General features: G+C 31.6%; 3 protein-coding genes across 3 annotated transcripts; 2 read left to right on the top strand and 1 right to left on the bottom strand.

Annotated features, from left to right (window-relative positions):
- The first annotated feature begins 50,517 nt into the window (after positions 1-50,517).
- Positions 50,518-63,400, top strand: LOC134687116 (26S proteasome non-ATPase regulatory subunit 13-like). The gene is made up of 13 exons (XM_063547116.1): positions 50,518-50,666; positions 52,651-52,729; positions 54,296-54,330; positions 54,695-54,750; positions 55,886-55,929; positions 56,980-57,066; positions 58,266-58,437; positions 59,113-59,192; positions 60,127-60,252; positions 60,958-61,020; positions 61,880-61,960; positions 62,207-62,323; positions 63,099-63,400. The coding sequence occupies exons 1-13, from the start codon at positions 50,566-50,568 to the stop codon at positions 63,192-63,194; spliced, it is 1,137 nt and encodes a 378-aa protein (XP_063403186.1). The 5' UTR covers positions 50,518-50,565; the 3' UTR covers positions 63,195-63,400.
- Positions 63,401-68,253: 4,853 nt separating this feature from the next.
- LOC134686125 (uncharacterized) lies at positions 68,254-71,876 on the bottom strand. Its single transcript, XM_063545799.1, has 3 exons — positions 71,650-71,876; positions 69,559-69,685; positions 68,254-68,421 (listed from the first exon to the last, which is right to left on the bottom strand). The coding sequence occupies exons 1-3, from the start codon at positions 71,793-71,795 to the stop codon at positions 68,347-68,349; spliced, it is 348 nt and encodes a 115-aa protein (XP_063401869.1). The 5' UTR covers positions 71,796-71,876; the 3' UTR covers positions 68,254-68,346.
- Positions 71,877-72,362: 486 nt separating this feature from the next.
- On the top strand, positions 72,363-89,813 carry LOC134687115 (uncharacterized). Its single transcript, XM_063547115.1, has 9 exons — positions 72,363-72,460; positions 76,487-77,507; positions 79,288-79,510; positions 83,721-84,110; positions 84,552-85,169; positions 85,787-86,023; positions 86,615-86,801; positions 87,305-87,644; positions 88,508-89,813. Exons 2-9 carry the CDS (start codon positions 76,506-76,508, stop codon positions 88,730-88,732), a joined length of 3,222 nt encoding a protein of 1,073 aa, XP_063403185.1. The 5' UTR covers positions 72,363-72,460; positions 76,487-76,505; the 3' UTR covers positions 88,733-89,813.
- Positions 89,814-144,179: the final 54,366 nt, after the last annotated feature.

Below are 144,179 nucleotides of genomic sequence, written 5' to 3'. Positions count from 1 at the left end.
CTGATATTGTTTATTTTTTGTGGTCATATATTCAATTAGCAATTTATTAAAATCAAAGCAATTCGTTAAACCAAACCTTGATCTAACAAAAAAATTACGTGCACATAAGTCAACATCATGTAGGTCATCAGGTATCTCAGCAAACAGCATTTCTTGTGAATATTTTTATAAAACAACGTTTGCTGGAAGAGATGAAAAACAAATTAAACAAGGATTCATTTTCAACAATTCAAAAATTATTGAAAAACAACAACATGTATTTATACCTTTATTGATCGATCTAAATACGTTGAACAGAAAAACACAGATATTCTTGCTGAACCGAATGTTTTGGAATTTTTGTCAGATTTTCGTAATCCTCAGGCTTTTTCCATTTGAATTTCTCAAAAATATTGCCCATTAACTCCAATTTTTCTTTTGAGAAATCTGTTGCATGTACAATTATAAGCCATTTGTAAAAGTCTTATAACATCTTATCTATTTTTAATAAAAGCTATGAAACATCAAGAGATAATGTTTTGCCGCCAACATTTCAGTGGCTAATATCTCGAAAACAAGCACATTGAACTATACATTTTTTGCATTTTTAACCACCGATCCCCTATCAATATATACTAGCTTTATGAAAAGCTATTTATTTTGAAACTGATTGGCGAACTTAAGTATGTATTAGAGACTGTATTAGTAAACATTTTTTTTTAAAGTAAACCCAACTTGATTTTAGTCTCTGATGCCTCATATTTTATTATTAATTGTTGTTGGCTTTTAAATAGCTGTCAGTAACAGCGAGTACTCTCAAATCGTATGTTCTTGTTGATTCGACCTGTTAATACTGTTTATAATGTTTTTTTGTTATTTTATATTAATACTAGAACACACCCGCGATATTACAGGTCCGTGACTGAATTAAAGTATATAACTATGCGCAAGCCTTATTTTAGTATAAGAATCGTCATCTAATTAAGTCATGCCGATTATAAGATACACAGTTTTTTTTCTGCTTTCAAATCTTTCTGTTTGCACCTGTCGAACTGGAACTTATTAATTATTGGTAATATTAATTATTTGGAAAACAAAAGGTCCTGGAATGGCCGAGTATTTCTTTAATCAACAGCATTGTCCTATATTAGTTATAAAAAGTTGAATTCTTTGATTCGCTGTTTTACGTCATGCCCTCGAACAAATTGAAGTGTATGTAGCATATTAATCCTGAATACACCGTTTGGTGGTGCGCCTGGCAGAACGTACAGATAAGGTAATAGGTAACAGGTTAATATACTGTTGGTATCGGTATCGGACTCGACCCGGAACTTCTTAATTATTGCCAATATTAATTACGTGGAAAACAAAAGGGCCTGGAGTGGTGTTATTTTTAATCTACACCTTTGTACTATATTAGTTATATATAAAGTTGAATTCTGTGATTCGTCGTTTTTACGTGATGACGGCTGACAAATTGGACCTCGTAATTTTAGTATTATAGATGGATCTTGTCTTTATTCCAGCTTTGATTATTTGGAATATCTTCTAATTTTCACTTCTTCTTACTACATTTGTATAAACTTCAAGATTTATCCGTATCATCAAAACCGGGTTTTTTTCAAAAGGGATTTTTTTTAAATATTTCGCAGTGGTGTCTTGCCATGGCTTTGTTTGGACTTGTTTGTTTGGTTTTTGACCTTGAATGTTTGTCCCTAATATTTTATTAACTGTTCATTTTCATTCAGATACCGCAGATCAAATTTATTTGTTCATAGTGTAATAATTTACGTTTTTTGATTGAGTTAAGCCTGCCAATTGATATTTTTATCGTGTGTTTTTCTATGTTGTGATGTTATACTATTGTTTCAGAAAAGGGGATAATATTTGGTACAATTAAAACGTTTGCACCTGTTCAAAGTCAGGAATATGATGTACAGTAGTTGCCGTTTGTTTATGTAAATTATACTTGTTTATCGTTTCTCGATTTTTTATATAGATTATACCCTTGGTTTTTCCGTTTGAATGGTTTTATACTTGTAATTTTGGGGCCCTTTATAGTTTGTTGTTCGGTGTGAGCCAAGGCTTCGTGTTGAAGGCCGTACAATTACCTATAATGGTTCACTTTTTAAAATTTATTTGGAGGGAGAGTTGTCTCATTGGCACTCACATCACATCTTCCTATATCTATTAAATTATCGTTCAGATTGAATTTTTTTTTTAGTTTTGAACGGTACTTTCGATTTAAATAAATTATTCCGACAGTTCTTTTATATAAGCTTTCGATTTCAAATATTTTGTCTACGAGCATCACCGAAGAGACATGTATTGTCGAAATGCGCATCGTGTGCAAGAAAATTGGTACCGTTAATTTTATTATAATAAATTTATGACCCGTTTTCCAGTTTATTTTCAAATCTGTTAACAGTGATAAACGCAAAGACAGATACACTCAACTCATTACTACTCTCGTCTTCCTCTACTGTTATTTTAGTATGTTATTTGTAAGAACGGCTTCTAAATAACAACTACAATCTACTACCACAGTCTAACCATATATGTCAATGAGACAATTCTCCACACGAGACCAAATAACACAACTATAGGTCACCGTACGGCCTTCAACAATTAGCTAAGACCATACCGCGTAGTCAGCCATAAACTGCCATGAAATGGCAATGTAAAACAATTCAAACGAAAAAAAAAGAACGGCCTATTTTATGCACACAAATTAAAAGAAAAACAAATATGTAACACATAAACAAACGACAACCACGTAAATGAATTACAGCAAAATGTGGAGGGGTTGAATATGTTAGCGGGATCCCAACCCTACTTTTGACTTTGAACAGTGGTGTAACAGTATAATATTAGGAATAAGTCTTATTAGAGATTTCAAATAAAATGACAAACTAGTACGTACGTAACTCGACGTATAGACCTAATAGGAATTGCTATTGCCCAACATTAAATTTGATTAAATACGTTTCCCAAGCTCAAACAAAATATTCCGCGACTTTAAAAAAATACCCTGGAATTTTCACTCATATTAGATAATCAAATCATGACAAAAAATGATAGAAACATAGCATTTTCTTTTTTAACGTGTTTTGTTCCTGAACCCGCCTTCATTTGTACTAAAATATAATCAAATATAATAAAACGTATCCCATACCTATCTTTCAAGATTTTGAGAAAATTTTGTGACAATTTTAGAAATATCGAAACAAAAGTTTGTCAGAATTTGCCTCTCTATAAAAGTTGAAAATTAAGATAAAACAATCGCTTCCGTTTAATCCTTATCAAAAAGATTTTTTATTTATTACAAAAGTCTTAATAAAAATTTTCCTATATATATATGTTTGATAGATTTACATGTAATGTATGTTCGATGGGTATATTATATCAAGTATTTTATTCTCATAATGATAAACAACTAAAAGAGAGGCACTTAATTCCTTCTACTGAATACATTATTAACGGAAGTGTGTACTAGTATGGTAAGACACCTCGAACAACATAACATAACATAATAAGATATCGTTGGCAGATGCTGATCCATGAATTTGGAAGAGAGAAGTGTATAGTTAACGTTAGAAGTTGGACAAAAAAGGAAGTATTGAAAGGATGTAGGTCCATATATATATACATATAAGGTTCTTTGCATTTTGATTTAGTATCTTTAATAATAATTGTTTCGGATATAAATATGGCTGTCAATTGAAACGACGAAGTAATGATTGCAGCATTACATTACCGGTAACTGAACTTAATTTACCATTTAAGGATTGTTGTCCTAAAAATCATCCAAAATTTAATTAAAAAAATTGTGAATGATTTTAATAGTAGTTTTTGCTAATTTTTAAATAGTGTCTATTGAAAAAATAAAGACGTACATTCAAGGAAACATAGTTCGTGAAGTCTATGCTCCCCTCCGTCGGTCGTCACTGCAATAGGTTGAGATACGGTCAGATAGGTTGCTGTTGGTCATGTCGAGTAATGTCATTTTATTTGAAATCTCTTATTGACGTTAAGCGAATTAGATATTGAATTTAACGCTGTTGATAAAATTGACTGGTCTTAAATTGACTTGATAATTCTGTTTCTAATTGTTATAGTCAAAAAGCCATTTCAAATAAAAACCGTTTTTTTAGAGTTGCGTTCTAGAACAAATTGTAAAACATGAAAACAAATGAATAAAAACCTTTGATTATGTATACTTTCCTTTATTTCAGGACTAAACCATAAGGAATATTCAAATCACATCAAGACTATGAATGTAAGTAAAACAATAATTTGTTTTTTCATGTTTTTGTACATGACTAGATATAGAAATATTGGTTTATGATTGAAAATTAAATTATTTGTTTCATTAGAAAAATAGAAGTATAATGATCAAACAGATGTAGAATAATAGATTCATCGGTTTAAAAGAATCATCATATAGTTGTAATACCACCAAGTCATAATTCGTCACATCCAGTTAGATACGAAAAAGGTTAAAGAAATAGTTCATTTGAATTCGATACATAGTTAATTTTACATTGCATTGTACTTAAACAAGTATGGGTCTTAAACATATATCTTTGGTGTTTCAACGCACGATATTTGTTTTCTTTGGTGTTTAAGGTGGCACCCTACAGATATATCAAAGTTTTTTCCCCCATTGAATTGTTTTTTAAATTTGCATACACATACTATGCAATGGCCTCTATAAAAAATTTGAGTTAGAAATAGTATGTCACCAGACTCGTTTCCATGGTAACGGCCACCAAAGTTGGTACATTACGGGTATGCATAAATACATACCTGATCTTAAAAACCTGGATTTTTTTCAAGCTTTTGAAAGTATTCCGAAAGGTTTGTTTTTCATTTATTACAAAATTATTATTAAAAATGTAAATAAAACACAAATAATGACAGTTTTATTCATATTCATTAATTTCGGCTCCTATTTCATTAACAATGCTGCACACAAAAAACACAGATTTTGTTAAACAAATATATTTTTTTTTTGAAAATTCCAAAGAAATGGTCTAATGATTTTTTTTTAATTTGACACATAACGGTCATAACAATGAGCTTTAAAAAATGAAATAAAAAATATGGGTCACCAACTCATTTTTGACTGAAAAACTTTTTTGTGACTCCTAACGACACAGTGATCAATAGCTGATATTAATATATCTTTCAAAATCAGTGTAAAAAGTGTGACACATGTTGTCATGTCCTTTGTTAAACTTACACAGAATAATAGAGTTTCAAAAGACAATGAAACGGAAGCCTTTTTGTGTCTCTATGAACAATGGTTACCATGGCAACAGGACAAGAAGTTGGAAAATTCAAGTTTTTGCATTGTTCTGATGTGCAAAAGTTACTACCTAACAGACAAAAAGAGATAAAATACCATTATATCAGAGCTACAACACCTGGCTTCTATGTAAAGTAAATAGTTATCAAAAGTACCAGGATTATAACAAATTGATATTATGTTACACTATAATATAACTTATATAAGCATTACTGTGGTCAAAAATGAGCAAAACAGATAAGTCAGATGTTTGCGAAAATCTCCCTACTTTTTTTTTCAATTATCGATTCATAGACAACAGTTATGCAAGTAAATGGATTAAAAAAGTGTCAAGACTTTGTCACCCTGTCCTATATTAATGATTAAAAATTGATGAAGCATATCAGTTGTCATAGTCACATAACCAATTTTTTTTTAAATTATACCTTTTTCATAGGTTTCTTTATTTTCAATGCCTCAATGATTGAGCAAACATATAGACTGTTATATTTTTAAAAATGTATATAATTAACCTTTACTCCTCTGATTCAGTCAAATACTAATTGATAGTCATAGCATAATAAGAGTTTCATGTTGTTCTCATTCAAAATTGTCAATCCTTCCTTATTGAATACTAGAGGTTGCTACCAGTCAGATTTATCATATTACTATTAGTAGCATAAGTGAAAAATAAATGCCAGTTATTTTGCTCGCTTCATTTAAAATGTCACATCTTCACATATTATATCCCTGGAATAGGTTTGATCCTCTAACAGCAGCTTCTCTTTTATATTCTGTGTTTTCTGGTTATCTCATTGCCTCTCCAATTTCTTCTTCACATTCCCAAACTTTCAGCGTAAATTTTCCTGGGAAACGTTCTGATGCTGCATTTACCTGAAAATCTAATTTATTTATCATTAATGAAAAGGTGTTAAATACATGTATAATATTATAGTTCAAAATTAATCCAATCATGCATTAAAACATCAGTTTAAAAAGATTAAATACCTGACTAATAAAGACACTCATTTATTGTTAAACATCATAATGCGATATATATAGCCAGGTTTTTTAAATGATTGAAAATAAATAGGTCACCTGATGGGTAAGAAATTGTATATTGCTTCTGCATATGATGTAGTTTTTTTTAATGAATAATGACAATTTGGAATGAAGTATAAGTGACAATATAGGGAGCATTATAGTGTCCAATACAAATGCAAATTCAAGGTATATATTCTATAGATGTGACCCTGACCATTTACCTAAATTCAATACAAGTTGAACTGTTCTTTTTGGTATAAATTTACATATATATACATACACCAAGTGACTAAGTTTGTGATACAAATAAGTACTACATCACATAGTTATCTTCATTGTGGCACATAGGAACCAATGGCAGTCATTATAATATACTTTATATTTAAATAATAAAATAAAGTACACTCAATAGTGTAAAATGTGGATCAATGTGACCTTCTTTTGCCTTGAAGCTGAATTTCTAACTGAGACTTTGAGATTCATCTGTGTACATAAGTTTGCATGACCTGACAAGAGCATTACAAAGTATGGCATCCTCTCACCATAAAAGAATTTTGCTTCTACAGATTTCACAAGGGTGTATAGCATCTACAATGTCCCCTTTGACCTTGATATTTGGGAATATCTTTTCTATTAATAAAGTTAAAGCCTATTTTTTTTTTAATTTACCTGTATTTCTTTCATAGGTCTACCCAGTACCAAAACTATGCCATTCTGCAACAAAACTGGCCTCAACCTAAAAAAAGAAAAGTAGTCTAAATGTAAAATGAGAGAACATGCAGTGTTCAAATACTATAGCTGAGATATATTACATTTAAAATTAACTGGAAACTCAGGCTGTTAACAATTAAATTTGTAATAACAATAAAAGGCTTTCAAAACTAATTTGGTTTCATTGAATTTGTTGAAATTATCAATAAATATAGATTTCATTTAATAAATACAAATGTAAATAATTCTAGTTCAATATTTTTGTTGAAACAAATTCTGTCATGATCTATACATGAAGGTCTTGATGTATATATAACACTGCTTTACCAAAACATTAATTTGAAAACTTGACCCTTAACTTGAAAAGTTATTACCAAGATCTGTTAATTCATTTTTATTACTGCTAGGGCAAATATGAATATAATTATGGTCCTCATTATACTTTATAAAATTATGAAAAATACTTTGAAAATATATAACTAAAGATTTAATAACCTTCCAACTACTCATTATATTATAAACCATGTTTCTTCTCCTGAATTAATTTACAGTATTCTTTTTTTCCAGTTTCATTCTCCTTTTCATTTAATTTATATATGCATGGTCGATGAATTCACAGAAAGTACATTAAAACCATTAAGGAAATTGGTAAAATGTATGGCACCAATTCCTGCATGTATCATTCCTGAAAAATATGATATGAAATGTCAGTCTGCATATTGGTTTAATTAAAAAAAACTATAAACTATTAATACTTGAGTTCATAATTCTATTTGGAATATATGCAATTGTTTGTTTAATTTATATTTATAAAATATGATTGTAAATTCATGTTTGCCTTTATTCTTATAGATTACAGACTCATATAAATGTCTAATAATGTGGAGTGAGGGAATGGAGGGTGGTGCCCCTTCCTCATTTTTTTTTTGTGCCTTCATGCATTATCCTGCATTCTGCAAATCATTTTAGGTCTGTTTTAAATGACTAAACTGCAAGGCATCATACCACTACATTTGTTTTGTAGTTTGGTCTATGGTCACATGCAATAGATGAATTAATATGAAAATTCTGATTATGAAAAAAAAATGGTAACATGATATAGATGAATTAATATGAAAATTATGATTATAAAATAAAGACAACTAATATTTTGAGTTTGTAAAACTTTATTTTTGTGAATGAATAATTGTCATGATTGTGACTGTATTTGTTTTCTTTTTCCAACTCTAATTACATTTATGATAAATTGCTACCAAATAATTATTTACAAAATAATCCTCCCCTTTCTCATGCAAAACTAATAAGCCCCTTATGCATAGATGTCTTTCTGTTCATTGCAAAAAAGATAAATAACTTTCAGGGGCAAAATTCAAGTCCAGCTTCATAAAAAAATTGGGCAGCACTTCCCCTCAAAATAATGCTTTTTACCCCCAAACAACATAAACCCAGACCATAATAGAGGGGAATTGAAGAAAGAAAAAGAGAGGTGTGGGGAAGGTTCATTTATACAAGACATGAAACCATACACCTTCTCCACCCAGTAAAATGTGTAAAGAGATTCGAAAAGAGAAAAATTAAATCTCTTACCATTTGCAGTTTTTGAATTGATAACAAATCCACCAGTTCCATTTCTTTTACTGGGTTCTACGCTGTTACATGTGCATGACCTGATGATATGCAGGTGTTATATGCACTGCAGCTACAACGATATGGTATGAACAAAATGCTCCACAGCCTCCAGCTCCTTGTCCAAGGTCGTATTTCCGTTCGCCGACAGCATCCGCAGGGGACATTCGTACATCTTAACGAACAGATTCTGCGCAAGGTGGTCAGCCAGAGCTAGCCGTCGACCTTCTTTCTAGGTTAATTTCGTCAAACGAAAAGTCACTGTCATTATTAGACAGCTGAGTGCTAATTTAGCCTTCAAAGATGGTTTATAAGAGCATCAAGATTATTTCTTAAATGTTTTATGGGCTATTTTCTGTTTGACAATCCGTATTTTCATAGCTAGACCGGCTATAGGTCCAGAAATTAATGTAATGTTTACAAACACTTTTTTTCTACACGTAGTTTTTGACGCAATTTTACAAAAAAAAATGAGACGAAAGACATATGATTTTAATTGATTTGCTGAATGATATACGTACACAGTTTCAGAAAAGGCACTTAAAGCGATTGAAATTCTACTTTTAGCCAAATTTTATTAATCAATTTAAAGATCTATGTACTTTTTGGTTTTGATTAAAAATTTTATTTAGAAATATTGAGGTTTTTTTTTTATATAAAAAAACGAGGGGGGTCGCGCCGTTTCTCAAAAACAATTTATGATTATTGCTTACAACTTTTTACACTTCTTAGTTATAATAAAGCAAAGTTATGTATACTTTTTGGTGATGACTCAAAATTTTACTTTAGAGTTATCATTTTTTTTTATAAAACAAGAGGCTCTTAAGAGCCTGTGTCGCTCACCTTGGTTTATGTGCATATTAAACAAATACACAGATAGATTCATGACAAAATTGTGTTTTGGTGATGGTGATGTGTTCGTAGATATTACCTCACTAAATTTTCTTGAAATTACAATTTCCTTTAATAATCATAATCAACTTGGCCCTTTAGGTACTGAGGAAAATATATTGTAAAAAATTTCAAAAAGTTACCAAATTAATGAAAATTGTTGAAAATTGACTATGAAGGACAATAACTCCTTAAGGGGTCAATTGACCAAATTGGTCATGTTTGACTTATTTGTAGATTTTACTATGCTGAACATTATTGCTGTTTACAATTTATCTCTATCTATAGTATTCAATATGATAACCAAAAAAACGGCAAAAGATTTGCCCTAAATGCATTGGTTTCAGAGTTATAAGCAAAAACTACATTTTACCCCTATGTTCTATTTTTAGCCATGGCGGCCATGTTGATTGGTTGGCTGAGTCACCGCACACATTTTTAAACTAAATACCCTAATAATGATTGTGGCTAAGTTTGGGTAAATTTGGCCTAGTAGTTTCAGAGGAGAAGATTTTTGAAAAAGATTAGAAAAATTTACGAAAAATTGGTAAAAACTGACTTTATAGGGCAATAACTCCTTGTGGCGTCAACTGACAATTTTGATCATGTTAGCATATTTGCGGACCTTACATTGCTGAACATAATTGCTGTTTAAGTTTATCTATATCTATAATAATATTCAAGATATTAACAAAAAACTGCAAATTTTCCTTAAAATTATCAATTCAGGGGCAGCAACCCAACAACTAGTTGTCCGATTCATCTGATAATTTCAGGGCAGTTAGATCTTGACTTGAAAAACAATTTTATCCTGTCAGATTTGCTCTTAATGCTTTGGTTTAGGAGTTATTAGCCAAAATCTACATTTTACCCCAATGTACTATTCTTAGCCATAGGGACTTAGGAGAGATATCGCCCCTAAGTAAAGATTCAACTACATTTAAACTTTTAAACCAAATGTTATAGTCATGAAATATTATAATTACATGTAAACTACGTCTTGTATTATTTTAATTTTAGTTTGTTGTGTACAATTTGGAAATAAGTATGACGTTCATTATCACTGAACTAATATATAATTGTTATGGGGCCAGCTGAAGGACGCCTCCGGGTGCGGGAATTTCTCTCTACATTGAAAACCTGTTCGTGACCTTCTGCTGTTGTTTTTTCTATGGTCGGGTTGTTGTCTCTTTGACACATTCACCATTTCCATTCTCAATTTTAATTATATTAATTAAAATCCATCACACTTTAATAGTTGTAATTGAGGAATAAGGTATTTTAGTGTATTCTTTTTTTATTTATTTAGGAAACAAATACCACACTACAGGATGATGCAGTTAATTCTACATTTACAGTTGTTTTTACGTCATTAGCAGCAGCGTCGGTTTTGGTTAACATAACTTATATTATTGTATGCTTCAAGGCTTTACGGAAAACTTTCAACCATCTCACAATTTTGGCTCTGTTTTTTAGCGACATCATCTGCGGAGCTACACCATTAGTCTTTTCGTTAGCACCAGTAATCAAACACGTAAACGTGGGATCTTGTCTTCTACAAATGTTTCTTGTTACATTTAGCTTGCAATCAAACTATTGTTTAATACTTCTTCTGTGTTTACAGAGATATTTAGTGGTTAGGTCATACAATTTTGGAACTAGTCAAACATTTGATAGGAATAAATACGTATATATAGGTGGCGCTATGTGCCTTATGGTTTTACTTTCATTTTGTGGAACGATACTACCACCTCGTGTTGAGTTCATTCAAGTTTGTGTTGCTTCTGTTTTATATGGGGATAGTTATTATATTTTTGTTAATGGTGCTATTTTACCAATATGTGTGATTATTTTTCTTATATTGATAATGTCACTGATCAATGGTTTTCGATTATTGAAATTACATTTTAAAGGAAAAGTTGCTCCGATGTGCGTTGTGAATAAGGCAACATATAATACTAACCATGCGCAGTGTTCTGTCTTAACAACAGATCAAAGTTCTGTGACTTCATCAAAAAACATTTTTATTGACATGAAGCAGAACCAAATTCAGATAGATGATTCATCTGTCAGGACAATAGCGGATGCAGATATTCGACTAGATGATTCATCATTCAGGACAATAGAGGATGTAGAAATTCGACTAGATGACTCATCAGTCAGGACAATAGCGGATGTAGAAATTCGACTAGATGATTCATCAGTCAGGACAATAGAGGATGTAGAAATTCGACTAGATAATTCATCAGTCAGGACAATAGAGGATGTAGAAATTCGACTAGATAATTTCAAAGCAAATTCAAATCGTGATTATAAAGAATCAACGCAAATAGATAACTGGGTACAAGGAAACAAGTTGAATAAAGGACCAATTGGAATGAAAAGTAGAACTAACGTTTGTACGACACCAAAAGATGTATCTACAACTACTCATGTAAACACACAATTGAAAAAAGGCATGGGAAATCCGAGCAGTTTTTACAACTATTATTATTGCTTTTCAAACCTTTATATTAACAGGACCTTTCCTTTTCTCGTTTTATATAGAACTATTTTCAAATGAACCTATGACAAGACAGAGTCGACTTCTACTTGCTATGCCATACTTTATCAACACATTTTCAAATCCTTTTATATATGCGTGGAGAATACCCGAAATTAGACAGGAGTTCAGGAAGCTTTTTAGATTAAACACTTAACAATAAAAAAAAACCGTCTGTTTAATTGATATACACTAATTAACACTGTTGTCAAGATTTTATTTCATGTTGTAATATTGTAATTGATTGTCAATTTTTAAAATAACGTAACGTAGAAAGCAAAAAGACAATATCTAATTTCAAAACCAAAACAACAACTATTATTAGATTTCTAACCCACAATTATTCATTTAGCTGACAATCACTACTTTAAATGCCTACTTCTAACATTTTTTTTATAATTATATAATATAATAAATGAAATTATACATCAAATGCAATTTTTATCAACCTTTTAATTTTACAACCTAGTATATCGATTATCCCATAAAAATTTGATAATCATTCTGCTATGATAATCATACAGGTAATACAACCACATGTTCCCTTTTGTTTCGTATATATGAACGACGAACTGGTCGTGAAAATTCCTCCTAAGAGCAGTTTGTGACCTGTGATGTCACGGAACTGATTCTGACAGTTCGTATCTAGTTATAGGGTACAAAAATGTTAGAAAAAAATAAAATCACAAAAATACGGAACTCCGAGGAAAATTGGAAGTCCTTAATCACATGAAAAAATCAAATAACAAAACACATCAAACAAATGGACAACAACTATAATATTCCTGACTTGGGTGCAGGCATTTTCAAATAAAGAAGATGGTGGATTGAATCTGGTTTTATAGCGCTAAACCTCTCACATGTACGACAGTCTCATCAAATTCTGTTATATTCACAACGATGCGTGAACAAAACAGACATAATAGATTAGATAGTCAAACTATGGGTTTAGCAGTCATCACTATGTTACAATCATAAAACAAACAATTTTACAAAAAAGCACTACCGCATCTATCGAATTAAAAACACATGCATTGCTTCGCGTGTTTGACGTCTGAATTGGTTTGAACAATTCTGTAATAGATTAAACTAACATTTTACAAAAAGATTAACACTGATCGAAACTGTAAAAAGCTAGGTTTACAATTGTTACAGTCTATCACCTGAGATATAGTAGGTTGTTTTCATTTCATGTTGAAATCTTCAGTCCTGCTCAATTTCGGATTTTTTATTAGTTTAACACAATAAATATTAACCATACGAGAACAGGACTTAACAACTCTTGAACCATGGACATTGCTTTGTATCAACGCTTGTTATTTAATTTAAATATTATCAATACACTCGCCTTATATTGATATTTAATTAACTCGAATTGATTTTAACCAGCAATGTCAAATGCTTATGAAACCTATGATAATCATACATCGTCCTTTTATTACAAATAGATTACACTATCTGACGTTTACTTGTTCATTTTTTGTCGAAATAATCATTTGTTTAAGGTTTTTTTAATATTAACACTATAACTTATGTGGAAAATCTGCAGTCAGAATATTTTGGTTTTGTAATCTGCTTGACCGGAATATTTTTTTTCATCAAATTTGTGATTAAAAAAAAACCCATACCCCTCCCCTTCCAATGATCAAAGCACATGATCGTATATAAAACTAAAATCTCAGAAATTACAAATGCAAAACAATTCATACGAGATTAACAAATATGTAACACAAGTCCGTATCTCTAATACCATAAGTAATATGTCAACTATATTTGCACATTTGGTCACATGACTATTATGAGCCTATTGACCTATTTCATTGTTTAATTTGTAAAGGTAATGTTTTGTTTAGAAATTTAATTTGTAAAGGTAATGTTTTGTTTAGAAAACACAAGTGAAGTTGTTCTACAATAACAGTCATATTTATGTTGAATTTATTTCGATGGTCAATGTTAAGATCCGTGTTAGCGTTGCTTGTAATCAATTTGTTGTTTTAAAACAAAACATAACCGAACAAAACCGGGTGATTGTGTAATAAACAACTTTGACCAAACCGGCCTTTTCCATTTTGACATGACCCTTTTCTTTCGTTCTATACACAGAAATACAAACATTGAGGTGTTCAAAGTGCATGGCCAGTTCTGCAATATCCGTGTCAATATCTTTCTTTTCATTCCTTTCTCCCCATAGTGTGAATAATTCAACGAGATATTAAACACATTCGAGGCAAGGTTCACTCAGTTCGTCATTTTGACTAAGTCTTGCATTTTTACCCTTTTCTTCGTTAATATAGAACGGTTGTAGCACACATAACACCTCACAATGGCAAATAGATATATATGTATACATTTTCATCGATACAAAAAAAATAACAAATAAATAAACAGAAACAAACCTTTTCTCTGACTATTAATGTTTCGGCACCGTCTTGGACTTTATATATCATCGAGTCAAAACATGTTTTGCCGTTGTAGTTTAAACACGGTGTATTAAGATAGGAAAATATTTTTGGTATATTTTATATTTGATTAACCTCATACCATATGTATTTATATAAGATATTTCCATTTCTGACTAATATAGTACATCGGTATTGTTTTGAAATGAAAGCAAGAACAGGTGGCTTATTTTATTATTAAAACATTGAACTCGACGTGATAATAATCATACTTAATGATATATATTCTGTTACGCTCTTTTCCTCTCTGTGCATCAAAGTATTGTCTGAAATACAAAGGAGAGCAAATCAATTATGTATCTTTTTCATCATTCTATGACAATAAAGTATTTTGTTTACAGTATCTAGTGTGGGTTTTACGGCATTTACAGAATACAGAATAATGGAAAAAGGCAACAAATAATAAAAAAATAAGAAAAGAGGAGAACATGAAGGGGATCTGTTTGAAGAAAAGCATATAAAAAAATCCAATTGGGCAATGTAAATGCCGCAAAAATGGCAACTTACAGTCTGACACAATGTCACTTCCGGTTGATTGAGTTCAAGGTCACTTGTATACCACTTCAGAAAAAACTTTATAACCATAATCAGAAAAAATCAATAGGTCTTCCCATTTGGATAAAATGGTAAAACGTAAAATTCGCTGAACAATTGAAGTACTTTTTAAACATATTACTTCATAACTAATGAGAAATAAGTTTTCATATACTCAATGTTCCTAATTGCATCCAATTAAAAGTTTTCTCATACTTTTTTTCTCAAAAAAATTTGTTTTTTTTAAAACACTTGAAAAATAATCTGGAAAATAATTTGCTGTTATTGAAGTTATTGAATGCTGATTTAAAAATATGTAGCTTTTATTAATTACAAAGAATAGAAACTTCCAGGCCAGTTTGTACAAGGTCTCTTCGGGGTTTTCTTCTTCCAAATTCACGTGTCACCCAACCCTTGTAAAAGACACTACAAATGTACGACGTTATCAAAAAAATATATGTCGACAAAAATGACAATATGGCATATTAACAAAGCACATAAGAAAATGTATAGATAAGATAACAAAAATTCCCAATAGCCAATTTACACAATCGCAAAACCAATCATTTTTTTCATATGTGTTGTCGTCGTTTGAATGCTGTTTCATTTTCTTAAAGCTCCATATAAATGTAAGAATACAAACAGACATCCGAAAAATGCTTCAGTAAGACATACAACTATGGAAAACATGTGGAGACTTAAACATTTGATTTGTTCATTATTTGGATTTATTGAAGAGAATCATTGAAAGAAAATTTGTAATGCAAAATATTAATTAATTTAAAAGAAATTGGTGGAAAAATGAAATATATTTGTTAAACAGGTCTATAGTAATGAAAGAATTATACATGATATCAGGAATCTAAGTACTGAAAGTATTTCAGTGTAAATTAATAGATTTTTTTTTGGTTTCACACGTCAATGATGTAGGTAAAACCATATAACAAACACATTATATAGATGACAAAATTATGTATATTTCATTATATCAATCAGATTTATTCAAACTTCATTCACTTGTGGCTGTTCTCTACCATCAAAATACTGAACTTCTTTCATTGCGGAAATTGATTTTTCAATGTGGGTTTGTAAAAAGGTTCTGGGGAATGAAGTAGGAATACTGATAAATATCAAACATCTGTAACCCTGTAAAATAGTATCAAGTTCATTACCAATAATAAAGTACACATACATTATACTAGATACGGGCGTTTAATAAGAACGTAAATGAAAGGATTTGGTAATTCTGACGTATATAATCAACGTACTGTACATATCTTTACTACTTACATCAGCACGAGAAATTGTTCTAAACAGTTTCCGTTTCACGTAAAAATAGGAAACGGATACATAGGGGGCAATAACAAACCATACATCAAAGAAAGATGATACAATCAAATAGACAAACAGAAAAATAGCAGTCGACGCACATATGATATTGATTTTGTTATAATTGTGATAGTAAAGACTTAGTTATCAAACCTTCAACTTAATCAAAAGTTCATATGTTAGCATTAAAAAGAAGATGTGGCATGATTGTCAATGAGACAACGCTTCACAAAAAAAAAAGATGACACAGAAATTTACAACTATAGACCACCGTACGGATTTCAACAATAAATAAAGCGTATTCCGGAAGCTCAACTATAAAAGGCCAACAGAATGAACTTGTACTTCGTGGTTTTTGTTGTTGTTGGTGTTGTTAAGAGTTTAAGTATCCTGCTTTGTCTTGTCTGTGTTTTGGAAGATGTTTTCCGATCTGCAAAGTCTTTTGCAAATGATTTCATAGTTTGACAAATATAATTCGGGTATTTCCATGTGTTTTGTTAATCTATTTATGCATTTTCTTATTAGTCTTACACAATTCTATTCCCGATTAATTAATAACAAGACATATTAACATGTGTGGCACTCCAATTCTTTTCAAACAAAGGCTGTGTTTTTTTTTAATATCCTTTCAGTTTAGACAATACGGTACAGCAAAGACAATAATGGGGTGTTAATGATTTTTTTGATTGAAGTCACGTCGAGTTCAATGTTTAGAGATTGAATACCGACTAATTATCGCCGACACATTATATTAACACCGGTGTATTATATTCGTCAGACAATGCCGATATATTAAATTAATATAAAATTTTAAAATAAAAGCACACAGAACACATCTTCTAGCTAGGATCGAAGTTAAGGTAAGTCGTACATAATTTTCGGAGATAATTTTTTTCCGTTTCATAGTTAGTTGTTATGATTTCAGGAGCAAGTAATTTGTAGTTATATATAGCACGTTGGAGATCGAAGCCTTCTGTTAAATATTACATGTATAAGGTGAACTTTGTTGATTATCATTATTTTGCAACGATGGTAATCCTTTTAAAACAGATATTTATTTTTTCTCGATTTCTTCAGAAATGATTCCTTGATGGAAATACGTAGACAGTCTTTAAACGGTTTAAACAAATCAATATTATTTTAGACTGTTTTTAAATTGTATATTTTTATGTATGGAACCAATATCTTTTTGAACCAATTTCTGCTAGAAGTAAGAATAGATACTGAATATGAAAGTTGGATGTTACTATTTCAATAGTGTAGAGGTGTTGTAGGTGTACTTTAATTTTTTGTGTCTTCAAAACCTATAACAAACGTAACCTCACTGTCCTTCTCTAAATAAGACTTCCTATTTGTGATCAATAATCTGATCGTTTTTGTGCATTCTCAGTTTTTTTAACACATGTAAAATTGTTGCACTAAAATTGATTAACAAATTCATCATTTCTTAACATGCAGATTGCATGGCACTCTCTGTATACGAGGTATAGGATTTAACCTAGAAGTTAGAATCGGAGGTATCAGCATTATCATACACGATGTACAGCCGTTTGGATGACCTACTTTTGAAACATTTGACTGAATTCACCAATTCATTCTATTTCAAATGAAATGGTCCTTTCGTAAAATTTACGGACTCCATAACGAGTTAGTTGACCGTAATGGAATATCAGGTTCACAGATGACATCGAATAGATCCGAATACGTTTCTTGTGTCGTAACTATAATCCGGTACCCTTTTCACGAATTTGAGCTAAAAATTTAGATATCCATATTTACCGAGTTTGTTATAAAAAGAACAACACTACGGATCATCTGCTTACCCTTCCGAATAATATGAGACCCCCTCCCCTCCCCCTATTTTTGGTGGGGTTTGTTTTGCATAGTCTTTAGTTTTCTATGTCGTGTCTTGTGTACTATTATTTGTCTGTTTGTCTTTTTCTTTTTTAGCGATTGCGTTGTCCGTTTCTTTCGAACTATGAGTTTGTATGTCCCGAATTTTTTGCCAATTTTTTTCTACCTATAAGGTATATTAAAGATATGAAATAGTTGATTTATCTTGATAAAAAGAATAAAACTGAAATCTTTGGCTACATCGTTCATTTAATCACAGAGGTTGTTTAATGGATACTTTCTATCTTAAATTAAACAAAATTATACTTTATTCCTAACCTGTGCGGGAATATTTTTTTTACATATTTTAACTGCAAATTAAGCAAACTAGTTCCCGGAATTTACAAAGTATTAAAACTATCACTTCGAGAAGGTAATGATGAAGGTAAATTCAGTAAAGCGTTTTGGAAGCAATAAACTATTAAACGTGTTGTTTTCCATTTTTTACATCACTGGATTGATACCTCTGCTGGTTGACTATCAGTTCCCGACGGTATCGTCAGCTCATTAGTCAGTATTTCAGTACTGACATGATTTAACAAACTTCACTAAAATTGTTCATTTACAAATTTTGAAATTATTATGAAACTAAGGTTTCAACTCCTTCATGCGAAGTTGGCTTTAGATGAATTTGGCTATTTATTTAAGGTATTTTTGACGTATGGCTCTTCAACAATTTTTGGTACTTATACATCTTCGGATTTCATATGTTTGGATTTGAGCGCTTTGGACGCAATAAATTAGTAAATGTGTTGTTTCCAATTCTTTAGTATCAGTGCAAATACTGTCCTATTCGCGATCGTAGTTTAAATTTTTTTTCACCAAAGGTATAATTAGTTATTAAAAGTACCAGGATTAAAATTAAGTAGGCCAGACGCGCGTTTCGTCTACATAAGACTCATCAGTGCCGCTCACAGCGATCACAAGAGTTTAAGCTTTATTGGTTCTAAACATAAATAATTATTGAATGGTACATGTGAACGTCTATGTATTCACAAAAACGGTGGGAGAGTGGCATGACCACATGCAATTCTTAATTTTAAAAAAGAATCTGTATGACCACAGGAATGTCGGCTATAAACGTACCTGATTTGTCCTTTAGACAAAATGTTTTTATTTCAAGATTTCGGATTGAACTCAGCTTTTCGGATTGAATAGTTTGTATAAACCACAGACCATTGCATGTGTGGAATTATCATCTATAGTGTTCAAACTATCAAAATCAAGTATTTAAAATTATCTCTCTTCGTAAGAGGCCGATCACGATTGAATGACTTATGGCTGTTCCATAATTGTTATCCATTTGTCAAGAGTGTAATGCGCGCGCGTGATATCTGAATGCCTTTTTTCAAAATAGACGGTTTTTATTAACATATCGACAAGCATTGACCGACATGTGTTTCAAAAAATAGAAATACAGTACGGAGCTCTAGTTGAACATAATGCAGATTCAGACAAGAGAACTGAGCAAAGCATTTGATAGAGTCATAGTTAAATATAACACTGACACATTCAGTTGTCTATTTTCATTTCAACTAGCTTTTAAGGTGTTAGACCTTGGTTCAGGGAGATAACTCTTTAAATCAGTTATGCGTTTTTAAAAGTCAAGTATAATCAATGTATTTTAAGCATTTACCTGAAACAGATTGGAAATAATCTATGTAACATAGAAGCTTATAATATAGGTATGAAAATGGTTAACACAAACGTACTGATGATTTTAAGAGTTACTTCCCTTAACCTAGGTCTACCTCCTTAAATCATCAGTCAATCTAGTTAAAGTTAACGTAATGTAATCGATGAGAATCAATTACAACATGTATCATCGATTACGGATGAAATAAAAACATCCCAGGATAATATAAAATATTTGGTAGCAAAACACATTAATTAGTGGTGTGGTTTCGCATTTTGAATTCGTTGACTGACTTTTTTACTATGCAAGTAATTGTGCAATAACAATATTGTAAGACAGTTGATGACTTATTTAGCATTCAAATACAGTTTATATGAATGAAATATGTCTGTTCTGGTAGTTTAATTCTAAAATTCGGACCAGAAATAGCCCTGGAGTTTATTCGTATCTATACTTACAGACACCTACTTTAAATTTCACACCAAATGTTCAACTCAATTTTACGAAAAAATGAATGACAGATAAATATTTTCAGAAACTGCATCATTACTAACTCCAATTTTTGGCTAATCTTTATTGAAATGTTTAACATTTTCGCACCTATTTTTGCAATATTTCCTCGCTAATACATGGTAATAGTTGCCATTGATACATGCAATATAAATATTTGGCGATATTGATTCCATTTATATGCACAGAAATTAAGCTCAATTTGTAAAAAGAAAAGAGAGAAAGCTATTTTTTATAAGCACCTATAACTGTATATTACTACCTTAAGGGCATACGATACAGTTACAGGGGAGGTAATGATGTTGCTAACGTAAAATGTTATTTTCGCGACGTCAAACTGTGACATATCGGGGAAAAGATGTATTTTTCGACTGATTTGTATCATGCAAACTGATTTAATTTGAAAACGAGTTCATGGACCCCTATTTTTCAAAACGGCAATTTGTTTCATTTTGCAGGAAGATTATGTGACTCAAATTTTATAAAACTGTAAATAGGGGATCTTTTTAAATTTTGATAAACATGCAGTAAAAAATGACGTTTTTTCCTCAATTCATGAACATTATAAATATAAATATGAGTTATTTCTGTATAAAAAATTGCGTATTTTATTAGAATACTTATGAAATACGGAAATTACCGATTACTTAACAAAAAACAATTTGTGTTTATCTTTTATAACAAAAAGTTATGTCTTTCTTTCGAAAAAGAAATTACGGCCACAAATCTGATTTTTTAGCAAATCTTCAAAATTTCGACCTCATTTTACTCAAAAAGTTGCACATGAAGGTATATTTTATATTACATATTTGATTTAATCAGGTAAAAAATAGCCTATATGCAAATTTTCATGAACTTGTAAATACAGGATCAAAACTGTATCGTATGCCCTTAAGTCATCCCCTGCCTTCAATAGTGTGGTATTAAATATTTCTTATATAATCAAATAAATAAATTTAATTAACAAAATCCTTTAAGAAATAAGTCATGGAAGCCATAGATTATTGGAAATTTACACACGGCCAAGGCCATGTGTAAATTTCCAATAATATATGGCTTCCATGAATTATTTCGATTCTAATAGGACAAATACGGTCATCAAAAAAAGCTGAAGCGAGGGTGGGTATGCTGTGTCTGTGGCTGTTCTTTGTTACTACCTGTTAGATAAAGCTCAAGCATTCTTATAAATCCGTAGCTTGCATTGATTATTTCGTGAACAACCGCTGAAAAAATGATCTGTTTCATTCTCAAAATCAGCAATTGTCATTTTGATTTACATGTTTTTCTCGTGAGCTACCGTCAAATCCAAAGTTGACAATTCGTAACTAATCGGGAGCCGCCATGTTGACTTGCTGAAATCAGTAAATATAAAATCAAACAAAACTTACCTTGGTAATACAATAGTAAACAATATTTCAATGGTTCACGTAACAGAAAACTTTCAACTCTAGTGTTTTCATTTGTATGACGTCATGTTTTGAAATGACTTAGATGCGCCAAAAACATTAATAGACCTTCGCGGAATTTTATTTCATTTTTATTTTGTTGCTTTCTCCAAGCTCTTGTACATTACTTCTTTTTATTATGAATCCGAATAAAAATAACAGTAATTTTGTCCTTTTTAAATTGCATTTTTTAAACAATAAAATCGGCAAAGGGTTTGCAAATAGATTTCAATACATGTGGATTTACATTGGAAGTATATTGTAACAGCCATTATTATGTACATCTCGGAGTCTGCGCTAAGTATAGATATATCGAGAATTTTATCACAGTGTTGTTTACAAAGCAAAAGAAGCACGTCATATTAGAATTATGAATTGAGTACATGAGATCGCCATCTGTTTTTTATATTGTTTTATTTGCTCAGTTTTTAAGTTTCTATATTCTGTTTTATAGATAAAATAAAAATAAAAATAAATACTGATCTCACAGGAAATTATAAAAAGATAAAGTTCATAATTAAATGGCATTACATAAAGCGAAATTGTATAGACTATCGTAATTATTTTGGTCGTCTGGTGAATCTTCTTTTGTCATTACATTATCAAATCGTTTTCGACTTTGATTATCTCTTTGAATTCTTCTGATTACTTCTTTTTTATAAAGCATTACTTTTTTTGAAATAGAAAATAATTTCTTTTATAATCTTGAATGAAAATTTTAAATATATTTGCTAGTTGGTTTAGGAGATTACTATGTTGTGTTTTAAGCTTGGTCTTCGTAAAACGAAGATTTCACTGTCGCAAATTGAGTTTACTTAGCGACGCATAGCGGAATCAGACTGACCGATTGCAGACAACTCATTACTTTTCTCCCAGGCAATTCAGTAGATTAATGATGTGAAAGACTACTTTAATAAAAAACAAAAAAACTACTGAACAGTCTAAAAATATAATGAATTGATTACAAGCGAATAAAATACTAAATTTAATGCTTTTGATGAAATTGACTTAACTTTTAAACATGACTGAGGTTTACTGTGAGTATTGATGTGCGTTTGGTTTTTCTACATTGGCTACAGGTATAGGGAGAGAATTGAGATATCATAAAATATGTTAAACCCCGCTGCATTTTTGTGCCTGTCCTAAGTCAATAGCCTTAGGCCTTTGTTAGTGATGTTTGATTTGGAATTTTACTTTTTTTGTGTTTTTCTAGAGTTTAGTATGACGTCCATTATCACTGAAATAGTATACATATTTGTTTAAGGGCCAGCTAAAGGACGCCTCCCGATGCGGGAGTTTCTCGATGAATTGAAGAACCGCTGGTGGCCTTCGGCTGTTGTCTCCTCTATGGTCGGGTTGTTGTCTCTTTGACACATTCCCCATATCCATTCGAAAATTATTAAAAACTTATACGCAAGTGTTTTAAGTTTTGTTCGGATCAAAACGATGTTAATTGATACACATTAGTTTACAAGTGGTTTGTTTGAGTCTGAAACATATATGAATTTTAATACACATTTAAACTAGAACCTCTTAATACTGCATGTTTTTCTTTTTTTTTCATTCCAGGACAAATACCATAGGGAACCTTAGATTGACTGCCACACTATGAATGTGAGTAGGACAATCATTTTTTTTTGTAGAGGCCTAGATGAATAATTTGTTTTTTCGTTTATGTTCCCAACCAAATACTTATTCATAGTTGATGAAGTAAATATTTTGTTTAAAGGTCAACACAGAAGTATGAAGATAAAAAGAATTAAGGATTATATCGATTCATAAATGTATAAGAACCAATGTATAGATGTACCTATTCATCGAAATTAAAGGTAATGTTAGTAACAATAATAGCAATATCCAAGATTTTAGGTGTTAAAGATACAGCACCACTATAAAACCAAATCTGTATAGACATAAAATATTATGAAAGTAAATTGATTCAAAAGAATTTAGGATGTTCTAATATACTAGTTATGTACTTGAAAATATATAAAATGAAAGAATGTTTTGTAGAGTGTTCTTTTTTTTATATTTCAGGAAACAGATAGTACCGTATTACAGGGTGCTCAAATTGGTTATACGATTACAGTGTTATTAACGTCAGTAGCAGCAGCGTCGGTTTTAGTTGACATCACTTATATCATTGTTTGCTTTAAGGCTCTGAAAAAAACGTTCTATCATCTTACGATTTTGGCTCTGTTTTTTAGTGACATAATTTGTGGAGTTTCCTCTGCACTCTTTTCGCTAGGACCTGTAATCAAACACGAACAAGTCGGATCGTGTCTTTTGCAGATATTTGTTGTTACGTTTGGCCTGCAATCAAACTACTGTTTAATATTTCTTTTGAGTTTACAGAGATACTTAGTGGTGAGGTCTTTCAACTTCGGAACTAGTCAGAAATTTGATAAAAATAAATTTGTATACATAGGGGGAGCCTTGTTCATTGTGTTTATACTTTCGTTTTGTGGAACGATACTGTCACCTCGCGCAGAGTTCATGCAGGTTTGTGGAGCTGCTGTTGTTTATGGTGATAACTTTTATATTTTTGTAATCATTACTACTATTCCTGTAATTTTATTAATATTTCTTTTATTGATAATGTCACTGATTACAAGTTTTCGCTTATTGAAAATGCGTTCTAATGGAAAAATTTCTCCGATATCCGTTACAAAAGAGGATTTACATAATAATGGTCATGCGCCGTCTTCCATCTTAACCACTAGTAAAAGATTTGAAACTTCACAAACACATAATGGCATGAAGGATTCATACTGTAAGAACAACAAAACTATTGACATGAAAGTACAGTTTGTAAACAGTGAGGACTCAAACTGTGGGAATGAAGAGAACTTAAAAAAAGGAATCATTGATTTAGAAAGTAACACGAATATATGTTCAACATCAAATGATGCCCCAAATGCGATTGACATCAATATTGAAAAATTGAAAAAGTCCTGGGAGATAAAAGCATTTTTAACAACTATTATTATTGCTTTTCAAACCGTAATATTAACAGGACCTTTTGTAGCCTCGTTTTGGGTAGAAGTTTTATCGATTTCACCTGTGACAATTCAGAATCGACTTCTTCTTTCTGTTCCATTTCTGATTAATTCATTTTTAAATCCGTTTATAAATGCTTGGAGAATACCAGAAATAAGACAAGAGTTCAGAAGGCTGTTTAGATTAAACACTTAATCATCGATAAGAAACTAACAAGCAACAACACTAGTTTTTCTGTAATTCATATATAGTACATTAACAACTTCTGATGATATTATTTCATAAGTTAATATTGTAACTTTATGTCAATATTCACTTCAGATTACAAAGTGAGAGAAAACAGAAAATATGTACTTAATTAGTTCACAAACTATTAGTCTATTGTTATATAAAGAACTGTTACTGAAAGAAAGATCAATCAGAATAAATTGGTATTGTGTTTATGTGTATTTATATATTAGTGATCAATTCAGTATGATGAAAACAAAATCTGTTCAAGTAGATAACAATAAATGTTCTGTATCCATATTTTTGTATACCATACATGTATCATGTTTATAGTGTTAAATTTTGAAACATTATTTGATTATTAGCGTCGAATTTTATTTTTAAGTGTTCGCACTTTGTAACAAAAATATGTTCCGACTAGGATAAAAAAAAATATTTACCCGCCCAATTTTGAAATTAAATGATTGCTCTCTTAACCAAATTACTTTTTAGTTAAAATTTGACCTTAACCAAAAATTATGATTCAAAGAGATAAATATTTGATAAAAAGGAAAAGTTGGGACCATTTCTAATCTGTCTTGTAATCTGCGGGGATTACTTATTAACCCGTATCAAAAACGCAGCTCTTATTCCTCTTAAGATGTATGTGGATCAGTTATAATAGGGTTTTAACAATTCTTAAATATGTGAAGATCAGTTCTTTACTCTTTTGAAATATCTTGAGATTATTTCCTAACTCTGCTAAGTACTTCAGGAATAACTTCTTATCTTAAAATATGTGGGGTTCATGTCTCTGAAAATCAGTGTAGGTCATTCTCTTAAAAAAGGTGTGAAAGGTACAAAAGGAGCATTCAAAGTCAAAAATAGACTGACGACAAAATGCCAAAAACAGAAAAGGACCAACAAACAAACCACAGTACACATGAGATGTAATATAAACCGGAAGAATAACTAAAACGAACACCAACAAAACTACAGTTGATATAAGGTGTTTCGGAATGGTCAGCAAATCCTGACTCAGGATCCTGGCACCCGTCGTGTTGCTCGTGCAAGTCTAAAACAACGTGATGAGTGTAATGCGGCAGGTCACGTTCGATGATAGGAATAAGGAACTTCAGTTTGATAGTGGCGTCAATACAAAAGAGGGACTAAAGATACCAGAGGGACAGTCAAGCTCAAAAATCGAAAATAAACTGACAACGCCATGGCTAAAAATGAAAAGGACAAACAGACAAATCATAATACACATGACACAACATAGAAAAACTAAAGAATAAACAACACGAACTCAACCAAAATCTAGGAGTGACTTCAGGTGTTCCGGAAGGGTTAGTAGATCCTGCGCCACATGTGGCACCCGTCGTGTTGTTTAATAAATCCGATAAATAGTCTAATTCGGTAGGTCACATTGATGAAAGGGAAAGGGATTGTTGTTACATATCCAATATCATTTGGTAACGGTTATTCCATAACGGTCAACTAACTCATGATGGCGTCTGTAAAATTTACGAAGAGATGATTTCAATTGCACCATTTGGAACTCTTGATTTAATAGCTTCCTTGTGAGGAAGAACCTTTTATCAAGAAAATCATGATAGGAAATGCAAGCACGGGAATATCGTATCAATTGATGTTTAAATATCTTCCTTTCTAGCCCCGACTTAGCAGATGAAATAAAGGAAATAATTATATGAAACATAAGCCCTGGAATATCGTATCAACTGGGTGAATCAAGATATGAGGCAGGTTTTGCTTGATTACTGATCAGCTGATATGCAAAGCTAAAAACCGACACATAAATAACATAAAATAGTGATTGATTGCACTTTAAATGTATAATTCAGGCACGTGTTACATGAGCAGCCAGTTTGTTTACAAATAATAATGGCAGGTGTGACATGAGGAGCCGGTTTGTTTACAAATAATAATGTCACGTGTAGGCGCACTGACGTCACAATTGCATTGATCTTGCATACAATACAGTTCACTTTTACAGAACCCCAAGGGTTTATCATCCAAATATGTAACGTGAATGGGATTGATTAACAAATACCGTATAGCGGGTTATTTTCGCGGGTGTAAAATTTCGCGATTTTCATTCAATAAGGTATACGAAATATTTTGGCGGTTATTATTTTGGCGGATTCAACATTTTCAACATTACCTTTGCATGTACACCTTTAAATTGGCGGAATTTATTTTGGCGATTTTATTCTATCCGCGAAAATAAGCGAAAATTTACACCCCGCGAAAATAACCCGCTACACGGTAATACAGAATTACTGCATGTGCACGCAGTTTTAGAAGAAATTGGTTCATCAAATGGATTTTGACACGAATAAGGTCGGGTTGACATTTCTGTCATCGGGGATAATATTGAGATAAATGGGATTAAACTGACCGTCAAATGTCTAGAGAAGCACATCTCGAGAACATTATAATTAATAAGGCATACTTGCCAAAATTACTCTATATTAATAACCTCTATGTAAGTGAAATTTCACAATGATAAGGATAAATAATTTTGATGATCATGGCGATGTTCTGGTTAAATTGGCGCTTAAAATATTCATACTCCTATTGCTTTACGTAATAAAATTTGTATAGAAGTAAGTTTGATTAAAGTTCAGGATTTGAAAAATATGAAATGCAGAAGCATGACAATATTTTACTGATAAAGTGTGTATATATATATTTCTTTAAACGAAATTGCCTGTACACTTCATAAGGATTACATTTGTGATTCGGTTTATTAAAACCTTTGAACCCAGGGTCGAAGTTCAAGATGTTAACATATTAACGGAAAATTTTAGCGTTGTGTAACATATTAACGGAAAATTTTAGCGTTGTTTTTACCATTGAGGCCATCTATTTTTATTGCGGGGTTTCACATATTTAAATCGGAATTATAGAAAAAATGGAATGTTGTTAGCAGAATCAAAACAGAAAATAATGAACACTTGGTTATTTTCAGCAATACATAAATTAGATTGAGGGGATATGTATTCAAATTATTTGTTAAACTCTCCTTCCTCATATGAAGCGTGTGCTTACATCGAAGCTTGCTTTGCTTTACATCGATGCCAAGAGTTTTTCAACCAATCAGAGAATGTTTATTTGGGGCATTCGACCTACATGTATTGAACTCAGATTTTGGCACATTTTAATCGAAATTATAGAATCAAAGAGCTGAAAGCTCTGAGGAAAAATGACGCCACTGTCTCTAATATTTGGATAGTTTTTATGCAAGTCTTGATTTTCACATACCTTAATTAGTATAACAATGCAACATGTCTCGTAAGTATATAATTGATATTTGTATATGTGTGTGTGTGAAGTGAAGGTGACAACTGGCTGTTTTTTTTTAAGACAAATGAATAGGTCAAGACTACCTGAATTGTACAAATAAATACCGTAGAAATGCTTGTATATTTCTCACTTGTACATAGTCTGAATCCGGGTTTGTTCGCGCCCACTCATGTTCGCCCCTTTCACTTTCACACCCTACATGTTCGCACCCAATCTTAATTGGTTTTGTGTTTAATAACTCTGTAAGCAAGTGTTTTCTTATAAGTATAATTGTTGTCATTGTCTCAAAATAAAGTGTTGAATAAATCTTAATCATGTTTTTGATAGGGTATTGTTAAAATAATAATAATCCTTTCTAAATAAAGTGGTATTTTGTCAACGTTTTATTTTGTGTTGAATAACTCTTAATCATGTTTTAGTTAGTGTATTGCCTTAACTTTGTTTCAATGACTTGTTTCAAAATGAAATGAGATTCTGACTATGTTTTTTTCTGTGTGTTGAATAAATTTTATCATGTTTTGGTTATAATAGTGGATTGCTATATTTTGGTTCCTATATTTTATTGCTTCGTTGTTTCAGATCAAAGGGACCAAGCTGTTAAAAACAATTATCTTTTGTGTTTTTCCTTTAAAATCTCCAATGTTTTACTCATACCAAGCTATAAATACATTCAGTATTTACACCAAAGCAATTTAAAACAACAATCATGATTTTCCAATTATTCAACTTGAATTTGAATTAAAATTAGGTGCGAATGAGTAGAGTGTGAACGGACCTTGGGTTCGAACGTGTAGGGTGCGAAAGTGTATTGGGCGCGAACAGACCCCATACCACAGTCTGAACCCCCTTCATGTTCTCTCACAAAATATAAAGCAAATAATCTTTTTGTTACTGTTATCAAAGGTCTAATGAAACTCAGGTAATTTCAAACATTTGTCAAAGAATTCTAGTCAAACCGGCACCTGGTTAAATTGGCACCTGGTTAAATCGACACCTGATAAAGTCAATTCGTCACCCATGTTAAATATATATTTTTAACAGTTGCCAGAATTTTTTTCAGTATTTAAGCAAAAAGAGTTAAATACTAACTTTCACATTTTAGGTTGTTCATGTACATTTTGTATATATTTATTTTTCTCACCTAAATGACTTTTTTGGTGTATTTTTAATGATATATATATGAGTAGTCCAAATAATTATTATGTCTGGCAAGGGTTTTTTAATTTTATTCTGGGACACCTTCCTATGACCGCAAGGCTATGTTAATTTTTTTCTGGGATGCCTTCCTACGAACTTCGTAGGAAGGCGTCCCAGAAAAAAATAAAATATCCTTGTCAGACGTAATTGTTTGGACTAATACATGAGATATTGGATATTTTTTGCATTATTTTAACCAGTTGAGCATTTAACAGGATTATTGGTTTAATGCTGTTTAAACTTTACTGAAAAAAACACCTTAAATTTGCTAATTATTTGGCATGAAAGTTTGATTTATTGAAAGGGACTCATAGTTTTCCATTTTATTTTAACAATTGTCTAATTGTTAAAACAACAGTTGGGTAAGGGCTTCGTTGTTTACCTTTATACACAACAACATATTCACTTTGGTGTCCTTGTTTACCTAAATACACAACAACATATTCACTATGTACTTGGTTGCAGTTATTAATGAATTGAATAGAAAATATTATAACAAATATTATTGGATGCCGAATTGACGTCAAATAGGTGCCGATTTGACTAGATGCCAATTTAACCAGGTGTCGACTTGACTTGTACGTTTCAATTCCTCTGCGATCGTTTGCGGTATTTTCTTGGGAAAACCTATTTTCCATCATCAAAGAGAAGAAGAAACTGCTTGAAAATGATTCTGGAACGCTTCATGATTGTAAAAATAAGTTTAATTCACTCAAATAACAATTTTGAAACTTGCGATGTTCAAACAGGAAGTTTCAAAAGCATGTGTAAAAAAAAATAATTAACTGGTGAGAGTGGAAATCCGTACATGACAGATATCACTATAGTACGATTTTGAAAGTAAAACAGTTCCATCCTTTGGTAAACAAGTCTTTAATATACCTATCACATTAATGTTTGAAGGGTCTTAAGCTTATTCAAACCATATAAGTCGGTATGAAACACCAAAAACGGAATTAACAATAACCGATTACGTTTTGTAGTTTACAAATTATAAACTGGTTCCCGTCCAACTACAACACTTTGTTCGAGTGTAGTGGAATACAAGCAGAAACCAGTTAGTTTGTATAGTAAATATGAAACCGAGTGTAAACTGGTTCCTGGCTAATAACTACACAATGATCATGCATAATGATAACACAAGCAGATTCCAGTTTGTATGGAAAATAGTAAATACGAAACCATGCGCGGTAGGCAGAGAAATGCAATGAAGTTCAGGTCGGCAGTAATGGAACAATGACTGCGTCATTTTCCAAAAATGGAATATTGTTAGTACATATAAAATAGAAAAAGATAAATACTTATAGCTTATGAAAATTTGGATGGGGGTTCTGTGTATTCACATTATTTGTACAACTCTCCTTACTGATGCCATATTTTGGAATTTCCGTGACCTAAATGGTTCGCGAAAATTAATATTTTTATATATAGTATAGTAAATATTCATCACTATCTGATTTTGTGGTTTTAACGATCCAGACAGACAAATAGCAATAAGGTATTTAGGAAAACATGACCTAAAACCTCCTTCATACAAGACAAAAAAAATGGGAACTCATACTGAATGGTCAAATGTATTCAATATGAAAATTGCAGTAAAGATGGTAAAATCACAAATCAGCCGTTAATGTAAATGGACTAAAAGTATGACGTTAGCGCAAATTTAAAGGGAAATGACGGGAAAGGGGCAAATTAGCGTTCAAGAGGAGCAAATGCTGTTTAAATTAGTAAGCGGGTTTTAAATATAGTGGGAAAGTGGAGTCATCTTTTTAGACTTAAGTTAAATATAACTTATGTAGACTTACCTTCTAATTAACATACTATATAGTATAAAGTCATTTCTGTAGATCACCGAAAGGGGAAGTGGTCTAGAACACAGTATTATTTTATTTAGGGGGTTCACTATACACGCAAATTTTTATTAGTCTTCACCTCAAGGTTAATCGAGCAAATTTTATTTCATAAGGCTTTTTACAGTTTTTTTTACTTTACTACGGGCTCATAAGGATCTTAAATCTGATTTTATTGCTGTGTCCACAATAGACACAGCTATATTATTCTACGTATTTCACCTGTATCGGTTTGGACAATTCCATGGACTATTCCATACACACACCATTATGCTTAAGGGGTTTTCATATGTCATGTCAAGATGATATAGGCTATTTATCGTTGTTTGTCACAAAAAAAAATCTGGTAAAGTCACTTTTCTGAAAAACCAATATAAATATAGTTAACATATTTATATATTTAATCTAACTGTGTTCATTGACCCGAATTTTTTAATGACAACACACACCTAAAATTCGTTTTGGTCTATTCCATGACATTTGCGCGGGAAATATTCATCAGAGACTTTAATAATTTTAATGGACGTTCATTTGGAAAATTTTACTATCTATTTTATGTGAACAATTGTCATATGTTTTTGTTTTTCATACATTTAAAGGATCAACGTTATTTAAATTCCGTATATCTTCATTTGACATCAGGTTTGTACGCATTTAGTCTCTTCTCTAGTCTATAATCAAAACTGAATGCCGCGAAGGGACACATGTCATGATGACACGTGCTGCACAATCCCACACATTTCACATTATGTAATAAAATTCTACTGTTTGCGATAAAAATATTCACTGTTTAGGGGTGTTGAAATTAGGTCTTACATAGTTGATGCGTATCCGATCCGTGATTTGTATATATTTCAAAGGTGCTCTCGGTAAGGCCAAAAAAATATATGTTTGATTATGGGTACCTGACCGATCCTATTTTGAGCACCCACCCTAAGCCATTGTATTGCCGTCGTAAGAAATATTCCAATCATTATAAATAGGGGAACTCTCGCCCCATGGACAACTCGGACCACCCAATTCAAAATCATGGCACAAAAAATAAAATGGACAAAATAATAAAAAGAAAATACCGACCTACCTACCTACCCTACATATTTTGATGATGTAACCTTAAACAGACATGTTAGTTTTCTCGTTTGAATTGTTTTACATTGTCTTATCAGGGCCTTTTATAGCTGACTGCGGTATGGGCTTTGCTCATTGTAACATGTACAACAATCAAACATCAACCCACACTAAACTGAATGTAATTGTAACATGTACAACAATCAAACATCAATCCACACTAAACTGAATGTAATTGAAGAGGTGGATTTAGGGGGGGGGCTGCTTTTTGAAAAAAAATTTGGTTGCTTATATAGGGAATCACTGAATCGTGACTGGAGCGAGCCCCCTCTTAGGTCAGTCAGTGGGCTCCCACTTGAGAAAATTTCTGGATTCGCCACAGGATATACAGTATCGAACAGAAGATAAAAAAGGGAACAATATGGTGAATTTTAGAGATTAATATTATTTCATGTACATGCATTTGAAATATTTAAGATATATTGTTTCCCTTTTTTTTTGTTCTAGGTTCCACGGTGACCTAGCTTCCATTTTCGAAACTGTGATTTAAATGCTAGTCTATTAGAGGGATATTTCCTTTTCATTGGTTGTAGATATGGAATCTTATTTTACCATGAAGTCAGATTTGAAAATGACTTTGGGAATGAAGATATCGTAAAGACTGAATGTCAGTTTTAGTCTTATATATCTATAATACTAAAATTACGAGGTCCAATTTGTCAGCAGTCATCGCGTAAAAACAACGAATCAAATAATTCGACTTTATATTATTACAGGCGCGTAGCTCCCTATACGCCAACACGCAGTTGCGTGCACATCGATTCGGCATGCAAAAAAAAAATTATGGCAAAATAAAAACTTACAAATTGAATGTTAAAGGAAACATCTATGTTGTCACTTTTTTAATTGATGAAATATCATTGAATAACGGCATTTGGTTTCAAAATAAAAGTTTTATTGGAATTGATGGCAAAATCGGACAGTAACTTGTTCTATAAAAAAAAAACCACACAACTCAGAACTATTTCTAATTCACTTGGACTACTGATATGCAAACCTAAAAACAAAAAGAAATATATCATAAAATAGTGATTGAAAGATTTATAACACTTTGAAAGGATAATTCAGACACGTGTTACACGGGGAGCATGTTTGTTTACAAATACTAATGTCACGTGATCGCGCACTGACATCGCATGTTGCATCGCCCTTACAATTCACTAATACATAACCATTTTCATGCAAACATGCAACGTGAATGTGGTTGGTTATCAAATAAAACAAAAATAATGCATGAACCGTTGAAGAAGAAATTATTTCATCAAATAGATGCTTTTCACTTTCGATACGAATACATGTAGGTCGTAGGTCGAGTTGACATTTCTGTCATCGGAGATAGTATTGAGATAAACGGGATAAAACGGACCGTCAAAAAGGTCTAGAGAAGCACATCAGTAGAATCTTAACATTAATAAGTAATACTTACCAAAATTTCTCTAATTGATAAACTATTATAACTGAAATTTCACAAAAATAACGGAAAATAATTTTGTTGCTGGTGATGATGCTGGTTAAATTGGCGCGAAAAAAATATTTTTACTCCTATTGCTTCACGTAAAAAAAATGTATAGAATTGAATTCGACTACAGTTCAGCATAAAAAAACGTGAATATGCAAAAGCCTGGTAATATGTTAATGATAAAGTGTGTATAAATTTTCGTAAACGAAGTTACCCGTATACTTCACCAAGAATTACAGTTGAGCGCAAAGATCTGTATGTGTGATTCGGTTTGTGTAACATTAGCCTGGGATCCTGGCTAATCTTGACCTTACGACACGCAGCTAGATTGGGCCGGATTCCAGGCTAATGTAACATCGTAGAACTCTGGGTCGTACAACATGTTTATATTAACGGAATTTTTTGCGTTGCTATTAAATCATTGAGGCCACGTGATTGAGGCCATCTATTTTTTATTGCGGGTTCCACATATTCAAATCGGAATTATAGAAAAAATGGAATGTTGTGAGCAGAATCAAAACAGAAATGATGAACACTGCAACATTTCCAGCAAAATATAAATAGGATGGAGGATCTGTGTATTCACATTATTTGTAAAACTCTCCTTTAATATTCCTGTGAAGCGTGTGCTTTACATCGAGACTTATTATGCTAATCATCGACGCCACAGTACTTCATCCAATCAGACAATGTTTATTTGGGGCATTCGATCTATTTTAACTCAGATTTTGGAATGTTTTACTATGATCGAAATTATAGAAAAATGGAATGTTGTTAGTACATATAAAATAGAAAATTATGAATACTTTTAGCTAAAGATAATTTGGATGGGGGTTCTGTGTATTCACATTATTTGCACAACTCTCCTTACTGATGCCATATTTTGGAATTTCCGTGACCTAAATGGTTTGCGAAAATTAATATTTTTATATTATATAGAATAGTAATAACAGAATACACTTTGTGTAACGTTATCTGTTGCAATGTATATTAAGTATTACACGTGGACAGGAGAATTAAGGTTTTCAATGCCCCAGGGTACACGCAACTGTCATATGGAAAATTACTGATTTACTTGTAATCAACCATTCAATTTATCAGATGACTGACCATGCCACTACAATTTAAAAAGTGTGTTGATAGATGAAAATAAAAATTATCATTTTAATTTAAAAACAAATTGAATTGAAATGGATTTTCTTCATCAAAATTATGAAGTTACCAATTTTAACATAAAAACAAATTGATTAATTTCCAAAAGATTAAAAGAAAATTATTATCTTCTCCGGAAATAAAAGAAAAATGTACTTATATATAAAGGGTTCCAGCATTGATTTCGATCGAAATCGTTGTTCTTATGAAATGGATCTCAAACAGACATGCATAATATAGATCTAAACATTTTTTTGTTTCATGATTTCTTGTGAAAAACAAATCGGGAGGGAAAAATCACAAATATTTAGTTTCGATAAAACATTATGAAATTCAACACTCAATTTTGAATAAAAACGTATTTGGTTGTTCTAAAAAAAATGAGTACTAAGTTTTTGAATGAAAATGGCAACAAATTATCTGACCCAAACGAAAGCCCCATTTCCCACCCTTTTTGGCCTTACACACGCATAAGATGAGTTGTGGGGTCCACAAGAGACACATGGTCACATTTTAAAACTCCCTAAAGTCACCCATTTTAGTAAAGCAAATGTGACTGGCAGTTTGTCGAAGGGCAAAAATCTAAATGCTTTATGTCAGTAAATTTGACATACATTCCAAGTTAAAACAATTAATTCCATGTTTTTGAAAAATAAATCATCATTAAACTATATTTGGGGTAATTCGGGGTAGTCTCATTGAATCCCACGTAGGTGCACACAAAGGGTGTCTTATTAATCCTTGATTCTTCAACGTTGAGTTAGGCGAAAATAAAAATAAGTATATAACAGCAAAAGAAAGTTATAAACGATGCAGTATGTGTCTGCACACATTTCAGGCGAAATTTATACTGTTGAGAAAGTGTCAAGACATCTTTAAGACCGTCAAGAATGTGGCGAGATATATTCACCCAGCTTTAAGACTGTCAAGAATGTATCAAGACATATTCAAACATTATCAAGAATTTCAAGAATATGTCAAGACTAATTTAAGACAGTCAGGAATTGGTCGAGACTAATCCAGACTCTTATTAGATGATACAGGAAGTTTCGAGAAATTTTTAAACAATGTTCATACTGTCACTACGGGGCGCCGAATGGGACTCTTGTGGTTTTGTACAAAATTCAATTTTGTCATAACAAAATCATTTTTGTCTACAAAACTATGTGCTACAGACTTGTTTTGTGAGAACTTCAATTTTGTGATGACAAAATTCATTTGTGTAGACAAAATTCATTTTTGTAGACAAAATTCATTTTTGTAGACAAAATTCATTTTTGTAGACAAAATTCATATTTGTCATGACAAAAATCAATTTTGTCTAAAAGGAATGCAAATATAAACATATTTGCATACAAAATTCACTTTTGTTACCTGATATGGAAATTAAATCACAAAAGTCAATTGTGTGAGGTCAGATTCAATTTTGTTAGACAAAATTAACTTTTGTGAGACAAAATTCAATTTGGTCAATTTTGTTGAGACAAAAGTCAATTTTGTCAATTTTGTTGAGACAAAAGTCAATTTTGTTAATTTTGTTGAGACAAAAGTCAATTTTGTCCATTTTGTTGAGACAAAAGTCAATTTTGTTAATTTTGTTGAGACAAAAATCAATTTTGTCAATTTTGTTGAGACAAAAGTCAATTTTGTTAATTTTGTTGAGACAAAAGTCAATTTTGTCAATTTTGTTAAGACAAAATTCAATTTTGTGACGACAAAATTCAATTTTATGACGACAAAATTCATATTTGTGATGACAAAATTCAATTTTGTAACAACAAAATTGACTTTTATGAGACAAAATTGACTTTCGTGACACAAAAATCAATTTTGTTGAGACAAAATTCAATTTTGTCAATTTTGTTGAGACAAAATTGAATTTCGTCAATTTTGTCAATTTTGTTGAGACAAAAGTCAATTTTGTGTAACAAAGTCAATTTTGTGTAACAAAAGTCAATTTTGTGTAACAAAAGTCAATTTTGTGTAACAAAAGTCAATTTTGTGTAACAAAAGTCAATTTTGTGTAACAAAAGTCAATTTTGTGTAACAAAAGTCGATTTTGTATGCAAATTAGTTCACAGAAACAAAACTAAACTAATTTGAATACAAAATTCACTTTTGTCGCCCAATTTTCAAATTAGGTAACAAAAGTCAAGTCTGTGTAACAAAAATGAATTTTGTCATGACAAAAGTGACTTTTGTCCGCTGATAGATAATTTTGTATGACAAAATTTTAAATTAGTAGTATGATACAAATTTTGTTAAACTGAACTCATTTTTGTTGAACAAAAGTAACTTTTGTCCGTACAAAATTGAATTTTGAGTACAAAACCACAAGAGTCCCATTCGGCGCCCCGTAGTCACGACACTTGTCAAGAAAAATCAGGAACCTTGTTAGACAAATTCAAACAAATTAGATTTTCTTCATCAAAATTATGAAGTTACCAATTTTAACATAAAAACAAATTGATTAATTTCCAAAAGATTAAAAGAAAATTATTATCTTCTCCGGAAATAAAAGAAAAATGTACTTATATATAAAGGGTTCAAGCATTGATTTCGATCGAAATCGTTGTTCTTATGAAATGGATCTCAAACAGACATGCATAATATAGATCTAAACATTTTTTGGTTTCATGATTTCTTGTGAAAAACAAATCGGGAGGGAAAAATCACAAATATTTAGTTTCGATAAAACATTATGAAATTCAACACTCAATTTTGAATAAAAACGTATTTGGTTGTTCTAAAAAAAATGAGTACTAAGTTTTTGAATGAAAATGGCAACAAATTATCTGACCCAAACGAAAGCCCCATTTCCCACCCTTTTTGGCCTTACACACGCATAAGATGAGTTGTGGGGTCCACAAGAGACACATGGTCACATTTTAAAACTCCCTAAAGTCACCCATTTTAGTAAAGCAAATGTGACTGGCAGTTTGTCGAAGGGCAAAAATCTAAATGCTTTATGTCAGTAAATTTGACATACATTCCAAGTTAAAACAATTAATTCCATGTTTTTGAAAAATAAATCATCATTAAACTATATTTGGGGTCATTCGGGGTAGTCTCATTGAATCCCACGTAGGTGCACACAAAGGGTGTCTTATTAATCCTTGATTCTTCAACGTTGAGTTAGGCGAAAATAAAAATAAGTATATAACAGCAAAAGAAAGTTATAAACGATGCAGTATGTGTCTGCACACATTTCAGGCGAAATTTATACTGTTGAGAAAGTGTCAAGACATCTTTAAGACCGTCAAGAATGTGGCGAGATATATTCACCCAGCTTTAAGACTGTCAAGAATGTATCAAGACATATTCAAACATTATCAAGAATTTCAAGAATATGTCAAGACTAATTTAAGACAGTCAGGAATTGGTCGAGACTAATCCAGACTCTTATTAGATGATACAGGAAGTTTCGAGAAATTTTTAAACAATGTTCATACTGTCACTACGGGGCGCCGAATGGGACTCTTGTGGTTTTGTACAAAATTCAATTTTGTCATAACAAAATCATTTTTGTCTACAAAACTATGTGCTACAGACTTGTTTTGTGAGAACTTCAATTTTGTGATGACAAAATTCATTTGTGTAGACAAAATTCATTTTTGTAGACAAAATTCATTTTTGTAGACAAAATTCATTTTTGTAGACAAAATTCATATTTGTCATGACAAAAGTCAATTTTGTCTAAAAGGAATGCAAATATAAACATATTTGCATACAAAATTCACTTTTGTTACCTGATATGGAAATTAAATCACAAAAGTCAATTGTGTGAGGTCAGATTCAATTTTGTTAGACAAAATTAACTTTTGTGAGACAAAATTCAATTTTGTGAGACAAAATTCAATTTGGTCAATTTTGTTGAGACAAAAGTCAATTTTGTCAATTTTGTTGAGACAAAAGTCAATTTTGTTAATTTTGTTGAGACAAAAGTCAATTTTGTCCATTTTGTTGAGACAAAAGTCAATTTTGTTAATTTTGTTGAGACAAAAATCAATTTTGTCAATTTTGTTGAGACAAAAGTCAATTTTGTTAATTTTGTTGAGACAAAAGTCAATTTTGTCAATTTTGTTAAGACAAAATTCAATTTTGTGACGACAAAATTCAATTTTATGACGACAAAATTCATATTTGTGATGACAAAATTCAATTTTGTAACAACAAAATTGACTTTTATGAGACAAAATTGACTTTCGTGACACAAAAATCAATTTTGTTGAGACAAAATTCAATTTTGTCAATTTTGTTGAGACAAAATTGAATTTCGTCAATTTTGTCAATTTTGTTGAGACAAAAGTCAATTTTGTGTAACAAAGTCAATTTTGTGTAACAAAGTCAATTTTGTGTAACAAAAGTCAATTTTGTGTAACAAAAGTCAATTTTGTGTAACAAAAGTCAATTTTGTGTAACAAAAGTCAATTTTGTGTAACAAAAGTCGATTTTGTATGCAAATTAGTTCACAGAAACAAAACTAAACTAATTTGAATACAAAATTCACTTTTGTCGCCCAATTTTCAAATTAGGTAACAAAAGTCAAGTCTGTGTAACAAAAATGAATTTTGTCATGACAAAAGTGACTTTTGTCCGCTGATAGATAATTTTGTATGACAAAATTTTAAATTAGTAGTATGATACAAATTTTGTTAAACTGAACTCATTTTTGTTGAACAAAAGTAACTTTTGTCCGTACAAAATTGAATTTTGAGTACAAAACCACAAGAGTCCCATTCGGCGCCCCGTAGTCACGACACTTGTCAAGAAAAATCAGGAACCTTGTTAGACAAATTCAAACAAATTAGACAGCAGCTTATATGGGGCAATAAAAATATCAAATTAAACGGTAAATGTCTCGATTTCAAAAACTGGATAAACAGTAAAATTCTATTTCTAAATGGCATTATTGATAATAAAGGAAAATTTAATCAAAACATAATCTTAGATAATCTATCCTGTCATGCTATCTGATTTTCGGAATATTCCAAATTAATGAAATCTATACCAAAATAGTGATTACAAGAGCTTACTAAAGAAGAATCAATAAAACTAAGTTGCTATTGACTCCGAATATAAATTTAAAGATAAAAAAGGAAAATGGTATCACTTAAAAAACATTTCCTCCAAAGACATTCACATCTCCCTCTTAAATAGATATTATGAAAAACCAATAGGATTTCAAAAATGGGACAACATATTCATCTTGGAAAACAACACAAGCAAAGGAAAACAAATGCTAAATTATACCTTTCATTATATCTCTAATAAATGTAAAAATCAAATAAAATACTCAACATTTAAAAAAAAAAAAAAAAAAGACAAATTCATACTATGAGAAGATTTTTTTTTTAAATAATTCAAAAAAATAAAGGATGTCGAGTAAAAAATCATGAAAATTCAGACGAAAATTGGTCTTTACAGACTTTTTGACTTTTGTAATGCATTCATTCCTAAAAAATGATCAAATTCAGCTAAGGTAATATATTCCTGAGGTAGAAACGCCTTTAGTTACTATTTGTCTTCTTTATACATTGGTAGTTGGAGTATTGAGGAAAATAATGTCAAGAGTACATGTGTAATAATAAATAGTTTTATTTGTAATACATGTTATTGATTGTAGTGCACAAAATATCATAGTTATCAAAGGTACCCGGATTATAATTTTATACGCCAGACGCGCGTTTCGTCTACATAAGACTCATCAGTGACGCTCAGATCAAAATAGTTAGAAAGCAAAATAAATACAAAGTTGAAGAGCATTGAGGACCCAAAATTCAAAAAAGTTGTGCCAAATACGGCTAAGGTAATCTACTCCTGGGGTAAAAAAAAACCTATTTTTTTCGAAAAATTAAAAGTTTTGTCGAAAGAAAATTTATAAAAATGACCATATAATTGATATTCATGTCAACACCGAAGTGCTGACTACTGGGCTGGTGATGCCATGCCAGTATTAACGGAAGGCATTTCAGTGCCGACAAATGATGGTTGTTATCCATTCGGCTGTTTTTGTTATTCATGAATTAACACATAAGTAATATTCAATTGCTATACAGTTATGAACACTTATGTTTCTGCATTCTGTCACCTTAGTATATATTTTCAATTTGGCATTGGACAAGATCGTGTTATATCTCAGACCTTGTATGACATCTTAAAGTATTATCTGTTGGATTTTCACCGAGTGGAAATTTAGTCTTGGAAAACATTTATTCAATAGTTGGTATGTGCTTTATACTACCTCTCGGTAACTGTCAAGGGCTCTTGGTACTTAGTGTCCTTTTGTTTAAACACTACCGCCTCGGAAACAAGGACATTTTTTATAAATCTGCCTCCCTTAACAAAATGACAACAAACGGAACATAATGTAAGGAATTCAACTATAATATAATTTTCAATTTGAAGTATTTTGTGTCTTTTTTATTTGTGCCAATCTCAAATCAGATTCAACTGATTTTTATTTGTTTTTCGTTTCAAAGATTAAAATTGAGAATGGAAATGGGGAATGTGTCAAAGAGTCAACAACCCGACCAAATAAAAAAACAACAGCAGAACGTCAACAACAGGTCTTCAATGTAGCGAGAAATTTCCGCACCCGGAGGCGTCCTTCAGCTGGCCCCTAAACAAATATATACTAGTTCAGTGATAATGAACGCCATACTTTTTTGTTTTGTTATTCTTTAGGTCGTTGTTTTTTTCGTTAACTTGGAAAGTTCACATTTTGGATCATTTTGTCATGTACGAACCTTTTGAGTTACTAGTAACTATATGGTCACATAAAATTGATGGGGCTCCCAATATTTGCTTATTGTTGAAGGTCTTTACGTGGATTAAATTCACTGCGTCGTCTCGTTTGCCGCGAATATGACATGTTCAATATAAGCAACTGTAGCGTAATAGGGATCGACAACATTTTCAATATTATGTTTTTTTTTAAATATTATATGAAGAGTGGCTCTTGGTTTATATGTTAATTTATAATCTGTAAATGTGTGTAGGTCTTAGAATTGATCATAATTAACTATTTATCACTTAATAGTGGTTAGTATGCCCGCCATCGTTAACGATTAGTAGAGTAATGGTTATCACAATTGTAGGGGTCACTCAGAGTTTTTTTGCAGGAACCGTTCTGATAAGAGAAAATCCACTGACCCTTCGGCGGGTGCCACATGTGAAGCACTGAGGAGTTACCCTTACAGAGCACATAAGATCACCCCCAGTTTTTGGTTGGGTTCGTGTTGCTCAGTCTTAGTTTTCTATTTTCTGTTCTATTGTTTGTCTATTGATTTTGACGGTGGTTCTTTATTTTCGACAGTGTAATTCACATATGTTTATCGGCATCGGCAATAATAAATAAATCATCTTTCTTTTTTTATATATTTTAAAAATTAAGGGAACAGTTTTCATTCCCCTCTTCATTTATAAAATATATTATTTTACCAGTGATATGGTATCTTACTTATATAACAAAAAGTGGTATAAAATTGAGAGTAATAATACCAGCATTTTCAATTATAGACCAAGACGAGTAATTCAGTCATTAAAGGAAGGTGACATTCCTCTGTCCATATTGTAAACTTTTTGATTTGTATGAGGCCCGTTTTTAAGTTGAGAGAAATGTTACAGATGTGGTTAACATTTGAGGATACGAAGTGAGATGAATTGTTTCACAACGGTTTTGGAAACATTGAAATGCCCGCCTAGATGTAATGCGGCTCAAGTTCAGCATGTCAAAAATTCCATATGCTCAATTTTTTGGAAACTAAATTCTTTCAAAAAAAATAACAACGCCAAAAGTTGTTGTCTTCTGATCTCAGTAAAAAATATACAAATGGTTAGGCATGGTCAATTACTAAAAATAACATTATCATCCAATACCATGGCATGCAGATTTTTTCAAGTTCTATATTTAAAGTCACGGGAGTTCCTCAGTTGGAGGCGTATTAGGAGTATTGATTCATATATGTATAACTTGAATTGTATTGTTTGACCCAAACAGCTTCAACTGCACTTTATATTCTAAAAATAAAGCACAGTAATGCATTTACTTTTCTACATTGGCTAGAGGTATAGGGGGAGGGTTGAGATCTCATAAATATGTTTAACCCGCCTCATTTTTGCACCTGTCCCAAGTCAGAAGCCTCTTTTAGTCTTGTATTATTTTTATTTTAGTTTCTTGTGTACAATTGGAAGGACGTCTCCGGGTGCGGGAATTTCTCGCTACATCGATGACCTGTTGGTGACCTTCTGCTGTTGTCTTTTCTATGGTCGGGTTGTTGTCTCTTTGACACATTCCTCTTCCTTTTTCAATTTTACAGTGCATGTAATTTGTTCATTATTTTTTTTAGAAAACAAACAGCTTTGAAGATTAATAAAGATTTTTTTTTATTTTTCCCGAATGTTTCAATGATCGAAGAATTCAAACATAGCTTAAATATTGCATCTTAATGTACAGAAAACAATGAGACACTGACTGTGGAAATGGAACACTAAAACTATAATTGCCATTTTCATGAAAAATATGAAATTGATATTGCCTGGTTATAGAACAAAGAATTTTAATCGGATCCGACATAAAGTTAATATAATGATGTTGTTTTCCGTATTTTTAAGACTTCTCAAATAATACACGATGGTCTTGATGTATAGATTCTGCGTACTGATGTTGTGTATCATCTTAACAACATGTTTTATTGTTCTTTTATTTGTTTTTGTTCTATTATTAAGATTACTTTTACTGTTGAATGGTTTTATGTGATATCCGTTTGACGTGGCTCGGTACTTATACATCTCGTCAATGTGTTTGTATTGGCTTTCATTTTTTGGTGATTTGTTTTGTATATGTGACTCTTTGTATTTCTTTTGTGCTTATAACGTGACTCTGTACTTTAAAAGATCCCATCAGTATGATATTTGTCTATAATATGTCATTATGATATATTTCTATTATGAATTACTATATAACGTTATATACGTTGAACCACAAACGTCAAAATCAATCAATGTCGTAGTGGAATTAACAATTTTTGGATTCTCATAAATTCTATGTATAACTTTTGGACTAGTTTGAATCTCGGTCTATTTCTGTAATTTATTCTTACATACTTTTGATTTTTGAACCCTGCATGCGTACATTGCCTATGTAAATTTTAAAATTGTTTGTATGCACATTGAACGACGTGACGTATATAATTTTTCTGACGTCAGACACTCAAATCAATCCATGTGTTCGTAGATAGTAGATGTTTTTGTGTCCTGTTAAATTGTTCCTTTTAAAAGTTTTGGATTCTCATAAATTCTATGTATAACTTTTGGACTAGTTTGAATCTCGGTCTATTTCTGTAATTTATTCTTACATACTTTTGAGCTTTTAACCCTGTATGCGTACATTGCCTATGTAAATTTTAAAATTGTTTGTATGCACATTGAACGACAAATTTATGTGACGTATATAATTTTTCTGACGTCAGACACTCAAATCAATCCATGTGTTCGTAGATAGTAGATGTTTTTGTGTCCTGTTAAATTGTTCCTTTTAAAAGTTTTGGATTCTCATAAATTCTATGTATAACTTTTGGACTAGTTTGAATCTCGGTCTATTTCTGTAATTTATTCTTACATACTTTTGAGCTTTTAACCCTGTATGCGTACATTGCCTATGTAAATTTTAAAATTGTTTGTATGCACATTGAACGACAAATTTATGTGACGTATATAATTTTTCTGACGTCAGACACTCAAATCAATCCATGTGTTCGTAGATAGTAGATGTTTTTGTGTCCTGTTAAATTGTTCCTTTTAAAAGTTTTGGATTCTCATAAATTCTATGTATAACTTTTGGACTAGTTTGAATCTCGGTCTATTTCTGTAATTTATTCTTACATACTTTTGAGCTTTTAACCCTGTATGCGTACATTGCCTATGTAAATTTTAAAATTGTTTGTATGCACATTGAACGACAAATTTATGTGACGTATATAATTTTTCTGACGTCAGACACTCAAATCAATCCATGTGTTCGTAGATAGTAGATGTTTTTGTGTCCTGTTAAATTGTTCCTTTTAAAAGTTTTGGATTCTCATAAATTCTATGTATAACTTTTGGACTAGTTTGAATCTCGGTCTATTTCTGTAATTTATTCTTACATACTTTTGAGCTTTTAACCCTGTATGCGTACATTGCCTATGTAAATTTTAAAATTGTTTGTATGCACATTGAACGACAAATTTATGTGACGTATATAATTTTTCTGACGTCAGACACTCAAATCAATCCATGTGTTCGTAGATAGTAGATGTTTTTGTGTCCTGTTAAATTGTTCCTTTTAAAAGTTTTGGATTCTCATAAATTCTATGTATAACTTTTGGACTAGTTTGAATCTCGGTCTATTTCTGTAATTTATTCTTACATACTTTTGAGCTTTTAACCCTGTATGCGTACATTGCCTATGTAAATTTTAAAATTGTTTGTATGCACATTGAACGACAAATTTATGTGACGTATATAATTTTTCTGACGTCAGACACTCAAATCAATCCATGTGTTCGTAGATAGTAGATGTTTTTGTGTCCTGTTAAATTGTTCCTTTTAAAAGTTTTGGATTCTCATAAATTCTATGTATAACTTTTGGACTAGTTTGAATCTCGGTCTATTTCTGTAATTTATTCTTACATACTTTTGAGCTTTTAACCCTGTATGCGTACATTGCCTATGTAAATTTTAAAATTGTTTGTATGCACATTGAACGACAAATTTATGTGACGTATATAATTTTTCTGACGTCAGACACTCAAATCAATCCATGTGTTCGTAGATAGTAGATGTTTTTGTGTCCTGTTAAATTGTTCCTTTTAAAAGTTTTGGATTCTCATAAATTCTATGTATAACTTTTGGACTAGTTTGAATCTCGGTCTATTTCTGTAATTTATTCTTACATACTTTTGAGCTTTTAACCCTGTATGCGTACATTGCCTATGTAAATTTTAAAATTGTTTGTATGCACATTGAACGACAAATTTATGTGACGTATATAATTTTTCTGACGTCAGACACTCAAATCAATCCATGTGTTCGTAGATAGTAGATGTTTTTGTGTCCTGTTAAATTGTTCCTTTTAAAAGTTTTGGATTCTCATAAATTCTATGTATAACTTTTGGACTAGTTTGAATCTCGGTCTATTTCTGTAATTTATTCTTACATACTTTTGAGCTTTTAACCCTGTATGCGTACATTGCCTATGTAAATTTTAAAATTGTTTGTATGCACATTGAACGACAAATTTATGTGACGTATATAATTTTTCTGACGTCAGACACTCAAATCAATCCATGTGTTCGTAGATAGTAGATGTTTTTGTGTCCTGTTAAATTGTTCCTTTTAAAAGTTTTGGATTCTCATAAATTCTATGTATAACTTTTGGACTAGTTTGAATCTCGGTCTATTTCTGTAATTTATTCTTACATACTTTTGAGCTTTTAACCCTGTATGCGTACATTGCCTATGTAAATTTTAAAATTGTTTGTATGCACATTGAACGACAAATTTATGTGACGTATATAATTTTTCTGACGTCAGACACTCAAATCAATCCATGTGTTCGTAGATAGTAGATGTTTTTGTGTCCTGTTAAATTGTTCCTTTTAAAATTGTTATACGATGATGACTGATGTACCCATATTTTGACTATTTTATTAATTGTGACTGTTTATTTAACGCATCATGTAAATGTAGCGGAATTTGATGAGACTGTTATTAAAGTGAGAGGGTTAGCGCTATAGAACCAGGTTTAATCCACCATTTTCTACATTTGAAAATGCCTGTACCAAGTCAGGAATATGACAGTTCTTGTCTATTCGTTTTTGATGCGTTTTGTTTTTTGATTTTGCCATGTGATTATGGACTTTCCAAATTGATTTTCCTCTGAGTTCAGTATTTTTGTGATGTGACTTTTTACCATCATGAAACTTGATATGTCCCTTTATTTGATATTGCCGAACTAACTGTGAAGCCAAGGGGCCTAATAATAGATCAATAAACATGATATTAAAATAAGAAGATGTGTTAAAGTTACAAATGCGATGTCTGAGTATTACAAGCTATAGCTACTGGTAGAAAAAGGTCCGGTAAAATTAAATTTTACCAAGGATGGGAGAGGACTTGTTATTTGAAAGACAGAGAAAACACAGACTCCTTCAACATGATTTTTTTTTATATCAGTGTCACGATTCAGGAACTTTTCAATATTCCCAACTATAGCATCCGACGAACGAACGAAACAGTTTTTTTGGTGTTTTTTTTTAGTGAGAACAACATTTTATCAAACCACATTTATATCTTTAATATCAAAATAAGGAGATGTGATATGCCGGATTGTCTAAGTTCAAAAAACATTTAACGAAAAACATATATGACAGACATGAACCAACGACAACCACTGAACTACGGGCTTTTGACTTGATACATGTAAATAAAGATTTTGGCGGGGTTAAATGAGTCTATGTGCGCTCATTTCTCCCCAAAACTAGCACAACACAAGACCAAACTATAAAAAATCAGTTGAATGATCGGATCATCATTTAATACTATCATTGCCAATATCAGACCAGGTGCTGATCCAGTCGGTCTGTCAAAAGGGGGGTCCAAACCACGGAACACACTGAAACGTCTGCAAAATAAAAAAAAAAAAAAAAAAAAAAAGATTTCAACCACCAAATCTCCCTCTCCCCGCATACCGGATCCGCTAATGCAGACTGCATCCATTAAAATAAAAGCTTCAAACATCAGTAACACTTTTGAGTGTGTAATTTAGACATGTAAAAGACTATATTTCAGAAAAGGTACATGTGAAAATTCAGATAGCAAACAGTGATTTTTCGATGTTTATTTGACATTTTTGATCGCTATATTGTGAGACAATTTTGATCGTTTTACACAGAGCTTATCATTCTAAGGAAAAGGTTTGGATGCAAATAGCTTTCTTATTGTTTTACTTTTATTGATTTTTATTTACATAAAGAATGTTTTAGCTACCAAAACTTGAAGCAGAAACGTTATATAGTAACATAGGAGTTCATAAAAGTTTCCATCAAGCAACTTGTTATTTTGCAAATGTCGAAACCCCGCTTGACTAGGGATAAAGTTTTGACATACATTATGTAACATACGCCTTATCTTAGAAAACTGATATGGGGTAATTAATGTTGATCAACCCATAAGGTAAAGGTTATTGAATCACATATGGCGAGATTATAATAAGTTACAGAAGGGACAGTCATCCGGCGGAGTTAACTAATTAAAATTTAAAACATTATAGTAGAAGCCCTGGATGCTTCATGCTTTGTATACTAATACAGATGTCTCATGATATTAAGTTTCCATCTGACATATAAGCATTATTTTTTTACCTTATCATTGGCCATTGACTACTTACAGCCGATTGCATTAAGTTTGTAGGTAAAGCTTATATCTTAGGTTAGCTTGTTTGCTAGATGAACCGTTTACCTAATCCAATAATAACTTCACGGTAAAGCTAGCAAGCAAGCTAACCTTTATCAACACACTCATTACAATCAGCTGTAAATAAGTGATTGTAAATTTCTCTCTTATTATGAGTAATAGGATTAGTATATTTCGTATGTACTAACATTGCCAATTTCTCATGCATGTCAGACTTTTCACTTGGCCATGCCCTCATTACGTGGATCAGTGAACAAGGTTAAGTTTTCAAGGCAAACTTTCAAAATGCAGAAAATTTAACCGTGCAACCAAAAATCTGTAGTTCTTAAATTTCAAGTACAAATCAAGTACTGTAAAATACAGGTACTTAAATATTACAACAATTCGTAACTTAACACAATAGTACTGAATATTAAAAGTAGATGTTCAGTACTACAGATTTGTGGTACATAAATAGTACCTATGCAAAAGTAGCTGTGTATACTATTACACCTTCATTAGCACTGAACACCGGCGCTTGTCTCAAAATTTGTTTCCGCCTATATACCTTAATAATATAAAAAGGTTATGTACATTGTTATTTTATGGTAAAAAAATCAACAGCTATCCTGTACTGTCATGCTTTCCTCAAGGCTCAGTTCTTGGCCCATGTCTTTTCCTATTTTATATAAATGACATGCCAGACAACCATCAAAAGTAATGTTCGCCTCTTTGCAGATGACACTGTTGTGTATTTAACAATAAAATTACACTATACTGACTGTCACCCCTTACCAAATCAGACTTACATAAGTTAGAACAATGAGAGCCAGAATGGATAGTGGCTGTTAACCCAGACAAATGTGAAATCATCCACATAACAAGAAAGCGTGAACGGCCTATCAACTTAAGGTATAGACTAAATGATCATATATTAAAATCAAAAGACAAAGCAAAATATCTCTGCGTTACCATCATAAACTATTAGATCTGACATCGAAATAACATCACAAATAATAAAGCAAATGCATTAATTACTGAGATTTATTTAAAGAAATGTAAAAACCAACAGAATAAAATCAACAGGAGTTGCCTACAAAACATATGTCAAACCAAAAATAGAATATTGTAGTGTTGTTTGGGACCCCTGGCAAAGACTACAAATACATAAAATTGAAATGATCCAGAGAAGAGCTGTCAGGTATACACTAAATTAACACAGCTACCAAAGCAGTGTAATAGCCAAGTCATACTTGAACACCTAATTATGCTAACCTGCATTACACCAATGAAAGAAGAAATGATGACATCAGTCAGCATGCTACAAAATTCAACACCAATAGTTATCCATCTCAAATATACAATATTTAGCACCATCAAAAGAACATAAATGTGTGCAGCCATTCTCTTCGAGTCCCTCAAACTACCATTCAGTATATTCATTTTTTCCTAGAACAATAAGGTTGTTGAATTTATTACCATGATACAAAGTAGAAAGAGGGCAAGGTAGTCTGTAGCCCAGACTAAGAAGCATTTATATAAGTCTGGTGCAAAACAAAATATATATATTGCTAGATCAAAATCATATCTAATACTTAATTACTATATCATGTATATGTATATACAAAATTATATAAAATAAACCTTAAAAAAAGTTTTTGAAAGTTATTGTAAATATGTTCAGATTTTAAATTTGTTCCCTAGTATGTGTCTTTTTGTAATCTTCAACATATCGAAGTTATTACTTTTAAAAGAAGTATTTTGAAAATGTAGAGATGTAGATGTAGAGAAAATATTGATACGTGAAAATAGTACAGATGCAATTGTGATAAACATGCGTTCCATACAAGGATACGAAATTTGTGAATTATCTCCCTTTGAATAAATCTTTTTCGTTTGTTCAAAAACATATCGTCATGCCGAGAGACGTTGGTGCCTTTTTAGCCGAACAGCAAAGAAAAGCGACTGGGGATGTTGCTACAGAATGGGGCCAGCTTGAAGAATTCTATAACAAAAAGTATAGTTGACGTCCGGTTCATTTTTACTTCAATATTCTAAATATAAATCACCGGTATTTGATACCGATCACTGACACTCATGACTGAAACTCCACTTTTTCACTGAAATAGTAAACAAACCTTCTCCTCATTGGAAAGAACATATAACAGTCTTCATTTAAATGCAGAAAATATGTCGAAAGAGTCTGGGAGATCAACTCAGCTTCAGAGAGGCTGTCAAAATTTCCTAAAAGCCTTTGTTCTGCTTTGTTTGATTTGGTCTTTTTTAAGCCTGATAGATCTGAAGATATCCCATAAACAGTGATTCCGGGTCTATTCACCCTGATACACCTTATCGCTAATCTCGGCTGACCCCAGAATCTGTCCCACTTGAATTATTGACGTCATGCAATTACAAATGAACTATCACTTTTCCATTGCGTCATCAGATATTTTGCATTATACTGTCATTGACTGTAGTATACTGTTTTGACGTCAAAATTTTACTGAAACTTGTGTGATGTCCAGTAAGGGCGGACATATAGCGATAAGTTCACCCCCACCCTAGTATCTGTTCGCCAAGGGTCCATTCCTACTGTGTGTTTTTTTAATGTTGTTGTTGTTCACTTATCACTACACTAACAACAGGTATGGCCTAAATCCCGTGGTCTAAATTCTGACCACAGGATTTAATAATTCGACGAGACTAGTACATCATGGGCTATGTTTCATTATATATTATACTGATAGCAAACCAAAGAAAAATTATCACATTTATTACCTTACGGCTTACCCTACTGAGTTCTTACAGGAATCAAAGATACCAGCTCAGTTTGTCAAGAACATGTTAACACGCTTGATGGTTATTTATCTGCGCTTCTACCATGGGGTTAATTAACAGAGTGTACTTGATTTTTGCGGTATCGCAGTATTAACATTTGAGGTCAGTTTCCTATCAGTTTAATTAGCCAATTTTATTAGCGAATCGTTGAATTTGTAAGACTCGTCTAATTAATGCCAATGTGACAATAGCTCCAACCCGTTTCTTCGGTACGAAGCTATAGATAGAATGGCGGACCAGTTTACGTGTCTGCCTTGACCTAATTTTTATGGTTCACTGGTAAAAATTGAGCTTTCTTGCTTAACATGCTTGAGTCTGTTTCAAAGAAACTATAAGCAATAAGTCCACTATACAATGTATTTAGTGTACATGTATTAAATGATTGTTAGGTGTACATGTATATATTTGTTTGGTTATTTGAACTTGACCTCATTTTTTAGGATCATGTTATTAAGTTTATGTAATAGTTGTAGCAAAGCTTTCTTTTTAGGCCTATCACATAATATCAATGGTTAGTAAAGAAGGCAAGACATTTCAACTTGTGCTCTCTTTTTAAAAGAAATAGGAAGAACGAACGAATGAATGAACCCAGGGCAGGATGAACAGGGAGAACAGACCCATACATGTACCATAAGCAGTCATGGCCTTAATATTACAATGTACCTATTTTACAAAGATCTGTGACATCATGCTTCCCTTGAATATTAAGATACTAAAGGGAGCCATTAAGCTAAGGAACTGTTTCTTTAGCTCAGTTGGTTAGAGCTCAGATTTGTAAAACCGTAATAGAAATTGGGGTTTGGAATTTACCAAAATGATGATTCTTCAGATTTTTCTTAGGAATGTATTACAAAATTAACAAAAATTTACAGGACCGAATATATTTTTACAGTCCATGTCCTGTCGGTCATGTGCTAGTTTTGACAACTGTGATTTTCTAATAAAAATCATGTTCTTAATGATTACACATGATCCATGGTCAATCCTCACAATTTCAGTCAAAAGTGAATGACATAAATTGTTGAAGACCCACTCTTCTCAATCTTATTGTGACAGGGTAATGCAGTTATTTGAAAATGAAAAATGGGACTTTATTAAAAAATGATGTTATATATGATAATTATGTAAATAGTACCATTCATTTTATTAAATTTATCTTCCAGGTTATGGCATCAGTTAACATTGCGGCTTCTGAAGTTTGTGAAACATCCAACATTTGCCAAAGGAGATGGCCTGGTTAAAGTGAGTATGATATTCATGATGGTAAAAGCCCTTCATGTTTGGCTAGGTTTACATCATTTCTTATTCATGATATAAATCACTTATTTAGTAAAGTTTTTGTCATAAGGATTGTATTAAATTTGTGATTTCAGGGCATTTTATAGCTGACTATGGAGTATGGGCTTTATTCATTGTTTATGGCCTTACAATGACCTACTATAACTATTAATTTTTGTGTCATTTGGTCTCTTGTGAAGAGTTTTCTCATTGGCAATCATACCATATCTTCTTTTTTACATATTTCTTTTAAGAACCAAAATTGTTCTCATTAATCTTATCTTTTTATCTACCCGGTATTTGTTTGTATTCAATATTTTATGAAAATAATTAAAGTTTATGCTCTTTTTGGACCCATAATTGGAAATATAATATCTTCTTCTTCTTCTATATAGACAAAAATATACTTAGTGTGTAAACAAAATATTATGGTTCCATTTTTTACACCTGTTTGTGCATACAACATGTACAATTTACATGTACGTACTCTTACTCTAGATTATTTTTTTTCCATTGATACTAATATTCTCTTTATGGAAAAAATTTACTTTTTATGGATAATTGATCTCATGTTTCTGCATACAAACCTACAAAAACATTGGTACTTTGTTGAGCATTTGAATAAATGGCTCACCATGCTCACCTTTACTCATTGTTACTATGAAATTCATAAAAAAAACAATATGCTATGAATAATAGTGAATCCACAGTACCTATTTTAGTCCAGTGAAGTTTTTGAAGCCTGGCTTATGCAATCATATTAGTCTTTGGTCAACTGTCTTTATATATTGATACAACCAGTCTGCACCCAAAATTTTTTCAACTTCTAGTCCTTAGACCAATATTCTGACATTTTTCTTATTAGGCCAAACAAAGTTTTGCAAAAACTTACTAGTAACTTGCTAGTCCAAATGAGATTTTACTAGTCTTGGGCATCAGACTAGTGACTAACTGTGCAGACTGGATACAATGCCCCAAAAAAACTTTATTGAATGTAAATAGTCTGATACTTTCTTTAATAGTTTAATAAAATGCAATTATATTGAGTGCAATTGAATATCACTGAGATTTTTATGATAATTTGTCACGTAAACATGGTAAATGCCTCCTGTAATTCAATTTAACAGGTCCAAAAACAACTCAGGACAGGAAATTTTATTAGCTGTGTTATGCATGACAATTAACTAAAATTATATTCGTGTTCGGTTTCAACATTGTTCAAAGAGAGCTGAAAGGTATCAAATTCATCAATTGAAAACAAACTGACATTGTCATGGCAAAACAAAAAGACCAAACACAAAAAAACAGTATAAAAAACTTAACATGTAAAACAAAGGACTGAGCAATAAAAACCCTCATAGAATTTAGGGGGATCTCAGGTGCTTCTGAAGGGTATGCAGATCCCTTCACATGTGGCATTCATCTTGTTGCTTATATAAGTTTATTATGCCAACCTATTTAGAAGATTAATTGTATATAAATCATTAATAACGAATGAATTATAAACACAAATCTTTGTATTAATTTCAGTTGTACGAGCATTTTATATCAGATTTTGAACACAGGTAAGTCTACAGTTATATTACTAACCTAAGATTGATCTGACCTTAACCTGTTACCACTTTTACATGAATCAATGATCATGTGAAATTATGTGATATTCAAAGAACAAACATTTATCTTATATTTTTTGTCCCATTGAAAAAGTTTGTTCTTGATTTTTTTGGGATTTTCACGAATGTAAGAATAGATGATACTACATCTACAGTACTAGTACTAAATAGAAACATAGTTCATTGCAAAACTGTAATAAGAAGGTGTTTTAAACTGTTTTCAATATATATTCAAATTATTTTTATCTTGACTGTATGGTTTTTTAATATAATTTGTAAATTGTCTGGAATATTTACTGGGTTACTGTATTTTCAGGATAAATCCACTTGCTTTGGCAGAGATGGGAGTTTGCATTGTCAGACAAATTACAGGTTGGTCCTCTCTCATAGACTATTAAAATTACCTTTAATATTCTTTAAGGATTTCACTTTTTATCAAGAGGTCAAATGTAATACTGTTATTACAAATGTTGATATACATATAACATGTGTAAAGGAAGTACACCACTAATTCATGGTCCCATTGCTTTCTGTGTTAAATTCCTCCGTTTCAAGCAGGCACACCTCTTTTGTTTTAAGTTAAAATAAAGTTGCAATGATTGCATTTCAAAGCAACACTTTATGGTGTCTTGTACTGAAAAAATCAACATACCTTACATGGCATATAAGAAAGAACTGGTTCCCGGAACTTCAGATGTACCATATGGTACTTCAGATCTGACAAACTGACAAAATGTACCCTCTTTTTAAAATTTAGTGCAGTTTTTTTAATATTCAAAATTTAAAGTCCAAAAGTGTTCTACAATGATCACCAGTCCTTCAGCTTTCATTTGATACCAAAAATACCTAAATATTCTACTTATTTTGAAAGTTACACTCATGCGTAGGAACTATTTTGTGTTAAATATGTACTACTTTCTGGTATGTGCTTTCTGGCCGGGCCTGAATTAGTGGTGTTACACCTAAAGACAAAATCCATGTTTATAAAAAATTCTAACAAGAGTCAACAAAATAATGAAAGCACACAACAAAGATCATGTTTTTATGACAAGTTGAAACCCAGTGATAAAAAGTAAAATCACAAAAATACTGAACTCTAAGGAAAATTCAAAACAGAAAGTCTGTAATCAAATGGTAAACTCAAACACATCAAAAAAAGGGATAACAACATTCCTGACTCGATACAGGCATTTTCTACATACATGTATGATAGTCTGAAAAAAAACCATTATATTGACACCAATGTATGAACAAAAAATACGACATTATAGGTAAAAATGTCAAAAGTAGGAGTACAGCAGTATACATTGTGCTATTATCTTTATCACTATATAAACCAAAAAATATGTAAACAAACATTGACACAATATATCACACTCAATGGATTATATTAAGTAAGGAAAGGTAAACATGATTGAGGCATGGATGTAGTTTTTGTCTAAGGAGGGATTTGTGCAGTTGTGTAAAGGTGATGTCATTTTTTAATTTGAACATTTTTGTATTTCAGATTCAAAAGCTGGAGTAGAATTTTTAGAGAAACTGAAAGAGAAGGTATTATTAAGTATCTCTTGTTGTAGTTCCCTTGGGGGGGGGGGGGGGGGGGGTGGGGGGGGGTCGTTATGGCTCCAATCATTTAGCAATAAGGGACAAAGAAAGAGGAAAAACAAGGGTTTTTCAGGTAAAACTGTGTCTTGTTCAAGCAATAAATAAGTTTGTAATACATTGCAATGTATGTAAATAAAATCAGAAAGTTGTCTTTTTGAATTGAATAATACATTCATCTATTACCATTGTGAAAAGTTTTACACCATGATTTTGAGTATAAATTTGAAAATGGAAATGGGATATGTCAATCAGACAACAACCAGACCAAAGAGCATATAACAGTTGAAGGGCACTAATGGTCTTCAAAGCAGCATGAAAATCAATGTTTGTCCATCAAATAAAAAATATTTTCCAGGATATTTATTTTCCATTGCAAGAGACGAAATATGAGGGGACAACACTGGTCAGATGTATCTTCTAGAATAAGACAAATTATTTCTTATGCAGCAAAAATACTGCAATCTGATTGGTTGACTAACCCGGTGTTAATAACACCCCATCCTTGTTCACCCGGGGATAAATAAAATGTTGCTAAAAAAAATTAAAAAATAAAATTTTGCCAAAATAAAGAAAAAAAAATATTTAGAAAATGCTAAAAAAAAAACCAACTTAACAATGTACAGCAACATGGACATTGAAAAAATATTACGCTGGAAATTTTCATTACCATTTTTACAATTTTACATCCTGGTTTCGAAATGAGTAAAGGAATTGTTCATAAGAAATAAATTAGTTATCTTGGTGTAATCAGGGGTGTACGGAATTTTACACCGTTGTTGAAAATTCATACGCCCGGCTGCACCTCAGGGTGTATGAATTTTCAACAACGGTGTAAAATTCTGTACACCCCTGATTACACCAAGATAACTAATATTACAGCAAAACTAAAGCTAGTTATTGTAAAATTAGTGATAACATGCAATAACAAATTTTGGATTTGACATTAGAAGATATAACAGACATGCATTTACGTTTTAACAACTTATTTACTTGTAGGTAAAAGCCAGTGATGAAGCTAAAGTACTATGTATGACTTCAAGTGGACTGATCTGTTTAAGGACGAAAGAAATGGAGAAAACAAAGGTTAGAGTCGTGCGATAATATTGACAATTTTTATATTCACATAAAAAAGTGGTTTTAGTATTTACAGTTTTCTTTGCCACTACATTTATAGACTCTAGGAACTTACTATAAAGAACTTTTCACATAGATAGGAAGTATAAAGATTATTACTTTTTAAAGAGCATTGTAAAAATACATAACATAAAATATCGCTGAAACAACTGTCTATTGTTAGGTATGGAAATATTGCATGCAGCGATTTAATCAATTCATTCTCACAATTAATACATATGACACATGTTTGATGCATCCAGTGAACCAAGCACCTTATAACAGTACAAGCTGGTAGAGTAATAAGGATTGATGACATGAAGTTTGCTGTGGTTGTCTTAAAACCTCGGGGAAAATAATGATACACAAAGACAACAACATTCTAGATAACTACAAGCAAATTCTTTATAATGGTCTGCATGTTTGAAAGATACTGGCAATTTATTATTAACCTTTACATTCACTTTCATTTTAACATTCTCAAACCTTATATTGGGATGTAATGTCTTGTTAACAATTATAACACTATATTCACCGCATTTTATGTACTTCAGTATATTTTTCCTATCATTAACCCTTTCCTCTATGGATCATGTGGATACTTTTCATTAAAATACTTGATCTGCATAGAATTTTTTCCATTAAAAAAAATCAGGTTTAAATTAATAATGCATTGCCAAAACAGATATTTCATAAAGGAAATTCCAGTCATAGATTCTTATGAATATCCTCTTGCTATTAAAAACAACTTTTATTAAGTCTGATGAAGTTTTTTCGTAGGTGAGACATTTCAAGTGAAGGACTACTCAGGCGTCAAAAGGCGTCATTATGGAGTAAAGGGGGTCGCTTCAAAAGGCGTCATTATAGAGGAAAGGGTTAAATTGTTCTGAAGACGCCAACGTAAGTGGCGAAACATGTAGACCATAATAAGGAATTTCCTTGCAGTAATCTAGGATGTTGTTGTCTTTTTGTGTATTCACAATTAGTATATATGTTTGATATAGAGCTATTGCAGTAACTATGGGCATAGGTATTAGTTCTTTCTTTTGATCTGCAAAAAATGACTTCTATTAGTACATGTAGTATATTTTTTTATTGTTCAAATGGATCAGACAAAATAATACAGGTTCACCTTTTTTATACCATCATGGATTAATTTATATTTTCAGAGTCTTGTTGAAGAATGCCATGGTATCATGGAAACATTCGACGGTGTTACCACAGTACACAGCAGGTTTTATGATTTATCAAGTAACTACTACAAATTGATGGGAAACCATGCCGACTACTATAAAGAAGCTCTGAGATACCTTGGTTGTATGCAAATGGAAGACATAACAGGTATGAAGACTACTCATCATTATCCTTGTTCTGTTAATAGATTGTTTATTCCATGTATAAGATAGGAATAAAACATAAAACTGTACCTGTAAGGGATGACATCAAAAGTTCAATGAAGGATAAAAAACTTCATTCATATAGTTTTTTCACTGACCCCCCTATCCCCCTCTTAACTTAATTTGGGAAAAATTGATTGACCAATAAGAATATATGTAAAATTGATGTCAATTTATACAAAACATGCAGCAGTTTGACCCCCACCCCCAAACTATTTGAATTAAGTCTTCATTGATTTTTTGATGTCATCCCTAAGGATTCATGTTTATATGACATTTTATGCAACTTAAAATTATTCAACCAATATTTTTTTAATACTCATATGTTTTCGCTCTGAAAAGTATAGATTAACAAATTTCAAACAACAAGGAAACAATGCCTCTGAAATCTAAATTTTAGAATATCAAATTAAAAACATTAAATTTGTTAAACAATGAAAGGAATTTTTTTTCGTAATTTTGAATTTTCCCCAAATTTTTTTTTAATTTGTTTGGAATTTTAATACACTAGCAATTTTTCAAAATTACAACATATTGCCTGAAGTGCTTTTATTTCACTGAAATCTACTCATCAGCATATTTTGCTTCTAAAGCTCTGTCTTCTGTTCTTTTTTTTTAGCATCAGAACAAGTAGAGAGAGCCTTTAATTTAGGTCTAGCAGCCGTGTTAGGGGAAGGTGTTTATAACTTTGGAGAACTGGTAAGAAATTATTATTATGAGAGCTATGTAGGATTCATTATCATTTATTGACAATAAAGACAAGAAATAAACAGCCTATAATCTTATTTTTTTTCCCCAATGTTAACCAGGGTTACAATGAATAGATAGACATTCTTTAATTGATATTTATGAGAGCTTTTTTCTTACTTTTCTTGCATGTTTCATCGAGCAGTATATGAAAATATGAATTTGAAACATTTATTATCTTTTGTAGAAAATAAAATTGCTCAATGATTTTGTTTTTGTTATGAAAAATTATATTTTAGAAATAAGCAGTATATGAAAATATGAATTTGAAAACATTTATTATCTTTTGTAGAAAATAAAATTGCATAATAATTTTGTTTTTGTTTTGAAAATTTATATTTTAGAAATAAGCCAGAATTATTAGCTTAAAAAATGAATCACAAGAATTTTAGTTGATTCCCAAGGAAAATAAAACTTGCAAAAATAATGTCTAATTAAGGGGAGACAATTAAACCGGATATCGTGGCAAGTCCATCAGTTTTTGCAGAAAGTTGTATAAAAATATATCGTGAAAAATAAAAATTATATATAAGAGTTTTTTAGAATCTGACAGTAGAATGGCAAGCTGTTATTGTTTTATATACAAAAAAAATATATTATCTTCTTAAAATCTTTATTGAATATTGTAAATTTGCGTGCATTTACTATTGCAATTTTTTAAGAAAGGACAAAAAATGTGAGATTGATTATTGCAATTTTAGGAAAATCTGCATACAGTTATATGTATCTGATATCAGATTGCGAGTTCTTATTATTGCGATACTTACCCAGTCACATTATTCCCATTGATAAAAACCTTGTAATATTTTTTTAATTAACAGTATACGTTGTGTTATTGAGAGTTTATTACTGTTAATCTTCCATTTTATTATATTATCCATTTCAGCTGGCTCATCCTATCTTAGAATCTCTAAAGACGACAGATAAGTCTTGGTTAGTAGATCTATTGTTTGCCTTTAACAGTGGTAACATCCCTAGATTTGACGAACTCAAAAGAAGCTGGACAACACAGGTATACTAGTACTTCATTTTGCTGTAAAACATATTTAAGTTACTACTGTACATTGAGATCATTTTGTTTTGATAGAGTTTTGTTATTGTGAAAATTGCCATCTGATAAGTTTCTCAAAAATAAAATGATGTTTTTAGTTTGAAACCATTACTGGTAACCAACTATTTTCTCAAGCAATTTATTTTGACAACTTTTGCTAGAAAAAAAACAACAAGTGAAATATAAATCGTTGTGAATTGAAAAACTTGAATTTTTCCTTGTGTATCTATTTCAATTATATTTGAATTAATAGAGTAATCAAATCACCTCAAAAAAGGGTCAGAAAGAGATAAACACGAAATAAAGTATATGCTAAATTTAGTTGGTTGACAGTAAATTTTTTTTTATCATTTCCTGAGAAAATCCAGGGAACTAAACCTCATGAGGTCAGCTTAATTTGAAAGAGATTAATTTAATGTGTGATAATAGGATAATGATCATTATTTATCTATCCCCTGAAAGAAATTTTATTATCATTTCAGTTTTTCCAAGGGAAATAATTCAAATATATGTTAACAAAATTAACGGTACCAATTTTCTTGCACCAGATGTGCATTTCGACAAAACATGTCTCTTCAGTGATGCTCGTGGCCAAAATATTTGTATTTTTTCATATTCACGTTATTGAAGACTAACATATAAAGATATATGATTCTGTATTTTCAGCCAGATTTAGCAGCTAATGAAATTCCAATGAGACAAAAAATATCACTGTTATGTTTAATGGAGGTAAGTGTTGGTATTTCAACAAGCATTATCAAGAAGTTTTTATTATGAAGGAGAAGGTCCAATTATGAAAGTGGAATTAAATGACAAATTTCATTGGTTATCGTATCTTTGAACTACATATTAGCAGACACAATCAGTTTTCTTAAAAAAATCAATGCTTTTATTGTTTATTGTTTTATTATTATGATATTGGTTTTATTGGTAAAAATCTCTTTACTTCTTTTCACTAAAATTATTAATATAAGAGCTTATTATGTTTAAAAGTTGCATCTTCTTGCTGGCTGTAATCAGTATTTTTTGTTGAATTTATTTTGTTTGAACAATGCTGAAGTGAAGTGATTTAAGACAAGATTATAACAATAATCACATAACTAGGAAACTACAGGTTTATCTTCATAGTTTTTGACAAATTTCTCTAAATGCCTTCCATTTTATTTTAACCCTTTCCTCCATTGAAATTTTTCTTTTGCATACTTGATTCGCATAGGATTTTTTAATAAAATGCTGAACAAATGCTTTAAAGTATTAAGGCATTGCGAAAAACAACTATTTCATCAAATAAATTTAAGTCTGATATTCCTATGATATTCCTTTCCATATTGGATACAAATTTTATTAGGTCTACTGCAGACACTTTTCAGTCAAAGTGTTTCAACTGAGGTACTACACAGGCGTCAAAAGGCGTCATTATGAAGTAAGGGGGGTGGCGTCAAAAGGCGTCATTATGGAGGAAAAATTAGATCACTATCAGAAGTGACAAAAAAATTACTTCCGAAAAATTAGGACCCAATTAGTATATATATACAGAAAATCCTGTAACTTGCTGCGTGATGAAATTAATATTAAATATTTTTTGAAGATGACATTTAAAAGACCAGCCAATGACAGACAGTTAACATTTAAAGATATTTCTGCAGAAACAAAGTTACCAGTAAATGAGGTATGTAAAAATGGAAACAAAATTTCCTTTAAAAAAGATGGGTATCATAATTATGGAGATCATTGATTCAAGGCTTTTGGTGCCAAATAAATGAAACTATTAGTATTATAACAACCAAAAAAATCCAATTCATGGTATGTAGTAGTTTAGTTAGTTTCTAGAAAGGAAGCACATTCATAATTATGTATGTAAAGTGGTAACATATCTCAAACCTTGATAATAATCATATATTTTTCACTTTTTTAGGTTGAACTGTTAGTTATGAAGGCTTTGAGTTTAGGCTTAGTAAAAGGATTTATAGATGAAATAGACCAGAAAGTATCACTTACATGGGTCCAACCTCGAGTATTAGATCTACAACAGGTAAGATCATAATTTAGGGGGTTGATATATATATAGTTGTATTGAATAAAAGCATTTGATATCTTGCATAATTTACTTTATTTAAGGAATGACTGTAATAATTTTTCTTTCTATGAAGAAATAACATAAAAAATGTGGTGTACACTGAATAATGCGCGTAGCAGGTTATTTGCAGTGTGCAGCTCATTTTTTATGTTATTTTGAATAGACTGAAAAAATATTACAGTCATTTCTTATAATTTAATTCTATATTCCATTTTAAACCGTAGAAAACCATGAAAAAACGTTGATGACGTCATGGTCACATGACTAAATTATGTCTATGGGCTCATAACAAAATAACGCTAGCCAATCAGAAGACATGTTACATCAAAAATTAAATTAATTATTTCTTATTTAAAACATGCATGAAATAAGTATTTCCCATTGGACATTAAGGAAACAAAATACATCATTATGTACATTTTTGTAGTTAATGACCATATCAATGATATTTCATATCAACACAGAAATACTGACTAATGAGCTGGTGATATTCCCAGAGATGATATCTCCATAAGCAGTGACAGATCCAGAAGGGGATGGGGTGCTTTCTGGGGGTTTGAAACTTTGAACCCCACTTTTTGTGGACAATCAATGCATTTAAATGGGGACATATAGTTGAAACCCCCTATATCACTCCCTGACATTGACCCAGTGATTGTTAATAAACTCATCACAGATATATAAGGATTAGGTTATACTTATAATCATAATGATATATTTTATATTTTAGGTATCTACAATGCAGAAGAGATTAGAACAATGGTGTTCAGATGTTTTAACCATGGAGAAATTAGTGGAATTGAAAGCACATGACATCCTCACTTAATCATAAAACAGTGCTCTATATTATTTATACTTTTGTTATAAAGAATTCATGTTTTTAAGTGAATTATAGAACAAGGACGTGACAGATACATTACTTATGGAGAAAAATTGACAATAACATAACAACAGTATAGATTTAACCATCTCAAATCATTGTAGCATTTCATACATGTTGTTAGTTATTATTAAAAGACTAAAAAAATGTTATTTAGGCATTCTTTTCTATATTGTATTGTGTATGAATTCATTACCATGGGGGACAATTGTTTTGTGGATTAGGGGGAAATTAAATTCCTAGTTTTTACAAACATTGCATTTAAGCCTGTAGGAAAATCGTATTTTGTTGTAAGAATACCTAAATTCATGGTTACCTTAACTCATGAAAAAACAAAAAAAATCTGTAGTTCTCAAGTAATAATAAATCCAAGCATATCTCTGACCACTCGCAATCTGAGATGTTTTACCTGAACACTTGCAACCTGAGCTGTTATAAACACTGGATATATTGAAGACTACAATTAGTACTAGAGTTTTTGTCTCTACTGTGACAAAAATTGCAGTATACTAGACATAGGGATTACTATCTGGTGGCGATGTGAACTTTTTGTATTATACAAATATAGCCTTTGTGTGAGGTCGATACAAGGATATATTGACCTGAAAGAAGTATATTGACTGAGGACAAAGTCCAAGGTCGATATACTTCTTTGGGTCGATATATCCTGTATTGACCTCATACAAAGGCTATATTTGTTATATCATTAATTTCCGACCATATTTGTATCAAAATCGTCATTAAGGTTTGTTGGAATTTTATAGATATTACATTGTCTCCTTGACAAAAACAACATATTAGTTGTTATTTCATTTACTTTTTTTTTGACATCTTATGTATTTGAAGATTTTTTTCGTCAAATAATCGATCACAGATATCATGTGTTTCAAAACGATTAACAATATCCTGAAATTCATTACATGACGTCACAAAGTATATCGGTTTTTAGATATTCTAAAAATAACCGTGCGATATGCTTTTTGCTATCCACCATTTTCTCTCTACCTTCGAAATATAGTTTAACATGTGACTATCCCTAAACGAATCAAATTTGTTAAAATATACGAATTAATAATATAAAGCTATATATTTCAGAAGGTAGAATCTGTCATATGTCCATTAACCTTCACCTCATTTTCATTATTCAGCATCTGCTTGTAAAAAAATTAAAGATTTTTGTATTGTTCATTACTTTTAATGAGAAGTAGTATTACTAAATTAGGTATATGGGTTTCTTGCAATGTCTTCATATTTGTCAGACAGGTTCGCCTTATCTCAACCTCATTTCATAGATCAGGGATCAAGGTAAAATCTACCGGTATGTGATTAGGTCCATTTTTCAGATACAAAAAGAAAGTCAACTATAGGAGGTATATGGAATGATAATAAGGGGTTCAATACATGTCAGTCTGGCAGGTTTTCATCTGATCTTGACCTCATTTTCTAGTGTTTTCACTAGACTTCATTTCATGGATCAGTGAACAAGGTGGTTTTTGTGGTCATGTCCATATATCGCAGATACTTTAAGTAATAGGTTTACAATATTTTGTTTATGTAATGATTTTATGGTGTACATGTTCAACTTCCAGGTGTCATCTGACCTTGACCTCATTTTTAAGGTTCAGTGGTTAAAGTTAATTTTGTGTTTTGGTCTGTTTTTCTTAAACTGTATGCAATAGTTCAACTAAATTCAATGTATGAAAATATTTAACAATATACATGTCAGTCTGGCATGTTTTAATTGATCTCTACCTCATTTTTAGCTCACCTGGCCAGAAGGGCCAAGTGAGCTTTTCTCATCGCTTGTCGTCCGTCTTAGGCTTTAACTTTTTACATTTTGAACTTCTTCTAGCTATATATAGAGAACCACTGAATGGAATAAAACCAAACAGAGTATAATGTTCCTTATGAGGTGTTGACCAAGTGATGTTACTTTGTAGCCAATCCATCATTCAAGATGGCCACCAGCGGAGGACTTATTTCAACATAGGACCCTATGGGAAATGCATACAAATGATTTCTTGAAGAGAACCACTGAATGGAATAAAACCAAACAGAGTGTGAATGTTCCTTATGAGGTGCTGACAAAGTGTTGTTACTTTTTCTCTGATCCAACATCCAAGATGGCCACCAGTGTGGTACTTGGTTTAACATAGGAACCTAGGGGAAATTCATACAAATGTCCTCTTTTAGCGAACCACTGAATAGAATAAAACCAAACATAGCATGAATGTTCTTAATGAGATGCTGACCAAGTGTTGTCACTTTGTTGCTAAGGTAGCAATAAACAGTTAGGAAAAAATACTAAAATTTGCCCTTATGAATTTTACCATTCCCTTTTCATTGCTTTCTTGCAATATCAAGCTTACTGTTTGTGTCATATATGGGCAAATGTATGTAATCAGAATCTTCCAAAGATTATAGAATATGATTTCTTTTTGGTGTATCCATGGCAACAATCTTGTTTTGTTATAAAATATTGCAAAAAGGGGGGGGGGGGGGGGAAGATGTCACATATTTCCCCAAAATTTGGCTAAAAGTAGAATTTCAATCGCTTGAAGTAATACCTTTTCTGAAACTGTGTACATATATCATTCAGCAAATCCAATGAAAATCATATGTCTTTCGTCTCATTTTTTTGTAAAATTGCGTCTAGAAAAAGTGTTTGTAAACAGTACATTAATTTCTGGACCCATGGACGGTCTAGCTATTAAAATACGGACTGTCAAACAGAAAACAGCCCATTAAACGTGTAAAAAATAATTTTGATGCTCTTATAAACCATCTTTGAAGGCTAAATTACCACTCATCTGTCTAAAAATGAATTTTATTACACAATAACTTTCCTATTTGAAAAATCCACAGGGGCCATAATGCGAAACTAAACTCCTTACTGTGTATTGCTTCCTAACCCAATGTCCAAGATGGCAACTAGTTGGGGGACTTAGTTTAATAGAGGACCCTATGGGAAATGCAAACAAATATCTTCTTTTAGAGAGGCACTAAATGGAATGAAACCAAACATAGCATGCATGTTCCTGATGAGATGCTGACCAATTGTTGTTACTTTGTAGCTGATCCATCATCCAAGATGGCAGCCAGTTTAACATAGGACCCTCTTGGAAATACATACAAATTTCATCTTTAGAGAACCACTGATTTGAATGAAACCAAACATAGCATAAATGTTCCTTTCCTAATGAGGTGCTGGCCAAGTGTTATTACTTTGTAGCCAAATTTTATCTTTTTTTATATGATTTCAAATACCTAGGTAGAGTCAGGTGAGCGATACAGGCTCTTGAGAGCCTCTAGTTCCTGTTCATTCCTCAATTTTAAGTTGTTGTTTTTGGTCTATTTCACTTATATCAATAGTAATAACTATATTTGGAGTATGAAATGATTGTAATTGTATACATGTATGTCTATCTGGCAATTATCTGATTATTGTTCATTTGTCAATCTAAAGTTTTCCTGGTTAATTTGGTTTCATAGATAGTATATGCAAAAGGTCAACTATATTTACACAGTGTTATTAAACCTATGTAGTTGTATTTCCAGCCTGTATTCCAACCACAATGTGAAGAGATGTTGTTTTTTTCTTCAATCTTTTAGCTTTTACTATAACTGCATCAGTTATAAACCTTAGTGATCTTTAAAAATAACAACCCTGAAGAAATTCCTTGACCAATTGTTACTGAACTGTACCTGAATATTCATTGAGAATCTAGTTTAAAATGTGTACCCAGGGATTAAATTATTTAATTTTGTTTTTGGTGTTTAAACGCCACTTGTAAGCACAGCATTTTGACTATTTCATGGCGGCCAGTTTTTATTAGTGGAGGAAGCTTCAGTGCCTGGAAAAAAACACCGACCTTCGATAGGGAATTAAATCATCATCAAACATGGACTCTTTTGCTTTAAGAGGAACATTGAATAAATATGCAGTTTTGGCCTTTGGTTTGATCATTTCTTCAACGTTTTGGTTTTTTAATTATATTGGACTCAAGCATCACTGAAGAGACATTTACTGTCAAAATGCACAACTAGAGCAGAAAAAAAATTGTACAGTTAATGTTTTTGACCAATACAGTATGGGTTTTTATCTTTCTTGAAGGCCATATTGTTGACAACAATTGCTTTATACATCCACTTCATTTGAACTTTGATGGATAGTTGTCTTGTTAGCAATAATACCTCATCTCCTTATAAGGTAACAATGACCATACGGAAAAAGAGCCTGTTTCGCCCACCTTGGTCTATGTGCATATTAAATAAAGGGCACATGAGTCATGATAAAATTGTGTTTTGTTATGGTGATGTGTTTGTTGATCTTACTTTACCGCACAATATTGCTGCTTACAATTATCTGTATCTATAATAAACTTGGCCATGCAGTTACAGTGAAAATTATTTTGAAAAATTTTACAAAAATGTTGGAATTTGTTGAAATTTGGCTTTAAAGGGCAAAACAACACAAGTGGTCAAACCATTTTTGTGATGTTGACTTATTTCAAGGTCTTACATTGCTGAACATTATTGCTGTTTACATTTTATTTCAATCTATAATAATATTCAAGATAATAACCAAAAATGGACAAATTTCCTTTAAAATTACCAATTCAGGGGCAGCAACCTAACAAGGAGTTGTCCGATTCATCTGAAAATTGTAGGGCAGATAGATCTTGATCTGATAACCAATTTAACCCCCATGTTAGATCTGCTTTAAAGGCTTTGGTTTCAGAGATATAAGCCAAAATCTACATTTTACATTACCCCTATGTTCTAATTTTAGCCATTGCGGCCATCTTTGTTGGCTGGCCCTATTTTTAAAACTAGATACCCCAATGATGATTTTGGCTAAGTTTGGTTTAATTTGGCCTAGTAGTTTCAGAGAAGATTTTTGTAAAAGTTAACGACGACGGATGATGGATGGCGGATGCCAAAAGATGAGAAAAGTTCACTTGGCCCTGTGGGCCAGGTGAGCTAAAAAAAACAAACATTATAGTCCATTTAAAATTTTATATCTCAACAAAACATTCATCCACTGTCTAAAGTTTATATGCAGTTTATCAATTATACATGAATTATTGTGTCAATATCACTCTACATCATCTGGTGGTATTCCAAGCTCTTCATCTGTCCATTGGTTAGGATCGGGAATTTTAAAATGAGGCTACAAATATAACATAGAAAAGAATAAGTTACAGATCATTTCCTGAACTAAATATTAAAGAGAAGACAAAAGACTGTAAATTCTTTATTACAGTTATGAATATTACAGTACTTTTACTGTTTAGTCTGTTTTTGGTTATATCCATTTGACTTGGCTGTCTTCTTATACATGATGGTCATCAAATTATAAATATAATTGTGTAATTATTCTATGGTAAATTTTTTGTATAAATGTCTTTCATTTTTGCTAATATGCTTTTCTTGTTTCTTTGTTAGATGATGCGGGTCTGTTTTTGTACATCCTGTCACTCTGTTGTCATGCTATGGTAGTTTTTTGTATTCTTATCTTCCATTTTTGCTAATATGCTTTGTCTATATACCTTTTTCGTGATTCTTTGTTACATATTTGTTTGTTTTCATAGTGATTATAACACAAAGTTGACTGCGCATGCTGTACACCCATTCTTGACATTTTTACCGATTATGTGTGTTTGTTTTGTTCAACCATCGTTGTCAATATAATGGAATTTTATGTGACTGTCATACAGGTGAGAGGTTAAGCTAGTTATAAAACCCACCATTGGCTACTTAAGAAAATGCCTGAACCAAGTCAGGGATATGACAGTTGTAATTTCCTTCTTTTTTTAATGTGTTTGAGATTTCGATTTTGTCATTTGATTAGGGACTTTCAGTTTTGAATTTTTCTTAGATTTCAGTATTGTGGCTATTTTACTTTTTTCTATCACTGTCTGATAAGGTTTGCAATAAGTTTGTATACTCATAATAATCAATTGACAAAATTGATGTTTAATGATACAATAATAGTAATATTTCAGGTTCATCTGAGAATCTAAAGCTAGTTAGACTGCAATACTATGAAAGTTATGTTTGTTATACGGGAGGCAACTTGAGTATTTTAACTTAACATGCATATGGGAGGTAACTCTATATGCTTCATCCACTGTAACAGTGATAACAATACATTTTTTGCTTGTTATTTTGTTATAACTGTTTAATGTTCTTTGATATATATAGTAGTATTTTCTGTAATTGAAGACAGACCTGTTCTACCTAAATTTTGATTTTTTTTTTTACTTAGGGCCACAAAGGACAATTCATTTGTCGTGTATGTACTTACCATTAAATGACCGTAATCTGTTATACATTTATAAAATATCCACAACCACATGCCAAACATCATTAGACCTTCTGTAGATCTCATACTCCAGTCTCTATCTAAGTATTTACGCCCTCTGTAACCAAACCTTAAAGAAAAGAAAAACATTAGAACTTTAATTTAAGCTACAGTTTTTTTTATGCAAGAACTTATGCTCTCTGCATCCAAAGCTAAAATCAAAGAAAAACCTCTTCAGACTTTTTGTAGTTTTCAGACTCCAGTCTTAGAGAATAATTGTCCTCTGAAGTTATCAAACCAAAAAGAAGGGGGGAAAAAGCATCTGTACACCTTAAAATTTCATGATCCAGTCTTTAATTTAGTTTTTGGGTCCTCTGTATCCAAACCTAAAAAAAAATCATTATAAGAGGGAATGTACAAATATAGGTATCATGTTTCTCCCTTCATCTTTGATCTAAATATTTACAACAGCATGTATTGTTTGATGCATCGGGCCATTGCTTTTTTTCGGTTTTAGTAGCTTTCCTGAGATTATAAATGCAATTGTCTTGTATAAATCTATTAAAATGTCAAATTGTACAGTACATGTTTATATGCATGTTTTCTGATGTCATTTGAATTCAGACTAGTACCAGTTGATATAATCTTTTTTGAATTTTGATGGGCATTTTTTTTCCTTTCTGCAGAAGGTGTAAAAATAAACACACCTGAATTGCTTTAATACTGTCCACTCAATTAAACCTTTAAAATTGCCTACAGCTCAGTGTGTACTCAGTTATGGTCTCCTCCCTTAGTCATGTTAGTCATACAGGAATCAAGTTTGGTACTTATGGAACATAAATTATTTCAATACATGTACTACCCTATAGAATGATGAGAAAGAATGTGCTGGAAACTTTTAATAGAGCAGGGATACAGGCACACCTATTATATGATAAATGACGTCATAAAGGCATGAAAAAATTGACAATCTATTTTAGTGAAAGATATGATTCCTGAAATGACTAATTGTACATGATCTAGTGGATGCCAGGCCTTAAAACATTTCCAACTGGACAGGTAAGTCTGTACTTTTTTAGTTTTAGTAGTTCTTGTAGTTCTGTTAAGTGTAAATACAGCCATGTTTGTCCATTTGTTATAGTATAATGAACCTTCAGTCATAAAATTAACATGATTAATAACAATATGAATCCACGGGTGGGTATTTTTACCACCGAACACCCCAAAAACCACAGACTACAAAGAAAAACTGTAATATTATACCAAATTTTTATGTTAAGGAAAACTCTTTTTCGGATTACATTGTTTGTATTGTTAAAATATTAAAATTCAAATAGAGGTGCTCCTATATTCATAATTAGTAATCTGGTCAAGTATCCTCGATCTCTGTTCTCTGTTAGATTTTGATATTTGTCTCTTCTCTTATTATAGGTACAACTGTTTTATAGAAGGAAAAAAATATATATGAAGAGTCCATGGGGGTCTGCAGAGTTAAAAAAACTGGGTTCTTATCTATAGACTCTCCCTTTCTGTTTTCTATATATATAGATATTTGGACTCTTTAATCTTCTGATTTGTTGAATTACTAACATGAATATTATATAATTAATAAAAGTGACTTAAAATTTAAATCACTTTTACACACAATGTTTTATTACTGCTTGAGACAAATGTAAAAAAATGTCCCGTTGGCCGACTTCTGAGGCTTTCTACTAATGATCCCGCCAACAATGACAGTCCTGTCATATACCATTGTATCTATAGATAAATCACTTTAGATTTACGGCATATTGAGTTTAAGTAGGTTTGACAACCGAGAAATTTTTCAAATTTTTTTTCCAAAAATTTAGTTAAGTTCCTTGTGTTCTATTAAGGTATATAGGGTTTTTTTTCTGAGACAAGTGCCTGTGATCCACCATGTCTATGGATGTGCCATGGAATGTAGCCGAAATGGTACTGTGGCCAAAATGACATGATACTTGGGCCGAAACGTCTCTAAAGGCTTTAATATCTATAGTCAACTCTTTCAGTCCATGCTAGTTGCTAGCTACTGTACATATGAATAAATATAATATATTTTTTACTAAAGCTTACGTGCTAGTTCCAGGTAAACAATCAACATCGTTTATTTTAGCGTCATGAATTATTTCACCGCTGGCTTTACGGGACTGGTTTCCATTCCTTTTTGTTGCATAGCCAAACAGCCTTTGTGTAGGTCGAATCAATCTTGAGACAATCATCTCAGACTGATTGAAAGACCACGAACTTTTAGATATTTAATTTTTATCCCAAAGGACAAATCCGAAAATTATTCAAATGAAGTTTTCGTCAGATTGTTCTCCAAAATTTATTTTTGATAATGTCTATGAACCGAAACAGATAGTTTTGTCAACAACAAACCAGATTCAAACACAATATCAGCTTTTATTTTCAAGAAATGGCAAACTCTAAATTATATAGTACATTTTGTACTTCCATTTACTTGAATTCATTATTTAATACAACAATCTAATGTATTGTGCCCTTAATTTTCATTTGAAGAATCATTTCTTTAAAAGTCTCAAACGTACGTCGCAGTTTGTTTTTGTTTACACTATTAATCCGGTACTTTATTAAATTTTTACTTTTTCTATTGGGTGACAATGCAACAAGACTTTATCATATATATTATTTTAAAAAATAACAATTTATTAACTAAACAGATAGTTATTCATGTTAAAAATATTTCAAATTATTATTACAAGTCTTATTAATATAAAGTTTACAAAAACAACCGTATTTTACAGTGCGAAACAGTGGCTGTAAAATTGGTGACTTCCTTGACAACAACAGGTGCCCGAGGTAAACGATTGTAAACCTGAGAAATAATGAACGTTGGAAATTAAACAGTATTCTTCTAATAATTGTAAGTATAGCCTTTATTGTACTCTTGACTATATTTCATCCTTTGCAGAACTCTGTCTGTTTTATGTGTGTTGTTTAGATCATTTTCTTGCATGTCTATAGTCAGTACTATATGTATACATGTATGTCAGATGTATGTATGTACTCGAGATTCCGCAAATTTAGACGCACCCCTTGATTGACTGCAAGGGTACAGCGGATCCTTGTACACTCCCTAAGGATTAATGGAGATGTGTCCTTTACAATATTATCCCACCACCAGAACAATCCCTACCCAACAGTGCCCAAGGGAGCGTGTAGGACACTGGGAAGTCTGTTATAACAGTGGAGGAAGGCGAAGTACTCGGAAAGAACCAGGGGGCCACTCGGTGGAAACAGACAAATCAAAGAGATACTAGAAGATTGATCTCCAGGTCAAAGCTGTCCCAGGTCAAAGTTGGGGACAACTTTGACCAACCGAGGCCGCCAAAGTACTCATTCTAGTGTAAACTATGGTCTAAGTACCAGAAATGTGTGTGAGAGGGTGAAAATTACCCTTCTGATGTACTGATATTTTTAGCACCCCGAGTGAGATCCCAACTCGGGACCTTCAGCACTATAGCCATCGGTCTTAACCACTAGACCACGAACTCACACTATAGAGCAAGCTATAAGCTTATGATCAATGTGAAAATCCATGGTTGGTACCAGCGGGATTTGAACCCTGAATGTTGGAATCTACAGACAGTGCTCTAACCATCTGAACCAAAGAAGATCTTGAAGACTTCTCTAACTCAAGACTCACCTTCACATTTTCAGGTCTACAACACTATTACCCCTTTTCTGTGAGTCTCATTTTTTGTTAGCTTGACATGTGAAAGTCAAATTATTGTGCCGTGAAAAAGTGAAGTCTAGCGGGTCACTGGAAATAACCAAAAAATGAGAATTGCTTATGTACATAGTGTAAGTGGGATAATGGAATCTGACAAAACAGTAAGCGGAATTCGGGATCTGAACCCCCCAATGAGACCCTGTTTTCTTTTTTCTTGCTGCGTACCATCCATTCGAGCAACTCGAAGGTCCTATACTGTACAACTCAGATGCATCTTACTACTTGGAAATACTCTTGCCAGTTTTACTTTAAGATATATGTCATGGTCATCCTATGACTGCTGGACTACATTTTGTACCACCATGACCATATCAAACTGCCAAGCACCTATAGTATATAAACTTGTTTGTACAAGTAGTAGTTGCTTGCAGCCTCAATGATGTGAAAATCCATGGATGGTACATTTTGTACCAGCGGGGCCTAAATTAAAATATTGTTTGTTTCCCCAATCCCTACCCTGCCAAGCCAGGTGTGGGTAGGTAGGTAGGGAAATAATTTTAATTTTCCAAAAAGCTTGAACATTATTGGACGATCCGGTAAGCCTGAAAATCCAAAATGAATAAAATAATATTTGACTTATTTTTGACAATAAAATTTTATGAGTAGCACCAATTTTGCAGGGTCGGTCGGGATTGGGGAAACAAACAATATTTTATTTTAGGCCCGGGATTCGAACATTTGAATATTTCTTTTGACTTCCATTACCTGTCAACCTGATGTTTCTGAACCTTTAAGGTATAATGACAGGCCTTTTCTTTCTACAGCTTCTAGTTTTTTCATTGTTTGCATATATTATTTTCTGATTAATCAATATCTAATTTAATCATAAGAAATCCCAATCATTTCACCCAATTCCCATTTGCATGATATGCACCTAAAATCAATTAAATATCGCAAGTTCACACAAATCTGAGTCTGTTCTCTGATTCAACTCGTTCCGATTTACATTCGCCCCTTTCAGATAAGCATCCCACACATACAAATGTATATGCACCCATATTGTAAATAAAAAATTTATGTCGTACTACTTTTTATCATGTTTTAGGAAGTGTTTTTCTATATAAGCTCTTTTTTACTGATTTAAAAAAAGAGTGACATTACTTTGACTACAAACATGTAAACAGGTTTCCTTACCTTAAGTGTTCTGTGAATTATTTTGAGGAAATGAATATCAAAATTGTCACGATTATGAAAGGCTAATTTCATTCAGCAATTAAAGGACTGTAAATGACATATATTAAACCATTCAAACAAGAAAACTAATGGCCTGATTGACTTTAGGGCTGCAAAGTCTCACTGCTTTTCATGCTTATTGGAGGCATTTTCCTTTGATATTTATATAATTACAATTTTGTCCAAATCTCAAGCATTCGCTTCATGAAAAATTGGGGAAAACTGTGACTTTATTAATAAATGTATAATGGTCAATTACAAAAATGTTTATTAGGTTATTTAAAACTATAGCTTTTTTTGGTCAAAGGATGCCTTTCCTAAATGTTACATTTATCTACTTTTTAAGTTTGGAACACTTTGAACTACTGATTGAATATGCATGTAGATTCAAAACCATTTAAGATCAGCTGTTTTTGTCAGTTTGCAAAGGATGATGAATAAATGCAGTAACATCAATATGTTTTAATATAATACAATTTACTACAACTCTGTGGCTGACTAACATCACAAATTGCATACACTTTGTCTCCATTTTAGCCCAACCATTATAGATCTGTAAAGGTTTTGCAGCTTACTCATTCGTTAACTTTTAACTTTCAATGGCTGTGCTTAATATAATGTATTCTTCAACATGTTCAAAATACAAACAATAAAAAGTACTATGCCAAAACAACGCTTTGACACAATTAAGTTATCCTGTTCTTTTACAATAATGATAATCCCATGCATTTTGAACTTTAATTCAAAGGTCATATATTCATCTCTCCATGAAAGGTATTTTTTTCTGGCCTCAAGGGTGACCTTTTTATAGAGATTTGTCTGTATACAAGTTTTACTTACATTGTATATCCCAATGCATAGTAAAATTTATTTTGATAGTTTTTAAAAATAGTTGTGCGATGATTTAACTAAACTGTTTAAGGAAGCATGTTTACACCTCTTTTAACACTAACATAAATATAGCTTTTATTCTATTGATTTGACAATAAAAATTGTGAAACAATGAATTGTATTGATTAGTTAATTAAGATCTGTGGATTTAAACAGATTGTTGAAAGATTTATAAGATAGGAACAGTTAAGTTCCCATAAATCATATATTACACGATTTAATTATGGTATAAAATAAACCAGAACTACTGTATATATTTGAAGTTCCCTAGTAACTACACAATTTGGAGATTTTATTAGTTTTCCTTTGTTTAAAAGGGAAAAGGGAAACACTGAAAATTCCTTAATTTCAAAGGTACCGTAATATATTTATACATTTCTTTGATGCATAAATATATAATTATGCAAACATTAATTTTTTTTGTTATGATCTAAAAATATAGGAAGAGTCTTTTACAGTGACTTGACTGTTAGTGTTATCCACCAATTTTTGCAACTTATTCAATCAAATTGTTCAACTGGTCTAAAATTTGAACTAACTGCTGTAGAAATTCACAGTCAAGTAGTGAAAGTGCAAGGTGAATATAGAATACTTTTAAAAAGAAAAACTATATGAAAGCTTAATTATAGTTTGGACATCTTTATAGCAATTCAAAATAATAACAGATCCTTCAGCATGGAAATGACTATAATATACCAATACAAACTGATAAACTAATTTTATCACAACCTCTTTAAAGTGGAGTTAAATTCTTCTAGGATTGTAAGTTTGTTTTATTTTATCACCTTGCACTTTCACATTTTGGCTGAAAAATTTGTTTAATATTTTGACCAGTTGAACAATTTGGTTTAGTAAATCAAATTGCAATTTGGTCAAAGTTTTGAATGAGTTGCAATTGCTGGATAGCAACACTTACAGTCAAGTCACTGTAAAAATGATATTGAAATTTCTTTTCACTATTCATTTAGAAAATATAACCTAGTTTTGACTGCAATTTGAGTATACTACTACATTTGTACTAACATGCAGTACATGAGTACATTTGTTTGTGTAAAAATTAAATGTTTTTCAAATTGTTTTTCTTTTTTTCAGGTACATCAACTGTTGAAAGATGGCTTTAATACCTCCAGAATTGAAGGGTATTCCCACAATATTTGGAGAGGTGCTAGAGAAAAATGTTACATTTTGTATCGACACGTCTGGAAGTATGTACAAAAGTCTTGACGTTGTCAAGGAACATTTGATAGAAACATTACTAAAACATGCTAACAAGCCACCACCTAGGTCTTTCAACATCTTAGAATTCAATTCTGATGTCACCCAATGGGCGGATAAAATGGTTAAGTGTTCACCACAAACAGTGACTGTGGCTACAGACTGGATTAAAAATTTAACCCCTAAAACAGGAACAAATACCCAGGGTGCTTTGCTGACGGCTTTGTCAGATTCAGCATGTGGAGCTGTGTACATTGTCACTGATGGTCTAGCAGATCAGCACCCTGTGGACATTTTAGATAGTGTATATGAAGCAGCTAGGGGACGTCCAATCCACTGTATATATCTAAGTTCTGAGGAACGTACAGACAGTGTGGCAGTTGAATTGTTGGAAGATCTAGCTGTTGAATCATACGGATCATTTCATATCATAACATTAACAACACATGGATGTGTTGAACGAATAACGCCAATTTATCGTGCAGATCATGCTGCAGAACGCTTAGTCAGAACAGCTAATGGTACAATTCATAGCCAGGACAAAATGTGCAGTATGTCAACATCACTTGCAGTGGACCCGGAAGAAAGTTTGTATCTCACACCTCGAGTCAATGCATTTGGGCAGTATGCCCCATATTTAGATCCTATGTACCCTTATCAATATCCTCCTGGGTATTCTCCAGGCCTTCCGTGGAATGCCTATCCATTTAGGTATTATTATCCACATGGTTGGAGCAGATATCGTCCAGCAAGGAATTATTTGAAAGCAAAAGATGCCATGTTAGGGAGCATTGAGGGGGATATCTCCCCTGCAGCTGGTGCCCTGTTGATTGGTAAAAGTGTGCTGGCTCGTAGATTGGATGATGGATATTTTTACCAGGGAACAGTCAAAAGTCAGGTATTAAGCCAGTTGACATTGTTGAAATTCACATAGCCATAATTGGGCCGTGAAAAGTTTTAAAGTTTTGATGAAGTCTGAAAATTAAATTTGAACTGTTTGATTTTGCCTGTACATGTACAGTGAGTACCCCAAAAAAATTATTACATAAATCATTTCCTATTTTTTTTATTTTTCCTGCTCTAATGTCACTTTCTTGTATTTTATTTGAAAATGAAGGATAAACTTGGTTTAGATGTCAATTAAAATCATAAGAGAAACAGATTTCACCACTATCTCTTGTGTATTACAAAATCTTTATCGTCTCAACAGTTTAATTTTGAAAATTTACAAAGCTAGGCAAGCCTCAAATTTAAAATTTTAAAACCAAAATGTTATGAGTGGAGAAAAGTATGCATTTATTGCTGTTTAAAAAATAATATTTTATTATTTGAAGTAATTGAATTATGTAAACAAATTGTAAAAGATAAAAAAAAGAAACCAGGTGTAATAATTAAGAATTTGCTTTTGAAAATTATGTGTTAAATTTTTTTTTTAAATTTGCTATTACTATAGAGTTTAAAAACATCCAGACAGTTTTATAGAAAAGAACAGTGTATATAGGTAGAAAAATCAATATGCATACAAACATGAAATTTTGATTCAAAGGTATCAATTAAAAACCTTCAAACTGATTTTTTAAAAGACATATTATATCATTTTACCAATTATATATTATGTCATAAAACGTGCACTGTTAGAAATCCAGTCTCTTTTTTAAATGCCTCACCCAGGTGAACAAGCAAACACATAGTAAAATGTCTATAGCCTGTTAAGTGCAACAAATGGATCCCTATTAAAAGTGAATAGACAAAGATCTTTATATATGATAGGTTAATAAATCATTGTAAACTCTTATATTATCAAATTTTAAATAGCTTAAAGCAGGCAACAACATAATCCCATAGTGAAAAGCTTCAAATATTTCATATTGAGTTTTGAACGTGTTATGTAAACTTTTGGTATACCTGCATGTATACTTGCAATTGTATATATATACATATTATGAAATTAAGAGCTGTATATCCACTTTTACTTTAGGTATAGCCGTAATAGTTGTTAATTACTGTGTCATTTTGGTCTCTTGTGGAGAGTTGTCTCATTGGCAATGATACCACATCTACTTTTTTTATATTGGTAACTGAATTAAGCTTGATAGAAATTACAAATAAATATTACCATTTTTAGTAATTCATTTTTAAAATAGAAACATGAGAAGATTTACAGAACTTATAAATATTCAGATATTTGACATCCGCTAGAATTGCATTGGAAACAATGGATACTAGGCAGTTGAAGTTGTGAATTATCTCCCCTTTAAAACAGCAAAACAGTCTAATTTGATATTTAATTTTGTTTTTTTGAAAGGAAAATCTTCAAATTGCAGTCTTAAATTATTAGTATTGATTTTTCAATCATTATGTCTGTGTGAAAAATATAAAAAGCTTTTATTTATTGCATGTATTTTTGTTGTCAGGGTTGTTGTGAAAAAATAAATAAACAGTTGATCAGGAGAAAAGACATAATTTTATATTTTACATTATTTAAACCTTTATTTGTAGCCTTCATTTTGTTCAAAGTGGGGTTAAAAAAAACTAAAGTACCTCATGCTTAAATTAAACCATGCTTTTATAAACCCTGTTAGATATCATGATGTACATGTATATGATGGACTGTGGAATTTATTTATAATTTTGTATAACTTTTAACTATATATTTTTTTTCTATTTCTTTGATTTAGATTTTGTCAGACAAATTCCTGGTTGCATTTGGTCCATGTAAGCATGGTAAATACAAAGATACAACCTATCAAGATACACATGTGTATGACATCATTGATTATGAAGATGCTAAACGACACACAATTCTGGCTGCCGATCGTGTGCTGGCACCATGGGAGGCAGATGGTGAAAGATTTGCTCCAGGAATAGTCATTGATGGACATGAGAAAAGACAAGCCCCAGGTAAGTTATTTCTAGGTATTCTTATTAACTACAAATGTATAAGTGACGATAATCGAAATGACCATCAAATATTTTTATTTGGAAAAAGTTCATTATTGGTAACTTTAGAACATTTAAATAAAGGGCACTAGTATAAAGGCACCAATTTTGTCTAAAATATTGTGTACACATTCATGTAAAAGTCAACATAGAAGGTCTAAAAGGTTTGAAGAATAATACTGATATATACACAACAGCCAGGGTGGATTTTCCTTTTGCTTTATTCACAACTTCCTAGATAAAGAGCAATTTAAGTTCATATAGTTTGATATATTGTATGGACACCTGCATGTCTGTTGTTTAACTCTTGATTAATTTCATTTTGTTTTATTTTGCTGGGTTGATACTATACCCCATATTTCATTTTATTCAAATGGAAAAATAGAACTTTTTTCAAAGTAATGTTTTAATCATTCCTATAATTTTGAAATCTCCATATTTGTTTGTCTGATAAAAGCTCCATGGAACTGTTTTTCAAAATAAAAAAGTGATAAACATTCTGAAATATATATAAAATGGGCCGTATATCTATGTAACTAAAACACGCTTGTATAACACTTCAGTTAAAAGCAACTGTGAAATTTAAATGTCAGGTTATGATTCCCTTTCAAACATACTATCTTTCATATTTGTCTTTTAATATTTACACTTTACTTGATAAATATATATGGACAGATAAAGTCTGAAGATGTTTTACATAGAATTAAAACTATGTAGAACTTGTTGTCATAAACAGTCTGAAATGAAAACAGGAATGTTAAAACATGTGTTGAGCTTCTTTTTTTCTCATATTATTGATTTTTTTGTCCGATATTTTTGTTTTTGTCAGTGTTTGCAGCATATTTTTTTAACGACTGTAAAGTTTCTTTCATTATGCTTTTCCAGTAACTTGTTTTTTCTTAAAGAAAACTTGTCATGCCATAATAATCTTTTTTAGTTTGTTCATTTATAATATATATAAGCATATATATGGAAGATGATCTGAGAGTTACAGATTTTCTTTCCTGTTAACTTCTATGTGACAGCATATTTTTTATGCTACACCTACGATTATGCCCCACCTACAGACAAATATAAACTTGAAATCTATGCCAATACAAAGTTGAGTCTGACATAAATTAGGCTGTTAGTTTTCTCGATTGAATTGTTTTACATTGTTATTTGGGGGCCTTTTATAGCTGACTATGTGGCATTGGACTTTGCTCATTGTTGAAGGCTGTACGATGACCTATAGTTTTTAATTTCTGTGTCATTTTGGTCTCTTGTGGACAGTTGTCACATTGGCAATCATACCACATCTTCTTTTTTATAATAATTGTGATAATGTCATATTATATTTATATGAAGTGTATCAATGTTTCTTTTTGTTAGGATAATGATTGGTAGTTTACTTCAGCTATGATATATGATGTAATTAATGTTCACTTAAAGCCACATTGTATATGGGGAACATGCTGAAATAAATTTAACTAAAAAAGATGTGGTATGAGTGCCAATGAGACAACTCTCCATCCAAGTCACAATTACACAATGTAAAGTCTTTTAATTAAAGCTATAAATTATATAGATTTAATATAAATATACATATATATATATTAAAATTTTTCCTTTTTGTCCATACCATATACTGGTATACTGTTGTACATAATATATATATGGACAGAAATAAGATAAAAATATAACAGAGCAAATTGATTGTGGAAAATATACATAGTACTGGTACTGTAGTTGTTAATGAATTCAATGAAAAAAGGTAAACAAGAAAGGCAACGACAGGGGTTTTGTCTCTCTACTAGTATCAACTTCTTTTTCTAAAAAAATATTAAAAAAAAAAATGTTGTTTTTTAATTTTCAAAAATTACTTATAAAATGGATATAATTAATGCAGTCTTTCTAAATGAAACACCTAATAGAAATGAAGATATGATAGCAAATGAAAACCCCAGTGTAGTGCCTCTTGACAAGTTTCACAGTCTTAACCAAACAATGATTGATTTTTTCTTTTCTATTATGTATAATATTCTTAATATTTGATGATCATTAGATATATAGATTTACCTATATTTATATTAAGTCAATAATCCAAATGCAATCATACATATTTCTTTTGCCCTCAATCTTTGTACTATTTTTGCATTTATACTTTAAATTCCAGAGAGATTTAAACTAATTTATAATCTATTTTTTGATACATGAACAATTTTTTATTTGTATGAATGCATGTTCTTACTTTTTTATGTTATACATACATAAAATTACTATTATACATAGGATATTAACAGCTATAAATTATATATAAGTTTCTACCATGGGAAAAATACAGCAGTGGCCAAGTGGTCTAAGTGTTCATGATGATGATCCTTCACATCAACCTCTTATTATGGGAATGGTGTGTTGTTATAGTGAAAAAAATCATAGAAAAAAGAGCAAATGTCCTAAAATTTAAGCACACTCGTCCCTCACCGAATTTAATTTAAATGGAAAAACAAACAATGGTGCTAATTATATAATTAATAAGATCAAATGATCAAATGGTGTGACAATATTTGATGGCCTTTTGTTGTACTAATAATATTACCAGATTAATAGATTAATGTAACAACTTAACACTTAGATTAATCAAATGTAATCCTTAATAAATTTTCCTGTGTCAAAATATTTTAATTAAATATAATATGACTTAATTTATTAGATTATGATTATTCTTTTTACCAGTCACCGTTACAATTAATCGAAAACATAATTTCATTATGCTAAATTCTAAATATGATATTTGTGTGAAATTGTTAACTTTAAACAGCTACTTTTTTGTAAAAAAAACCCTCTTAATATCCCTACACCAAAAAACACCAATTTCAATTTCAGCAATTCATTAAATATACAACAAACAAAAACTTATGTCCACAGTGACATTATTTACTGAACATTTCTCGAAATGAATGTGTCCACAGTATTTACTGACTGAGTTATAAACCATTGAGGGGTAATAAAAACTTTAAAAGAAGATTTTTTAGCCAGATTAATTTTAAGTTTAAAAAATAGGATCATTTGGAGATGCAGAGTTCTTGAATGGCTTTTTGATATTTCAAATTCAATATTTGGACAGTTGTTAGGAAATTTAAATGATTCATACTAACACAGCACTGAACCATGTCATGACCGTGAAATGAGAATTTAAATATTTTTATTTGGTATAAATGTTACATGAATAAATTATAGGTTTTGAACGAGAAGTTTTCTTTAAAGTTTAATATGACTGCCCACTTTGTTTTATTTTAATGTTTATCAATAGATCTAACTGGATGAATTAAATGGATCGAAGTGCTATATTATTATATCCCTTCCTAGATATTTTAGAGATTTAAAAATTTATTCGGTCAGAAATTAAATATAAATTTCACAGAATATTCTGGTGTATCTTAATGTTTAGGTAAAAACAAATCAAACTGATTTATAGAATATTATTTTATATATATCATGTATATGGAAGATGTTGTATGTCAGTGCCACTAAGACAACTCTCAATTCAAATAAGTCACAAAACAGAGAGATACTGTGCACAGAAAATATCAGTTAAAATGGCTTAACTGTATCAATAAGAAATATACACAAAATATGGAAACCATTGAATAAATTTGATCTATGACACAATTTAAATATAATATGTTAAACAATGTAAAAAAGACAACTATAACCTTGAATAAAATTGCAAGTGTACATGTAATGAACTGTGAGTGACCTAAAGTTATTAACCTCTTTGTTATTTGGTCTCTGGTTGAGGGTAACTGTCTCATGGGCATTCTTATTTTTTTATATTAAACAGCAAACAATGATTTTATTTCAATAAAATAAGAAATAAACTGAATGATATATGATTGAACACATATCAATCAGATAAAACTGGGGACATTTTTATATGATTGAACACATTAATCAGATTAAAATGTGGACAGATAACGTACAAACTGACAAAAATGTAAGTTTTGTGAGTCAGCAACCCAGTTTACACATACACTCTAGGAAAAAAAGTTTATAATTGAACATATCAGTCTAATCAAAACTATTTTTTTCTTATTCTCTCTCTCCTTTTAATCTTATTGCAACTTTATGTTTATATTGATTGAAATTAGATAATGATAATAATTGTTTTTCACACTAAATCCCTTTACAGGTCCTGAAGATGATGTTTTAACAGTAACATTTTCAAATGGTAAGACAGCTCAAGTTCCTTCTCATACTGCAATATGGACACCCACAACTGTATATGAACGACTAGCTTTAGAACTTAAAATGCCCAAAGAAGCCAGAGAGAAACTCCAATCTCAAGAAGAATATCCAAAAGAATCTTTACCAGGCTATCCTACATCAGGACCAGAGGCAGAGCCAGAAGAATTTGGAAAAGCCCCACCATTTGAGTTTAATTTAGACCCAATGGTTTTGGAAACAAGACCATGGCTGAGGCCTTACATACATGTACCTTTGGGACAGACCTTAGGCCATACAATGACACAGAGAACAAAATCTGCTGTCCGCAGTGAGGAAATAAGCAAACTTGTTCCTGGTTAGTGTTAAGATAAACATTTTTATCAAGAATAGTTAAATTTAAATCAATTTTGAATTATTAAAAATATTATCACTGTTTAACATTACATGAAGCTCATCAGTCTTCACTGTTGATGTATATTATTATCATTTCAATTCCGCCTTTGTAATGTCAAATAATTCTGCAATTGTTTTGATATCAACAAAAATATAACATATTTGCTTAACCTCTTATGTATTTTGGTGTGAGCATTGATTTTTATAGATTCAGGATTTTTGTTTGTTTGTGTACCTGAATTTTCTGCTGTGAAAAGGTCTGCAGTCAAGCCTATAATTTGACAGCATCAAAAATAGCATCCAACACCTAAACTAAAAGTTTTTATTTTACATAAGTGAAATTGAATGGGTTATTTCTCGAACAAGAATGGTATAGATTTACACAATTATTATTATTTTGCAGGAACAACACTTACAAATGGCGAGCTTGAACGAAAAATAAGTATGCAGCTGAATGAACATAAACAATTACTTGATGAACAAGAAAAAGAAAAGGTAGGAAAAGATAAAGAAGAAACATATTGTGGAATATCAGACAAGGAAAAAGAAGAACAAAGATTAAGAGAGGAAGCTTTACTGCTTAGACAAGAACAAGAAAGAGCAGAACTAAGAGAGAAAGAAAGAATAGAAATGCAAAGACGAGAAGAAGAAAGAAGGAGAGATGAGCAAGAAAGACACAGGTTTCTGGAAGAATTAAGAAGAAAAGAGGAAGTAATTTCTGGAAAAAGACAAGTTACAGAAACTGAGGAGATAGAAAATAGATTGCAAGAGCAAAAATTGGCCGATGCATATGGTGAATGGAAATCGGCAGAATGGGAATTAGCATTGGAAACTGAGCGATTGGAACATATAGCTCGACTTGAAGAAATTGAAAAGTTACGGGAACTTGGTGGTGATAGACTGTTGCAAAAGAGACAAAAACAGGAGGAAAATATGTTTAAAAAGTCTGTATCATTCAGGGGAGATAATGAGATCAAACGAGAACGACCACAGTCAGCACAAGTTCTTAGGTCTGATACCGGTATGTTTGTTTTAAAGCTTTATTGTAACATCTATGTTATCAGTGATTATTTTTTATTTTTTTTGATATGAACAAATATTATTATAACTGCAGTGTACTTAAGTAACAAAATTCTGATTTTTTAAATATTTACATGCATACTTATTAAAATGCTGATATTAAATTTTCTGAATTACTTAATTGAATTAAAAAAATTTAATGGCAACTTCCATTTCACTACCACTTTCACTATTCATCATCAGGGATTTATATATATTCAAATATTCAAATGATGTAGCTCACAATCCTTTTTGCTTGTTTAACTACTTTAATAAATATTCATGCAAATTCAGAATAAGAACAAATAAAACAATGTTATTATAGTTTCTGAAATGTAGTAAGAATGGAATAAACATCAGTCAATTTCAAGTCGCACTGAGGCGAGAGTGAGAACATATTGATTAGGGTCATAACATTTGGCTGACCGAAAACAAGTTTATAGCTTCTTGGAAACCGAAGTTAGTGAATTGTGAATTGATGCCATGAATATTGGTGCAGTTATTTAATCAAAATGAACGTTACAAACAATGTTGCATTAGAAATACATTTCTCATCTTATTTAGTCTATTTTTTTGTAGGTGAAGAACAGTTTGACTACAGAAGATTTGCTGTTGATGATATGGATATGTCCAGGAGAAGCAGATTAGGTCTTTATCGTCGCTCAAGAAATAAGTCCCCTCAGCGACCCGTATGGAAAAAATATTGGAAGAGCGATCCTGCTCCTGAGATCATTGCACCAAATACACATGGTGCATTCAGAGAAACTGCTCTGCAATGTCCTTTAGAAGCTAGAGATCAAAGAGGACAATATATTGGTAAGATGGTTATCACTTTGAGTTTGTTTATTTGAAAATCTAAATATGGAGCTAAATTCTCTATTAAGGACCAGTATATAAACACACCAACACATAATACATCACAAAGGAATTTGGCACGATGAAAAAGGAAAGAAAAATAATAAAGAATTTTAAAATAAATTCACGCTGGCTTATGATAGTGTAATATGATGAACATAAAACTTGCATCCCTTTCAAAACATGAAAAGAGAGCATTGAACACCCTCTTTTATGATATTTTACTATCATAGATATTGTTCTAGCAGAATATGGTTGTGAACAGGCATAGGGGCATTTTTTGTTACACTAACACTTCCTGTTTTTGAAATCTGCAAGATTAATTTAATTTCAGAAATAAAGGAATTCTTGACCACTGTCAAAATAGTATTATAGGGTAAAAGTGATGGACAAAATTTCCTGATAGGAAATCACTTCTGAAATTTTTAAATGTTTTTTTTTTTTTTATAAATCTGTTTCCCGTTTTGCATTCATAACAATGTCGCAATAATTTCTGAATTGACATTTCATGTGTATGCCAAACAATAAGCTCTTTCTTTTGTCATTTTGCAGCTGAATGGACAAGTCCTATGTCTAAGTATGTAGATAACTACGCCACACACGATTATTCCAATTCTGTTGAATTACTTATGAGGCACCCACAACCCCCTCCTCCTAGTAAGACAAGATCAGAAGTCAAACGACAGGTGGTTCAAAGGCATCCAGCAGAAGAGAAGGAGGAAAGAAGAATGAATTTTAGGTAGGATATTTGTTATGTTCCTTTTTGACATCCTAGTTCTGTTTTGTGACAACATGTTGACTCTACTTGTTATCTACATTGTTAAAAAAAAAGATTAAGCTCAAGCTTGTTCTGATTTGGGGTGGGGTGGGGGGGGGGGCATTTTTTTTTAAATTGTTTGGGCTGTGAGACATGAGAGCACAGTCCATATAAAAAAGATGAAAATTGCTGACCCAGACTTTGGCTGCTAGTTTCTATCCAAAAATTACAAAAGATCCATTTTCAAATTAATAAATAATTTATCCTTTGATTCGTTATTAAAAAAAAACATCTTTTACTGCTACTGTACATGCATGTTCAGCTTAAGTTTACTTCTATTCAGCAAAATTATATCTTGACAGGGCACCTTCTTTTTTGTCCATCAATTTCTATTTCGTTGATCATTTAAATTTGTGACTCCTACTCGGAATCTGTAAAAAATTGGTATTCATCAAAAAATAATTTAATGAAATAATTCTTTGCAGGAGGCAGCAGGTACAAAATAGGCAGCAAGCTTGGGACAAAAGATCAAGACAAGAAGACAGCATGAAAGAATTGATGCAAGACCATCATCGTGATCGTGTAATTGCTCAACTAGAACGTGACCACCAACGGCAAGTCAAAGAACAACAAACTGTAGAGAAAGCAAGGGAAGCTAAGAAACATATCAGTGCTGAGATACGGTCAAAGATTGAGGCTAATCAGCTGAAAGAGAGAGAAAGAGACCAACAACGAATAGATGCTCTGAGGCTGAGAAGAGAAAGAAGGGAGGCAATTCAGGGACAACGAGCTCGAGAAGTGGAGCAAGTCGAAATGAAAAGACAGGTATGAAAATAAAAATATTATGAAATAACATTTTTTTGCTTTAAATGAAAGAAGTTTTCTTACATGACACAATGAAGTGCTTATTTTGACAGTTTTATTTAAGTATGAAGAACTGATATACAGCTATTGGCTAAAAATTATTTGAGATCCTAAACAAAAGGAAAGCAAGAAAAAAGAATGTCAGTAACATAGAATTTTATATATTTCTGTTCATTTCAAATAAATTTACATTTTTAAAGTTTTTTTCGAACAAATTATTGTTTCGACTCTGACTGCCAAGCAAAATTTAAATTGTGACAGAAACAGTTTTTTTTAACATCACAATTGGTGCATGGTAATAGCAGGATAGCAGGATATCCATGTATTAATATTATATATGTTTATTGCATAAGTTTATTTGTACACAGTTTTGTGTGTTGCTGGTTGCAGGATATAAGTAGAGAAGCTTAAAACTTAAAGTTAGTTATAAAACAGAAATTGTTTTCTTCAATTGATAAGATAGATGATGCAATTTTGGTGTTGTCCTTAAAATTTGATTTCATGATAATTTATTTCTGTGGCTTCCAAAACATAAAAGTGGCATTCTTTGTTTATTAAAATTTCATTGAGGTCTTATTGCGAACCCAATTGAAACTTTCCATAGATTCACCAGATAGTTACCTGTCCATTTAAACTTTTGGCAGTTCTATTGTCCCATCTAACAAATACAACAGGTATTGTTCTCTGAATAGTTTATTCACTCAGACCTTTAAATTTCTTCTAAGAGAAATCTATCACTCATTTATTAATTTACCTGAGTAAAAACCCAAATTTAAACTCTGCTTTAAAAGTATTCATAGATTATTTTTATGTTATGATTTCAGGAAGTCAAAGAGAGAAACTCACAAGCCAGATGGGATTCCCATAATCAGAGACTTATATATGAAGATAACCAAAATCATACCGAAGATTGTAGGGTGAGAGCCGCCAAAATAAATCGCATTCAGCATTTCCATAAATTGGAAGAACAGGGACAAATGAGGAAGGATGCTAGAATCGGAATTACTAATCAACACATAGCAATGTACCAGTCTCAAGTGTTACCATAGATACATTGTTCAATAGGTCAAAGGTGAAGGTCAAATTATATTTGTATACTAGTCCGTTTGAAGAAGTAGAATAATGCTTTTAGATAACTCACTGAATGTGTTAACTGTCTTAGAAAACTAACAAAGGAAGACTTGTTTGCCCTTTTATAAGTACTAGAGAGATTATGAACAGGATTTCTTTTTTAAATTTGAAGCAGAAAGAAATGTGCTCTTTATTTTTAATCAGTAATTATTAGACCCAATACAAATAATCATGATTTCTGATCAGATATAGTTGTTGGCTAATCAATGTTTTTTGTGCACTCTTCTGAAAATATTACCTAGAATGCTTCAAATTCTGAAATTTGTATATACAGCAGAAGGTACTGTTTGATATTACAAATATATCTCCCTTATATAGTAAACTTTTTTCAAATCAGAGTTATCTCCCTCATATAGTAAATATTTGTTAGTATTTTCTGTCTCAATGTAAATAATTAGAATTACCTAGATTAATGCGCACAGATGCCTTATAGATGTAATTGCTCAGTTTTGTTATAGAAGAATTAAATGAATTGTTACATGTATATTTTTATATATGACCCCCAGCAAGAATGTGATAGTGTTATATGAAGTTTATTTTATGTGGTGATATGTGATAATAATTTTCGACTATTACAAAATATGTAAATGTAAAAGTCTTTCCCAATTGTATGTTACTCTATTGACCATAAAAAAAGGTTAGATTTGAAAAGAATCTTATTATGGGAAACATGGATGGAAATGGATAGAAAACAAAATATTAATGAAAAGAAAGTTAATGTTGATGAATAGAAACAGATATTGAATTGAAAATTCATGGAAATGAATAAACATCAAATTGATTAAAATAAATGACAAAAAAGTATCATATAGAGTGTATTCACTCATTTCAACTTTTATATTCATTTTTCATCATCATATATTCCAGTATGGAAAATATGTGATTTATTCATGTAAAAATGCAATTTTGTGATTTCATTATCATTATGGGATGTGTCAGTCAAACATATATTTGTGATAGAATAAGAAAATGTGTGTTTATTAAACATACTTCAACGATTTAAATAAGATTTAAATCGTTGAATGAACGAAAAAATTGATTCTTAATTTTTTAAAGTAAGAAAATATATTGAATTGTATATTTTTTTTTTTTAGTTAAAAATAATTTTTAAATTTCTAATTTGGAACACACTTTATAAAAGTGTAGATGTTTTACATATACATATGTCATTTTTACTGTATAAGGAATTAAACAGGTATGTATTTTTACTTCAATTACATTTAATAGTTTTAATCATGAAATCGGTTACTGTCAGTTTCAGAACTTTTTTTTACCATTTTATTCATACCATATGTAAATGAAGTCGGCAACAAATGTTAAAGTTTTTTTTATAAATGTTTTATCTTCATGCTGTATGATTTATAATTACAGAGTTATTTTAGTTCATGAAAACTTTTGTAATATATATATTTTTGAAGTGTTCAGCATCAGATTTTCACATAAGTGTGTATGAAGTTTAGAGCTATTTTTAATTATGATTGATCCTGAGCTATTTTTAGTTTTGTTTGTAGTGTAACTGATACACATACAGTCAAGTCTGGTTAATCATATGTCTGGTAAGTCCCTGCTTTTTTATCAGACTTATAAGATGAACAGAATTACTGGCCATCATTGTAAATCATTTCATCAAGATGTGGAATTTTTCAAAGGCTTAAATGATCAAAATACCGTCCAAGCTAGTTGTCATTAATCATTATCAAATGTTACCCCAAACAGTCTGTTGTTCTTAACCTGTTTGTGTTTAGATTCATATTGTTTTTATGTTAAATGGAAGTAGTATTGCATATAGGGTACTAAATGGTCATCAGTATTCGATGAAATTATCGAGCTTCAAATGTTTATTAAAATTTCAGAAGAATCTATAAATATGTAATGCAGTTTTCTTGTTCTTTTTCATAGTTCCTGAGAAATTGGCTAAATTGAAATTTATTTTCTATGAGAATATCCTTGTATTAGATTTGTTATTATGATTAAATTTGAATATTTGGTTTAAAAGAAAACTACCGATAATATCAAAGACCTCTTAACGTTTAAAATTCTACTAGAAGTGGTAGAACACTACAGTAATTCTGAGTATTAATTATGATATTGTTTTAATGTTAGTAGTTTTTACTTCTTGCAGATATTGTACTTTGTGTCTTGCAATTGGCAAACTTAAATAAATAGAACATTTTAATAAATTAATATATAGACAATTTTCATGATTTTCCCATCATCCTTTTAAACTTTTTTTTTAATGCTCTTTGTATATACATGTTAGAATCCAGTTTTAGTTCAACTGCCTTGTTTTAAAGATAGAATAGATTTTTTACTTTTTTGTACCCGGTACTCAGTTTTTAAGTTAGAAAATATTTTTCAAGTTTGATGTCAAAATTATCATACACAGAATGGGATTTGTAATTCTTAGTAACCTGTCAGGAAAAGTATACATAACTGTCCTGAAAAATTCAGAATCAACAATTGAAAACAAAATTGAAGTATATGAGGCAACTTAATTTTATTCTATTACTTTTTTGGTGTTAAAGAGACTCTAAAGTACCTTAACTAACAATTTAAAGATCCAATTTGTGAAGATATTTTTGACATACAGAACTTGAGACAAAATAGATTCTATTGCTATTTGGGACGGTGGCTCATGAGAAAAAACATTTACCTTTTCGCTGTGACATCCAATGTTTTCTCTTGTGATGTTGCTTTATATTGGAATACCTATGATATCCAGTATTTGTAATCAAATAGCAATAAGATTTATGATTTTTGCTTTGCTCAACACATTCCAGTATTTATATTTGTCAGCTAATTTTGGTATATATTTGGGTTTATTATCATGTAATACAGATAGTTGAGGCCAAAATCTTTCTAGAAATGTATTAGTGCTAAAATGCTGTATAAATTTAATTGCACATAAATAATTTTCAATGAATTCTTCTAGAAATAATTTTCCTAATATTTTTTCTAATTGATTAAAAAAGATCTACAAGAAATACAATTATGAGTTTATAATATTTGAAAATTAAACTAATTTAGCAAGTGCACAATACCTAGATTTATTTAGTTCTTTCTCTTTTTATTTAATCTGTTGAGTTTTACTATTTCCCATTTTAAATACTTAAGCAAGCTTTCATATCTATTTGAATTTCAACAGATTGAGGAATTGTGGAATTATAAGTTAAATTAATGTAACCAGATATAACATTAGAAATCTTTGTCACTTAGAATTTGAATTTTCATACCTCTGCCATTCAGGTCTTTTTTTTTTGAAAATCAAAATCTTTTTTCCTGTTCTTTATTCATTGTAGCAACTTAAGTAAACACAAGGTGGGACTTCTATGATAGATGATTTGATCGTTTATTTTACATTCGACTGGTATCCTAATAAAATGGAGAAGAATACAGTCATAACAAAAGCCCACCTTCTGTTTATTAAAGTTGTTAGATATTGTTATGTTTATGTGTTGTTTATCTGTTAACTATGTCTGTGATAATTGGGGTGTTTATTCACCAGATCAGGATTTTTATAGCTGATTGCTTGAAATAGATTCTGTTGTAGAAAATAAAATTGAAAACATAAAAATGTGTTGTTTTGTCTTACCTGATTCTAATATTTGTTAAAGGGAAATGTATTTAAACTCATCTTGCATTGTAAATGAGTTTTTAAAGGGGGCCCAGGGACCCTGTTCCCCTTAATGGAGCGTCATTTATGATTTATGCATACATTTTACATGTTCTCATCGAAATATTGTCTAGTTTGGGGGCCCACTGGTTCACCCTTTTTTTAAATCCTGGACTGGAATGTGACCATTACAGTGTAATCTATTTGTATAAATTTAAATTTCCATAGAACATGTAGAAAGAATGACCTGTTGTACATAAAAAAATCTGTCCCTCTTAAACAGACCATTGTTTGTCAGTGGCTGCCCAACATTCCAGCTCTTCACTTCAATTCTGCATTCAAACTTTCAGAACCTTCCTATTGTATTGTTAACAAATCTTGCCCAGAAAATATACATAGTAATTGCCGCTTGATGTTGATGAAACAACAATCAATCATACAATCAAATAAAGGAGACCTCAATAATCCATGTATTGCATACATCCTTATATGCTATAATATTTACGGTCTGAAATATGACTATTGTAGTTCATATGACTTTATATCATGTTCTCCTCCTGAATATACGTCTAATTCGTTACTTGAGTCGAATGATTCACCAATCCATCCTTTAAGACTTGTTAAAGGTTTAGGTAGCCATAAAGCCAGGCTTAATCAAACATGATCTACATAAGAAAATGCCTGTACCAACTCAAGAAAATGACAGTTTTTTTCCATTTAAAATTTTTCCATTTGAGACCGGCTACGCCAACATGATAAGCGTCTCCTGCAAGTCATCTATATCCCGCCATGCTAATTAACACCTAGTCAAAATGTTGCAATTGGGAATAGGAAACAATCGGTTAAAGTACAGATCATAAGTATATAATGGTATTAGAAGATTTTAGACTGGGAACGCGTCGCTAAATAGTTGAGATATTGATTGTAAAAAGCAGCTCTTAAAGCAGATGTTGATTTACTGACCTTTTAGAAAGATGTTGCAGTCTGGAAACCAGAAGTCTAAGTATTGCCAACCGAAATTGTAGCAAATATAAATGGAGTAAACTCCCTTTAATGTAAACACTAGAAGAGTTTCCAACTGTTTTAACATATATCAACATAGTCGTTTGATTGAGGATGAATATCTTTTTCAACATTGAATCAAATGCGTTCAATACTTTAGAATTGTATCAATATGCAACTTTACCGTAAATAAAAAAACCTTATGTAATACAGTGTACTTTAATTAAGCTTTCCGGTCTTTCTTAAAAAGAATGAATAAATTGAAAACGACCGTATGTACTTTATTCCACTTGAGTTTGTTTAATAGCGGCTGGATGTTTCAGAGATAAGTGTGAACAATTATACACATTCAGAGATGAGCTAAACATACTGATTGATTGATGCTTAACGTCTAGTGCATGACATATACTTCATGTCAAATAAAGTTAGAATAAGTACAAAATATCTGCAATTTTTTTTTATTACAAACATATATTGCACAAAAAATACACAAGCATAGCAATAATGTGAAAACTTCTGACAACATAACAGCTCCAATTACACGTATTATAAAATATTCCACAGGACACACACAGCTTGACAAAGGTCGAACATTAACAGTTGAAGCAAGTATAGACACAAAATTTTAAGCATGATACAGCTCTGAATTTGGAATGGGATTAAATACATCTGCCAAAGAATGAATTTGGTTTCAGAATAATTTTTTTTAAATTTGACACTTACCTATTATGGACGCAATATCATAAATATTAATGCATAGTTATATTCAAACTACCAAAGACCCCCAAGTTTAAATTTTTGATGAAATCGAATAAATTTTAAACTTAACATTTTTACCTCAATGTGTTAGCGGGACCAAACAATTTCATGGTTAAAAAAAAATGGAGAAAATGATCACACACTTAAGTTGATTAAGTTGTCTTCTTATTGTATCACCATCATCAAATAAACTGAATGGATTGAAAATTAATTATTTGTTATAATATTTGTTATAATAATTGTTGTGAAAGTGCACAGTTACGACTCAGAGACTACACATATATATATAAGATAGAAACGTCTGAATGAAGTTTTATCCTGTAGTGTTTTGACTTTTTTTTGTTATTTGATATCATCATTGATATGTTTTGTTGAAAGGATAATTTGATATGAATCCTGAATCTTGAATCATTGATAAAATTGAGAATGGAAATGGGGAATGTGTCAAAGAGACAACAACCCGACCAAATAAAAAAACAACAGCAGAAGGTCACCAACAGGTCTTCAATGTAGCGAGAAATTCCCGCACCCGGAGGCGTCCTTCAGCTGGCCCCTAAACAAATATACTAATTCAGTGATAATGAACGCCTTACTAATTTCCAAATTGTACACAAGAAACTAAAATTAAAATAATACAAGACTAACAAAGGCCAGAGGCTCCTGACTTGGGACAGGCGCAAAAATGCGGCGGGGTTAAACATGTTTGTGAGATCTCAATCCCCCCCTATACATCTAACCAATGTAGAAAAGTAAACGCATAACAATACGCACATTAAAATTCAATTCAAGAGAAGTCCGATAGTATGTTTCTAATACTGCGTATTCATTTATTTTCGTTGGTACTCATTTTCTTAGTTTGAGGAAAACTTATTATTTTGTGGATACTTAATTTCCTGGTTCAGAAATAGTCTACATACGTTCATTTAGAAATGTTGTAATTTGTTGAACATTTGAATTCGTGGTTCCCTTGTACTCACGAAATCCACAAAAATTGGTATCTATCGACTATTAATTAATCAACAGTATATTAACCAGACTTTGCAAAAAATGCAAAGTACTAGATGATGAGAAACATTTCTTTATAAATTGTTCTCATAATTCAAGTATTAGATTAACATATTTTGATTGCATTAACAGAGAAAGTAATTCATTTGCTAATCTCACTGACAATGACAAAGTTATATATATACTTTACCCATCAACACCAACACAAGAGAATAAACTAGGATCCTTTATAAAAAAAAAAAGTCAATGGAACTGAGGACAGGGGACTCTTTAATAATATTTACCTGAATTTGTGTTTATATATTGAGTTACTTAGTTATTGTCTTTATTTGTTTTTGTTGTTGTTATATGTCACAAGCTGTAAAGTTTATATGGCATTAAAACTTTGAATTGAATTGAATTGAACTAACGGATTGTAGCCCAGGCCAATTAAGAAATTGTCATGTTGTAAAAAAGACAGCTGAAGAATAATAGATAAATTAACGTTGCCCTCTGGATGTTTATTATCATTGTTTACTTATATGATTGCGTTTCTGTCTCATTGATTTATATCAAACATATGAAAAAAAGTAAAATATTAAAAATACTGAACTCCGAGGAAAATTTAAAAAAAAGTCCCTTATCAAATGGCAAACACATAAAAAATGAGCTAACACATAATTCATATACTATCTCAATCAGTTTATATATAAAACACGTACAAGCTTAATACGATGATTATTACATATACTAATAAATACGACCATAATTTCATATTAATTTTAAACAAATCTTCAAAATACTCTTTTAGTCAAACTCGCATGAAATTGCAAAAACACAACACATAACACTAATTTAAAAAAGACAAACACAACTATCTGAAGTAAATATGAGTTGTATAGAAAACATTTTTTTTTATTAAGTACAAACAGGTACTGAAATGCACTTTCTAGGAAAATCTAGTTATAAAACAACGTATATATTAAAAAATAAAAAAAATAAGTAAAAACCACTTTGAATGCTGTGCTAAAGTCACTGGTATTCAATACAAAGATATTTCTATTTAAAGCGTTTAATTTGATAGTTCTGACTGCACTGAAGTTTTTATGTAAATCTGGAAGTCATCGGATACACATATATTTAGTGTTTTAATTTATAAGCGTGGTGTTTTTGATAATTTTTTACTAACAAATACTTATCTAAGTATGTGATTTATATTTCTGATGTTAACAATACCAGGACAAAGTTTTGTAGATTAATACATGCATCGATTTTTCTGATGCGATTAAATCAAAATGTGACTTTACGAAAATGCATTCAAAGTGGTTTGCAAGTGCCCTATAGCTATCGATTTGTTATCCGTTCGTCCGTCTGCGGTTCATGAATAACTATTTTAAATGAAAAAAAAACCTCGGAATTGTTGGGAGCACGTTGATAATTTTGTACAGCTGCTGTGCATCATATGTAGCTGTGGATGTAATAAAATGGTGAACATAGGAAAATCATATTATTATTGAATATAAAATTCTTTAAAAATCACAAATGCAGAGATTTTTTTTGAATTCACAATTTAAAAGTATGATAAGCATTGCTAGACACTTTGAGATTATTGTCGAGCCTACGACTTTTGTCGGAAAAGCTAGACTAAGCGATCCTACATTCCGTCGGCGTCGTCGTCGTCGGCGGTGGCGTCCACAAATATTCACTCTGTGGTTAAAGATTTTGAAATTTTAATAACTTTCTTAAACTGTACTGGATTACTACCAAACATGGACAGAAGCTTGTTTATGATCATAACAAAGTATCTGGAAGTCAATTTTGTAAAAATAAAATTCCATTTTTTCCGTATTTTACTTATAAAAATGAACTTAGTTTTTCTGCCTGAAACATTTAATTCACCCTGTAGTAAAAGTTTTTCAAATGTTAATAACTTTCTTAAACTATCCTGAGTTTGTACCAAATTTGGACAGAAGCTTGTTTATGATCAAACGATAGTATACAGAAGTAAATTTTGTTAAATAAAATCCCTTTTTTCCGTATTTTACTTTTAAATGAACTTAGATTTTTTGATAGGAAACAACACATTCACTCTGTTGTTAAATTTTTGATTTGGTTAAATTAAAAAAAAAAAAAATAACTTTCTTGTACTATTTTTAATTTGTACCAAACTTAGACAGGAGCTTGTTTATGACCAAAAGCTAGTATCTAGAAGGAATTTTTTGTTAATATTTTGTACCTGGGTATCTGTATTTTACTTATAAATGGACTTAGTTTTCTTCCAGTTTACATTACATACCGTCTACAGTTAAAGTTTTAAAAACATTTATTAGATTCATAAACTATTCTGGATTTTTACCAAATTTGGACAGAAGTTTCATACAATCAAAAGATAGTATCGACAGGAATGTTTTTATTGATTTTTATCCTCATTTTTGTTGAGTCTGCGATTTTCAGCAAAAGTAGGTGAGACACTGGGTTCGGCGGAACCCTTACAATTTTTTTTATGCTGTCAGCATTAACTTTTTTGTCGCCGTTTTTAAAATGGCCTCGAAAATAAAACATACTATGTCTAGTTCCAAGTAGAAAAATCTAATTTGCAATATATCTGTTGTTCACCTTTCAAAACAATGTGATTTTTTTAAAAATGATTCAGTAAAACTCAATGACAAATACAAATAGGCACTTCATTTTATCTGGACTAAATTTCATTTTGAGCTTGTACCAAAAACTGAAAAAAAAGATTAGTTATGGACAATTTAGGAACATTTAAAATTTTATTTTATCATTTCTTTCGCTGCACCACACAAAAATGTACAATCAGGCACTCAGCTTCATATTTGAATTTCTTGCTCCAAAGTTGTTAACAAGGCATGATAAACTTTATTGTTTATGTATTATTTATCGAGAGTATGAAATAGGAACCGCACAAACTAAAACAGGCAATTTAAACCTTTCATAAAGGGTTGTTCAATTATTATAATAACATTTAAAAAAATATATAAATAGTAATACTTTAGTCTAAAAGCGGACAACAACACTAAAAATTAATTAAATATTTCGAATTAAAAAAATCCTTCGTCAGAATGTGTTGACTGATTCAAAACGGAAATATCTACCTAACACCAACAACATATATTTTTGTTGCGATAACAATGAAATATATTAAAATAGATCAGGTATATTGTGAAATATCTGGTTCTACAATTACTTCGTCATCCTCTGTTATAAAACAAAGGCCAGATTTTATGTCCTTGCAAAAAATTTTGAAAATCAAATATCTACTCTACCCATTAACGGCAAAATAAGTAGAAAGCTTAGTGTCCTTTTTTTAAACAGACATTAAAACTGAGGACAGGAAAGTCTTGATTTATTTAAATATTTTATTGGGTATGTTTTCCTATGGTTATGTTTGTGAAATGTATTTTGTGTCTGTTTGCGTTCATATAATTTGTCACAAACTTCTTTTGGGAGTCTATATAACAATAAACATTTGAATTGAGTTTGAAAGTTATACAAATATCCAACAAAATGCTTAAATTCTGAGTGATCGTATTTAAGCGAAATCCGGTATAGGACATACTATTATGAACTGTTTCTCGTGGACTTCTTTTGTTCTAAATATGTCTGTAAATCGCCTACAAAATCACGTTTTTTTAGCCTGGAGAGGTTTAAAAAAAAATATTAAGAAAAAATAAATGAAAATCACATTTTCTGCGCAAGATTTCACATTGCGCTTGTAACACATGTTAAAAATTAGAATAAAAGTGGATAACTCAAGTTCTTTAACACCAAATTTTATCATTCAGTTTAAGATGGTCCACACAAAAATGTACAATTGATATTTCATTTTAATAGTAAAGATTTATTGCTCGAAGTGCATGAAAAACTTAATAACCTCTATAATAATAGTAATTATAAAGATCGTGAAATGGGATCGGAATGAAATAATATATGTGACTTAAATTGTTCACATTGTTGTATACAACCAATATGATGGAATCCGAAAAATAGATAGCAAAAATATACATCAAAAGTACAACACAAAAATAAATAAACATTTCGGATACAAATATCTTTCCTTAGAATGTGTTGAATGATGCAAACTATGGGACTAGTTGTATTCATTCTTATGTATAATTCCTTTCAACGTTAAGTGTTTTACCCGGAACACACTATATTGTGTAAACTACTGTTCTCTTAGGTCAGACTTTAGAACTAGTTTCATTCTCGTTGAAATTCTTGAATAAAACAATATTTATGATATGCAACTATGGTTTATAAAGTCTTCGGAAAGACAGACCATATCGGATAACTAAATATATTTGGTAACTTACATAAGCTATATGTTTCACAAGAATTCGTTAGCTTGACTGACAAAAATGAATCTTCATGTGACACGTGCTTCTACAAAAATGTACAGGTAAATAAAATCAAAATTTTTCTATGATGGTCTCATAAGTATAAATGTGATTATAAGAAACGACTGCTTCTTTTTGTAATTTTATTATGGTGTAGAAGTAGTTATCGTGTACACATTTCCAGAACGGTGCTTCATACAAAATGTTTTGGTCAGCACTTTAACACCCTAAAAAATTACAAAAAAAAGAGCATTTGTTTCTTAAATATATGTAATTGAGAAAGATGTAAATAAATGATTAAAAAAAAAAACCAACAGAATAGCGGACCGCATGAAATAATCTAAATAATTTTTGAGATATACTTTCGATGAAGGTCATTTGATTGTATATTTACAAACGTCTATAAAAGAGGGACGAAAGATACCAAAGGGACAGTCAAACTCGTAAATCTAAAACAAACTGACAACGCCATGGCTAAAAATGAAAAAGACAAACAGAAAAACAATAGTACACATGACACAACATAGAAAACTAAAGTTATAGACGACAATTATCCTTTATCAGTATTTATTACGCCGATGCAAAATGGCATCGATAATTTTTATGATTTTTGAGATATACTTATGATGAAGGTCATTTGATTGTATATATACAAACGTCTATGAAGGGTACACCAAATTATACAAAAAGTTAAAAGACAATTATCCTTTATCAGTATTTATTACGCCGATGCAAAATGGCATCGATAATTTGATGAAAATGATAAATTATTTTAACTATAACCTTGTGTGTAAAGTTGACCTAAACGCTGATGATCGTTTATTGAATAAAAACGAATCATTTGAGAACGTCACTTTAATTCAAATAACGATTGCAACTTAATGTATGAATGTAAGCCCGTATAACAGTATAAGATAATGGCTTCGTCACCAAGTTAGTCAAAATACTGTTCATATATTCCTTTTAAATATTCCTTATCGCAAATAAATTATTATCCAATGGTATGCATATATGATGGATGATTATGGAAGTTTGTGTTTAGTTTTACTTTAAAATTTGAAATGATTATCACATTTACAAAGTTGTTTTTACAGGATCTGTAAAAGATATACATGAATGCTGTGTTTGATCCTCTATTAACTGTAATAAATGAATGGAAGTGACTATCACAATTTTTGCTAGAAGCGTTTCCGCTGATTAAGCACAGTGTGATTATTATCATCTTGTATAAATTATAAAAAAAAAACTCAACATGCAGTTCTATAATTAGAGACAGACAAATAAAGTTCAAAGATAAGAAGGGAGAACTTTTTACCACCTGATGACATAATCTGCAAGGTATATTAAAAAAATGTATGTTCACTGGAACGTTCTTGAAATTCAATACAAAAGGTGTCTCGTTTAGAACGGAACATGTTTAAATATCTTGCTTAAAACATGAAGTATGAAGTCAGATGTTGTATGTCATCTATTCTGACCCTTGTTCTGGTTCTGAAGTATCAGTTTTTCCTCTCTTCAATTTAGGTTTCAGGATATTAATAAATGACATCAGATCTATGATAACGACACACAGAATGACTGAAACAATGAAGACTATTCCAAAAATACCAATAGACTGAGAAGACTTTCTGTCATCTTTTGCACTGATCCTTTTATTAATCGTCGCCGACAAGTTGGATTTGTCAACTGATAATTCTTTTTCCAATTTTGCCAGTTGAGGACCCATCATTTCGAGTAGTTCAGCCACTGTATAGTTTGATAAATCTTGCCTTGCCCAAAATCCAAGAGAGCTACATGGACATTGGCATGAAATCGACTCTGCAAAATATCATTTAAAAAGATATAAAGGTAAACTAGACTGGTTATCTTGTCCACGTTTGTAATAGAGTAATCGGTACGTTCCATCGAGATGTTAAACTCACCATTATAATGGAATATGTTGTTCATACTTTCAGCTATTAAAAACTTGCTTTCCAAGTAAATTCGTTTTAGTTGTACCAATTGTTTTTAATATTTATACTTTCCTAAAATAATCGACTAAACACCATGTTTCGTTCGCAAGTTGTTACAAAATTTAAGAGCCAATAAATGTATGGGGACATTCTAAATGCTTAATGTAACAATACAGAGACTTAATTATACTAAATCAAGTGTTGTTTGACACTTTGGACGAGGCAGGAGCACCTGTAGATAAGAAGTATATTACATCGCTTCCTTTAATTATTTGAAACTTGAAATACTAGTATGTGCATTCCCCTCTTATTTTTACCAAAACAAATTAAGGCATCTACAAAATGTTATTAAACGATAAACTTTAAGTAAAAAAAAATCAAATAGAATATTTACCAGTTTTTTTAGTCGTTGTGAATGTAGTTAGCATCCTTGATGAAGATGAAGTTTCATCAATTTGGGTTGTAGTGGACGTCATTGCTTGAGATGCAGTTCCAGCATTTTGGGTTGAAGTAGACGTCGTTGAATGAGATGCAGTCTCAGGATTTTGAGTTGGAGTGGACGTCGTTAATGAAGATGTTGTTCCAGGATTTTGGGTTGAAGTGGACGTCGTTGAACGAGATGTTGTTCCAGGATTTTGAGTTGGAGTGGACGTCGTTGAACGAGATGTTGTTCCAGGATTTCGAGTTGGAGTGGACGTCGTTGAACGAGATGTTGTTCCAGGATTTCGAGTTGGAGTGGACGTCGTTGAACGAGATGTTGTTCCAGGATTTCGAGTTGGAGTGGACGTCGTTGAACGAGATGTTGTTCCAGGATTTCGAGTTGGAGTGGACGTCGTTGAACGAGATGTTGTTCCAGGATTTCGAGTTGGAGTGGACGTCGTTGAACGAGATGTTGTTCCAGGATTTCGAGTTGGAGTGGACGTCGTTGAACGAGATGTTGTTCCAGGATTTCGAGTTGGAGTGGACGTCGTTGAACGAGATGTTGTTCCAGGATTTCGAGTTGGAGTGGACGTCGTTGAACGAGATGTTGTTCCAGGATTTCGAGTTGGAGTGGACGTCGTTGAACGAGATGTTGTTCCAGGATTTCGAGTTGGAGTGGACGTCGTTGAACGAGATGTTGTTCCAGGATTTTGAGTTGGAGTGGACGTCGTTGAATGAGATGTTGTTTCCGGATTTTGAGTTGTAGTGGTTGTCAAAGATGAATCTGTAGTAACTTGGAATTAAAGTAAAACAAATCATATTTTCAATGGTCAAATTTAACCGAAGTGGCTTAGAATTTGATACGCGACAGTTGTTGTGACAGGCGACAGATGGACAACACTATACCACGAAATGAATATTTATGATCGTGGTTTGAGGAAAACTTGTAGCATTTTTGTTGATATTTGACTTTGTAGCTTTTACAAAGTCTGTAGAGCATTTGAATTCGTGGTTGATATGTACCCACAAACTCCACGTAAATCAGTTTACAACTAATATTAACGAATTCACAGTAGATGACCTTCAAAAATGTATGAATGAAAAAGTCCGAATTATGCCTATTTTTGACATTTTTACCTATTACGTCTGTTTGTTTTGTTCATACATTGTTGTCAATAAAATCACATTATTTTCGTCTGTCATACTTTTTATATAGCTATAAAACCAAATTTATATAGAAAATGGTAGTTCTAAATCAGGATTATGACAGTTGTTATCCATTTAGTTGTTTGAGCTTTTGATTTTACCTTTTGCCTAAGGGACTTTCCGTTTAGAATTTTCATCGGAGTTTTGTATTTTTGTTATTTTACTATTCACAAGAAATGACTCTTTGCTTTTGTAATGTATTTTGAAATAGAAAAAAAATAAGAACTATCTTTAAAAAAGATATCCGACGTATTTAAATTTGAGTATATGTTTAAAACTGAAAATCATTTCGATAACCTTCGGAAGCACAATGAATTTAATGATACAGGAGTCCCTTTAATAAAATCTCCATCTGAATGTAACTAAAAGAAATTCTTTACTTAGTCTGGTTATATTAAGGCAATAATATATAAGAATAATAATTGTGGTGACACCTCAAAATTTATTTGTCAAAAAATCCAGTGCAAATAACAAGAAACAAATATACATTTACTACTGTTTACATTAAACTTAATTCATGGTTAACAAAGGTAGAAACTATTGGTAGTATAAGTAGTATCTTTCTGTTTACATTTATCAAAACCCTGCGGAAATCTAACATGCGTAAATGCGTTGTAAAAGGCATGTACGTTCGTACAACAAAGTTTACATTATAAATTATATAATTGTCCGAATAAAGAGCTGTCATGGATGCAAAGAGCTTTTGGAGAAACAATTATTTTAATAAAAATATAAATCTTTGTAACATCTAGTTCAAATATAATAGTTTTTGACTTGCTTTCCATCACGATAAAAATTTTGAGAGGTTTTTTCAAACACAACGAAATCATCTACCATGACAGCATTTTGTCCAATCACAGAAAGGATTTTCGAGCATGCGTATTCTGTTGCCATAGTGAAGCGTTCTTAAGTTCAAAGTGCACAAATCGAAACTATACCGACTACGTCGGAAAAAGTAAAATGAAAACTTGAAACTTAATTGAATAGCAAACGCTCACATAACACGATAACAATATTAATTTGTTACCATATAAAGACTTTCTTTAAAAAATTATCGTGCAGTCATGGCAACAGAAATCATATACAGTTAAAATATTAAATATTTCATTTATACAGTATTATAAAAGAAAAAATAGTCATTAAGATAGACTCTTCAGGTGAGTAATTTTTGATTTTTGAGACATTTTCGTTTTTCGGCAATGTCAATAAAAGTATGTAAGTCTGAATAAGAGATATAGATTCCTACACTGCAACAAGTGTATTACGATATTTCTCCACTCGGGACAGTTACATTTTATTATTCAAAGCGCGCGGCTTGCCGAGCTCTTTAAATAATAAAATTTAACTGTCGAGAGTGGAGAAATATCGTAATACATGAGTTATAGTGTCGGAATCTGTTTCTCTAATGATTTTTATTCTTCTTGTTCATAGATTTTCAAAAGACTTGTGTTCTTTATATGCGACGTCATCAGACATTGCCGCCTTTTTTAATGGCGTCACAATAGGAACATTCAGAACAAAACAAAACATTTCGACGTCATAATCAAATTTCGACTAATTATTTGCCGAGATCAAATTTTTCACTAGTGAGGAGAAATATTTTTCTCACACCGGTCAGGAAATGTGAAAATAGCACAAACATTAGATAAGTGGGGTTATTGAATTCTATATTATTATTTTTTTTTCTATTCGTCACACATTTTGCCTTTTATTCTATATTCTTACTAAGATTTGCATGTTTTCTCTTTCTTTTTATTTGAAAACCCCACCAACCACTATATTACAATTGTTTGCGTATTTTTCTCTCTTCTGTTTAACTTTTGTTTGTTATTCTCTATTCTGTAAATTTGAGTGCCAGATTAACCGCTATATTTGTTTTTACCTATTTTTCTGTATTCTTTATATCTTTTGCTATTTATTCTGCTCGTTTTGTCCATAACTCCTTATACCATGAACCCCACCCTGATCCTTAAGTATTTATAAACAATAATTACCACTAGTAACTGTAAGTGTGACTGCTTGACTCGTTCTATTTGCGTAACCATTCCCAGCTTGACAATAGTAGACCCCATCATCCTCAAATGATACTTTATATATTGTAAGAGATGGTGATGACAACGTTGATCCGTTATACTTCAATATGTTCGTCAGATTAATATGATGTGCCTCGGTCTCATTTTGCATACTCCAAGTTACTTTGGTTATGTCTGGTTTTCCAATAATACTACACTCCAATTGAACATCATTGCCGTTAACAATTGTGTAATTAGAGGATGAAACTGTCATCGAAACTGAAAAAAAAAAAAAAAAAAAAATTAATCTCCTAGCCAATCCGAGGAGTTTCTACAACTAACATTTAGTAACGGAACGGCAATTTTAAATTATTCTCGTTAGCATGTATGTAATGAGAAAACGAAACGTTTCGCGAAGCTAACATAATACATTATCCTTTATAAAATAAAGACTTACGTTTACAGACTCACTATTCTTTTGACAAACAGACATACTCACTTCCATACACTCGAATATCAACTTCAGAACTTGATGTTTTCCCAAAGATGTTTTCAGCTGTACATATATACTGGCCCGTGTCCGTAAAATTTGCCGATAATATATCCAGTGACGGAGAACTTAAGGTAGATCCAAAATATTTTTCTATGTTGTTTCCATTAGATGGAAAGATTTTGGTTACAGTATCGGTTGTTATATTCCATTCTACGGCAGTAATATTAGGAAAGGCTTGTACGCTACATTCTAGGGTATGTCGTGTCTGGTAAATTGCTATAATCTGATCTGGTATCATCTCTACAATAGGCTTATCTGTAAGGATAACGCAAACATTAAATCAGATACTAGTACTACCAAAAATTACAGTTTAATTTAGACTCGACTGTTTTTTTTATGGGTTAAAGGACGCATGAAACTTATTACCTGTTGTTTTCAAAATTTTACACCACTAGGTCGATACTTTTGCTTTAACCTAAGATGGATTTAGCTATTTTTAGGGTTCTTCTGGTCATAAAGCTCTTTAACTGTTTCGGTTCTCATACATTCTTGGCAGTCAAATATTCGCCTTTTATGTTCCGGATTAAGGTAAATCAAGAACAGCGCTTTAGAAGCATGTAATCAATAATGTGCTGTTTTCATTTATTTAACAAAATGTTCGTATTCAATGAAATTTATTTATTCTTTTCATCATTTTGTCAAGTATATCTAATTATAAGATATGTATAACACATTTTTTTAAATATAATTATCACAAGTAATTCAACCTGAATTACGCAAAGGTATCATCATTTTAAAAAATATTGGGTAATGCATTTTGACGTCCTTTTTTTCACTTTAAAACGCAGAAAAAGATCGTTTTCAATGGTTATGGCGCATTGTAATTTAATAAACGTTGAGTTGATGTGTATTCCTCGGTTTATACTATTTTCTTTTAAATCTATTTTTGACTTTTGAACCGCATTATGCTACTGTTGCCTTTATTTCTACCACAACTGTCCTTAAACTGTTTAAGGGTAGATGTATGTGCACAGAGTGTATTAATATTGACCCAATACTAATTCTGACCGTGAAAGTGACGTTAGAAAATGTTTATCTATGTAGTCAATGTAGTAATGCAGGTTCTAGGAAGTTTCAAATAGTATAAGTCATTGTTCAGACATATGTAACGTATTTTCGATGAAAAATGATTAAACTGATTTGAAAATTCAATTACGCTATTTAAATCCGGAACCACTGCGAAGTCTGATTCAGATTAGACGCGAGTCTTGCAACCAAAACCTATTCCAAGTTTTGTATCGTTGACAGATTTTATCGATTAAAACTAAGATCGTGATTGAAAATCCAAAGAGCGATTCTCTATTTCATTGACTGATTTATTGGTGGTAAACGCGACTCTCGGCACTTGACCATCAGTCCCAAAGGGAACACTTGCTCACTTGTACAATCTTCAGTACTTGTATGCTTTTCATGACATATTTCAAAATATATTTCCTGATCATTTTAGGCTCATAATAAAGTTATTAATTAATTTCAGTTAGAACATTTTGAGGGTTCTGTTATTCATTTTAGCCACTAATCGGACTGCAAATTCGTCTGACGCCATCTTGTCAAATACCCATTTGTCTGATAACTCAATTGATGCGATAAAAGTTTTTTTGAAATTCTTACTGTTTACTTAAAATCATAAGTTTGAAAGGTATGATAAATGTATAATGTTATGTTTAATTGGAAATCAATACTTTACTTTATACACCTTTAAACAAATTACATGAACCAAAATCGGCATATATTTCTATTATTTAATCCGAATAAAGGGATATTTAAGATAACAAGACAACAATCTGGCGATGAAAAAAGTAAAAAAGTATATACAGAAGATCAAATAACATGCCGAACAAGAAGACTGTTAATAAAAAAAAACTCACGTGTCATATGCTTTCAAATTTCCTAGACACTGTAAACCTCTTTTTAATACCGAAGGCCAAACTAGTTCGTTGTTTTGTCGAATTAATGGGTATAACTAGTGTCTGATTGTCTGGCAAGACTATATAGACGTTTGACTAGACGAAATACTTATTTACTTAATTCAAATTTTGCTAATGAAAGTTAAATAAATTTGTGCTCATTTAATTAAATTTTGCATATCCAATAAAGGTTTTGTGTTTATGTATGTGATACACGGTAAATCTGTCTTGATTTTAATTTATATCCTTGCAAATTATCAAACAAATAACAACGTTGTTCCTCCTTTTAATCACAATGCTGCTTTCTACATGGCACCATAAAGATGTAATACTTACAACCAACTATAATTTCATTTCCACATTGTTCGGAAACTGTATTATTAACACAGCACTTGTAAATCCCTGAATCACTAATCTCTGCATTTAAAATCATTAGATCTAGATATAGCATAGACAAAACTTTCTCACATCTTGCTGAGTTAATTAAGTCAGCTTGCAATACAGTTCTGGTAACTGCATCAACATTAGATCCACTTACAGCAAAGTCGTCTGAATCTGATGAGTTACAGGTGGGGATAATATTTGAATCTTTCAACCACTTGACATCTATGGCCAGAGGAAACCCTTCGTACGCACAGGGAAGTTGTATGTCATCTCCAACTTCAAACTCATACTGACTTATTGAATCTTTGATAACAAGAGGAGCTTGAAATATACAAAGAGAAACAAAAAATGTATTAGAACTTTCATATACTTTTTTTAATATACATTCTCATCTGAATGTTTACTTTTAACTTCCTTGTTAATGACAGAGTTCACGGAAAATGTCGATTCGAAGGTTTATACACTAACTCGTTGCTTAGCGTTGATTTCTATACATGATATTGTGCTAATTTGGATGGTTAGATCACTGTCTCATATTTTGGTTGAGTGATTAAGATTATGATGCAATGTTGACTGCTGCACCCCTATTTATGGCATTTTACCTATCGTATATCTTTGTTTTGTTCACACATCGTTCCAATATGATGGAGTTTAAAGCGACTGTCCTAAAACTGAGAGTTTTAGCTAGCTACAAAATAAGGTTTAATATACCATAACTATATGAGAAAATGTCTATTCCAAATCAGGAATATAACAGTTGGTATCCATTTGTATGATGTGGTTGAACTGTAATTTTTGTCATTTGATTAGAAACTCTCCGATTTTAATTGTCTTCAGAGTTCAGTATGTATGTGAATTTACATGTCATTGATGTGTGTCTCCTCTCACTTATGCTGAAAAAAATTAGATGCGATAATGGAAATAGGGAATGGGATAAGAAACAACAACCCGATCATAGAGCAGACAACAGCCGATGGCCACCGATGGGTTTTCAATGCAGCGAGAAACTCCCGCACCCGCTGGAGTCCTTCTGCTGGCCCCATTACAAATATGTAGACTATTTCAATGATAACGGACGTCCATTCTATACTCTGAATTATACTTGTATATTTAAAGAACTTTATCAAGTTACTTAGGAATTACATTGTCCTTTTTTATCTGGCGTTTCTCTTTGCTGCAACACAATGAAACAGATCATCCATTGATCATGAGCATAACAAACACATCTCATTTTTTTCCCTAAACAGATGTTTATCGATTATCAGGTATGTGAAAAACCATGCAATTTCATTTAACCCGTACTAGTGTAAAAGAAAATTGTAAAAAGAAAACAAAATTTAATGATACATAGACCAAATGTTAATGTTTTGCTAGTTTAATAATTCATGAGCAATAATATCATTTTAGTTTGAGATTTGTGATTTTTTCGGGTATTACTAGCATTTTTATTAACTACCTTTTAGTAGCTGACAGTACTCTCATACTTGTAGTGTATGTCCTTTGTGTGTTTTGATTGTTTTTTTGTGCTTTATATCGATCAGATGAGTTTAGCCTTTGCCAAATGAAATTTTATAGTTGTGCTGTTGTTTTACTGATAATTCGATGTCTTAGGGGGGTTGAAGCGCGATGAAACACGTTTGACCTCGTAATATTCTGTAGGTGCATGGCCAAGTCAAGATCCCGTAAATCAGTTCTTGTTGTTTGTTGCTGTATATCGCATTTGTTTTTCTTTATTGTTTTGTACATAAATCGGGCCGTTACTTTTCTTGTTTTACATTTGTCATGTCGATACCTTTTTATCGCTGACAATGTGGCATGCGATTTGTTCACTGATAAAGGCCGCACGATGACATAAACTTGTTATAACTTTAAACTTTTTAAGGTTATTAGTCTTTGGTGGCGAGTTTTGTCATATGCAATCATACCACATCTTCCTATTTTTATGTGAAATGACTAAAATGGATGTATTTGTATAACAATTGAACAAATTGTATAATTTTGACAATTTTTTTTCAGTTTCATTCAATGACACTACATTGTACGATGTAAGTTTCTTACTTTCCTTATGTTATAGCCCTATTCTGAATGCCAGATGTGAATACTGATAGTTTGTATCTATCTCTGTCGGTTAATACAATAATGATAGGATATAACCGGTTCTCCATCTGGAGTATTCGAGTTCACCCCCGATTTTCGTGTTGTTTGAGTTGCTTTATTTTAAGTTTTATCAACCGTTTCTTATCGTCCTTTTATTTTTTTTGCCATGCTGTAGTCGATTATACGATTTATGTTTTTTTATTGCTCCCTTTGATGTTTTCTCATTTCTTTAATATCTATTCTATGCTAGACTATTCTAATTTAAATAAATACCGTCGTGTAACTGGACGTCAATGGGAGTACCATATCCTGGTTTCAAAGCATAATCCGTGAAAGCTTGGCATGTGTACTTTCCAATATCAGCCGGCATGATGTTGTAAATTATTAATGAAGGCGAAGCTACTGTAGATCCACCATATTTTCCCAAATTTGTAATTTGAACATATTGTACTTCCTGTGTATTATCCAATGTATTTTGAAATAGCCATTCAACTCTCGTTACGGGGTCGTTGATTTTTTTATGTTCACAGTTGAGTGTAACATTGCTCCCGATGTCTTCAGTATAAGTTGTGTCAGTTGAAGTAACAGTTGGAGGTTTTAAGTCTGTTCAAAAAAGATTTTTCAGAAAAAGTATACATGTAGTGATCAATTTCAAATATACATTGAAGCATTTATAATAAATTATGTTATTACTAAAATGTATAAAAAGTACGAAGTATATGCGTATTGCAAATTTGATGCAACTTTCATACAAGTGAGAGTTTTAGCGCTATAAGTAGTTAACAAAGGTACCAGGATTATAATTTAGTACGCCAGACGCGCGTTTCGTCTACATAAGACTCATCAGTGACGCTCATATCAAAATATTCATAAAGCCAAACAAGTACAAAGTTGAAGAGCATTGAGGATCCAAAATTCCAAAAAGTTGTGCTAAATACGGCTAAGGTTATCTATGCATGGGATAAGAAAATCCTTAGTTTTTCGAATAATTCAAAGTTTTGTAAACAGCAAATTTATAAAAATGACCACATTATTGATATTCATGTCAACACTGAAGTGTCGACTACTTGGCTGGTAATACCATCGGGAACGAAACGTCCACCAGCAGTTGCATCGACCCAGTGGTGTTAATAGTTATCAAAGGTACCAGGATTATAATTTAGTACGCCAGACGCGCGTTTCGTCTACATTAGACTCATCAGTGACGCTCATATCAAAATATTTATAAAGCCAAACAAGTACAAAGTCGAGGAGCATTTAGGATCCAAAATTCCCAAAAGTTCTACATTTGAAAATGCCTGTACCAAGTCAGGAATATAACAGTTGTCCATTCGTTTGAAGTGTTTTATCATATAATTTTGCCATTTGATTAGAAACTTTCCGATTGACAATTGGACTCTTAAAATCCAGTTGCAAAAAAGTCATGCATATTCATGACGTGAAGATTTAAAAAAAAAATCCTGAAGATATTTTCTTTAGAGAAGTTTGGCAGGGACTGAGGACAAAGGTTTTGATTGCATATTTGAGAAATAACACGTGGGACGAAAACAGAAATGTGGCATTATAACATGTTACCTATGTATTCCTCAAATAGGTATAATTTATAGTGAAACCACATCAAAATAATAGTAACAAATGGTCTTAAAGAATTGCCAAAACTATCGGCATCTTAATTCAACTTTTTTCTGATTTGTTTGCTACACTAGAAGAGGCGAAACCAGGGTTCGAGAATATATATTTTTTTATATTCAAATGGTTAGATGACTAGCAAGACTTTCCAGATCAACAAATGCTAAAGGTTTAGAAACAATCTAGAAAATGAATTACTTGTTTATTTCAAAATGTTTATTTTATTGTTTGCAGACGATACAATTTTGATTTCAGAATCAAGTGAAGATTTAAAATTGAGAAAGGAAATAGGGAATGTGTCGAAGCGACAACAACCCGACCACAGAGCAGACAACAGCCGAAGGCCATACAATTGATGCTAAACGATCGTTTTGATAATTGTAAACAATAGAAACTGAAAATAAATGTACAGAAAAAAGTTATGAGTATCACGAAAAGTCGACTGTCAAATAATTTGAAATTTAATGTTGATAATTATGACATCCAGAAAGCAAATGAATATAAATATCTTGGAATTATATTTTCGAAAAGTAGCTAAATTTTTTTTAAAGAAAATATTTACCAAAAAAGCTACAAAAGCAATGTATGGGTGATACAATAATATATTGAAAAAACAGTCTATCTATTGAAGGTCTCGTCTTTTTTATATAAGTTAATATGTATTTATTCGAATAATTATGGTTTTGAGAGTAAATGGTTATATGTTTAGTTAAAAAACCCAACACATGTATAGACAATTGTGAAATGTCAAATATTTGAAAGCAACAGTGTTCTTTTTCTGCTTTTGTGTAGAACAAAAACTGATAGATAAATTTATACAGAAATGGGATAAACAAATAGAATATTTAAAACAAATTTGAATTTGAAGAATATATATCTACTTTACCATTTAATTGTATGTATATGTTTTATAAATAGATGGGTTTGTCACCGTTTACCGCATACACCTTAAAATGTTGTAAACTAGTTTCCTCAAGTAATATAAAAGTTTTAGAAACAAATATGTCGATATATTGATGTTGTTAATATGGACGTATCGTATCTCATCCTCCTGGTTAATGTATATCATTCTTTCACACATGTACCGTACATTATATTGTTTTAAACACTTATTGTCTCTATTACTATATCATTAGTTTATGTGAATAAAATCGTTCATTCATCCAGAAAAAAAAGGAATTATTCTATACCATTAATGATATTTTCCCGATCAAAGTGGGGGTCATAAACTCTCTATCCTTGAATCCGCCACTGCCTAGTTTTTGTACAAATGTATGCAATGAATAGATCAAAGATACAATAAAACTTTCGAAAATGTTGATTCTAATATCATTTGCGTTTTGGACCACCTATTCAAGATACAGTATCAGGTATACATATATATATATATGTTTAGACGAGTTATATATACATATCTCTATATAAATATATATATCTAAATAAAAAAGTCCAACATTTCCGGATAGTGCATATATTGTTTAATATTCACAAGTACTTTCATGTTTTACAACAATCTTCAGGTGAAAGGCGAATAATTGTAACTATGAGACGGTAGTTAAGTACGTAACGTCATAAAACAATTACAAAAGGGAGATAAACGTTCTAAGTTCGACCCAACCGAAAGGAAAAAACAATTCAAGGTGTCGAAATGCCCCGTGCCAAGTTCGACCCAACCGAAAGGAAAAAACAATTCAAGGTGTCGAAATGCACAGATTCTCGTTGTGGTACATGTGCATACATATATATCGGAAGCGAACTCAAGACAAAATGCGGACAAACGATATATGCCAATACCAACATGACGTGTAAAATGAAAATTTGATTTACTGCATTGAATGCTGCGGCTGTAAAGAAATTTACATCGCTCAAACCAGTAATAGTTTAGTGGAAAGAACACACATTAATCGACAACACATCCGACAGCCGCAATATAGGAAAATCCCTCTTAGTGAACATTTAGATCGTTGTGGTAGAGGGATTTTTAAAATTTTCCCGTTGTATAAAATTAATGTAGAATGTGACATTAGAAGATCCATAAAGGAACAATATTTTATAACCAGATTCAAGCCAAAACTAAATGCGCATTAGGCTTTCAATAGCGTTACATTTGGCTTTCCATATTTTACTTTAGAACGTTTATCTCCCTTTTGTAATTGTTTTATGACGTTACGTACTTAACTACCGTCTCATAGTTACAATTATTCGCCTTTCACCTGAAGATTGTTGTAAAACATGAAAGTACTTGTGAATATTAAATAATATATGCACTATCCGGAAATGTTGGACTTTTTTATTTAGATATATTTATCTATACTAAAGACTTTTAACAATTCGAAATTTACAGGTCTAACATTGTTGGGTTGATGTTTAGACGAGTTATATATATATATATAACATTGTTGGGTTGACGTTTAGACGAGTTGTATATATATATATATATACCTGGGCTAGGTGGTCGTGTGGTCTAGCGGGACGGCTGCAGTGCAGGCGATTTGGTGTCACGATATCACAGTAGCATGGGTTCGAATCCCGACGATGGAAGAACCAAAAATTTGCGAAAGCAAATTTACAGATCTAACATTGTTGGGTTGATGTTTAGACGAGTTGTATATAGAGTATGTACACAGCCATGTATCACCATCATTGATGGCGATCCGATGGATTCATCTGTTGTGGAGTTGTTACTGACTCAGACGTATATACATATAATATATATATAAAACTTTATCTTTATAAAATGATGACGGATAAAATAAGAGTAACTGGCGACTGAAAGAAAATATTCATAAAATCAAACAAAATGCTATAAAATATTACATAACGTTCATACCTGGACATTTAGGCAAAGGGGTGGAATGGTTAACATTTGATGCATAACATTTATCAATGTCTGAAAAAAATATTAAAGAGAATAATTAGAAGGGATTTACCTGCTAGTTCCGGTAATGTATTCTTTCTGTGTTTCTGTAAAGGGCTGCGAAAAGGCTAATCGTAATAAGTTATCAAAGTACCAGGATTATAATTTAATACGCCAGACGCGCGTGTCGTCTACATAAGACTCATCAGTGACGCTCAGATCGAAACAGTTAAAAAGCCTAACAAGTACAAAGTTGAAGAGCATTGAGGACCGAAATTTCCAAAAAGTTGTGCCAAATACGGCTAAGGTAATCTACTCCTTGAATAAAAAAATCCTTAGTTTTTCAAAAAAGTCAAAGTTTTGTAAACAGGAAATTTATAAAAATGACCATATAATTGATATGCATGTCAACACTGAAGTGTTGTCTACTGGGCTGGTGATACCCTCGGGGACGAAACGTAACCCAAGATCTATTCGCCAATGATCATCATTAAGTGTGACGGTCAATACGTTATGGGTGATCTCGTATTTACCTCCGGCAAAAAATCCCCTTGCAATGGGATAGTTTTGTAGTCAGAACATAAATATTATTGGTTTGAGTTCTTAACTCTATATAAAAATAAGGAGATGGGGTATGATTGTAAATGAGACAACTATCAAACAGAGTTCAAATTCAGTTGATGTAAGCAATTACAGGCAACCGTACGGCCGTCATCAATGAAAAAACCATAACTCGTATAGTCGGCTATAAAATTCAAATGAAAAAAATAACAGCCTATTTTTTATGACAAAACAATTTACGAAAAGGCAAATAAAACAGATATTAACCAAAGACAACCACAAAAAATGAACCACTGAACTAAAGGCTCCTGTCTTGGGACATGCACATAAAGAATGTTTGTAAGATCCCAAGTAATCATCAGCCATTTGGTAAAAAAAGATGTGATGTAAAGAGTTGATATTTAGTAACAAATTACTACCGTAAATTGGGAAAATTTGGCGTCTGTATATTTGGCGGTTTTCTTTCAAAAGGCACGTGTTTTATTTTGGTGTGTGTAATTTTGGTGTTTCGTCCAATTTATATGATTAATTTTGGAACAACAGCAGTGAGCAAGCTCCTTCATATTTGCCTTTTTTTACCCGTTAATTGACAATTCTCAAACGAGAAACACGACAAGGTTAGTCTAATGAAGGAATCGGATACGGTTGCAACTCCGTGTATCGTGCTGAACGAATTTATTAAAAATAAAATCGTCAACGTCAAATCACTTTTTAAATAGATTACCTATTTTTAACATTATCATAAGAAATAAATTTTAATAATCTCTATTGCAGTACTTGTAAATCTATTGACGTTCACGGATTTAAATTTTAATTTTTGTGCCTCTGGCAGTACATGTTAATCAATTAATTAAAGATAAAGAATTACAAGGAGTTTTGATATTTTAGTTACCAATAACGGTGTCTAATTAGCAATAGCCTGGCATATTTATGACATGTGTGAATAAAAATTATACAGTGTTATTGTCAAATTATACCAGGTATTTATTTGCAGATTCGGCTATGTATAGAATGATAGGAAATATACGGAAGATATATCAACATCAAATATTTGCCCACAAGTCAACAATGAGTATTACGATATTGTCGTACAGGTACACGATTTTGGCGTTTCAATTTTTAGTGTTTGCTTTATTTTCGTGTGTTTAATTTTGGCAATTTCATTGTAGGCACCAAATAAACCAAAATTAAACTACAACCAAAATAACCCAATTTACGGGGTATTTCATCAGTCAAAATCTCAGAGATAAGCGACTTGCAATTTCTTATTTAACAAGCATTCTTAGAGTATGGCATGGTAATACATATATAATTGCTTACCGGTTATATATTCATTGTATTGAAACAAAATGCTAACTTGATCTATACATTGTCACGATGTAAACTATATAACAAATATCAAATAAATATCTTCAAGCATGACGTGTGGATAACTGATTATTTGCGTGAGCTGTATGAGGACCATAACTGTGCAAAATGATCATCCAAACCGAACAAAATTCAAACTAGATCTGTAACTTGTCATGGTTAAGTTATATACCAAATATTAAATCAAAATCTTCAAGTAAAGCATAACAAACAAGTGAAACTGCGAGCTACTGCTCACTGATGATACCCCCGCCGCAAGAAGATAATATGAATAGTGTAACAATATGCAAGTGTTCGGTAAACAGGATGTTGTCGAGTGATGAATCTGAAAACGCATCACACGGTATAGCTGACTTATATAAATCCTGAAACCTGAAACCAAATTTCAGAAATCCTTGTATTGTAGTTCATGAGAAAAATGTGACGAAAATTTTCAACTTGGCTATCATGTGTAAAATCATACAAGTGTTCGGTAAACAGAAAGTTGTCAAATGATCAATGTGAAAACGCATCACACGGTATAGCTGACTTAGATAAACCCTGAAACCAAATTTCAGAAATCCTAGTATTGTAGTTCCTGAGAAAAATGCGACGAAAAATATTCATGGGACGGACGGACTGACTGACGGACTGACGGACTGACGGAAGGACAGACAGAGGTCAAACAGTATACCCCCCCTTTTTTTTAAAGCGGGGGTATAAAAATACAAGCACGCTGCACAAAATTAAATGCGTCGTCATGTCAAAAACGTATTTCAACGTTTGAATTTCCTGATTACATTTATGATCTCAGTATGCAGTTTACGATGAATTCGACTTTGATACCATCAGTATTTTATGTGGGGAATTAGGTTCTTTCGACTTAATGTTTTTGAGTAATTTGATTTATCAATGGTAAAAGGAGGATATGGTGTTTCAATTCAAGAAAAAAACGCACAAGAAAACAACCAAAATCAGAGGAACAGCGCTTGTATTGTTGTTTTTCACTAATTTTCTTAACTACCTCTACCTCGAATGAAAGGTTACCACAGATTTCAATGTAAACAATATACACATGCAAATTTACTGGTAACATTCCCAAGTTATGTCTCTGTGAGATGGAACACATAGAGCATAACTGGGAACCAGTATGTAAACAAAATTAATTTTCTATGAATATACAAGATCTCCCCAAAAGAGGCGTGTTTTGAGAATCAGCTGTATTTACAAAGTGCAACCTATAATTAAGTCCAATACAAAATCCCTTTGATTTCAGAAAGGGAATGCACTATATGGATTCTGGTAAATCAAGAGTTCTAGTTTTTAAGTCAACTGTAGTATTTATCAATTTGTACATATATATACTCAATCATATATAATTATTACAAATATGCTTGCATATCAGTATTTGTTAACTAGTATATAAGTAATATTATTAGCTATTTGATGCATTCTTCCGATCAGCTATGAATTCGTTTTGAAATAGACATTATGTTAGTGTTTGAATGTTACATATATGTATTGTTCATTGTTGGGTGGAGAAGGTTTACATAGACTATGCCTTTTTTCCAATCCGATTCCATTCAATTTGGGGAAAAAATCTAATTAAAAAAGTTTAAATCGACAATGCCGATAGTTTAAAGATCGGTATCTTCATTTCTTTTGCACAATGTGGATTTTCCAAAAATTCGAGGTCGCCTTTAATTTTGAAATACATCATATTTTTTTTATGATAATTTGAATTAAGATACAAATGTGATGTGAAAAATTTGTGTTTTGGAAAATATAAACTTACCTGACTGTGAAATTGAATCACATTTCATTGTTTACCCAAAATAGCACATACGTGTATTCATAATTCAAGTAATCTTATAATTGGTCAAAAAGGAATTCAATTACTAAGTTTTATTTTATGCAAATTAAATATGCACTAGTACCCTATCCGCGGACTGCGCTATGCGTCGCCAATGTCGCAATTTGCGATTTTTTTATTTTATTATTTTATACAAAATACAGCTGCTGGCGATATTTCTGGCGCCAACATTTTCTTATGTAAAAATTTTCATTTCTTGACAATATCGATCTTCATTTTAATTGGTAAAAGTTAAAAAAAAAAATACACAATTTTCCAGGCGACAACTTTATGACTTCGTTCACGACCCCAAACTAATCAACAGTTACATCAGGTGTCATAATATGTTGTTACAGGTTATCCATTTATCGGATGGGTCATTAATGATCATCCACATTAATTAATTCAAATGGAAATGGTCAGTGGGCATTTATTCTATTTCATTTGTTTAAATTGTTTTAATGATAATTTTATAGCCTGACACAGCTTCCCAATATCCTTCCGAGAAAAAATAAAAAGTAAACCTTTTGAAGTATAAATTTTACTGATGAGTCTTATGTAGACGAAACGCGGGTCTGGCGTAAATATAAAATTATTATCCTGGTATCTATGATGATAAAATTGAGAATGGAAATGGGGAATGTGTCAAAGAGACAACAACCCGACCATAGAAAAAAACAACAGCAGAAGGTCACCAACAGGTCTTCAATGTAGCGAGAAATTCCCCCACCCGGAGGCGTCCTTTAGCTGGCTCCTAAACAAATATATACCAGTTCAGTGATAATGAACGCCATACTAATTTTATTTTGCAACCACTGGGTCGATGCCACTGCTGGTGGAGATTTATATCCCCGAGGGTATCACCAGCCCAGTAGTCAGCCCAGTAGTCAGCAATCCTGTGTTGACTTGAGTTATCATCGATATGTTCATATTATAAATTAACTGTTAGTTGTATTTGGTGAAACTTTTAGGAATTTTTGGTCCTCAATGCTTTTCAACTTCGTCCTTTATTTGGCCTTTTAAACAGTTTTTGATTCGAACGTCACTGATGAGTCTTATGTAGACGAAACGCGCGTCTGGCGTCAATATAAAATTGTAATCCTGGTATCTATGATGAGCTTATCTTACCTTTTGAAATCGTGTGTTTGACATCGTTAATTTATTGAAATATTTATATCAAACGCAGTTGATAAGTTGTAACAGAGAATACACATCATTGTTTTGAAAAATGATGTAACTTTGACCTCTGTAGCAGAGTTCAAAAAACTAATGGGTCACACAATATATTTCAGATTGTCTGTTGTTTTGATGACAAAGATTATTTTATTTTTTTAAGTTGATCTTTGAAACTAGTTTTAATCCAGAAGAAAGCAAAAACTTGACTGTACCTTAAATATTGTAGGGTGCAGGCTGAGTGCATACAAAAATTAAATTAAACATAGTATATTTTTTTTTGTAGAAGAAATAAAGACTCTAGCTGGTTCTAAAGTTTGCTTCAAGTTTTCAAAACTGGCGACAAAATAAAGAAGCTGGCGATTTTTCTGGCTCCAACGTTTTGGGAGCTGAGCAGCCCCTGCTATCTGTCACATTCTTCAAATTGAGACAGTGATTAACCTGATCTTATATTTTGAATTTGGCAAAAACGAATCTGTAGCTTGACGGTTATTCGGCAATTAAACAAAACAACTAGCAATGTTAATGCCCCACTCAATTGACCTCAAAATGAACTGGAGTAGTATGTATATCAAAATAAACAGAAAACTATCCTCTTACTGACTTAAAAGTGTCAAAATGAATTGACTAATACAAAGCATAGATAGTTTAGTTGTAGTTGATTGTCTACATTTTTAAAACATTTTCTAATTCCACAATAAAACTAAAGCTAGTTATTTTATAATATAAAATATAATATAGGTGGCTCAGAGATACCATAGCAGATAAGCATTACAAACAATTATCAATAGATCAATTATTTGATTTTTTGAAAATAAATGAAAATGTTAGTGTTAGTTTATGAATATATTGGCAGAGCGCCTTTTCTTCGTATATTATCACAGTGATTCTGCTATATTCGAGGATACTGACTGTACATAAAGGTTGCACTTTGTAAATACAGCTTTTTCTCAAACCACGCCTCTTTTTGGGGCGATACATAATATTCATAGATAATTTGATTTGTTGACATACTGGTTCCCAGATATGATATATATGTTTCATCTCATAGAGACATAACATGGGACTGTTACCAGTTAAAAAACAAACTATTGCGGTGAAAAATGAATTCTGAAGTTGGGAACAGTACAGGTAGGGGTAATAGAGAATTAGTCCTGGTATCTATGATGAGTTTATTTAGTAGAAGTTTAAATTCTTACAAGTTCGTGGCATATAAATGTTGAAAATATGCCCCATAGCCCTATGTGTTGACCTTTGAATATAACAGTAGTGCATATCAACTTTCAATTCTAGAATTTTTAGTAATTCATAGTAAAAATGTCACAGTTTTAGCACACAAGGGAAGTTCATATAGGAAATTGCATTGTCTATATTTACAGAAATGAAACCTATAAAGATCTTAGATGAGAAAGACCAACTCTCTAGTTTACAATATTTATTTCCAATAAACAAATTTGAACATTTTCTATTGGTTCGTACTAAAACACCCAATTCTAAACGTATGCACAAATTCTAACCGAGAGTGAACATCGCTACATGTGGGGATGTTCTACAATCACACAAAGTCAAATAAAGTGGAAGCAAAATGTCAGCTGTGCCAAAAAGGGAGACAACCGAATATCTCATTTCTGGAACTCATGTGATGTACTCAAAGCGATAGAACCAATGTTAGAAATATTTATTTCAAATTCTAGTAGAACTTTTTCAAAAGACAATATAATCAATAATATGGAATTGCTTAGCCTCTCATGTGATATAACCACATCATAATATACATGTATAACTATCAGAATATGTTGTACAAAGTATTCAAAATACTGGAATCTTAAAGCAGAAAATTGATACATTTACTCCATATAACCCGTTTTTTTTTATTTTACTTCTCAGCTATAATGATGGAAAACTACAGAAAAGGGGAAGAAAAATATATATTCTAAAGGTAGGCTTGTCTCAGCATAAGAAAGTTTCAATATCAATATAGATTAATTTTATTTGAGATTTAAACGATCCTGTTTTATTTAGAAAATTTATATAAAAACGACGAAATTTAGTTTAATAGAGTTTAAATGGAACCCTGAGTTTGACCTTTGAACTTTCTCGAGTAACTTCAACATAACCATGCTCTGAGGTAGATTAAGGAGAGTTGCAAAATGGCGAAAAACAAGAACAGCTAAGAAGAGTCTGATACATCATAACTAAAAAAACAAAGAAAGAAAGGAGAATGTTAAATTGAATTTGGTTTTGTTTAGATCTTTGTTCATGTGTAAAACAACTTCGATACTTTGATTTGCTCAGGGTTAAATGTCAATTTATTACGAACATGTATTCCCTTAACATAAGGAACTACGAGGCAGAATAATTTCTAAATCAACTGAAAATAATTAAATGATAGAGTTTTTTTAAATTTGTTCATGTTACAAATTTGAACACAAATTTGTTCAATGCATTTTTTACGTCCATTAAAAGAAAAGTAACAACCGCAATTATATATTATATTTTTTATCTTCAGAGTAAATTTGAGATAAGTTTTCAATTCGAATGATCATTGATCGGGAAGGTTGTGCACATGCTCATTAAAACTGATTTGATAAATCTTAGTCAACCCGAGTTGGCAAAGCATTACCAATTTTGCATATTTTCATTGTGAATATATGTTTTTTGGTCTATATTTCAAAAGTAAATATTGATCAAATAGAAGACTTTTTGTTGAACAACGAAATCTGTTCTCGAGAGTAATCATTGGACAGCGTTAACAAAGTTATCGGTTCTCAAGAGTAATCATTGAACAACATGGCCAAAGTAAACGGGTTTCGAAAGTTATCAACGAACAGCATGCCTAAAATTATCGGTTTTCGAAAGCTATCATTGAGCAGTGTGAACATAGCCATCGGTTTTCGAGAGTAATCATTGAACAACGTGAACAAATAATCGTTTTTTCGAGAGTTATAATCACACAGCGTGAAAACAGTTATCTGTTTTCGAAAACTGTCATTGAACAGCGTGAACAAAGTATTTGGTTTTCGAACAGCTTGAACAAGGTAATCAGTTTTTTGGAGTTAATCATTGATTAGCAAAAACAAAGTAATCGGTTTTTGAAAGCTGTCATTGAATAGCGTGAATAAAGTAATCGGTTTTCAAAAGCTATCACTGAACAGCGTGAGCAAAGTTATCGGTTTTCGAAAGCTATCATTGAACAGCGTGAACAAGTTTTTTTTTTTTTTTTAAAGTTACCATTGAACAAAGTAATCAGTTGATGAAAGCTATCATTGCATAGTTTGAACTAAGTACTAGTAATCGGTTTCTGGGAGCTATCATTGAACAGCGTGAACAAAATAAATGGTTTTTCGAAAGTTATCATTACACAGAGTTAACAAAGTAAACGGTTCTATAGTCGCCGTCAGCTGAAATTCGTAGCGGTTACCAGTAAAAATAATCTTAACTATCAACTATGTTCACTCGAGATATAGTTTTTCACATTGCATTCATAAATCGCGAAAAGAAAAACCACTACTGACCTACCTTTTAAGTGATTGCACTGTGATAATCCTGACCTTCACATTTTCCAAGACTATTTTGAATGGTGGAATCCGCCATTGTTTTTCCCAGAAGTGTTTCTGTGGAGTTCAATTTCATAACATTTGCATAAAGCGCGGGAAATCGTATCACATCAATGAAAAGAACAATTCAGGAAACTGCGTAAATGACGAATTTCACATGTAAACAAATGATCCTCATAGAAACGAAGATGGCAGAATTACAATGGAAAACATTCTAGAAAATGTGAAGATCAGGATTATTACAGTGCGATCGCTTAAAAGGTAGGTCAGTAGTGGTTTTCTTTTCGCGATTTATGAATGGAATGAGAAAAACTATATCTCGAGAGAACGCGGTTGATAGTTTAGATTATTTTAACCGATAACCCCTACGAATTTCAGCTGACGGCGACTATAGAGAGTTATTTTTATATATTTTTTTAGAGATATCATTGATCAGCGTGAACAAAGTAATCAGTTTGCGAAAGCTATCGATGAACAGCTTGAGAGCTATAATTGGACAGCGCGAACAAGGTAATCGATTTTTGGGAGTTATCATTAAAAAATGTACGTATAATGTAGATACAATGCAGATGATATAAACATCTTAATTGTAACAAAGTGATATTCCTTGTTATATTTTCTGTCTGTTTATCTGTTTTGAATAAAATATATTTTTAATATGCATTCAATTAACATCTCAATGCTATCAAAATACAAAATAAGTACTTACTTTGTACCGTCAAGGAAACTCTTATGTCATGACAATCATTCATGTCAGAAAATTTTTCTTCATCTACAAACGAAAAAGGTATTAAAATTAAAAAATGAAATGTAGATTATCCTTTATATTACGCAGTTGCAGATTTACTTGTTGTGGAAATAATACTCACCTTGCGCGACAAAACATTCAGTTTATTTGCAATAAGATTGTTCAAAGGACTATTTCATCAATAAAGAAAATTTCTGTGTTGAAAGGACCATCAAAAGCACACCACCAGTTATTAGATTGCTATGTTTTGTAGCTTCATACCTCAATCAATCTGTCTGAAAGAGCATATCTTCGTCATTAAAAAATCAAGCACAATTCCTCCCGTTATGGTTATAGTATCATATTATCATAAAACATATGAGAGGATCATAACCCGTATCCTGCCAACCACACGTTGTTTATTATAAATGTGTTTATTTCCGATGCAAAGACTCTTTGAGTGAATCAATATTGATTCCAAAATATGCCATCTTTATTAACCTGATAATAATATCGTAATTATATCTCTTCTGAATAATTCTGTTTAAAGATTTGGTAGCTTTAAAGGTTTGATGTGAATCACGACATTTTGTGCTTTGTATAGCATATTAACATAAAAGTTTAGATGTGAAATACATGAAGATGTCTGCACGTTGATTTATATAAACGTATGATGTTCTTGTACCGATGATGAAATTTAGTGAATGTTTTGACTAGCTTATGATATCGAAAACCCTGATGTAAATTTTTTTTAGTTATACAGCGATTTATTTCGTTAAAATCAAATACTAGTATGTTGTTACATACTTAATCGAATCGAACAAGTTGAGATATATGTGTATATACAAATCTATATTTGTAAGGTGTTTTGTGCAGCTGCGGAAGCCAGTAAATAGTTGGAACTTTCATTGTAATTGGATCTACTTGTATAGAGGAAACTTTAAGTTTGTGTTAAATACAGATGTCATTTGGAATGTAGGCGTATTCGTGATTTCCTTTTGCAGAATCACAATCTAAGGTTTTCCTCACACAATAACAAAAAATAGGGCTATTACGATTGCTGTTAGGAGAAAAATTTTCTTTGAAATGTTTAATACGAATATCAACTATGATCATTACTGAATTTAAAATTTTTTCGTTTTACCCATTTCATCCAGTATGCACGGAGAGACTTGTGGAGGGTGTAACGACACGAATTCCAATTAATTATTGAGAGGTGGGTGGGGTAAAATAGGTCTTTTACTGAGAAATGATTTCAGCTGTAATTCATGGAAGATTTTAAGGTCTCTTGTTATACGATTGGAACTGGGTCAATAAATGTATTCGGCATTAATGCAATTTCAAATCAGTGAAGTGTCACTGTTATTAACTTCTTCACACATTTCGCTAAAATAAAACAAATATTTTCAGGTAGATTGTTATAAAAAAAACTAATAAGAGGGATCTTAGTAAAATCAAAATAGCCAGGAATTTGTACTAAAAAATACTGGCAATATTCACAAAATCAAAACCTTATATTCGATTTTAAGAAAATGTTTTATTTGACCTACTGGAGGATCAATTTGGGGAATCAAATTAGAATAATAATATGCAATTATAGCTTAAACGATTTAATACTTCTATATGGAACGGTGTTGCAATCCTAAAAAATTTTATAAATTTTGCTTCGCAAATTTAAAGTTCCTATTTTACTTCGCAATTTAGTATGTAATTTATTAATACATAAAGACCAAAGCTTGATCAACAGAAAATTTTTGCCGTTGTTGAAATATTAAAACCAAATTTGGTAAAAAGTAACTGTGACCAGCGAATACATTTGCCATAAAAACATAGAACTACCAAATGCCGTGACTCATTCATTGACTTTAAAAAAGAAATTTTCCTTAAACGACCACTGGGTAAAATTTGACTGACCCGAATTTCCGGATAATGTAACTTGAACGTTCCGGAAATTCAGTTCCATCAATGTTACCCAGTTTAATGTTTTATATTCACCGGAAGTGACGTTTCTTGGAAATCTGTGAAATCATTTTGAAAACAAAATTAATATTTGCCCACCTCAAATGGAATCCTATCTTGTTTATCATTTCTTTTGGATATTTCTGGATTTATTTTGCATCAATAAGCATAAAAAAGATAGGACGCTGCAACTACGTAAAAATTTATAGCCAGAAATGAAAAGATCTGGAAAGGACAAGGTACGATATGCTATTGCAATTGGCCCCCTATTTTCGTTGAAATTAGAATGCATAATATCCAAGACACATGGCTATTTCTATAGGGAATAGTGTCTCAATATAACTTTTCTTTTTCCGTGTGAAAAAAATATTAAATACCTCTCTCTTTCACATGAAAAACGTAAATTTTATGAAAATCCGAAGTTTACCGTCCGTTTGAGCAATTTTTAACTATGAGCGGACGCGAGTACCACGAAGATATTTCAATATGTTGTTTGTTGTAAGGAAATAATTCACTGTTTTGAATATATTCGTGGTACTCGCGTCCGCTCATGTTCAAAATTCAATAATTCTACACTGAAAATTCCTTGTTTATACGGAAACGTCGATAATATGTGAACCAAGGACCGGAACGAACTTGCATTTCCGAATCTGCTCGAGTATCTTATTTTAACTCAGGTGATCTTGATTGAGTTACAAAACTTCAATGCCGGGAAGGAAAAAGGCTTTTTCGTTCTTTATCATGTTTATGTTTTTTTTTAATTCGGGCAAAATAAAGGAACATGTGATTTGCATCATTTTTTGACAAGTGACAGTGGCAGTGTTGTCAAAGAACAACCAGCAAACTGTACATTCAACAACACTAAATGAATAAAGACCCTACCAAATTATAACCCTTTTTATCCGTGGACATAGTACGTAAATGGAAACTGGAAATTTAAATCGATTTCACGTGGAAACAAAATTAGAACCGAGATTACCTCCCCTGTCAATGGATTATACAGGAAATTATTGGAAATATTTTTTCAAAAATAATTTTAAAGAAACAAAAATCTTAACTCATTAATTTTATTATAAATATTTTAAATATATAGCATGTATTAAAAAAAAATACTGCAAGGTTTAGATATAATTTTGAAACTTTAATTAAGTGTATGCAAATAGTGTAAACCTTTGAAAAAATACAAAGTCAAATATGATACTATATAATAATCTCAACAAAATTTGATTTTCAAAATCCGAAGATACATTACAGATGCATGCATAATTTTTTAAAACGAAAATCCATGCGTCTACTCTCGTATACTGATCAGACAGCTGTTACTTGCTAAAAGCTGACATTACAACATGATAAAAGTTTCAGTTAAAAAAATATAATACTATCTTTTCTGTGAATATTTTATTTTATTTCTTTTCACTTTTTCTTTTCTCTTTTCTCTAATATAAAATAAAAGGAGAAGCTGCTATGTGTGCGACTTGTTAATCGATAAAAGGATAACATAACTATTTTTTGTAAAAGAAATAAATTGTCTTTTTGACACATTCCCTATCCAGTCCATTCCAATTTTAGACAATGTATATTACACTTGTATTTTGTGTATCTTCTCAAGGGATGTAGAAATTAAGACATTTCCTTACTCAAGAGAAGCACACCTTGTACCCTGATAATGAGGAACTAAAAGATTCAGTGTCTTTTTGTTTTTGAAATGTACAAGTACCCGGCCACGTCCACTTATTTGTAATATTTGTATTTTTATTTGATCTTAGCCTTTTTTTAACTGATTTTTATAAATCGTTCTTATGTTTTCCTGCTTCACCACTGTCCAAGGTTAGAGTGAGGTTTCAGATCCCGCTAACATGTTAAACCTGCCACATTCTCTATGTATGTGCCTGTCCCAAGTCAGGAGCATGAAGTCAGTTTCACAAAAAAAACTTACGACTAAGATTGATCGTGAGTCATGAACAAATCACTATACTTAAGATCATTCTTAGTCGTAAGTTTTTTTGTGAAACCGACTCCTGTAATTTAGTGGTTATCGTTCGCTTATGTGTTACATATTTGTTTTTGGTTAATTTTTGTCTGCATAGATAAGGCCGTTGGTTATCTCGTTTGAATCGTTTGACATTGTTATTTCGGAGCTTTTAATATCTGACAATGCGGTATGAGCTTTACTCATGTTGAAGGCCGTACGGTTGTTAATTTCTATGTCATTTTGGTCTTTTGAGTGGAGAGTTGTCCCATTGTCAACCATACTACATCTTCTTATTTATAATAAATGCATTGAACAAAATTACTAAAACCACTAGACTCCTATCATTTTCCGGATTGCCCAAAGATAGAAATGTTATTATTCTATTTCTTCCATGATATATTCATCTTTTGTCTTAGATTTAAAATAAAACTGTAAAAGAACTCCAAGTCATCGCCCTCTATCCTCTCAGCCCCATTTGAAAAATATCATATATAGATCAATTTAACAATCACAGTGTACAGTATGCACCAATTTACTCAATGTTCTAAATAATAATCTGAATGGTCACAGTTCTACTTTTTACTGCATAAAATTTATTTTACAACTAAAAGGTTTAAAAAATGGACGTTTATATAAATTTTGAAAGTCAGCAGCCAAGTTTACACATCAATAATTTCTACTCTTATAATTCTCAACTATTTTTTGGGGGCTCCACCTATGTAGTAAAGAGAATGCATACGTCCTCTCAGTATCGGAGCGAGCATTAATTTGTTCCCTTGTCCGTCTATAAATACGTACATACATAGGTCGGTCCGTCTGTACGTTCCAAAATTGGTTTCCGATCTCTAACTTTGCCTCAACCAAATGTTAAGAAACTTATACACAATGCTTATCACGACAAAACACAGGTCAAGTTCGATTTTGCTGGCGTCACTTGATACTAGAGTTATGCTCCATAACAAAAGGAAAACAAATGCTGAATTTTTCGTTTCCGTTTTCCAACTTTAGTTTGTCTCTAGCAAATGATATAAAACTTATACACACTGTTCATTACCACAAAACACAGATAGAGTTTGAATGTTGATGGCGCCACTTTTCCATTTCAAGAGTTATGCCCCTGTACTAAAAGCAAAATTGCTGAATTATTCGTTTCCGTTCTCTAACTTTAGTGTGCTTCAACCAAATGTTATGAAACTTTTAAACAATGCTTATTACCACAAAACACAGACCCAGTATGAATTTTGGTGATTTCTTTTTTCTGTTCTATGGTTATGCTCCTTTACAAATGAAAAAAAATGCTGATTTTTTTGTTTCAGATCTCTAACTTGAATTTGTCTCAATTCAATGTTATGAAATGCATATATAATGATTATTGCCACAAAACTCAGTTTAAGTTAAGAAATAATTGATGCCAGCTATACTTTATTGTAGTTTTAACATGGGTAGGCATTATATTCGTGATTATTTTTGCCAGAGCGATAGCGAGGGCTAAAATAACACGAATATAATGCCTACCCATGTTAAAACTACAATAAAGTATAGCTGGCATCAATTATTTCGATTCTGATTAGGACAATTACGGTAATGTCTATGTATAAAGTGTACGGTATTTGTGTAGGCTCTTCCATCAACCTTCCTGTCGATTTTTATCCAACTAGTTCATACCAGTTTAATTTGGCAAAGTTGTATACATTTCTAAAATTCAAAATTGAAACAGATATTAATAAATTAATTTATTAACTAAAACAATATTTGTGTCACAATATAACAGAAAAGTTATATTTCAACAGTCTTTTCCTTTGAGGTCAATTTCTGACACGCACATTTTCAAGTCAGTCGTCAATGGCGGTGGACGCACAAGGAGAATCGGGTAGGTCTTTATTTACTAAATTAATCGTAAATATTCCGCCGGTTAATATTGTAGCATTGGTAAATATGTTCATATCTGATAGAGGATTTCTTGATAAAGTTGTGCTGACATTCGAGACTTGGCAGGAGGGGCCCTTTGACAGAAATCCATTTATACTTGCGGTGGCTACACCTTTTAAAGTTGATCAAAGGGCACGCCTTTGTGCATCTGACGATTTCAAATGCTGTATTTATACATGAGATTAAAATTAATACTGGGTGACAATCTTGTTGCGTTTGTAAAATGGATTGGAAACCTTGGTGGTATATTGGTAATTACGCCTATTTGTTTTTATAGGAGAATGGGGTTCGATTCCCTGCTATCTAGGGTCAATCCATTTTATCAGAAATATGAAACAATTTTTTCATTTCAGTACAACAGTAATAGTAACCTATTCTTTGTTTTATATTTTATCGTCGGAACATATGTTTCAATGAAATTAATATAAAATGACATGCCTTTTTAACAGGAGAGATGAAACGTGTTTTTATGGGGATGGGTTTTGAAGTTAGAACAGCCAACATGGACGTTGCTGTATCTAGGTCAACTATTTTCAATTACGAATTGTAACACATTGTTGTCATTGTTAAAGTATTAGTAACAAAATGTGTATCCTTTTAGTGTTTGAAAGTGTTTTAATTTAAGGAAATACATTAAATGCATACCATTTTGACGAAATTCATTTTTCTGCCGTAGTCAATATACGCATGTGCAAACTAATTTTATTGGATAATAAAGTATGGTTTCTTTAATACAAAACTAAAGAAGCACGTCATATTAGAATTCAAATTTTAGTAGCGTCACTTTTAAAGTTGTTGAGATATGTCTTTGTATAACTTTATATGTTAGCGGGGGAATCAACTATCAACTATGGCAATGGAAATAACATTGTCTATTCATCAGAACATGCACAATTGATTTTGTTTAAAATAACAATAGAGAAAAATGAACATTGTGAAAACAGGGAGGAAAGGAGGGGGGGGGGATGTCATTATGCTGTTGTTAGCAGCAAAGAATCTTATATTATTAAACAGTATGCAAAACTAAAAAATATGTATCTCCAGTCTCTCTTTTATATGAAAATACATACTTAGATATGCATAAAAACTATTTTATCTGATTTGCGATGGTTGCTAAGCAAGATATTATATCATGGATATGTTCCTGTGTAACCATGGAAACACTGAATTCAGAATTATATTAGAATTGCACACGTGCACTAAAGGTACTCATAAATATCCTTTAGTTTCACGTTTCAAGCTTAAAAATTACACTCATTGATACTAAACATCTTTTTAAATGTTCTTCAACTGTTAGCTTAAAACTAACTATGCGTTGCTAAGGAAAACTCGGATTGATTTGACAGATTACATAGATACAAAATCAAATTGTTTTTTCATGCAAACATTGTTTCTTAATATATCAATATAGGAGTTGACTGAATATGAGTTGTATGAAAACATTTGAATTTTTCATTTTTTTTTATGGATAACATTGGATAAAAAGGTACTTTTGTGTGGTCACTAGGCAACATTGTGGTTGCTAGGTTACTATTAAGAACTTTTTAAAATGATAGACCTAACAATAGTAAATATTCTAGTGTTTGGTAACACATTACCATTCATTTTAATAGATTCAAGTCTTTTCCTTGGGCAATTGCAATAAAGATGGAAATTATAGTTCGTTTTATAAAATCCGTTGCTAGGCAACCAAATTTTCACTTAAACACAAAATGTTCAACATTTTTTTAAGTCACTATGCATAGACTAATGATGGATTGAATATGAAGTCATTTGAAGAGGGGGCCAAAAATGCCCCTTATCATACCTTTTCCTTTCATGTCAAAATTAGATGTCAAAGTCCCCCCCAAATTTGGTCTCGAAGTCCAGATGTAAAGAATGGCTTCAACGTTATGACTTTGTAGGAAGGCGTCCCAGAAAAAATAAAAATAGCCTTGCCAGACGTCATAATTGTTTGAACTAGTTTTCTGTGTAATGTTTTGTTATTGGTTGTTTTTCGTCGTTGTTTTGTTGTCCTAGTGTTGTCTGGTTTTATTCAACATTCTTATTTTGGTTGCCGCCTTTTTAATTGATCACCCGTTTTGTCGAACAATGTTGTCTTTTATAAAAATTATGGTGAAATAAAATATTTACGAATAAGGACGATGTTTAATGGGTTAAACATAGAAAGAAAGTGAAAGTACAAGATTCAACGAGGTTCAAAAAACTATTGAAAGTATGAGAATAATAATAAACGTATTTTACCTCGTAAATTTAAAGTTCCTATTGTACTTCGCAAATTTAAAGTTCCTATCTAAATTTTCCCCCCATGTATGCTATTTATTTCTCATTGCCTTGTTTAATATATGGTCTCTGTCATTCAGCATGTCTCATATATATTTTAAGGTAATTTTATAGTAAATGACATTCTGTGTATTTAAGTACACTTGAATTAAATCATGTGTTTTTGACATCATCCGAGCGATAGCGTAACCTAATTGACATTTAAGGATGCACACAATTAAATAACAAAAAATCTGAAACAACAATAACTTTACCTGGTTCTGCACCTTCTTTCTTTTTTGAATAATAGAATTTAGGAATTTGTTTAGCAGAGCTATCGTAGTAAAAAGCAGCAAATATTTTGTCTCCATTCTCATTCAACCACCGAAATTCATACTTCCCTTCGCTGAAATAATTGAAAATAGGTGAAAATTTATTAGCAATGTAGCATTACTTATATAGTTTTATTGTTAATATTCACCCCACATGTACCAAGTTTTACAATAGTTTTATTGAGATACATTTCTAAGTATTCCTAATCGTGTTGTTCGGTCCCTCATATCAGTATTCTTTTTTTCCAGGTCATTATTATATATTCTTTATTTTTGCCTATTTGTCTCTATTTGTAATTTCTTTTCCAATTTATGTAGTATTTGCCTATTATTTTTCGATTTTGTTACCCACAAAGAACTTCCGATATGACCAACCAGGACCTACCTACTCAGGATAGCTAAATTTATCCGAGGTCAACTTTGCCTAATGGTGTTCTATTTTTCGGGAAAACGAATAATCTGTGGAAAAATTTAAAATTACGTATATGTGTTTTTTCAGGTTATTGTTCGAAACCACTTACCTACAGACTAAATACGAGAGAAAAAAAACCAACATTAAAACATCACGCTACAAAATATAACGTTAAAAAAAGAGAAAAGGAACGAACACGATATGATGTAGAAAAATATGGCATAAAAACCCTTTAATGAATGCCTTAATCTCTTACTAGCACAAATGCAACAAACAAACTTGGATTTTGGATTTTTGTCAACGCTTCATACATGTATGTGTTTTATTTAGTGTGAAACAATCCTACTGTTTGGGTTTAATACTTATAAATGTATATTATCTTATCCATATTTCCATCTGTTTATCACTTCAGAACTGTAAAAAATATGCTCACCAAGACATAAGGGTTAATAGATATATAAGAATATGTGTTATGAGTGCCAATGAGACAACTCTTCATCATAATTTATAATGTAAACCTTTTAAGGTCAAAGTACGGCTTGCGCTCATATCGAACAGCAAGCTATAAAGAGCCTTAAATATTACTAGTGTAAAACTATTCAAACAAAAAAACAAAAATATCTTGTATAAATAAAAAACGAGAAACGATAAACACTTATGAATTAAATGACACTGAAAATTGGGTTCCTGATTTAGAACAGGTGCACACAACTGCAATTGGTTTAAACGTTTTATTAGGCACAAGCCTTCACCATAACCAGAAACAATAGTGTATCATCACACTATAGATATATACACTATAAAATACCAACTGAAACGGCTTAACTCAATCTAAAGACACACAAAATAAAAAAGTTAACATACACTGAACGAATAAATTTGATCATGACACAATGTTGATACAAAATTTATAAAAAAGGTGTGATGTTAGATGTCAAAGAATTTCAGAAAGAAAACCATAACTTTGGACAAAATGCTGCCGAATAAAATTACCTACACAGGTAAAGTAATTTGTTGTAAGGTAAACATGGAGTACGGAAATATTTTTCAAACATGTAAAAGTTGTTGAAATTTAATTGTGAAGCCATTTATTTCTATATTACGCATTCAAGAATTTCCAGTATGCAATTAAATGCACATTACTAACCACGACAATCGAGTAAAGAAATATTGTATTATTGCGCATTATTGTTTAGTGAAGCTCATCACAGAGTCATAATGAGGGCGTCAGCACGAAGACAAAATCCTAGCCTATCCGTAAAGGAACTCAAAGTCGCCGTCACGTAAAATTGGCACAATATTTTTGGTTGAAAATTTTCAAACTAACAACCGCATTCATTCAAGATGACGTTTTTCATTTAGCGGAATCAAATATCATTCCAAAAATCAACTACTGTCCTACCTTTTATTGTGTTTGCACTGTATAATCCTGACCTTCACATAATCCAAGAATATTTTGTATGCTGGAATCCGACATTGTTATTGTCAGAAGTGTTGCCGTGGAGTTCCACGTGCTGTCTCTTTTCTCGTGTCTCTCGGAGCTTTTCATCATCTTTATGCAAAAAGCGCGGGAAATTGTATTATCAATGACAATGATATTACGAATGTTATTTTATTCAGGGATCCTCATAGAAACCAAGATGGCGGTTTTACAATGTAAATAATCTTGAAAAATGTGAAGGTCAGGATTATACAGTGCAAACACAATAGTAGGACAGTAGTGGATATTTGAACTGGATTTTTCTTCCGCTAATTGAAAAACATCATCTCGAGTGAACGCGGCTGATATTTAACAAAATTTTGACAAAAATCATTGTGGCAATTTTATGTGACGGCGACTATAGTAAACTACATATTTTTGCCAGCAATTGAACCATTCCAAATATAATATGGATTATTACGGAAGCCGATAAGGGCCATTAAAAAAAAAAATTATGACGTAAATACGACAAAGCATGTAGTTATTTCGACATAACATGTCGTTATTACGACATCGCTATGTCGTAATTTCGACATAACATGTCGTTATAACGACATCGCTATGTCGTAATTTCGACATATCATGTCGTAATAACGACATCACTATACGACATCGCTATGTCGTAAAAACGACATCGATATATAAAAAAGAATATGTATTATGATTGCCAAGAGACTAAATGACACAGAAATTAACAACTATACGTCATCATAATGCCCCCAATAATTATAAAAGCCCCCGCATAGTCAGCTATAAAAGAGGGAGGAAAGATACAAGAGGGAGAGTCCCCGAAATGCTGTGTTGCAGACAGTGTTATTATTTAATTATTAGCTCCCTTGGAAAAACTCCAAATTTCATATTTAATGCATTTTATTGTTAAATAATTTACATGAAGCTTAATAAGTATATATTTGTTAATTGCATAGCTTTTGCTATTTGGATTCATTGGTTAAAGATATGTATTTATATTGTAAAGTTTAATATTTGCATCGTCGCTAAATCTTTGGATACCTTCTTTGGATACCTTCAGTGAGAAACTTATATATGTTATAAAAAAAACAATTGAGGGTAGTATATAAATGGTGGTCGAATGGCTGTACATATAGAAAGTATAGATACTAAAAACTGTGCAGATAGAAACTAAAGATAAAAAAACTGTACAGATAGAAAAATATATGATACTAGCTTGCCAGCTAAGCATCCCATCTCACTCAAAATAAGCGCATACTACAGGGCTTCTTGTAATAAGGGTGAATTGAAATATCAATTGCTCTAATGTTACTTTTAAACGTTGGGCACGATGTTCCTACAACAGGTTACACTTAAAATGCGGCGTCGAAGAGGGTCTTTGACTTCGATTAATTTTTGCAAGTTTTATTCGTTTTTTTTATATTGTTGGTTGATTCTGGTTCTGTTCGTTTTGTGATGTCATTTTATCAAAAATTACCTCGAGTTGTGGAAATCGATATAATAATGTTTATCCTTTAAGTTATTTTAACTGAAAATGCAGTACTGTCGCAAGTAATGTAGGAAGGAAAGATGGGACGGCAGTACATGTATACGGTTTTCATATTTTTTTTTATCATAGGATGTTTAACTTTCAAGTTGCATATCATCTGTCATTGTAAAATTTCTATATCTTAATTCATCCCCAATACAAATATATCTGACACTCTGCAAGTAAATCGAACATTTTTACTCTTGGTTAAATTTGAATATAATTGTATTTTCCCTGGCACATAAGAAGTCGAAATACACCCCTTTGACTTGAGAATTATTTCCCAAGTCATCTTCAGATATATACATTTTAAAATATAGTAATCTACTCCTGGATCGTCCGCGAAAACGGCAAATAAAAATATAATCCCGTTTTTTTTTAATTCGATGAAACGGGTTTCGTCGCTGTTTAGGATTCGTCTTTCGATTACCTCAATTTCATGCACAAGTTTATATTTACGAAAAGTTCCGGCTTTGCTAGTACAGGAATTACTTTCATCGCGAAATAGCAGAACAAATCGCGAAGTAAAACATTCCGTGAACTGGTATTAAGTGTTTTGATATTGGTGATTACACTTAACTGAAGTGACGACTTTAAATGATCTATTTCGGAGTACTTCCGTAACATAAATTTCAATTTATTTTATATAATGGGATTTTTCCCCCATTTCCAAATTCTTTTAAATAAATCGTTAAAAGCTATACAATTAATAAAAATTGCAAAATTTAACCTGTGTCGAACCTATTTCCCCGGGCGGAGTCTATAGCAACATGCACTATTCTTTTTTTCGGCAGCAATCATCAACATCTTTTTCCAAATTTCATAACACGATTTGTTTTAATTATCATAAACATTTAATTGAAACTTTAGCACATTTAACGTCGGAAATTAGCGTCTTAAGGATTTTAGACGTTTTCAGACGTTTGTAAAAATTGGCTACTGTTTTGTTATGTATGGAAGCATTTATTCCTTTAAGACCCAAATATGTAGTTAATAAGGAAAGAATCTTGGCATTTTTACTCTTCGTATATCTAACTTTTGTTTTGATCAATTATAAAAAATACGTGTTAACTGCTTTGAAAAATGAAATATCAACTTGGACAAAATGGCTACCGTTTGAAAAACGACTGTGTAGAGAAGATTTTATTGAATCAGCAATATTTGAACTCACATGAGGCAAATATTTGTACTTTTGTTAGATATTATTATTGTCTTACTATTTTTATTCATGTTCTGCTATAATATGCAGTCGAGTCAAATGAAATTTGGTTAAATAACGGCTTTAATGCCACAAAGAACCGACACATGTCGTTGTTCCTGTCAAGAATCAAGAAGATCAAGAGAATAAGAAATAGGATCACTATACATAAGGGTTAAAACAGTTTTTCATAAATGTAACGTTGGACGGGGACATCCGTTTTTTTTTCACATAGCTTTCTTATTTTAATCCTCAAATATACTAGATATTACTTAGTATATGATCAAAAGCTGTAAAAACATAATTCAAAACATATATTGATTTTGTTTTAATATTGGTTCGTTTTTTCTAACATTTTTATTTTTGTTTTGCGGATGAAATTTCGAAGATTCTGTTTTAAATCCTAGGGGTTGTAGGAACATCGCGCGTGCCCAACGTTTGAAAGTAGAAATAGGGCAATCAATACTTCAATACACCCTTATACCAAGAATCCATGTAGTTTGCGCTTATTTAAAGGGAGATGGAAAGCTTGGCTTGACTTGGTTGAATTAATTCAGTCCTCTAATATTTCCACATTTCATTCTTCCATCATATGTGACTGCATAGCTATTCTACGACCGGTAACTTGATAATCTAAACGACTTTATCTGGCTGTATAGCCAGAGTACGATGGGCAATGTTAACCTGAGTTGGTATCTATAACATATATAAGTTTCTAACTGATAGTATCCAAAGAAGGTAACCAAAGATTTTGCGACGATGCAAATATTAAACTTTACAATATAAATAAATATCTTTAACCAATGAATTAAAACAGCAAAAGCTATGCAATTAACAAATATATATTTATTAAGCTTCATGTAAATTATTTAACAATATAATACATTAAATATGAAATTTGGAGTTTTACCAAGGGAGCTAATAATTGAATAATAACACTGTCTGCAACACAGCATTTCGGGGACTCTCCCTCTGGTACCTTTCCTTCCTCTTTTATAGCTGACAATGCGGTGGCTTTTATAATTATCGGGGACGTTATGATGACGTCTAATGGTTAATTTCTGTGTCATTAAGCTCTTAGCAATCATAATACATATTCTTTTAAATATAGCGATGTCGTTATTACGACATGATATGTCGAAATTACGACATAGCGATGTCGTTATAACGACATGTTATGTCGAAATTACGACATAACGATGTCGTAATAACGACATGTTATGTCGAAATTACGACATGCTTTGTCGTAATAACGACATAAAAATTTTTTTTTGAATGGCCCTTATCGGCTTCCGTAGATTATGGATTGTATCATTTTTGTTCAATATATTAAGTAGAGATACAGTTGTGAATTTTCAATTAAAAAAAAAAAGAAAACAGTATTCACATGATTCACTATGTATCTGTTAAAATCATTCCATTGATGAAAACCCACAATTTGTTCTAAAACATACTGTCCTTAAATTATCCACGTCATGTATTCATTATAAAAATATGTGTATTACCAAAGAAAATAGAATATGCACACGTACCAAATGTGTAATTTGAATCCAAAACCGACCAAAATAAACTGATGACGTCTGTAATGTATTTCTACATTAAATTTAATTTCCTCATTTTGAGTGAATTAAACGCTTTATTAGCTATCTGAAGTATAGACAAAAAGTGAAGCTGCTTCTATGAGCATTATTATAATTATAAATTATAATGCTCTATAAATCGATTTTTAATCAAGGTAATGCTTATTTTCTAGGAGACATTGTAATTAACCATAACTTACTACACCGTTTATTATAAATAGATAAACTGTAACCTACTTTACAAGATATTGATCTGTAGGTGGAGGTACCTTAGCACCAACCCATTCATTTGAGGTTACGCTATCTGGTATTCTGCTCAGGTAGTCTCCTAATTTCCTAGAGGTAATATTCGAATATTCCAACACTAGCTGTTTGCCTTCTTCTTTGAAAATCCGTACTGTGAGCTAAAAAAAAAACCACCCAAAAAACAGTAAATGGCTATGACAGTGTAGGTCAGAGACATTAATAAGTCTACAAATTTAAATCAGTAAAACAATAAGATGGCGTAATTCCAATTGGAATAATGTGATTTAAGTTTCATGTTGCGTTTTCATTTTCATTTTATTTATCTAAAGTTATTATTCAAATAACATTTATATTTGCAATAAGTCCATTAGAATGTGTTTGGTATAATATACAGTCAAACATCGTACTATGCCCAAAGCTACTTTAAAATTTGTAATGATATGTGTTTACTCTCGCAAGAAGGTCAACGACTTAAAACCATTTTTCCACAATTATATTTTGAACATTTTACAAAATATGTTCTAGCTTGTTCTTATTTGTTAAAAACATTTCAAAATTACAACAAACACATTATTACGTTCATTCTTTTTATTCTGAAATCGACCGCATTAGTTAAACCGAATGAATTAAACAGCACACGTCTATATTAAAATTGGTCTATTATTTATATGTTTACTGACAACAATATTGCCTTAACTTGACACATACTAACAATTTGAAAATATCAATTTATATATCCTAGACTTTTATTTTTTTTCAATGCTACTGGAAACATCTTACTGTTTATTTGTGAACACATATAATATAATTTCTAACTGTCAACAAGTAATAGATTACAAAATGTTATTGAGAGATTAACACAGTAAAGAACGATCATTTGTAGACGAAACGCACGTCTGGCGTAAAAAAAAAATTCAATCCTGGTATCTATGACGAGTTTATTTTGATAAAATCATTGAGTTAGTAGCAATATTTGATATTAAAATTTCCGGAGCAATTGAGCTCGAATAAGTTTATAAATAAATTGTTTTGAAGTTATTTATAACGGTCGTAAGACTTCTACGTAGTATCGTCCTGAACATGCATGAAATATTTGCCATTGGACGTTAGGCAACCAATAATCAATCAATCTACATAGTAATTTGTGTATTAGGTGGGGTTTTGTTTTTACTATTTTTTATTAATTTTGTCTTTATACGACTTTAAACTTATCCTGTACAGTTTAGGTTTTTGTTTTATCATTTTTCAAGTTTCCAGATTATATTCAATAATCCCTTTTTCAATATCGCACCCCATAAAAAAATTAACACCAATTCAGCATTATATAGAAATAGTGGTTTTCGAACATGGTAATAAATAAAGAACTTGTTAGCATATCCTTAATTAAGATTAAGATGATAACACAATGTTAACTGCTGTACCCCTGTTTTAGATATTTTACCTATTGTTTTTGGTTTTATTTCTTCGCATCGTTGTCAAAATAAGGGAATTTGATGCGACTGTCATAGAAGTGAGAGGTTTAGCTAGCTATAAAACCAGGTTCAATCCACTATTTTCTACATAAGAAAATGCCTTTACCAAGTCAGGAATATGACATTCGTTTGATGTGTTTGAGCTTTTGATTTTACTTTTTACATCATACCTTTTCTATACAATCCAGGTCGACATTGTCAATGTAGTCATTCCTGTATGCTTCGTGCTTACCCCATTCACCACAGTATACATTTTTAAGATTCCATAACTCTAGCACTTTAATTCCATCGTGGTGATGTACAAACATTACATTTATGTCTTGTGCTAAAAAATATAAACATTAATTAAAAATATTTGAGAATGTTGTTGCATTGATTTTTGGTGATTAACACTATTCATCTATATCAAGGATACGGCGATTGAGCATTTTTAATTGGTAAAAATAGCCGGAATACACGTATAGAACCACCGACCTAAGACAGGAGAACTGGCAAACTGTCAATCTTTCTCAACTATGAACGAAGTTGATCGCACCCGACCAAAGTTTGATTTGAACTCACAACCCTAGTGTTGAATAGTTATGGGTCATAGGGCATGTTGTAGTAACAAAACAAGTGAATTAATGGTAGTGTGATCGCTTAATCATGAATTATATATATATCTATATATCTTAATCTATACAAGATTTGAGGAAAAGTGTAACATATTGATTGCTGTTGCAAAAAATATGTTTGTAGCTACAACTACATGAAGTTGGAATAAAAGTTTATCACATTTATAGATCTTCGATTTATTGTATGAATTTCTATAAATTAATTTGTATGATTTCAAGATAAATATGGTTTTGATTTGCTTTTAAATCTTTTTTCGTCTCTCTCAATGATTTGAAATGTGACGTTTTCAAAATCATGTCCTGCTCTTAAAAGGTGTCTTGTAATTGGGCAGTTCATTTCTTTTGTATAAAATGACCGATGGTTGTTTAGTCGAATGTTTAATGGTGTTTCTGTTTCACCAACATGTTGTAATTTGCAAGTTCCACACGTTAGAACATAAATGCAATTTTGCGTTTTGCAATTTGATGTTATAAATATGTTGTATTTTTTCTTTGTGACTGTGCTGACGAATTGGGTTTCGATGTTGGCGACTTTGCAGCACTTGCAATTGCCCCTTCCGCATGGTTTATAACCTCCGATTGTTGATATCTCCTGTTTAGATACTTTGGATGTTACTAGAATATCTTTGAGGTTTTTGGGTCTGCGGTAAATCATAACGGGAGGTGATGGAAAAATATCTTTTAAGGAAGGATAATTTTCAAAAAGACGCTAGTGTTTGTGGACAATTGATGAAAGATTTGTCAGGTGAGGATGAAAGCTAACAACAAACGGGATTTTATATGTCTGGGCCGTCTTTTCTTTGTATTCAAGTAGGTTTGTTCGGTCTTTTTCTTTTGCTTTACCGAAAGCTTTTAAAAAAATCTTCGAACTGTAAAGCCAGTACGGAAGCCGGAGAAACAAGCGATGACAGGAAAATGAGTGACTCATTCTATGTTTTTTTCATTTATGCCCTCTGGGGAAACTGTCATTTACTTTCTCATCCAAAATCTTTCCCGAGGGACTCTGTCGACCTTCGACCTACCCTCGTTGTGGTCTATGATTGTGATGGTAAGGTGTTTGATGTCAGCTTTTGCGTGCCCAGTTTATCTCAAATGATGACTTACGGGTAGGTCGGGCTTGCAAGTGTAGTCACTTCGATGACCATTCATGCGTTTGTTGAATGGCTGCTCTGTCTCCCCAACATACTGCATGCCACATCGACACTGAAGGAGGTATACAACATTCTGGGTTTTGCAAGTTACATTGCAAAATATAGTGTACACAGACCTAGTCGAGTGGCAAGTAAATGTTTGAGTATTTAGTATTTGTTGACAAGTCAGACAACGTCTGTTACCACATGACTTGCACCATCCTGCAATTGAACAGCTTTTATTTGAGGAGACGTCAGCTCTAACAAATAAGTCTTTCAGACTTGCTGGTCTCCGAAAAGCTAAGACAGGAGGATTGGGAAAGATCTTGGATAATTTAGGGTGTTTGGCAATAGTTTGCCAATTGGCACGGATCAAACGTGAAAGGTTAGTAATGGCTGGATTGTATGTTAGAACAAACGGGACTATTTTGCTGCGCCTCTTCCGTTTGTACTGTAAGATGTCATTGCGACTGTTATTGTTAACGCGCGCAAACCCCTTATCTATGTCCAATTTCTTATAGCCTCGTTTTGTCAAAAATCCGCGAAGTTCCTGTAACCGTTTCGTGACAGCCTCCTCATAGGAGCAAATCCGCTTTACTCTGAGAGCTTGACTGTACGGGATACTTTTTGTACAGTGTTTGGGGTGACAGCTTTGGGGAGAAAGGTACTGATATTTATCTGTGGGTTTACAGTAGAGGTCTGTTGATATGACACCGTCCTTTTAGATGTGGTTGTGTCTAAGAAATATATTTTAGAGTCGGAAATTTCATACGTAAATTTAATTGAATGTGGGCGTTGTTTGCATGTCTGATGAAATCATCCAGTTTTTGTTGGGATTCAATCCATTTCAAGTCAACATCATCAATGAAACGGAACCAAGACAGAGGTTTGGATAAATATGCTGCAATAATTTGTTTTTCTAATTTGCCCATGAAAATATTGGCGTAAGACGGTGCCATTTTCGTCCCCATCGCTGTCCCGTTTATTTGAAGGTAATGATCACCATTAAAGGTGAAATTGTTGCATTTCAGGACCAGAGTCAGCAGCTGGACTAAACATTCAGTAGTCGGTTCCAAAATGTTGTGCGAGTCCCATATTTCCCTACAAGATTGTATGCCGTCATCATGAGGTATGTTGGTATACAATGAGGTGACATCTAAAGTGACAAGGAGGGTTTCCGGAGGAAGAGGGTTCATGGATTCCATTTTACGAAGATAATCTGTATTGTCTTGAATGTGGGAAGGAAGATTCACTACATGAGATCTTAAATTAAAATCGACGAATTCCGAGATTTTCTCAGTCGGATGGCCGTTTGCGGAGACAATGGGTCTACCAGGGTTGTTATCCTTGTGTATTTTGGGAAGAAGCTACAATCGACCAGGCTTGGCATTCTCTGGTTTTAAATAACCAATTGTATCCTCATCTATGTGACCGTCATCGTACATGGTTTTTAACGCAGTGATAATTTTGGAGCTAAACTCGGAGGTAGGGTCATAGTCTAGCTTCTTATAAAATCTCTCATCAGAGAGCTGACGCACTGCTTCCGCGATGTAGTTAGCTTTGTCCATTATCACAACGGCACTGCCATTGTCTAATGGTTTTATCACAATATCATCTCGGTTTCTCAGCGATTGCATGGCTTTTTTCTCGTCAGAAGAGGTGTAATAAAATGACGAGTACTTGTTGCTAGCTAGATGAACAACATCCGATTTATTTTTGTCGATAACATCTTCCAGTGTAGCAGATTAACTAGGTTTTGGATTTCCATGAACTCTTCTTTTTAAAATGCGGAATAATGATTTCTTCCTCCGAGTCAGACGTGTCTGAGTCTTCCTCATTATCCACCTCTTTATTCTGTTACCAAATATATATATAGTATACATATGAAAAAAGGTTACATCCGGCCATCGAAAGCTTTCTTATATGTAGAGCCTAGGTGGTCCAGTGGTCTAGCGCGTCGGTCATTTTGGTGCCACGATATCTCAGTAGAACGAGTTCGAAGCCCGGCCAGAGACATTGTTGGGTGATTGTTTAGATGAGTTATATGTATACAGAATATAGTATTTCCAGCCTTGTATCACCATCACTGCTGGTGATGCGATGGATAAAATCGGTAGTTGAGCTGTCACTGGTTCAAACGTACTTATAAAATAATTATTTCTGTGACTGCATCCTTCATTTACTTGTATGATCCTTTATAATAGATAAAGGCTTTGTGTTTCTTACGGATAATTAATAAGGGGACAAATGCAAAAGGAACAGACAACAGTCATTGTTTACATAAATTAAATTGATAAAATTGGTATCCTAAAAGTCATATGAAACTTCAAA

The sequence above is a fragment of the Mytilus trossulus genome, chromosome 10 (assembly GCF_036588685.1).
Source record: "Mytilus trossulus isolate FHL-02 chromosome 10, PNRI_Mtr1.1.1.hap1, whole genome shotgun sequence".
Lineage (NCBI taxonomy): Eukaryota > Metazoa > Mollusca > Bivalvia > Mytilida > Mytilidae > Mytilus > Mytilus trossulus.
The sequence above is the reverse complement of the archived record's forward strand: the minus strand, read 5'-3'. Positions and strand labels throughout refer to the sequence as shown.

Coding starts and splice junctions, on each gene's coding strand:
- LOC134687115 (XM_063547115.1), top strand. CDS start 76,506: ATGGCTTTAATACCTCCAGAATTGAAGGGTATTCCCACAATATTTGGA. Junction 86,802..87,304: donor GAAAGAAGAATGAATTTTAG/GTAGGATATTTG, acceptor AATTCTTTGCAG/GAGGCAGCAGGTACAAAATA. Junction 87,645..88,507: donor AAGTCGAAATGAAAAGACAG/GTATGAAAATAA, acceptor TTATGATTTCAG/GAAGTCAAAGAGAGAAACTC.
- LOC134686125 (XM_063545799.1), bottom strand. CDS start 71,795: ATGATTGTCTCAAGATTGATTCGACCTACACAAAGGCTGTTTGGCTAT. Junction 69,686..71,649: donor TGTTTACCTGGAACTAGCAC/GTAAGCTTTAGT, acceptor CTTTTCTTTAAG/GTTTGGTTACAGAGGGCGTA. Junction 68,422..69,558: donor CAGATTACGGTCATTTAATG/GTAAGTACATAC, acceptor TTATATTTGTAG/CCTCATTTTAAAATTCCCGA.
- LOC134687116 (XM_063547116.1), top strand. CDS start 50,566: ATGCCGAGAGACGTTGGTGCCTTTTTAGCCGAACAGCAAAGAAAAGCG. Junction 54,751..55,885: donor CATTGTCAGACAAATTACAG/GTTGGTCCTCTC, acceptor TTTGTATTTCAG/ATTCAAAAGCTGGAGTAGAA. Junction 61,021..61,879: donor CACTGTTATGTTTAATGGAG/GTAAGTGTTGGT, acceptor TATTTTTTGAAG/ATGACATTTAAAAGACCAGC.